At 43.4% G+C, this 144179-nt stretch overlaps 2 protein-coding genes across 2 annotated transcripts; both read right to left on the minus strand.

The window, feature by feature from the left end:
- Window positions 1–3937: 3937 nt before the first annotated feature.
- Window positions 3938–109658, minus strand: LOC133425135 (NACHT, LRR and PYD domains-containing protein 12-like). Its single transcript, XM_061715815.1, has 16 exons — window positions 109577–109658; window positions 106028–106562; window positions 101525–101698; window positions 98252–98428; window positions 93806–93875; window positions 91433–91664; window positions 89449–91207; window positions 80471–80644; window positions 71827–71935; window positions 31132–31196; window positions 29463–29639; window positions 25773–25946; window positions 22635–22811; window positions 15010–15186; window positions 12613–12757; window positions 3938–4267 (listed from the first exon to the last, which is right to left on the minus strand). Exons 1-16 carry the CDS (start codon window positions 109656–109658, stop codon window positions 3938–3940), a joined length of 4557 nt encoding a protein of 1518 aa, XP_061571799.1.
- Window positions 109659–122460: 12802 nt separating this feature from the next.
- LOC133425136 (programmed cell death 1 ligand 1-like) lies at window positions 122461–129263 on the minus strand (the record flags this gene model as incomplete). The annotated part of the gene is made up of 4 exons (XM_061715816.1): window positions 129078–129263; window positions 127064–127516; window positions 122755–123021; window positions 122461–122591 (listed from the first exon to the last, which is right to left on the minus strand). Coding segments are annotated over exons 1-4 (918 nt in total), but the record flags the coding sequence as incomplete, so codon positions are not given.
- Between the last annotated feature and the right edge of the window lie 14916 nt (window positions 129264–144179).

Genomic DNA, 144179 nt, shown 5'->3' on the forward strand with positions numbered 1-144179 from the left:
TGTTTTCGTGTTGTGTTCCATCTCCGTAATATTGCAAAAATTAGGAAAATCCTCTCGCAGAGTGATACAGAAAAACTAGTTCATGCGTTTGTATCTTCTAGACTGGATTACTGTAATGTGTTATTAGCAGGATGTCCAAGTAATTTGCTGAATAGGCTCCAGCTGATCCAGAATGCAGCAGCACGAGTGCTGACAGGAATCAGCAGGAGAAACCACGTCTCTCCAGTGTTAGCGTCGCTCCATTGGCTACCTGTAAAGTTCAGAATCCAATTAAAAATTTTATTACTTGCATATAAAGCCCAAAATGACTTAGTTCTGCAGTATTTACAAGACCTGATAGTGCCTTATGTTCCTCTCAGAGCTCTCCGCTCCCAGAGTGCAGGTTTACTCGTAGTTCCTAGAGTATCTAAATGTAGATTTGGAGGGCGGGCGTTCTGCTATCAGGCACCATTACTATGGAACCAACTTCCAATCTGGGTTAAGGAGGCTGACACCACCTCCACCTTTAAAACTAAACTCAAGGGGCACGGTGGCACAGCTGGTAGTGCAGCCGTCTCACAGCAAGAAGGTCCTGGGTTCGATTCCCGCTGGCGATGCTGTGGGCGCTGAAGTGCGTGTTAGTTCCCCCATGACTTCAGCGCCCACACCCTTGGTGGGGTTGGTAAAAGGATCTTTCTGTGTGGAGTTTGCATGTTCTCCCCGTGATCCCTTTGGTAGCAATGTGAGCTGCCCTCACAAATACATGCAACAGTCCTGGGCTACACACTGCCCCCACTAGAAACCCCACCCTGTCTGGTGAAAAGATGCGGCCTGCTCACTCCTCAGGTTAATCAGAATCAGAATCAGCTTTATTGGCCAGGTTCGAACATTGTCCAACAAGGAATTTGACTCCGGTAATTTCGCTCTTTGGAATTAAAAATAAACAATAAACATATAAACAATAAACAAATGTGGTATTCCTATGTACAGTATAAACATTTTAAAGGTGCAGCAGTTTGAGGTAGTGAGAATAAGTATAACCTGTTTACAATTTTAACAGACAAAATTATACAAAAAATACAAGAAAAAGAATTATACAAAAGAGATAAAAAGTGAGAGGTGCAGCAGAGTGAGGCAGACATGATTATTAAAGAGGGTGCTAGATGATTTATTTATTTTTGCACGTGTTTAGTTACTCTGAGACTGTTATTTGTGAGAGTTCCTCAGAGCAACCGCTTGCGGGAAGAAACCGTCCCTATGTCTGGAGGTTCTGGCGCACAGTGCTCTGTAGCGCCGTCCAGAGGGGAGGAGTTGGAACAGACTGTGACCCGGGTGTGAGGGGTCTGCAGAGATGCTACCTGCACGTTTCCTGGTCCTGGACCGGTACAGGTCATCGATAGATGGGAGGTTAGTCCCAACTATCCTCTCTGCAGACCTGATTGTCCGTTGCAGTCTGTGCCTGTCCAGTTTGGTGGCTGATCCAAACCAGACAGTGATGGAAGAGCAGAGAACAGACTGTATGATGGCAGAGTAAAAAGGTGATCAGCAGCTGCTGTGGCAGGTTAAGGAGGAGACCTGAGCTCAGTGCAGGGCCCTCCCGGGGTTGGTAGAGGATGGCAATGCCCAGGACTGTCACTTAGGTAGGAGCACCCGGTGGTAAAAATGGGAAAAAACTGGGATAAAAAAAAAAACTAAACTGAAGACCTTTCTGTTTAGTAAAGCCTATAGTTAGTGTTTAGTAAACCTCTAGCTGGTGTTGGTAAATCTCTAGGTAGTGTAAACTCTAGTGTGTTAGAGTCAGTAGTCATAGTTGCAGCTATAGAACAAGACTATAATAGTTAGTCTCAAATATAGCTTGGTGGTAGATATGCTGTTATAGGCCTATGCTGCAGGGGGGACCGACATGATCCAAAACGTACGAAAAAATGTACGAAAAAAACGTACGACAAAAAAAGTACGAAAAAACGCAAGAAAAATCGTACAAAAAAACGCACGAAAAAAAAAATCCGAAAAAACATACGAAAAAAACGTACGAAAAAACGTATGAAAAAAACGTACGAAAAAAAACGCACGAAAAAACACGCACGAAAAAACGTACGAAAAAAAACGCACGAAAAAACGTTCGAAAAAAAAACGCACGAAAAAACGTTAGAAAAAAAACGCACGAAAAAGGTACGAAAAAAAAGGTACAAAAAAAAAACGTACGAAAAAATATAGCTTGGTGGTAGATATGCTGCTATAGGCCTATGCTGCAGGGGGGACCGACATGATCCACTGGGCGGTGCCTCTCACCCTTCTTCTCCTCTCCTCTTCCCTTCCTCTCTTCTCCATTTCCATTTTTATTTATTATAAATATCTCATAGCTATCGTTTTTGTCCATCGTTCCTGTAGTTTCTTGTGCCGGCCCCCCTTTTTTCTCTTTTGTGCATGTTTGCAGGCCGGAGCCTCGGGAGCTGCGTTCTGGCCTGGCCGTTCTGTCCCCCCCTCTGATAATCCTGTTGCTGCTTCCGCCTGCCTGCGCACAACCCCCCCCTCTGGTCACCCCGTTTCTGCTTCCACCTGCCTGCGTGGGTGTCTGCTGTGTGCTGCTGACGTCCTCCCCCCTCGCCCCCTGGTCATCCCGCTGCTGCTTCCACCTGCCTGCTGTGCTGCTGACGTCCCTGACTCCCCCAGTCTGGCCTTCGGCAGGAGGGTGCCCCCTTATGATCCAGGTCCTGGTCCAGGTTTCTACCCCCTTATGATCCAGGTCCTGGTCCAGGTTTCTTCCCTCCTAAAGGGGAGTTTTTCCTTGCCACTGTTTGGCTTAAGGTTTTTCTCCCACGATGGGAGTTTTTACCTGCCATTGTTTATGTAATAATTGCTCGGGGGTTTATGTTTATGTTTATGTTCATGTTCTGGTTCTCTGGAAAGCGTCTAGAGATAACATCTGTTGTATTAGATGCTATATAAATACAATTGAATTGAAAATTGAATTGAATGTATTTATATTTAGTTTTACACACTGAAAATCATAAAAAGACATTGGCCGGGTTTCCCAGATCAGTTAAGTAGCTCTTAACAGCGAAAGACTTCTTTCAAACCTTCTTAAGGAGCCTGTGAAAGAAAATCGCATTTCCCAGAGTTGCTCTTAGCTTAAGTATCTCTTTCATTAAGAAGGAAATGTAAGATGCTGCTGACCCAGTCTTTACAACCATCTTAGTGAACAAAGACTCACTGATCCAGCCGCGTCAAATCAATCACAGCAAATCAATATCACACCAAGCAATGAGATATTAAAACAATGCACCCGCACAAATTTTGATTTATTTTATACTTTAGATTTATATTGTTTAGCATTCATTGGTGACAGCAAAGGGAAAAAAAAAAGAAAATAAGGAATAACAAGTGTGTTCCTGCCGGTCCCTGGACCTCCGAACGATGCCCGAGCAGCACTCCACCAAGCCGGTGTCCAGACAAGGCAGGAGCTCAACTACCTGTTTTTCTGATTTAACTTCCCTTTCACCAGTCACCAAGCAGTCACCTGAGCACCAACCAACTCCCCTAATCCCCAAACATTAAGAAAAAAAACAGCAATAAACCCACTATCACCACACCACCCATAATTGTCTAAAAACTAGTAAACTCCGCCACTAATTTTCAAGAATACTTTATTGCTGTAATGTTTCAGTGCTTTTTCAGTGCTTTGAAGGTGTAGCATTGAACATTAAAGCAAAGTATTCTTGAAAGTGTTCGGGAGTTTACATGTGGTTTTGGCTGGAAGAGGCGCGTGTGTCATGCGTAAAGCGTACATTACGCACACACTTATACATGGCCTGAGTACTCATCAATAAAATGGTCAATTCACAGGGACCTTCTGTGTAATTTTGAAACCCCTGTGAATCACACAACACAAGAATGAAAAGAGAACCAAGTTTAATTCAACCATGAATATAAACACATGTCAGGAAATGAATCAATATCATGATTCGTCGCCCTCTTCTATACGCCGCAGCACTCCGAGCTTCTCCCTCTCCAGGTCCACCAGCGTCTCGCTGCAGGTGCAGGTGCTGATAGCAGGCCGCTGTGTGCGGCCACCCCGCATGCGGACGCCGGTTCTTGCTGGTGCAGGTTGGAGCTCGGGGACAGGCGGGAGTGGGTGTAGGGCGACGTATTCCTCGGACTCGGTACTTGGGGTCAGGGAGGTTGGTGGTGCTGGTCTGACCCCGCTCCCAGATGGCTCATCCACCGGTTCCGACAGCCCCTCGTTCCCCAGGACATCTACCCCGCCCTCAATGCCCTCAGATGCCGTCTTGCCAATTATGGCAAGACGGCATCACCTTCTCTTCATCTGGCGTGAGCTCCGTGTTGGCAGGTGAGCCACCAGCTGCGCGTCTCCACACACCCCCCGTGTGTCTCCAAACATCCGCAAATTCAACGTTGATGAATGCAATATTCTGTTTAATAGTGAAAAAGGCAGCTAAATAAACTTCAGAATATTTTTTTGAGGTGAAGGATTCTGTTTTACTAGTCACGAGAATACAATGTGGTCCTGTATGCTGTTCGTTAAGATAATTTGTCCTAATTCGTCCATCTTTCACATTTAATAACAAAACAATACATTTCCTCATTATTTTCTTACCAAGACTACTTCCTATTTAGTTGCCGTCTTGTTTTCACCATGAAAAAGGGTAATTGAAGTATATTTATCATCTTAGTTTTTCATTATAACACACATAACGCACATGCAGCAGGGAATTAGTGCGTTAGGTAGCAGTGCTGCGTGTGAAAATGCACTGATAGTGATCGGTGATCGATTTGCCTGGCATCGATTATTTGGTTTCAGAACCGGACAGCTCCTCCAAAGAGCTCCTGAAAGAGCGAAACTAAAGGACGGTGTTAAGAAGTCATCTGGGAAACACCCGTATCTTAGGGTGATCTCTTAGTTGAAACCTTCTTTGAATCTCTCTTAAATCCTTAAGAGAGGTTGGATCTGGGAAACCCGGCCATTATTTGTTGCAACTTATGTGTTGATGTCACCTGGATGAAATGATCTTAACAGACATATTAAGGAATAAGATTAGAAACACAGAAAAATATGTTTTCCATGTTGAGAGTTTCATATTTGGTAAACTGGTATTTGTTAAAATAAAATGTAATGTTAGTCAAAGGAAGCCAACGTTGGTTTAACTGATTTCATCCACGGTAAGAAGTTATTTAGTAAATGAGCTCTATAACTCATATATTGGACGACTACACATTCAGTTTGTTCTCTCTGGTTCTTCATTTGTTACTGTCTGATACATTCAAATGTTTAGTTGTATGTAATGAATCAGAAGAGGAACTTTCAGAAGAAACAAAGTGTTAGTGGACTAAAGCAGAGAAGAAGAACTCAGAGCAGTCAGATGGTCAGTGTGGATCAGTAGAAGATCAGCCTGATGTCTGCAGGTTAGTGTCAACACAACTTTCACATCAGATTCATCTGAACACACAACTAAAACATGTCTGACCTCAGAGTCTCCAGTCTGCAGTCTGGACTCTCCAGAAATCCACACAGACGTTTCACTCCTGAATCCTGCAGGTTCTTGTTCCCACTCAGGACCAGGTGTTTCAGATGGGAGGGGTTGGACTTCAGAGCTGAGACCAGAGAAGAACAGCTGATCCCAGTCAAACTGCAGAACTCCAATCTGAATAAAGAATAAAAGATGTGAGCTGAACCACCAGGACGCAGGTTAAAACAGTCCAACAGAACCAGTGAAAAAGATCATCAATATTCATGACATCATGCTGCTGCTCCAATAAAGACGTAGTGACTTCAGCTCTTCAACTCTGCAGCTCCACCAGTGGATCCATTAATACAAACTCATGCTGTACAGCCAAATGATTCAAGTTTCAAATATTGGACCTTTTTTTATGTTTAACTATGTTGTATCCAAATGGACCGAAATAAAAAAAACTCAAATCAAAATCCAATCAAAGTTTCCACACAAACAAACATGTCAGGAGGAATTCTGGGACAAATGTCAACTCATTCATTTATATTAAGAGAAAATGAAGCATTTGTTTGAATGTTAGAGACACAAAAACATGAAGAACTGATGTCTAATATTTAATGTAGTAAAACTAGTTTCAAGTGTTAACCAAGCAGATAAACTTGTTATTGTAACATGTTGTGTTTTTGAATATCTCAGTCAGTACAAACGTAATAATCTTAGGGCCCGATTTACTAAGATCCTAAATAAAGAGTACTAAATTGTGTGTGCACTGAAAAAGTTTGCACGTGCTGTTGTTGTGTGTTTTGCGGGTGATCAACTAAGATTGCGTGAGCAATTGATAACAGGTGCAAACAGCAGTATTTAAATGAGGTGTTGCGTGTCATGGAGAGTCTGGATGGAAAGCAGGATAGTCGCAAGCGCAAAATGAAATTTGACGCAGTGGAGTTAGAAATATTAGTGGAAGAGGCAAATAAACACATTCATGAACTACAGCAAAGAAATTTAAACATTACCAAAAGAAACGCAATATCGGAGAAAACCTGCAATAGAATAAATGCAGTTGGTAAGACAAAAAGAACGGCAGATGAGGTTAAAACAGAGTCGGCGGCAGAACAGAGTTTGCCATCAACGATCACAGCAAACCAGTTTCAATTACACAACATACTGCAAAATGTCTTTTTAATACACACACACACAAGTGTATTGTGCACCCAAACTGCAAAAAAACAAAAAACAACAACGTACAGGCCACGTCTCTCCCTCCCTCCCTCGCCCTCTCCATCTCTCTCATATACAACGCATACACATAAAAATGTGAACGGTGAATCTCCAAATTTAATTTAACGAAATTAGACAGACCCAAACATTCCACATTTGCGTAATAATAAACGCCAAGGCTGGCGCCATGAAGTCAATTAAATGCATGTGTCACCTTTAGAAGAGTTGATATCTTAATTTTCCTATTTCACCATAGATCACACTTTGGGAAGCCTTCTTTATATTTTAGCGTTATTTCCGCGTAGATAAGAGTGAGTTTGATGCTCCTTAACAAGTTTGGTTCGCGGATCAACATCAACCCAGCTCCCTCAACCCCTTGCTCCCGTTGGCTGATTTATGGTTCCGTGTCACACCAACGCAGAACCGACGGCGTAGGGTACGCGGCGACGCACACCGCACCGCGACCCTACGCCGTCGGCTACGCCGTCGATTTAACGCAGAACCATAATTCAAGCGAAGCTGCAGTCTGTCTGCGCTGATCACAGGTCGGAGCGGATTTGGTCATGATGTTTAACTTGTGTTTTGTGATTAATAAGCATGGGTTTTAATTAAATGTAATTTACGAAGGATGATTTCACACTCAATAACACGTGATTTATTTATTATCACAAATAAAAAAATGAATGTGCCTCCTGTTGCAACCTTTTGCTGAATAATACTCGATTTAACATTCAAATAAAATATTTCTCCTTTTGCATGTGGATAATCCTCACCACAAATTGAGCCATCCCCACCCCAGTCCTCAAATCAGGCACCAACAAGCATCCCTGCGTAATGCTGGGCAGATTAGCACCTTCCTTTCGAACGTATTAAATACAGACGCAATCACAATCCCCGCAAAAACTTTCAGGCTTGGTAAATCTCATTGCGGGTGGTAAATGGAGATATTTGCATTTTCCCCTCCCAGTATTTAGCGATTTCTGGCGGGTACGCCCCATATTTATTATTCATCAGGGCAAAAGTACTAAATGAACAGCGTGTGCTATTTTGCTCATTTGAGAGGCGCAGTCCTCTTTGCACGCTGTTAGTAGATCAGCTTGCACATTGGTTTGCGGGTGATGTCAAGTTTGCACACGTTTTTACGCACGCAAACCTTTAGTAAATCAGGCCCTTAGTGTTTGCACAGAAGCAGGGCTGGACTCGTTACCATGGAGATTTCTGGTGTGAAGCTAACCTGGTCTGGACCAGAATAACAAGCAGGACTTCTTCATCCTGCTGCTCCGTCTGATCAGTCAGCTGTCACTCTGATCAATCATTCATTTCATCAATACTTATTCATCATTTCTGTGTGTTTGTTTCCTCATTTTGTCCATCATCATTTTACAGATGAATTGCAATTCAGCATCATTTTCATCATTTTACAGATAAATTACAATTCAGCATCATCATCATCAATGCTCCATACAGATGAGAATTAGAAAGGTGATGGACTTTATGAAGGCTGATGTTCATATTGATGTCACACATGTGATCAATAGTCTGCGTATATTTCTCTTCAGTATTATTGACTTGATGATCAGAAAAGTGTGAGTTTGTGCTGATTTCAATAAAGTCAGTGATGAGGACGACAGTCTAGACCAGGGGTTCCCAACCTTTTTTGTGCCAAGGACCAGCAGAAGTATAAACAAAAAGCTCAGGGACCGGTTGACAATTTATGTCAATTTTAATAAACATTTTAGAAAAAAACAATGCATTTTAAAATGCAGGCTATCATCAGCGACGTTAGCTGATGTTGTGGCCTTTAAAACTTGCTTCTGCAAATCTAACTCACGTTTTTTCCTTCCACTGGTTTGTCTTTGAGAGAAGGATGTTTTGTATTTAAGTGTCTTTGAAGCTTGGATGGCTTCATTGCTTCGTTGGCGAGCGTTTCTCCACATAAAATACAAAGTGTGTTTGGCGCCTCCAAATCGCCCGTTGCAACAAATCCGTATTTTATATACATAATGTCGTACTTGCGATTAAAGCTTTTGCTTTTCTTTTTGGTAGGGTTAACCCTAACCCTAACCCTAACCCTAACCCTAACCCTAACCCCAGAAACACGTGACATGAATGGACTTTACATGGTCTAGACTCTAGACCATGTAAAGTCCATTCATGTCACGTGTTTCTGTCCCAATAACACGTCTGTTTGTAAATGATGTTTTGGACGATAAAGTTTTCATTCCTAGAAGGACTTTGTGAGCAGAGAGAGTTTCAGGACAGGAGGACGTCTGTGTTTATTCAGCATTCATGAAAGACATCTCTTCTCCAGTGATGGATCTGGAACTGGTGCAGAAAACTTTTGTCTGATTAAAACATTTGATTGATCAAGAACAGATGCATGATGGTACAAAAACGTACAAATCTGAACCCTTACAGGGAAACTACAACCAAATACTCATCAAAATATGGAAACTAATTCATGCTCCATGGTTTAATGTAGTTTTTAATGGCAGAAACAGTTTTGATTGAATTTGAATTCAAATATCAGTCTTTCTATGTAAATATTAAATGAAGGTAAAATGTTATTGAAGCTGAGTTTTGATGTAAACATTTTTACTTGTTAAAAAGGTTTTTGTCCCATAAATGATGTACAAATGAACAATATCCATCATTTCCATGTTTTTAACGAGACATTTCTTCATCAATCTGTACATATTTGTCTGTTTAGGAGTTTTTTCTCTGAAAAAGTTGATTGAGTGACGACATAGTTTCAACACAAAGTTTCTGATGTTCTTGTTGGATGTTTTGTTGCTGATGAAGGAAACTCATCGTCTAGACAGCAGCTTTATTTCAGTTTACTAACTTCAACACACATGTATTTATATTTAGTTTTACACACTGAAAACCATAAAAAGACATTATTTGTTGCACCTTATGTCTTGATGTCACCTGGATGAAATGATCTTAACAGACATATTAAGGAATAATATCAAAAACACAGAAAAATGTTTTTGCAAGTTTAGAGTTTTATATTCGGTAAACTTGTATTTGTTGAAATTAAATTGAATGTTAGGCAAAGGAAACTAACATTGGTTTGACAGATTTCAGCCACAGTAAGAAGTTATTTAGTAAATGAGCTCTATAACTCATATATTGGACGACTACACATTCAGTCTGTCCACTATTGTCTGTCAGACTCTGTCAGTTTATTAACATCTGGATGACATTTCTGAACGTATTAGCTGTAAAGTTAATTCATGTTTGTTCAGATGTTTTATTCCAGGTTCAGACACATCTCTGGTTCTTCATTTGTTCCTGTCTGACACATTCACATGTTTAGTTTTATGTAATGAATCAGAAGAGGAAGTTTAAGATGAAACTAAAGCAGAGAAGAAGAACTCAGAGCAGTCAGATGGTCAGTGTGGATCAGTAGAAGATCAGCCTGATGTCTGCAGGTTAGTGTCAACACAACTTTCACATCAGATTCATCTGAACACACAACTAAAACATGTCTGACCTCACAGTCTCCAGTCTGCAGTCTGGACTCTCCAGAAATCCACACAGACGTTTCACTCCTGAATCCTGCAGGTTCTGGTTCTGACTCAGGTCCAGATGTTTCAGATGGGAGGGGTTGGACTTCAGAGCTGAGACCAGAGAAGAACAGCTGATCCCTGACAACCTGCAGTTCTTCAATCTGAATAAAGAATAAAAGATGTGAGCTGAACCACCAGGATGCAGGTTCCAACAGTCCAACAGAACCAGTGAAAAAGATCTTCATCAATATTCATGACATCATGCTGCTGCTCCAATAAAGACGTAGTGACTTCAGTTCTTCAACTCTGCAGCTCCACCAGTGGATCCATCCATACAAACTCATGTTGTGCAGCCAAATGATTCAAGTTTCCACACAAACAAACATGTCAGGAGGAATTCTGGGACAAATGTCAACGCATTAATTTATATGAAGAGGAAATGAAGCATTTGTTTGAATGTTAGAGACAAAAAAACATGAAGAACTGATGTCTAATGTTTCATGTAGTAAAACTAGTTTCAAGTGTTAACCAAGCAGATAAACTTGTTATTGTAACATGTTGTGTTTGAATATCTCAGTCAGTACAAACGTTAGAATCTTAGTGTTTACACAGAAGCAGGGCTGGACTCGTTACCATGGAGATTTCTGGTGTGCAGCTAACCTGGTCTGGACCAGAATAACAAGCAGAACTTCTTCATCCTGCTGCTCCATCTGATCAGTCAGCTGTCATTCTGATCAATCAATCATTTCATCAATACTTATTCATCATTTCTGTGTTATTTTTTCCTCATTTTCTTCATCATCATTTTACAGATTAATTACAATTCAGCATCATCATCATCAATGCTCCATACAGATGAGATTTAGAAAGGTGATGGACTTTATGAAGGCTGATGTTCATATTGATGTCACACATGTGATCAATAGTCTGCGTATATTTCTCTTCAGTATTATTGAATTGATGATTAGAAAAGTCTGAGTTTGTGCTGATTTCAATAAAGTCAGTGATGAGGACGACAGTCTAGACCATGTAAAGTCCATTCATGTCACGTGTTTCTGTCCCAATAACACGTCTGTTTGTAAATGATGTTTTGGACGATAAAGTTTTCATTCCTAGAAGGACTTTGTGAGCAGAGAAAGAGTTTCAGGACAGGAGGACGTCTGTGTTTATTCAGCATTCATGAAAGACATCTCTTCTCCAGTCATGGATCTGGAACTGGTGCAGAAAACCTTTGTCTGATTAATACGTTTTATTCATCCAGAACAGATGCATGATGGTACAAAAACGTACAAATCTGAACCCTTACAGGGAAACTACAACCAAATACTCGTCAAAATATGGAAACTAATTCATGCTCCATGGTTTAATGTAGTTTTTAATGGAAGAAACAGTTTTGATGGAATTTGAATTCAAATATCAGTATTTCTATATAAATATTAAATTAAGGTAAAATTTTATTGAAGCTGAGTTTTGATGTAAACATTTCTACTTGTTAAAATGTTTTCTTCCATAAATGATGAATAAATGAACAATATCCATCATTTCCATGTTTTTAAGGAGACATTTCTTCATCAATCTGTACATATTTGTCTCTTTAGGAGTTTTTTCAAACATTTTCTCTGAAAAAGTTGATTGAGTGACGACATAGTTTCAACACAAAGTTTCTGATGTTCTTGTTGGATGTTTTGTTGCTGATGAAGGAAACTCATCGTCTAGACAGCAGCTTTATTTCAGATTACTAACTTCAACACACATGGATTTATATTTAGTTTTACACACTGGAAACCATAAAAAGACATTATTTGTTGCACCTTATGTCTTGATGTCACCTGGATGAAATGACCTTAACAGATATATTGAGGAATAATATTAAAAACACAGAAAAATGTTTTTGCAAGTTTAGAGTTTTATATTCGGTAAACTTGTATTCGTTGAAATTAAATGTAATGTTAGTCAAAGGAAGCCAACGTTGGTTTGACTGATTTCATCCACAGTAAGAAGTTATTTAGTAAATGAGCTCTATAACTCATATATTGGACGACTACACATTCAGTCTGTCCACTATTGTCTGTCAGACTCTCTCAGTTTATTAACATCTGGATGACATTTCTGAACGTATTAGCTGTAAAGTTAATTCATGTTTGTTCAGATGTTTTATTCCAGGTTCAGACACATCTCTGGTTCTTCATTTGTTCCTGTCTGACACATTCACATGTTTAGTTTTATGTAATGAATCAGAAGAGGAAGTTTAAGATGAAACTAAAGCAGAGAAGAAGAACTCAGAGCAGTCAGATGGTCAGTGTGGATCAGTAGAAGATCAGCCTGATGTCTGCAGGTTAGTGTCAACACAACTTTCACATCAGATTCATCTGAACACACAACTAAAACATGTCTGACCTCAGAGTCTCCAGTCTGCAGTCTGTACTCTCCAGAAATCCACTCAGATGTTTCACTCCTGAATCCTGCAGGTTCTGGTTCTTGCTCAGGTCCAGATGTTTCAGATGGGAGGGGTTGGACTTCAGAGCTGAGACCAGAGAAGAACAGCTGATCTCTGACAAACTGCAGCTCCTCAATCTGAATAAAGAATAAAATATGTGAGCTGAACCACCAGGATGCAGGTTCCAACAGTCCAACAGAACCAGTGAAAAAGATCATCAATATTCATGATATCATGCTGCTGCTCCAATAAAGACGTAGTGACTTCAGCTCTTCAACTCTGCAGCTCCACCAGTGGATCCATCCATACAAACTCATGTTGTGCAGCCAAATGATTCACGTTTCCACACAAACAAACATGTCAGGAGGAATCCTGGGACAAATGTCAACTCATTCATTTGTATGAAGAGAAAAACGAAGCATTTGTTTGAATGTTAGAGACACAAAAACATGAAGAACTGATGTCTAATATTTCATGTAGTAAAACTAGTTTCAAGTATTAACCAAGCAGATACAATTGTTATTGTAACATGTTGTGTTTGAATATCTCAGTCAGTACAAACGTTAGAATCTTAGTGTTTACACAGAAGCAGGGCTGGACTCGTTACCATGGAGATTTCTGGTGTTCAGCTAACCTGGTCTGGACCAGAATAACAAGCAGAACTTCTTCATCCTGCTGCTCCGTCTGATCAGTTAGCTGTCACTCTGATCAATCAATCATTTCATCAATACTCATTCATCATTTCTGTGTGTTTGTTTCCTTATTTTCATCATCATCATTTTACAGATAAATTACAATTCAGCATCATCTTCATCCTTTTACAGATTAATTACAATTCAGCATCATCTTCATCATCATCATCATCATCAATGCTCCATACAGATGAGAATTAGAAAGGTGATGGACTTTATGAAGGCTGATGTTCATATTGATGTCACACATGTGATCAATAGTCTGCGTATATTTCTCTTCAGTATTATTGACTTGATGATCAGAAAAGTCTGAGTTTGTGCTGATTTCAATAAAGTCAGTGATGAGGACGACAGTCTAGACCATGTAAAGTCCATTCATGTCACGTGTTTCTGTCCCAATAACACGTCTGTTTGTAAATTATGTTTTGGACAATAAAGTTTTCATTCCTAGAAGGACTTTGTGAACAGAGAAAAAGTTTCAGGACAGGAGGACGTCTGTGTTTATTCAGCATTCATGAAAGACATCTCTTCTCCAGTGATGGATCTGGAACTGGTGCAGAAAACCTTTGTCTGATTAATACATTTGATTAATCAAGAACAGATGCATGATGGTACAAAAACGTACAAATCTGAACCCTTACAGGGAAACTAGAACAAATACTCGTCAAAATATGGAAACTAATTCATGCTCCAGGGTTTAATGTAGTTTTTAATGGCAGAAACTGTTTTGATTTAATTTGAATTCAAATATCAGTCTCTCTATGTAAATATTAAATGAAGGTAAAAGTTTATTGAAGCTGAGTTTTGATGTAAAAATTTGAACTTTGTCCCCTTAAAAACATTTCCATATTTTTAAGTAGACATTTCTTCATCAATCAGTACATATTTGTCTGTTTAGGAGTTTTTTCAAACATTTTCTCTGAAAAAGTTGATTGAGTGACGACATAGTTTCAACACAAAGTTTCTGATGTTCTTGTTGGATGTTTTGTTGCTGATGAAGGAAACTCATCGTCTAGACAGCAGCTTTATTTCAGTTTACTTAGTTCAACACACATGTATTTATATTTAGTTTTACACACTGAAAATCACAAAAATACATTATTTGTTGCACCTTATGTCTTGATGTCACCTGGATGAAATGATCTTAACAGACATATTAAGGAATAATATCAAAAACACTGAAAAATGTTTTTGCAAGTTTAGAGTTTTATATTCAGTAAACTTGTATTTGTTGAAATTAAATGTAATGTTAGTCAAAGGAAGCCAACGTTGGTTTGACTGATTTCATCCACAGTAAGAAGTTATTCAGTAAATGAGCTCTATAACTCATATATTGGACGACTACACATTCAGTCTGTTCACTATTGTCTGTCAGACTCTCTCAGTTTATCAACATCTGGATGACATTTCTGAATGTATTAGCTATAAAGTTAATCCATGTTTGTGAAGATGTTTTATTCCAGGTTCAGACACATCTCTGGTTCTTCATTTGTTCCTGTCTGACACATTCACATGTTTAGTTTTATGTAATGAATCAGAAGAGGAAGTTTAAGATGAAACTAAACCAGAGAAGAAGAACTCAGAGCAGTCAGATGGTCAGTGTGGATCAGTAGAAGATCAACCTGATGTCTGCAGTTTAGTGTTAACACGACTTTCACATCATATTCATCTAAACACACAACTAAAACATGTCTGACCTCAGAGTCTCCAGTCTGCAGTCTGGACTCTCCAGAAATCCCCACAGACGTTCCACTCCTGAATCCTGCAGGTTCGTGTTCCCACTCAGGTCCAGATGTTTCAGATGGGAGGGGTTGGACTTCAGAGCTGAGACCAGAGAAGAACACCTGGTCGCCGACAAACTGCAGTTCTTCAATCTGAATAAATAATAAAAGATGTGAGCTGAAGCTCCAGGATGCAGGTTAAAACAGTCCAACAGAACCAGTGAAAAAGATCATCAATATTCATGACATCATGCTGCTGCTCCAATAAAGACATAGTGACTTCAGCTCTTCAACTCTGCAGCACCACCAGTGGATCCATCCATACAAACTCATGTTGTGCAGCCAAATGATTCAAGTTTCCACACAAACAAACATGTCAGGAGGAATTCTGGGACAAATGTCAACGCATTAATTTATATGAAGAGGAAATGAAGCATTTGTTTGAATGTTAGAGACAAAAAAACATGAAGAACTGATGTCTAATGTTTCATGTAGTAAAACTAGTTTCAAGTGTTAACCAAGCAGATAACCTTGTTATTGTAACATGTTGGGTTTGAATATCTCAGTCAGTACAAACGTTAGAATCTTAGGGCCAAATCCACAAAAGGATTGCGCGGCTTTTGCGGCCGCTAAACCGGTGCAAATGAGACAAAAAGAGAGCGTCTAATTCACAAAGCACCCGCAAAGGGGGAATTGCTCCACAAACTGCGCTGCCAAGCAAATAGTGGCAGTCTGCGCCGGTACCATTTGCATGCATGCAAATTAGGTAATTCGGCGCAAAATTGCCCCCTTTCTATGCAAATAAGCCTCATTGCAAAAAGCCCCTAATTCACAAAGGCCAGGGCTATTTGCCACACGCAAAAATAGTGGAGCAAATACCGTCTTTCAGAAGCGTGTATTAAACTGCGCGCAAACTCCTCACTCCCCGTCTCTCTGTTTCTCTCTCTCAATGTCATTCAAGCCTGTGTGATACTGAATGATATTAAGGGTGAAATCTACAGTCAGACATGACTGTAGACAGTCATATCAAGTGGGGTTGTGGACTTATCTCGGATTTAAAAATAAAAGTAACAGGACGGAGCTCAGGATTTATCCATACAGTAGGCTAGGGGCTGCTTTATTACAAACAATTCCACCATATAAACATAATCTAGAATGTGTGTGTTTAACAGCTTAATAATGTCATCACATATCACAACATATATCAGACTTAAAATAATAAAATAATAAATTAAAATAGCGCTGATCGTGTCCCTCTGTGTGAAGCTCAGTCAGTCAGGCCTCTGGTGCTGCTGCTGCTGCTGCCGTGGTGACATGCGGGGAACCTCCTCACACTTTAGGACAGAACAAATGAGGGGCTGCGTTTAGGGAGCCCCACGGAGCCCCTAAAGGGACTCAGATTTTTTTTCATATGAGTTTTACTCGCGCGTGAAACCTTTACGTGCAGGTGTATGGTGCCTAAATTAGGGTCCCGCGTTAAAACGACGCAGAGACTACGGCGTAGGGTACGCGGCGACGCGCACCTACGCCGTAGGCTCTGCGTTAAAGGAACGCAGAACCATAAACCCGCCCTGAGCAGCTCTGAGGGGAGACGGGAAAGGAGGAAGGGTAACGGGGGGTGAAGCGGGGCTGCGGGGCCGTTTTCGTATCGCTTTCATACAGTGTACACATACAGCTTTCATACGTGTAGCAAAACAAAGAACATGAATTACCATTATCTATCTATCTATCTATCTATCTATCTATCTATCTATCTATCTATCTATCTATCTATCTATCTATCTATCTATCTGCATGCGAAATACTAGTACAAATACGTGAAAGTTGAGGCTGTTGTGCTCTCTGCAGTTTTCATTATGGACCAATCTGTGTGCTGAAATACGGAGAACACTGGAAACAGCTCCGCTCACTCTGACAAGTGCAAATTGCACTCAGCCGCAAAACTTTATGGGCGTGTTTGCTCCGGTATATCATTAGAGCAAAATCTTTTGTGAATAGGACCTTAAAGCGGGGCAAATTGCGGGCGCTAATGCAGCGCAATTCACAGCGCTATTTGCGGGCGCAATCTGTCCTTTGTGGATTTACCCCTTAGTGTTTGCACAGAAGCAGGGCTGGACTCGTTACCATGGAGATTTCTGGTGTGCAGCTAACCTGGTCTGGACCAGAATAACAAGCAGGACTTCTTCATCCTGCTGCTCCATCTGATCAGTCAGCTGTCACTCTGATCAATCAATCATTTCATCAATACTCATTCATCATTTCTGTGTGTTTGTCTCCTCATTTTCTTCATCATCATTTTACAGATAAATTACAATTCAGCATCATTTTCATCCTTTTACAGATTAATTACAATTCAGCATCATTTTCATCATTTTACAGATAAATTACAACTCAACATCATCTTCATAAATGCTCCATACAGATGAGAGTTAGAAAGGTGATGGACTTTATGAAGGCTGATGTTCATATTGATGTCACACATGTGATCAATAATCTGCGTATATTTCTCTTCAGTATTATTGACTTGATGATCAGAAAAGTCTGAGTTTGTGCTGATTCCAATAAAGTCAGTGATGAGGACGACAGTCTAGACCATGTAAAGTCCATTCATGTCACGTGTTTCTGTCCCAATAACACGTCTGTTTGTACATTATGTTTTGGACAATAAAGTTTTCATTCCTAGAAGGACTTTGTGAGCACAGAAAGAGTTTCAGGACCGGAGGACGTCTGTGTTTATTCAGCATTCATGAAAGACATCTCTTCTCCAGTGATGGATCTGGAACTGGTGCAGAAAACTGTTGTATGATTAAGAAATTATATTAATTGAGAACAGATGTATGATGGTACAAAAACGTACAAATCTGAACCCTTACAGGGAAACTACAACCAAATACTCATCAAAATATGGAAACTAATTCATGCTCCAGGGTTTAATGTAGATTTTAAATGGCAGAAACAGTTTTTATTGAATTTGAATTCAAATATCAGTCTTTCTATGTAAATATTAAATGAAGGTAAAATTTTATTGAAGCTGAGTTTTGATGTAAACATTTCTACTTGTTAAAATGTTTTTTCTCATAAATGATGTATAAATGAACAATATTCATCATTTGCATGTTTTTAACGAGACATTTCTTCATCAATCTGTACATATTTGTGTGTTTAGGAGTTTTTTCTCTGAAAAAGTTGATTGAGTGACGACATAGTTTCAACACAAAGTTTCTGATGTTCTTGTTGGATGTTTTGTTGCTGATGAAGGAAACTCATCGTCTAGACAGCAGCTTTATTTCAGTTTTCTTACTTCAACACACATGAATTTGTATTTATTTTTACACACTGAAAACCATAAAAATACATTATTTGTTGCACCTTATGTCTTGACGTCACCTGGATGAAATGATCTTAACAGACATATTAAGGAATAATCTCAAAAACACTGAAAAATGTTTTTGCATGTTTAGAGTTTTATATCAGGTAAACTTGTATTTGTTGAAATTTAATTTAATGTTAGTCAAAGGAAGCCAACGTTGGTTTGACTGATTTCATCCACAGTAAGAAGTTATTTAGTAAATGAGCTCTATAACTCATATATTGGACGACTACACATTCAGTCTGTCCACTATTGTCTGTCAGACTCTCTCAGTTTATTAACATCTGGATGACATTTCTGAACGTATTAGCTGTAAAGTTAATTCATGTTTGTTCAGATGTTTTATTCCAGGTTCAGACACATCTCTGGTTCTTCATTTGTTCCTGTCTGACACATTCACATGTTTAGTTTTATGTAATGAATCAGAAGAGGAAGTTTAAGATGAAACTAAAGCAGAGAAGAAGAACTCAGAGCAGTCAGATGGTCAGTGTGGATCAGTAGAAGATCAGCCTGATGTCTGCAGGTTAGTGTCAACACAACTTTCACATCAGATTCATCTGAACACACAACTAAAACATGTCTGACCTCAGAGTCTCCAGTCTGCAGTCTGGACTCTCCAGAAACCTACACAGATGTTTCACATCTGAATCCTGCAGGTGATTCCCACTCAGGTCCAGATGTTTCCGATGGGAGGGGTCAGGCTTCAGAGCTGAGACCAGAGAAGAACACCTGGTCGCCGACAAACTGCAGTTCACCAATCTGAATAAAGAATAAAAGATGTGAGCTGAACCACCAGGATGCAGGTTCCAACAGTCCAACAGAACCAGTGAAAAAGATCATCAATATTCATGACATCATGCTGCTGCTCCAATAAAGACGTAGTGACTTCAGCTCTTCAACTCTGCAGCTCCACCAGTGGATCCATCCATACAAACCCATGTTGTGCAGCCAAATGATTCACGTTTCCACACAAACAAACATGTCAGGAGGAATTCTGAGACAAATGTCAACTCATTGATTTATATGAAGAGGAAATGAAGCATTTGTTTGAATGTTAGAGACATAAAAACATGACGAACTGATGTCTAATGTTTCATGTAGTAAAACTAGTTTCAAGTGTTAACCAAGCAGATAAACTTGTTATTGTAACATGTTGTGTTTGAATATCTCAGTCAGTACAAACGTTAGAATCTTAGTGTTTGCACAGAAGCAGGGCTGGACTCGTTACCATGGAGATTTCTGGTGTGCAGCTAACCTGGTCTGGACCAGAATAACAAGCAGGACTTCTTCATCCTGCTGCTCCGTCTGATCAGTCAGCTGTCATTCTGATCAATCATTCATTTCATCAATACTCATTCATCATTTCTGTGTTTCTTTCCTCATTTTCTTCATCATCATTTTACAGATTAATTACAATTCAGCATCATCATCATCAATGCTCCATACAGATGAGAATTAGAAAGGTGATGGACTTTATGAAGGCTGATGTTCATATTGATGTCACACATGTGATCAATAGTCTGCGTATATTTCTCTTCAGTATTATTGACTTGATGATCAGAAAAGTCTGAGTTTGTGCTGATTTCAATAAAGTCAGTGATGAGGACGACAGTCTAGACCATGTAAAGTCCATTCATGTCACGTGTTTCTGTCCCAATAACACGTCTGTTTGTAAATGATGTTTTGGACAATAAAGTTTTCATTCCTAGAAGGACTTTGTGAGCAGAGAAAGAGTTTCAGGACAGGAGGACGTCTGTGTTTATTCAGCATTCATGAAAGACATCTCTTCTCCAGTGATGGATCTGGAACTGGTGCAGAAAACTTTTGTCTGATTAATACATTTGATTCATCAAGAACAGATGCATGATGGTACAAAAACGTACAAATCTGAACCCTTACAGGGAAACTACAACCAAATACTCGTCAAAATATGGAAACTAATTCATGCTCCAGGGTTTAATGTAGTTTTTAATGGCAGAAACAGTTTTGATGGAATTTGAATTCAAATATCAGTATATGTAAATATTAAATGAAGGTAAAAGTTTATTGAAGCTGAGTTTTGATGTAAAAATTTCTACTTGTTAAAATGTTTTTTTCCCATAAATGATGAATAAATGAAAAATAGTCATCATTTCCATGTTTTTAAGGAGACATTTCTCCATCAATCTGAACATATGTGTCTGTTTAGGAGTTTTTTCTCTGAAAAAGTTGATTGAGTGACGACATAGTTTCAACACAAAGTTTCTGATGTTCTTGTTGAATGTTTTGTTGCTGATGAAGGAAACTCATCGTCTAGACAGCAGCTTTATTTCAGTTTTCTTACTTCAACACACATGTATTTATATTTCTTTTTACACACTGAAAACCATAAAAAGACATTATTTGTTGCACCTTATGTCTTGACGTCACCGGCATGAAATGATCTTAAAGCAGCACAACGTAACTTTCAGCTTTTCTGAGTTTGGCGGCATCTTTTGGACACAACGGGTAGTGTTTTACCAGAAAGAACACTACGTTTCCCATGAGCACCAGCGCATACTGCCGGAAAACTCCTGTCCCGTCGCGTGCATTTGTTTTGAGATAAGACGGGACGCTTTTCTGTTCCACCAATTGAACAGACGGAACGCAAAAAAAAAGATGTTAAACTGCTGGAAAGGAACTGGAATTTACCGGGATACCTTAGACAAGGAAGCCAGGGAGCGTATGGAGAAAATAATGATTATTAACGGTCTGGATCAATATGAAATCCCTACTAAAGAGTGGAGCTCCTTGTCGGAGCGCCACTCTTTAGAAGGATTTACTGCCGCAGTTCTGCACAACCCACGTCTTACTACCTTGTTTAGGAGTGTTTGGCAGCTGCTTTGGAAAATGTTTGACTCGCCATGTGTTTCAATAAATTAGTATAATAGTACAACATACAGTACATGTTTTGTATTACTCTTACTTTTCTTTTTTTTGACTGCTTTGAAGAGGCTCCGAGGCGTGAGCAATAATTTTTTTTTTCCTCGTGAGATTATTTTTTTCCTCTGCAGCTACAAATCCAATAGTTAATATTTTTTCCTCAACAAAATTAATCGCACCGCAGAGAGCTGGCCAACAACTGCGTTTAGCTGGAGAAGTGGGGAATAAAACCCGTTTGAATGATCCGACCCCGGTCTGTGAGTGTTTGTTTGTTTACTGAGGAACGTTATGTTTGGTCGGACCCGTTACAGCCGCGATCCAACCGAGCCGACGACTCTTTTACTGTTTTAAGTTGTTATCTCAGATAATTGGCCGGCCTCCGTGGTTCTGCCTCCGAGCAGGAAAGCGGTGAAAAGTTACACCATTAGCAATCTTTTCCCCACGTCTGTTATGTGGAGCTGCTGCAGCTACAACACAGCAACGGGTTATCAGCTTCTGCAGAGCTGCGCTCCAAGCCCCGCCCATTTTCGTCTCGACTACGAATCGGGAAGGAGGGGGAAGTGATGTATGCCGTAAAGCAGTCAAAGCCGTAAAGATGTGTAGTTTTTTAGTGTGGCAGGGTTCCTACCATGCTCCTCAAAGTTACATAGTGCCAGTGAAGGAGATACAGACCCCTCAGACCATGACAGAGGTTCATTAAACCTGTTGGAAGTTGATTTACCATCACAATGACTCTGGAAATATGATATTAAGGTGGAAAAGTTACGTAGTGTCGCTTTAACAGACATATTAAGGAATAATCTCAAAAACACTAAAAAATGTTTTTCCACGTTTAGAGTGTTATATTCGGTAAACATGTATTTGTTGAAATGAAATTTAATGTTAGTCAAAGGAAGCCAACGTTGGTTTGACTGATTTCATCCACAGTAAGAAGTTATTTAGTAAATGAGCTCTATAACTCATATATTGGACGACTACACATTCAGTCTGTCCACTATTGTCTGTCAGACTCTCTCAGTTTATTAACATCTGGATGACATTTCTGAATGTATTAGCTGTAAAGTTAATTCATGTTTGTGAAGATGTTTTATTCCAGGTTCAGACACATCTCTGGTTCTTCATTTGTTCCTGTCTGACACATTCACATGTTTAGTTTTATGTAATGAATCAGAAGAGGAAGTTTAAGATGAAACTAAAGCAGAGAAGAAGAACTGAGAGCAGTCAGATGGTCAGTGTGGATCAGTAGAAGATCAGCCTGATGTCTGCAGGTTAGTGTCAACACAACTTTCACATCAGATTCATCTGAACACACAATTAAAACATGTCTGACCCCAGAGTCTCCAGTCTGCAGTCTGGACTCTCCAGAAATCCATACAGATGTTTCACTCCTGAATCCTGCAGGTTCTTGTTCCCACTCAGGTCCAGATGTTTCAGATGGGAGGGGTTGGACTTCAGAGCTGAGACCAGAGAAGAACAGCTGTTCTCTGACAAACTGCAATCCACCAATCTGAATAAAGAAACAAGGAAATAAAAATATAATCAGATGTGTTTTTTTCTTTACATCAGTTCAGCTGACATGAAAACCTGGTTTCTGACAGAGACGTTACAACATTTAGGTTCATTCACCTCTACAAGAAGGGCCAGACTAGGCTCTATACACTAACGACTGCACCTCAGGGGGACTCTTCTGTGAAGCTCCTGAAGTACTTTTAGCCTTGATCTGTGGCAAGTGGTTCTAAACAGCTAAGTTGATTAACATGGCTATGAACAAGGAAATTGAGGATATTAAGAAATCACTGGAAATGCTGCATGACAATGTTGAAAAAATCACTGAGCAACAAGCAAAAATCATGGAGATGATGGGTGATATTAAAGCCCTAAAACTACATAATGCAGAGAAGGACAAAAAGATCTGTGATCTTGAACGCAGGGTGGCTGAGCTGGAACAATATTCTAGAATCAATGATGTTGTGATCAGTGGTCTTAAGACACAGCCCCAATCATATGCCAAGGCTGTGGGAAAAGTCAGTGAAGAAAACATGACTGAAGATTACAGGGCAACAGTGGAGGAGCAGGTTGTTTCCTTTCTGGAGACTAAGAAGATTGCTGTAGACCGCAGTTTTATAGAAGCATGCCACCCTCTCCCACAAAGAAACAACAACCAACCTCCGGCCATCATTCTCAGGTTCACTAACAGGAATCACAAGATCGAGCTCCTAAAGCAATGGAGACTATTAAGAGGAACAAATGTGTATCTAAATGAGCATCTGACGAAAATAAATGCAGACATTGCTAAGAAAGCTCGATTCCTTCGTAAACAGGGGAAAATTCAGTCAACATGGACTTCCAACTGTAAGACGTTCATTAAACTTAATGGTTCCCCAGAGGAGGCGAAGGTTAAAATTATCAGAGAGTTGAAAGAGCTAGATGTGTATGAATGACTCTAAAGTCTAATCTGGATGTGTCTTTTTTTTCTTTTTTATGGATCTATGGTTTTTCATCATAATCATGTGACAAATTGCACATCATGTTATGTCATCCACTTGCCTAGCTCCTGTTGGGGTGACTATCCCCCCTGATATCAGTACATTAGCCTTTAACCCATTTGAATTAAATACTGAAAATTGCAATATATATGATGAATTTTTCAAGCAGGGCTGGACTCGTTACCATGGAGATTTCTGGTGTGCAGCTAACCTGGTCTGGACCAGAATAACAAGCAGGACTTCTTCATCCTGCTGCTCCGTCTGATCAGTCAGCTGTCACTCTGATCAATCAATCATTTCATCAATACTTATTCGTCATTTCTGTGTGTTTGTCTCCTCATTTTCTTCATCATTTTACAGATAAATTACAATTCAGCATCATTTTCATCCTTTTACAGATTAATTACAATTCAGCATCATCATCATCATCATCATCAATGCTCCATACAGATGAGAGTTAGAAAGGTGATGGACTTTATGAAGGCTGATGTTCATATTGATGTCACACATGTGATCAATAGTCTGCGTATATTTCTCTTCAGTATTATTGACTTGATGATTAGAAAAGTCTGAGTTTGTGCTGATTTCAATAAAGTCAGTGATGACGACGACAGTCTAGACCATATAAAGTCCATTCATGTCACGTGTTTCTGTCCCAATAACACGTCTGTTTGTAAATGATGTTTTGGACAATAAAGTTTTAATTCCTAGAAGGACTTTGTGAGCAGAGAAAGAGTTTCAGGACAGGAGGACGTCTGTGTTTATTCAGCATTCATGAAAGACATCTCTTCTCCAGTGATGGATCTGGAACTGGTGCAGAAAACTTTTGTCTGATTAAGAAATTGTATTAATTGAGAACAGATGTATGATGGTACAAAAACGTACAAATCTGAACCCTTACAGGGAAACTACAACCAAATACTCCTCAAAATATGGAAACTAATTCATGCTCCATGGTTCAATGTAGTTTTAAATGGCAGAAACAGTTTTTATTGAATTTGAATTCAAATATCAGTCTTTCGATGTAAATATTAAATGAAGGTAAAATTTTATTGAAGCTGAGTTTTGATGTAAACATTTCTACTTGTTAAAATGTTTTTTCCCATAAATGATGTATAAATGAACAATATTCATCATTTGCATGTTTTTAACGAGACATTTCTTCATCAATCTGTACATATTTGTGTGTTTAGGAGTTTTTTCTCTGAAAATGTTGATTGAGTGACGACATAGTTACAACACAAAGTTTCTGATGTTCTTGTTGGATGTTTTGTTGCTGATGAAGGAAACTCATCGTCTAGACAGCAGCTTTATTTCAGATTACTAACTTCAACACACATGGATTTATATTTAGTTTTACACACTGAAAACCATAAAAAGACATTATTTGTTGAACCTTATGTCTTGACGTCACCTGGATGAAATGATCTTAACAGACATATTAAGGAATAATCTCAAAAACACTGAAAAATGTTTTTGCATGTTTAGAGTTTTATATCAGGTAAACTTGTATTTGTTGAAATTAAATGTAATGTTAGTCAAAGGAAGCCAACGTTGGTTTGACTGATTTCATCCACAGTAAGAAGTTATTTAGTAAATGAGCTCTATAACTCATATATTGGACGACTACACATTCAGTCTGTCCACTATTGTCTGTCAGACTCTCTCAGTTTATTAACATCTGGATGACATTTCTGAACGTATTAGCTGTAAAGTTAATTCATGTTTGTTCAGATGTTTTATTCCAGGTTCAGACACATCTCTGGTTCTTCATTTGTTCCTGTCTGACACATTCACATGTTTAGTTTTATGTAATGAATCAGAAGAGGAAGTTAAAGATGAAACTAAAGCAGAGAAGAAGAACTCAGAGCAGTCAGATGGTCAGTGTGGATCAGTAGAAGATCAGCCTGATGTCTGCAGGTTAGTGTCAACACAACTTTCACATCAGATTCATCTGAACACACAACTAAAACATGTCTGACCTCAGAGTCTCCAGTCTGCAGTCTGGACTCTCCAGAAACCTACACAGATGTTTCACATCTGAATCCTGCAGGTGATTCCCACTCAGGTCCAGATGTTTCCGATGGGAGGGGTCAGACTTCAGAGCTGAGACCAGAGAAGAACACCTGGTCGCCGACAAACTGCAGTTCACCAATCTGAATAAATAATAAAAGATGTGAGCTGAAGCTCCAGGATGCAGGTTAAAACAGTCTAACAGAACCAGTGAAAAAGATCTTCATCAATATTCATGACATCATGCTGCTGCTCCAATAAAGGCGTAGTGACTTCAGCTCTTCAACTCTGCAGCACCACCAGTGGATCCATCCATACAAACTCATGTTGTGCAGCCAAATGATTCACGTTTCCACACAAACAAACATGTCAGGAGGAATTCTGAGACAAATGTCAACTCATTGATTTATATGAAGAGCAAATGAAGCATTTGTTTGAATGTTAGAGACATAAAAACATGACGAACTGATGTCTAATGTTTCATGTAGTAAAACTAGTTTCAAGTGTTAACCAAGCAGATAAACTTGTTATTGTAACATGTTGTGTTTGAATATCTCAGTCAGTACAAACGTTAGAATCTTAGTGTTTGCACAGAAGCAGGGCTGGACTCGTTACCATGGAGATTTCTGGTGTGCAGCTAACCTGGTCTGGACCAGAATAACAAGCAGGACTTCTTCATCCTGCTGCTCCGTCTGATCAGTCAGCTGTCATTCTGATCAATCATTCATTTCATCAATACTCATTCATCATTTCTGTGCATTTTCCTCATTTTCTTCATCATCATTTTACAGCAAAATTACAATTCAGCATCATCTTCATCCTTTTACAGATTAATTACAATTCAGCATCATCATCATCAATGCTCCATACAGATGAGAATTAGAAAGGTGATGGACTTTATGAAGGCTGATGTTCATATTGATGTCACACATGTGATCAATAGTCTGCGTATATTTCTCTTCAGTATTATTGACTTGATGATCAGAAAAGTCTGAGTTTGTGCTGATTTCAATAAAGTCAGTGATGAGGACGACAGTCTAGACCATGTAAAGTCCATTCATGTCACGTGTTTCTGTCCCAATAACACGTCTGTTTGTAAATTATGTTTTGGACAATAAAGTTTTCATTCCTAGAAGGACTTTGTGAGCAGAGAGAGTTTCAGGACAGGAGGACGTCTGTGTTTATTCAGCATTAATGAAAGACATCTCTTCTCCAGTGATGGATCTGGAACTGGTGCAGAAAACTTTTGTCTGATTAATACATTTGATTCATCAAGAACAGATGCATGATGGTACAAAAACGTACAAATCTGAACCCTTACAGGGAAACTACAACCAAATACTCGTCTAAATATGGAAACTAATTCATGCTCCAGGGTTTAATGTAGTTTTTAATGGCAGAAACAGTTTTGATGGAATTTGAATTCAAATATCAGTCTTTCTATGTAAATATTAAATGAAGGTAAAAGTTTATTGAAGCTGAGTTTTGATGTAAACATTTCTACTTCTTAAAATGTTTTTTTTTTCCATAAATGATGAATAAATGAAAAATAGTCATCATTTCCATGTTTTTAAGGAGACATTTCTCCATCAATCTGAACATATGTGTCTGTTTAGGAGTTTTTTCTCTGAAAAAGTTGATTGAGTGACGACATAGTTTCAACACAAAGTTTCTGATGTTCTTGTTGGATGTTTTGTTGCTGATGAAGGAAACTCATCGTCTAGACAGCAGCTTTATTTCAGTTTACTTACTTCAACACACATGAATTTATATTTCTTTTTACACACTGATAACCATAAAAAGACATTATTTGTTGCACCTTATGTCTTGACGTCACCGGCATGAAATGATCTTAAAGCAGCACAACGTAACTTTCAGCTTTTCTGAGTTTGGCGGCATCTTTTGGACAAAACGGGTAGTGTTTTACCAGAAAGAACACTACGTTTCCCATGAGCACCAGCACGTACTGCCGGAAAACTCCTGTCCCGTCGCGTGCATTTGTTTTGAGATAAGACGGGACGCTTTTCTGTTTCACCAAGTGAACAGACGGAACGCAAAAAAAAAGATGTTAAACTGCTGGAAAGGAACTGGAATTTACCGGGATACCTTAGACAAGGAAGCCAGGGAGCGTATGGAGAAAATAATGATTATTAACGGTCTGGATCCATATGAAATCCCTACTAAAGAATGGAGCTCCTTGTCGGAGCGCCACTCTTTAGAAGGATTTACTGCCGCAGTTCTGCACAACCCACGTCTTACTACCTTGTTTAGGAGTGTTTGGCAGCTGCTTTGGAAAATGTTTGACTCGCCATGTGTTTCAATAAATTAGTGTAATACTACAACATACAGTACATGTTTTGTATTACTCTTACTTTTCTTTTTTTTGACTGCTTTGAAGAGGCTCCGAGGCGTGAGCAATAATTTTTTTTTCCTCGTGAGATTATTTTTTTCCTCTGCAGCTACAAATCAAATAGTTAATATTTTTTCCTCAACAAAATTAATCGCAGCGCAGAGAGCTGGCCAACAACTGCGTTTAGCTGGAGAAGTGGGGAATAAAACCCGTTTGAATGATCCGACCCCGGTCTGTGAGTGTTTGTTTGTTTACTGAGGAACGTTATGTTTGGTCGGACCCGTTACAGCCGCGATCCAACCGAGCCGACGACTCTTTTACTCTTTTAATTTGTTATCTCAGATAATTGGCCGGCCTCCGTGGTTCTGCCTCCGAGCAGGGAAGCGGTGAAAAGTTAAACCATTAGCGATCTTTTCCCCACGTCTGTTATGTGGAGCTGCTGCAGCTACAACACAGCAATGGGTTATCAGCTTCTGCAGAGCTGCGCTCCAAGCCCCGCCCATTTTCGTCTCGACTACGAATGGGGAAGGAGGGGGAAGTGACGTATGCCGTAAAGCAGTCAAAGCCGTAAAAAAATGTAGTTTTTTAGTGTGGCAGGGTTCCTACCATGCTCCTCAAAGTTACATAGTGCCAGTGAAGGTGATACAGACCCCTCAGACCATGACAGAGGTTCATTAAACCTGTTGGAAGTTGATTTACCATCACAATGACTCTGGAAATATGATATTAAGGTGGAAAAGTTACGTAGTGTCGCTTTAACAGACACATTAAGGAATAATCTCAAAAACACCAAAACATTTTTTTTCCACGTTTAGAGTGTTATATTCGGTAAACATGTATTTGTTGAAATGAAATTTAATGTTAGTCAAAGGAAGCCAACGTTGGTTTGACTGATTTCATCCACAGTAAGAAGTTATTTAGTAAATGAGCTCTATAACTCATATATTGGACGACTACACATTCAGTCTGTCCACTATTGTCTGTCAGACTCTCTCAGTTTATTAACATCTGGATGACATTTCTGAATGTATTAGCTGTAAAGTTAATTCATGTTTGTTCAGATGTTTTATTCCAGGTTCAGACACATCTCTGGTTCTTCATTTGTTCCTGTCTGACACATTCACATGTTTAGTTTTATGTAATAAATCAGAAGAGGAAGTTTAAGATGAAACTAAAGCAGAGAAGAAGAACTCAGAGCAGTCAGATGGTCAGTGTGGATCAGTAGAAGATCAGCCTGATGTCTGCAGGTTAGTGTCAACACAACTTTCACATCAGATTCATCTGAACACACAACTAAAACATGTCTGACCCCAGAGTCTCCAGTCTGCAGTCTGGACTCTCCAGAAATCCATACAGATGTTCCACTCCTGAATCCTGCAGGTTCTTGTTCCCACTCAGGTCCAGATGTTTCAGATGGGAGGGGTTGGACTTCAGAGCTGAGACCAGAGAAGAACAGCTGTTCTCTGACAAACTGCAATCCACCAATCTGAATAAAGAAACAAGGAAATAAAAATCTAATCAGATGTGTTTTTTTCTTTACATCAGTTCAGCTGACATGAAAACCTGGTTTCTGACAGAGACGTTACAACATTTAGGTTCATTCACCTCTACAAGAAGGGCCAGACTAGGCTCTATACACTAACGACTGCACCTCAGGGGGACTCTTCTGTGAAGCTCCTGAAGTACGCGGACGACACCACCGTCATCGGCCTGATCCGTGAGGGTGACGAGTCCGCGTACAGACGGGAGGTGGATCAGCTGGTCCACTGGTGCAGTCAGAACCACCTGGAGCTGAACCCGCTCAAGACTGTGGAGATGACAGTGGACTTCAGGAAAAACCCACCGCCCTCACCATCCTCACCATCCTCACCATCCTCACCCCCTCACCATCCTCAACAGCACCGTCACCACCACAGACTCCTTCAGGTTCCTGGGATCCACCATCTCCCGGGACCTGAAGTGGACCACCCACATCAACTCCGTCAAAAAGAAGGCGCAGCAGAGGTTGTACTTCCTGCGGCAGCTCAGGAAGTTTAACCTGCCACAGCAGCTGCTGATCACATTCTACACTGCCATCATCCAGTCTGTTCTCTGCTCCTCCATCACTGTCTGGTTTGGATCAGCCACCAAACTGGACAGGCACAGACTGCAACGGACAATCAGGTCTGCAGAGAGGATAGTTGGGACTAACCTCCCATCTATCGACGACCTGTACCGGTCCAGGACCAGGAAACGGGCAGGTCGAATCTCTGCAGACCCCTCACACCCGGGACACCGCCTGTTCCAACTCCTCCCCTCTGGACGGCGCTACAGAGCTCTGTGCACCAGAACTTCCAGACACAGATACAGTTTCTTCCCGCAAGCGGTTGCTCTGATGAACTCCCACAAACAGTCTCAGAGTAACCAAACATGCAGTGCAATAACAATCATTTAGCACTGTAGCAGGGTGAGCGCTACGGGGCCCGACCGACAGGATAGAGAGGACACGGAGTTTAGTGCAGAACCCTTTATTTGTCAAACACCGCCACACGTGCACAAGCACCTTCTCCCAGATCAGCAGCAGCATCTCCCCACCTTGCTGCTGTCCAGCCCTCCTAATAAGCTGATCCAGCTGTTCCAGCTGTTCCAGCTGTTCCAGCTGTTCCAGCTGATCCAGATGTTGAAACTACTGATAGAAGATCTCACACAAGCCCAGAAAAGTCTGTTAGAAATTCACATTTGAGCTGAATCATCTTCTTGTCTGATCTAAACTGGTTTCTCTTCCTGTTTACAACCTGAGAAGAGTTAGAATCAAAAACTTACCAAAACATAGTAAAATAAGCTGATTCTTCTGAGGAATTCTTCAGACGTTCAGTCAGAACATTTACAAAATAAACTAAATAAGAGAGATTTTTGATGTAATTTTTTTTTTTAAATGTTCGTGGTTAGAATTATTTTGTTACATCTGAATGAATGTAGAAACTTCTCCATGAACTGACCTCAGAGTCTCCAGTCTACAGTTTGGACTCTTCAGTCCATCACACAGAACCTTCACTCCTGAATCCTCCAGGTCGCTCTGACTCAGGTTCAGTTCTGTCAGATGGGAGGGGTCGGACTTCAGAGCAGACGCAATGACTTTATAGTGAGTCTTTGAGAGTATACGACCAACAAATCTGTGATGAGAGAAAATATGATGTCAGTTCTAATAAAATCTGTTATAAACAAACTGATGACAAAACAGACACGTCTCATCTGCAGATGGAGGAACACGGCGTTACATTCAGTCATCTGATCCCCCAGTCACAATGAAAACATCTGATTTAGGAAAAAACAACTTTAACTTTCAATATTGAATGAAAATGAACAAGTGTGGAGCTGAACTTTCCTCAAGTATTCAGCTAAAGGATCTTTTAAAATATTTACTGCTTTATTGACCGTTATATTTGTTTTTTTGTTGTTAGTTTTGTATATTGTGTTCAGGTCTCTCTAAATAATGTTCCTCCACTGTAATCCGCTAAATTCTAATTATGTTAATTTGAAAAGGATTTTATAACTCTCTCCAGATTTATGTTCAACAATATGTAACCCCTGCCTCTCGCCTGAAAATAGCTGGGATAGGCCCCAGCTGACCCCCGTGACCCTGCAAAGGATAAAGCGGGTATAGAAAATGAATGAATATATATATATATATATATATATATATATATATACACATACATTACACACACACACCTAAGTGGCTTACTTGTCAAAGAGAAGCCTCAGATGACTTTGGGGCTTTTACTACACAAGTATTTGGAATATAAACCTCTGGTTGAGTTGACTTGAGATGACCCAGAATAAACAAACACATCTGACAACAAAAGTTCTCATTTTAACGACAAAAACAATATTAAAGGAACTAAACTGTTAATCTTCACAAACTGATTGTGTTATTGATCATAACGGGACTCACCGAACTTCTCTGCGATCCTTCATAGCTGAGATCAGTCTCTGTTTAACCCCTTCTGTTGAGTCGTGCTCCTCCATTTCCAACTGATCCAGAACCTCCTCTGAAAAAATAAATCATCAATAACAATAAAAACAAAAACACTTATGAAAGTGACCCGAAAAATTAATAATAATATGACTGTTGTGACGTATTAAACTAAAGTGTGACCTGTAATTAACATCAGAAGTGTCTTCAATCTTTAATCAGTCAGTCTGAATGTTTAAAGGGTTAAAAGTGTTGACTGCTGTTTGGTGTCATGGTGTTCAAAAGCTGAACATGGAGCAGACAATTCATATATATATACTGTATATTCACACGCAGAAATCCATATGAGTAAATAAGTCAATGCCAAATGTATTGATCTTGACGATGTCCCGTCTTCTCGCAGTAGATTGACGGGACGGATTCGACTCGTTTCAGAATTACAACCACAGAAACAAAAAGACCAACTGAGGAAGACAGTTCAGACACAGAGATGTTTTTAGAAATAATGGTGAGAAAATAAAAGTGTGACTGAGAAAAATGATTGAAAGGCAAGAAAGTATGAGCGCGACCAACCTAACGACATCACTAACAAACATCTGGAACTTATTGCTCTGGACAACCAGCCTTTTACAGCTGTTACAGATGTTGGGTTTTACAGATGTCTGAACTACATTGATCCTCACAACACAATTCCCTGTTGGTGTTTCCAGACGTGACGTTACCTGCGAGTTATCATCTGTAAAAACATAGATGGACTCCAGGTTTTTGAAATGATCACTTTGTTACTGCAAGACTGTGTGAATCAGAGGAAGCCCACTAACCTGGAATTAATTATTAGTAATGAAGACTATTTGTGCTCTGTAAGATTAAAAATAAATACAGCTGACATGGTGAGAGCATCTCAATTCTACTATGTTAGATTTAATGTCAGTATCAAGTATCGCAGCAGCAGTTTAGCTGCGTATATCAGTACTCGTATCAACAGTCTGAAAAAACTTCATTTAAAGTACCAGCATATCAGATATTAGAAAATATTTAACATCCTGCATTCTTTGTATTTACACACACAAATCATGAAACAATATCTTTACCTTCTTCTATTTTTTTCCTCTTTCTCCTTTTCCTGTATTTGTAACCAACGACTCCAGAAACCAAGACGACCAGCAGCAAACCCACCACCAGTCCTACAATAACTCCAGTCCAGTCTGCAACAGAAAAACACAAGAATTAAATTGACAGTTTCTGTGTTTTTGATGTCAGTGATTTGAACCCGAGTCTCAACAGATCACAGCACACATGAACCTTCACAACTCTCTGTTACTGTTTGTAGCTGCAGTTTCTTAAATCTGTTTTATTGATTTATGACCAGTTTTTGAGCTAAAGTCAGTGACACAGGAGTTCTTTGAATGTTTCCACTATTTACTAAAACAAATAATTCAGAATAATTTAGCAACATTAAAAGTCTCCATCTATAGCAGGAAATGGGTGCAGTTGTGACTCACGGTCAAAGACTGTTGCTCTGACGATCTACGTCACCGACAACTTACTGCTGCAGCAGACTGATGTCATGCAGATGTTCATACCATCAGTTCAACTTTTGACATGAACAGAACCAAACAGGCAGCACTCTTCCTTTTAAATATTCAAATTAAACATGAGACATAACCAACAGTAAACTCTTTTCATTCTGGCTCCAACACTGTGTGACCACTTTTAATCATTTTACCTTTTGTTATGTGAAGAAAGGTGTATTTCACGTATGTTTCCTCTTCATCCCTGAGTTCACATTTGTATGTTCCTGTCTGGTCTGAAGTTAAATGCTTCAGAGTGAGACTTCCTGTCCTTGATACAGTCATCACGTGCTGCTCCCACCTCTCTGAAGTTTTGTAGAGCCCTACATGTCCCGTCTGTGTCAGGATGATCTCTTTGTGGTTAAATGTCCAGGTGAGATACCTTATTGGATAATTGGTGGTTGAACAGGGGATTTTTCTTTCAGTGTTTGATCCACTTATAACAGCTGAAATGACATTAAACATGACATGGAATGATGGAAACCCAAAACGAAAGAAAACTAACATCAGTTGTAAAGGACAAAAGCTTTCGTAGATGACATGAACATCTCATTAAGGTCTTCGTGGCACTGAGAGCCACCACATAAACATTTAAATGTAAGTTCTACCTGGTTGAAGCAAAGTGGATCTCCTGCTGTTTGCTGGAGTGCTGACGGTGCAGATGTAGTCCAGGTCAGGATCTCCGTCTGAAAGTACCAGAGAGCTGCTGATGCTGTAAAGCTGCTGTTCAGTCTGCTGGACTGTTGGTGGGTTCTGCAGGTTCTGCAGGTCCCTGCTGGATGGAGGATCGGTGGTCCAGGTGAGTCCAGGTTCAGGATAGATCCCCTCTGAGCTGCAGGTGATTTTATTTTGTACCTGTTCTATGTTGACGTGCTGGACTGGAGCTGGAGGACAAATATGCAGTTGTTAATGTCACTGAAACCTTGTTTTACTTCACACGTTTCAATCTCGGCTGCAAATAGACTTTTCTGGTCATTCTTTCAAAGTTAAGGTCAAATGTATTTATAATAAAAACAACCAAGTTTTACCAAACTGCTTTTACAGCTAAAATAAAACAATATCCTGTAAATAATCCACCTCAAACTACATCAGTTAAAGCACAACTAAAGATGATATATAAAGACAAGAGGTCTAAAACTCAACGTGAATTTAATGCCAGCGAGTAGAAATGAATTTTCAGGAGAGATTTAAATGCAACAGTTTGAGTTGTTCTAATTCACAAAAAGGGATATTGTTCCAGGAAATGGGACCATCTACCAAAGAGACCTGGTCGCCTCTGAGTCTTGATCTGGGAACTGCAAGGACCATCTGATTGGATGTTGCGCCCTGAGGTATAAAGATGAAAATAGTACCAGCGCATTTAAAGCCTTAAAAACTAGCAATATAATCTTAAAATCTATTCTAAAATGGACAGGAAGTCAGTGGAGTGATGTCAGAACCGGAGTAATATGCTCACATTTTCTGGTTCCAGTTTAGAGCTGCAGCGTTCTGGATTTCCTGAAGTTGAAGGATTAACTGATCAAAACCAGCATACAGGAATTACAGCCATCCAGAAGTGTAGCTATTAAAGCATGTATGACTCTTCCAACATCATAAACATAAATATGGCTTCACTTTGGCCAACAGTTGTAACTGGAAGAAGCGAATTTCAAGGCATATGCATCCCATCACTTCACTGCTGAGGTCTGCAGTAACGTGGACTTTGTTCTGGTCTGTAGCGCTAAAGAAAGAGTGGAGTCACATGAGAGGGGTCCGCAGAACTGTTCCCGGCCCGTTTCCTATGCTGGTACGAGGTCTGGATGGAGGGAACGTCGGCACAGATTTCTGGTTCAACTAACAGGAAGCTGTGGAGAGTCAGAGGTGTGCACCAGTAAAACTGACCTTCTCTGCAGCCACCCGGGGGACCGTACTGGTCTCCAAAACTAAAATAGACTTATACGCTCTATTGTGGGCCAGAGCTGCCTCTCCTAAGGAGATCTGTACGAGACCAGAGCGTTGTGTTCAGCGGGAGACACATGGCTCCAGGACGTGCAAGGAGACGCTCTTGTTGTCACTTACCTGGAGAGCGCTGGAGAACAGTGAGACCATGTTTATTTACTTGTTTTCTTCTTTTTGGGCATGGTACTACGTGAAGATCTGTACTTTCTGTTGTGGTTCAAGTAATTTTTCTGTTGATTAAGATTTGGGGGCATTATTGGAGGACTGGTGCATGTTTGACTTATATTTTGGGCTGCTAGGACATTTGAGGGGGTTGCATTTGTCATTGGATGACTTTGTTTCGTCGTTGAGAGGGTTTCTTTTGTTGGTTCAGTGAAGATGAGTGGAAAATAATCCTCTCGTGTGAACTGCTTCAATAATAATCGGAGCGCAGTATTCCCACCTTTTCATAGTTTTATTTCTTTTTTCTTATTTCTGAGTGTTTCAGTTAAAAATACCTCTTTGGTGTTTGTAGCCATCTATGTTTAGAGGCCAAAAAAGATTCCAAAAGCTAAATCAATCCAGTTCCAGTTCCTGACAGGACTCACCTCACGGTGTTGAAATGAATGATCTGTTGGTGTCATCTGTAAACTCCCTTTTATCCGACCATTATTTAATAACGTTTGAATTTAATATTGTTGATGTTGAAGTGCAAAATAGGAGGTATTATTTTAGCAGATTGTGACGGGGTTCTTTCCGGAAAAAAACTCTCCAATCAAAAAAAAACTGGCAGTCGGATAATATTAAAGTATAATATTATATTGTTATTGTAGCCGGCCTTCAAGGATGCAAAGGTGCATCTTTTATAATAATGCAAGAGAAAAATACTGCAGTTGAAAAACTAAATTAACTGAAAAAAATAAAAAATAAAATATTCAAACAGGAAGTTTCTCACAAAGCCAAAAATGTCTACTGAGATGCTGCCTTCTGTACAGCTGATTTCAAAAAGCCCCTCATCCCAAGCCAAACCAGCTTCATTTATACCTTTAACCCCTCCCTCTACACCTGGATTCAATCACTGATCCCTCTGTTTGGCAATCAGACTGAATGGGACACAGCTGATGACCATGCGGTGTGTGTGTGTGTGTGTGTGTGTGCCTGTGAGTATACATGTATGAATGAATAAACATAGGACAACTAAGTGTGCACCCTCAGTTGAGCTACTAAACTGGGAGAAAAAGGATAATGGTGATCATTAATGGTGCTTAAGACAGAAAGGGAGCGGAGAGAAAGTACAGCATGCGTGTATGAATGTAGTTGTGTGAATGTATGTTTGTGCGCTGCCTGCAGTCAGGGGGGGACTGCACACAGTGAGGGAGCCGCTCCGTCCGTTTGTCTGATGAAGTTATTGCTAAATTTAGGGAGGCCGTTGCTTATCTTACGACAGTGGGAAATAGTGAAGCAGTAGAGGCCAGTGACCTGGGTTCTACCTCTGATGTTGATTTCCTTGCTAGTAACACTGCTGATTTGTTGCATTCAGCTTTAGATGAAGTTGCTCCTTTGAAAAGGAGGGTTTCTAGCCACAGGAGCTTAACTCCCTGGTATAATTCAGATATCTGCATGTTGAAACAAAACGTACGTAAAATGGAAAGGAATTGGTTCTCTTTTAAGTTTGTAGACTCCTATCGTGAATGGAAAGATATTCTAATATTATATAAAAAAGCCATTCGCAAAGCAAGAACAGCTTATTATTCAACGTTGATAGAGGATAATAAAAGTAACCCTCGTTTTCTGTTCAGCACTGTAGCCAGGCTGACAAAGAGTCACAACTCTGTTGAGCCGTGCATTCCTGCAGCTCTCAGTAGTGAGGACTTTATGAGCTTCTTCAACAGTAAAATCACGAGAATTAGAGAAGAAATCAACCAGCCGGTTGTAGGTGTTTCTTCAGCTTTAGCGACTTCCCTAGGCTCTGACTTATCTCTAGACTGTTTTGATCCTATAGACCTCCCTGAGCTGACTTCACTCGTTAATAGAGCTAAGTCAACCACATGTATGTTAGACCCCATCCCGACTCGACTATTCAAAAATGTTTTTTCTCTTATTGGTACGACAGTACTGGACCAAATTAACTTATCCCTAAGTTTAGGATATGTACCACAGGTTTTCAAAGTGGCAGTAATCAAACCTTTACTTAAAAAACCTTCTCTTGACCCAGACACCTTAACTAATTATAGACCAATTTCCAACCTTCCATTTGTATCTAAAATTCTGGAAAAGGCAGTTTCAAGCCAGTTATGTGACTATTTGTACAGAAATGATCTGTCTTAGGGACTTTTGATCTGTCTTAGGGACATCAAGGACTGAATGTCCAGAAATTTCTTGCTTCTAAATTCAGATAAAACAGAGATTATCATTCTTGGTCCAGAGCATCTTAGGAAGGGATTAGATGGTGTTGCGATGGCTTCCAGTGCAACTGTGAGAAACCTTGGTGTTGTTTTCGATCAGGATTTGTCGTTTAAACCATATGTCAATCAGGTTTGTAAAATAGCATTTTGCCATCTCCGTAATATTGCAAAGATTAGGGAAATCCTCTCACAGAGTGATGCAGAAAAACTAGTTCATGCGTTTGTATCTTCTAGACTGGATTACTGTAATGTGTTGTTAGCAGGATGTCAAGTAATTTGCTGAATAGGCTCCAGCTGATCCAGAATGCAGCAGCACGAGTACTGACAGGAATTAGCAGGAGAGACCACGTCTCTCCAGTGTTAGCGTCGCTCCATTGGTTACCCGTAAAATTCAGAATCCAATTTAAAATTGTATTACTAAAGCCCAAAACGGCTTAGCTCCGCATTATTTGCAAGACCTGATAGTGCCTTATGTTCCTGGCAGAGCTCTCCGTTCTCATGATGCAGGTTTACTCGTACTTCCTACAGAATCTAAATGTAGATTTGGAGGGCGGGCGTTCTGCTATCAGGCACCACTACTATGGAACCAACTTCCAATCTGGGTTAAGGAGGCTGACACCACCTCCACCTTTAAAACTAAACTTAAAACCTTTCTGTTTAGTAAAGCCTATAGTTAGTGTTTAGTAAACCTCTACCTGGTGTTGGTAAATCTCTAGGTAGTGTAAACTCTAGTGTGTTAGAGTCAGTAGTCATAGTTGCAGCTATAGAACAAGACTATAATAGTTAGTCTCAAATATAGCTTGGTGGTAGATATGCTGCTATAGGCCTATGCTGCAGGGGGGCACCAACATGATCCGCTGGGCGGTGCCTCTCACCCTTCTTCTCCTCTCCTCTTCCCTTCCTCTCTTCTCCATTTCCATTTTTATTTATTATAAATATCTAATAGCTATCATTTTTGTCCATTGCTCCTGTAGTTTCTTGTGCCGGCCCCCCTTTTTTCTCTTTTGTGCATGTTTGTGCAGTAATATTACTGTGTGTGTGTGTGTGTGAGAGAGTGTGAGAGAGAGATTGGGAGTGACTTGATGTGCAATAATATGTAGGTTTCTCTGTGTGGGTCAGTGCAATAATGTGGACATTTGTGCAATATGTTTAGTCGGGCTTTGCAATAATGTGTAGGTTTCTTTTTGTGTAGGTTAGTGCAATAATGTGGACATTTGTGCAATATGATTAGTCGGGCTTTGCAATAATGTGTAGGTTCTTTTGTGTAGGTCAGTGCAATAATGTGGACATCTGTGCAATAAGTTCAGTCGGGCTCTGTGCAATGAGATTTTTTTTCTTCTACTCGGGGGTATTGTGTAGTGGGTTTTCTGGGAGTGGGAGCTGATGTGGGTTGATTGTAGCGTGGTTTGATTCTGTGTTTGGGCAAGACTTTAGCATTGTTTCTATGTTCCTATGTATGTCGGAGTATGATTGTCGCCGTGCCTCGTGTCCAAGACAAATTTCTCCTAAGGGAGACAATAAAGATCCATCTATCTATTAGCACAACCCTGACAGCCTGGTGGGAATTCCTTAAAATAGCTAAAATGTAACTTTTTCCATGTGACCCATATGGGACAACCCAGACATCCTGAAAAATGATAAAAAGATGGTAAACTTTGCTCAATGAAGAGATCAAGAAATACGGTATCTACAGCACGTAATTGTAGGAGGACAGTTTAAACCTTTTAATACACTTACTGTGTATTAAAATGGAATTAGCAGTAAAAAAATGTTAGAATACCAACAACTTAAGGCCATAATAAATAAAACATATAAACTTAACCAATTAGACCTACAACTTCCCGCCAGGATAATAGAATTATTGAACCTAAGCACTCTAAAGTTGCTATCAAAACTTTACAGGTTAGTGTCTAAAATAGATAATTCAGTATCTCTTCCGATTTCAAAGTGGGAGGTGGATCTCTCTCTTTTTTTTTTTTTTTTACCTTGTCTGCACACATATTATTGATTGATACCATGACGGTAGAAACCAAAAGTGTATATATGTGCATTATTACTATATGTAATATATACATATATATACGCACACATATGCGTAGACATACATAAATATACACATACAAACCCAGTGTTTTTTTTTTTTTTGGGGGGGGGGTGGGGGGGGGGGGTGACGACATCCACTGCCAATCCAGGAAGCAGGAACACACGGAGACACACGTCAAGCACTGGAAATCTGCAACAAAAAAACCACAAACAAAGCACGAAACCGGCACGGAGCCATCCAAAACACGAACAGCAATCGACCTAAATCTTGAGATCTGATCGCAGTCTGAGCTAAGCTATCGCTACCGCTACCTAAACCCAAAAACTAGAGAGCCAGCATGCAGGTGAACAAGCCAGTGTGTATGTCTATGTGTGTGTGTGTGTATGTATATGATCATGCATGTGTGTGTGTGTGTGTGTGTGTGTGTGTGTGCGTGTGTGTGTATGCATGTGACTAAATGACTATATGTGTGTGTGTATGTGTGTGTGTGTGTGTGTGTGTGTGTGTGTGTGTGTGTGTGTGTGTGTGTGTGTGTGTAATAAACCAAACAAAGCTCCACCTGAAGTGTATCTATAGTGGGGGAGGGGGGGGAGCAACCCCGCCACCCGCGAGACCAGAGGCCGACAAGGAAGAGCCCGGAACCCAGGCCACCGGCAACCCCACAGAGGGGAGAAGTAGGAGGGAGGCAACCCACCGCCTGCGAGGCCCCCCCCCCACCCGGCGGCGGCCGAGGGGGCCCGCGGGCGGGGCCCCCACGGCGCGGAAAGAAGCAGCCAGGGATCCCGCGGCGGCGGACCGCGACCCAGGCAATCCCCGGCCACCCGGTCCGGGCCGGACACGCGGCCAGGAGGCCCTCACCCTTCAGGCCAACGACCCCCACCCGGCAGGGGGCCAGCCTGCCCGGAGAGACACAGCCGCCCCGGCCGCCGACGCGGGCAGGCGCACCCGTCCCCCACGAAAGTGGCCCTCCAAGACCAGAGGGGCGCCCCGCCGTAGAGGCAGCGGGGGGGACCGGAGACGGGCCCGGAGAGAGGGAACCCCCCAACAAGGCGACACCCGCGCAGGCCCGACAACGGAGGGCCCCAGACCCAGGCATCCCATTCATTCATCCATTCACCTATTCGATACCTATACTAATAATAATATAATATACTATACATAATAATAATAATAATAATACTAATAATAATACTAATAATAATAATAATAATAACCATCTTTGTATAAAATAATATTGATAAATTATTAAGTTTTTGATGTCCTGCCAATGGAGGCTCAAATCCTCCATGGCAGGACCCTTCCATACCGCATTCCCACCGACACAGACATACAATCACGCACCGTTTCCCCCTCCCCGGGGGGATCCAGCACCGCCAGAAGGCACCCCAGGCTGCACGGCGGGCCCCGCCAGGCCCGGGTAACCCGACCCACCCGTCCCAGGCCCAGGCCGGTGAGGGAACGCGGGTGATGTGGGACCCCCTCCCGCCCCTTGTGTTGAGTGCATGTGATTAATGCCATAAAAACAGGGAGGAGGGAGGGCCAAGTATCGATTGACACAGACCCCCCCCCCTCCCGAACTACGTGTCCTTGTCAAATGTATTTATTAAGTGTTGAATGTGCAGTGTCTATTTTGCTGTTAAAACCGTGAGGCGGGGAGTGCCAGGCCCCGCGGGACAGTGCCCCCCACGACCCGGACCCCCCGCCTTTCGCCTATGTGCGTATGAATCGTGTAGGGGGGGCAAGAGGGGGAGCGGAGGCCGAAGCCAGGAAGCAGGACCAGCAAAGCCGGCCCTGATAAGACACCCGCGTCCCCCCACCGGCCGTCCAGTAGACGGGGGCCGGCCCCCCGAGCCGGGCAAGGGCCCCACCGTACCTCCAAGGGCGCCCCCGGCGCCGCCGGAGCCCCCAGACGGAGGGGGAAACGGTCCAACATCCTCCCATTCATACTGACAACATAAGACATAGATACCTGGGAATGGTGCCACCCCGCCGTCGCGCCCGCCCGTGCACCCCCCGGTCAGGGGAGGCCCGCTCCCCGGACCCGGCCCCACCCCCCCCCGAGGCCACCCCGGCGGACACCCCAAGGGTCCCGGAGTCCCCACATCCGCAGGGGCACTTGGCCCCCGCCCAGCGACGGAGGACCAAGGCAGCAATGCCCCCCCAGCGCAGACAGCCACCCCCCACCCAGGCAGGGCCGGGCCCTCCGGGTGGGACCCCCACGCCCACGGCCCCGCCCCCCCCGGGAGGCCCGGAGACGCCCCAGCCACAGCCCCCCGCCCGAGCCCTCCCCAGCCACCCCCCCCCCCACCGCCATGAGGTAACCCCCCCCCACAGGCCCCCAAGGCCCCCACCGGCTATGGACAGGGCCCCGCGGCCCCCCCCACCGCCCCCCAGGGGCCACCGCGCCCGGTGGATCTCTCTCTTAATACCGACCACACACGCACGTATACACATACACATACACACAGACACACACACAAACACACACACACACACACACACACACACACACACACACACACACACACACACACACACACACACACACACACACACACACACACACACACACACACACCCCTCGGAAGAGATGGAGGAAGTGTCTGGGGTGAAGGAAGTCTGGGCATCTCTGCGGAGACTGCTGCCCCCACGACCCAGGAACGGATAAGCGGCAGACGATGGATGGATGTTTCTGCCATCAACATCAACAGCGTTTATGTTTCAGGATAAAAGTAAGTCTTTCCAGAGTCACATTGGCTGTACAGTTGACGTATCTTTGATTGCATGATTACATCAATGCCCCAGGAGCTGCTGATCACCTTGTACACCACCATCATCCAGTCTGTGCTCTTCCATCACAGTCTGGTTTGGATCGGCCAGCAAACAGGACCGGTACAGGTTGCAACCGACAATAAGGTCTGCAAAGTAAATGATCGGGGCCGACCTTCCCTCCATCCAGGACCTGTACCGGTCCAGGGTCAGGAAAAGAGCTAGGAACATCTCTGCAGATCCTCACATCCGGTACGCAAACTTTTCAAACATCCCCCGTGTGGCAGGAGCTGCAGATCACTGCTCACCAAAACCTCCGTCCCAGAGACACTTTCTTCCCTCAGACCGTCACTCTGCTGAACTTTCAGTGGTCAGAGTCTCAGATATTTGTACAATATCTTCATGTCTGTAAATATTGTTTCTGTCTTGTATATAGTGTACATATGTTTGATTGATGTGGCTTTTTATTTTTATTTATATTTTATAAGACCATCCTACTTTACAAACAAAGGAACTGAATGTCAGTCACAGACGTGTCAAGAAAGTAAAAATGGAAGTTGAGGTACTGTGTTACGAGATTAACAACCACTTTAGCAATTATTTTAACTTTGTATCAGCTATTTTATGTCTGAGACAAACTCAGTGAGTTAATGATTATCCTTTACAATATGTTAATAAGGAAGAACTGCTAAACTGTGTTTTATTGTTCCTGCAACAGTAAATATCTGTTCTATTCTGTTTATTACAAAAAACAAACATGAACAACGGATTGAAACATCTGAATCTGCTGAGGTTTTTATTCTCCACATACCGTTCACATTCAGGTTGATGAAGTTCTCCTTATTTCCAATGATGGTGCTGACGTCACACCGATATCTGCCCTGGTCCTGAACCTTCACTCCTCTCAGCAGCAGGGAAGCGTTTCCTCTGGAGATCTGGTCCTTAAACAGTGATGTTCTTCCTCTGAACCTCTGGTGCTGCTCTCCCAGTCGGTCTTGTTTGCGATAGTAGGAGTGAACCCGGTACTCTGGTGGAGTCCCTTCAATCCAGTGGATGACAACGTCATCATGAACTGTGAAACTGCAGGGTAAGATACAAGTCTTGTTGACCTGACAGGAGACCTGTGTATCTGCAGAAACATCAGAGGAAGACTCAGAAGAAGACATTAACAGGAAACTCAGCCACTTTGAGGAACATGCAGTTGTGTTGTCTTCATTAAAAATCTTCATAGAAAAAAAGCTGATAGAATAAAAATGCCTGAACACCCTTATGCCATGTTCAGGCATAAGGGTGTCCATCAGTGCACGTGGCACCAGGACACCCTAGGCCGGAGGTTAATGATCGACTTTGTTGTCGTTTCATCTGACCTTCGGCCGCATGTCTTGGACACTCGGGTGAAGAGAGGGGCTGAGCTGTCAACTGATCACCACCTGGTGGTGAGTTGGATGCGCTGGCGGAGGGAGAGGTTGGACAGACCGGGCAGACCCAAACGGATTGTGAGGGTCTGTTGGGAACGTCTGGCCGAGCCCTCTGTCAGGGACATCTTCAACTCCCACCTCCGGGAGAGCTTCTCTCGGATCCCGGGGGAGGCGGGGGACATCGAGTCCGAGTGGACCATGTTCTCTGCCTCCATTGTCAACGCGGCGGCTCAAAGCTGTGGACGCAAGGTCTCCGGTGCCTGTCGTGGCGGCAATCCTAGAACCCGGTGGTGGACACCGGAAGTACAGGATGCCGTCAGACTGAAGAAGGAGTCCTACCGGTGGGAGTCCTGACGCAGTAGATAGGTACCGGCAGGCCAAGCGAGCCGCGGCCATGGAGGAAGACTTTCGGTCGGCCTCGAGGAAATTCTGGAGGACCGTTCGGCGCCTCAGAAGGGGGAAGCAGTACTCTGCCGGCACCGTTTATGGTGCGGGTGGGGAGCTGTTGACCTCGACTGGGGACATTGTCGGACGGTGGAAGGAATACTTCGAGGATCTCCTTAACCCGACTGACATGCCTTCCACTGAGGAAGCAGAGGGTTGGGGCTCGGAGGCGTGCTCATCCATCACCCAAGCCGAGGTCACCGAGGTGGTTCGTAAGCTCCTCGGTGGCAGGGCACTGGGGGTGGATGAGATTCACCCTGAGTACCTCAAGTCTCTGGATGTCGTAGGGCTGTCTTGGCTGACACGCCTCTGCGACATTGCATGGAGGAAGGGGACAGTACCGCTGGAGTGGCAAACTGGGGTGGTGGTCCCTCTGTCTAAAAAGGGGGACCGGAGAGTGTGTTCCAACTACAGGGGGATCACACTTCTCAGCCTCCCGGGGAAAGTCTACGCCAGGGTAGTGGAGAGGAGATTACGGCCGATAGTCGAACCTCGGATTCAGGAAGAACAATGCGGTTTTCGTCCCGGTCGCGGAACACTGGACCAGCTCTACACCCTCCGCAGGGTGCTCGAGGGTTCATGGGAATTTGCCCAACCAGTCTACATGTGTTTTGTGGATCTGGAGAAGGCATTTGACCGTGTCCCTCGTGCCATTCTGTGGGGGGTGCTGAGTGAGTATGGAGTCCGGGGCCCTCTACTAAGGGCTGTCCGGTCTCTGTATGATCGAAGCAGGAGTCTGGTTCGCATTGCCGGCAGTAAGTCAGACTTGTTCCCGGTGCATGTTGGACTCCGGCAGGGCTGCCCTTTGTCACCGGTCCTGTTCATAATTTTTATGGACAGGATTTCTAGGTGCAGCCAGGGGCCGGAGGGGATCCGGTTTGGGAACCTCAGGATTTCATCTCTGAAGAGCTGGAGGAAGTGTCTGGGGTGAGGGAAGTCTGGGCATCCCTGCTGAGGCTGCTGCCCCCGCGACCCGGTAACGGATAAAGCGGGAGAAGATGAGATGAGATGAGATGAGAGAATAAAAATGACTGGTCATAATTATGAACTTTAATGAGGTTTTATTTTACCTACATAAAATATTGTAATGCAGTTATAAACATAACGACTAGTTGTCCAACTGATAAAATCAAATATTCTGTTTTTATTTCTACGTTTGTTTCCATCCATCCCTGAGAGAAATCATTTATCCATCAGCCAGGGAGAATATATTTCCAGTCTGAACAAACACGACTTCCATGTGAAACATTTTCACTGTGACTTCAGAATATCCAGATGTGTAACGTAAAAACAAGACACACAGGAACAAATGTGATCCAGAACTTAAAACAGCATCATCACCAACATAGATGAAGAAATCAAAACATTCAGACGACAAGAGAACGTCCGAGTACGTCCTCCTGACTACCAAACATGAACTCAACATAAAATATCACTGATTTCTGTTAAGATCCTTCTCTTCAGGCCGGTGAGTTCAGACGTCTCTTTTGACTGAAGACACGTTTAAAAATATAGAAAAAGAAAAACACATTTGTTATTTGAATGTTGGACCACTCCAGTTCTTATTAAATGTTTGTCCTAAAATAACTTTTAACAGCCTCCAGCTGATGTAAATTACTGCAGCCAGAGTTGTGATGATCAGCAGAAAACATCATATTTCATCAATCATCTTCCCTTTGGTGGTTTCCTTTTAAATCATAAACATTTTCTCCTCCATATAAAACCTTTAAGAGCCGAGCTCCTTCTGACTTTAAAGACTTAATCCTTCCATATAATCAATATTAACACAACACTTTGCTCTCATAGGTTTTCTGAAGAGGACTTTGACAGCAGTCTGGCAGTTAGAGTTAATTATTAATTCTGAAGGGAAATAACTACAATTTTATCTGTTAACGTAACTTTACTGTAATTGTTTATCTTGACAGTTCTAATTATTAATATTATTACTTTTCATTTTCAATCCCATCGCATTTTTTTCCAATTTGGACTTGCCAATAAATAAATAAGCGATGAGCAGGATTCGTATTTTTCCTGTAAAGGTATAATGACTCCTTTTTTCTGACCAAACGGAAACAAATCTACATTCAAACCTCCTGACAAACAAGCTCCATGTTGACGTCTTCACCGCCACCTTGTGGTGAAAACTAAACACTACATCAGTAAAACAACATGAAGGACTTCTGATCAAAACACTGATAAAAATACTTAAATACATAAAAAGTTACATTTTAGTATTATTTTTGTTAGTACTACGTTTTTTGGAATTTGTATTGTTGATTTTTATGCCCTTGTTTTTGCTAAATTGTTTAAAATAACCAACCAACATCTTCCTAAGTCGTATATGTAGGTTATTTTGGACTTTGATTCAAGTCCAGAGAAGCTTCTTCCTCCTGCTGTCGACGGTTGAAGATTCCCGTCACTAAAGTTTCAACTTACTTGCACCGTAGACACATTTATTTATTTATTTATTTATTTATTTATTTATTTATTTATTTATTTATTTATTTATTTATTTATTTATTTATTTGTTTATTTGTTTATTTATTTATTTATTTATTTATTTATTTATTTATTCATTCATTTATTTATTTTTTATTTATTTATTGGTTTATTTGACGGGGACAATGCACATTAATAAACATTGCTGTAAATGTGCCAGAGTTAGCCAAGAGGCTATTTTTCATCTGTAGTCCCTGGACAGATGTTACAGAGTCAGAACAGAAATGTAAGATTAAAATTACAATTCATTTATAGGCATGCAGAACAATAATAAAAAAGAAAAGAAGAAAAACTATACGAATTAAAGCTGCAAGCAGCGATGAACGGGCCCTCGCACTCATGGCCACCGTCCCCCATAAGCATAACAGAAATGACACCACCCACGACTCTCTTTGTCAAACCATTCAAAAGTTATAGCAGAAAAAAGGGACAACCAATCAGAAGAAAAGGCGGGGCTAATTTTCATTAATTATGGTCAAGGACACAAAACCGAGTCTGATGACACCACCCACGACTCTGTATGTCAAACTATTCAAAAGTTATAGCAGAAGATAGGGACAACCAATCAGAAGAAGGGGCGGGGCTAATTCAGGCCAACTAAGCTTAAGGACTCAATACCGAGTCCCATGACACCACCCACGACTCTTTGTCAAACCATTCAAAAGTTATGGCAGAGAAAAGTTTTCAAGGGGGCGCTGTTGAGCCATTTTGCCACGCCCATTAATGCAAACCATTAAATATCAAATTTATCGCCAGGCCTGGCTTGCATGCCAAATTTGGTGACTTTTGGGGAACTATCAAATATGGACCAATCAGATGAAGGGGGGCACGCTTTTTGGCGTCTAGCGTCGCCACGGTAACGCTTTTGAAAGAGAAAAGTAATGTGTGTAGTCGCAGGATGCAGATACACATTTTGATGTATAACACATCTGGGTTCACGATACGGTTCGGGCCGTATTAATTCTCGAAGGAATGGCTCGTATTGCTCCAAAATTACGCGATTAATTCAGAATGTTTAAAATTGCCGACTTCCTGTTCGGTTTCGGCCATGGCGCCAAGAGACTTTTCTTTAAGTAGCGACATGATACAGGTGTGTACTGATTTTCGTTCATGTATGTCCAACCGTATTATGGGGCTTGAGGCGCAAAGTTTTTTCTGTCTGAACCAATCAGATGAGGGGTGGGCGCGCTTTTTGGCATTTAGCGTCGCCACGGTAACGCTTTTGAAAGAGAAAAGTAATGCGTGGTGTCGGAGGATGGAGACGCACATTTTGATGTATAACACACTTGGGGGAACGTTACGGTTTGGGCCGTATTAATTGTCGAAGGAATGGCATAAATTTTGCCAAAATTACACGATTAATTCAAAATGTCCGACTTCCTGTTCGGTTTCGGGCATGACGCCAAGAGACTTTTCTTTAAGTTGCAACATGATACAGGTGTGTAGCGATTTTCGTGCATGTATGTCAAACCATATTGTGGGGCTTGAGGCACAAAGTTTTCTGGGGGGCGCTGTTGAGCCATTTTGCCACGCCCATTAATGCAAACCATTAAATATCAAATTTTTCGCCAGGCCGGTCTTGTGTGCAAAATTTGGTGACTTTTGGGGAACTATCAAATATGGACCAATCAGATGAAGGGGGGCACGCTTTTTGGCGTCTAGCGTCGCCACGGTAACGCTTTTGAAAGAGAAAAGTAATGTGTGTAGTCGCAGGATGCAGATACACATTTTGATGTATAACACATCTGGGTTCACGATACGGTTCGGGCCGTATTAATTCTCGAAGGAATGGCTCGTATTGCTCCAAAATTACGCGATTAATTCAGAATGTTTAAAATTGCCGACTTCCTGTTCGGTTTCGGCCATGGCGCCAAGAGACTTTTCTTTAAGTAGCGACATGATACAGGTGTGTACTGATTTTCGTTCATGTATGTCCAACCGTATTATGGGGCTTGAGGCGCAAAGTTTTTTCTGTCTGAACCAATCAGATGAGGGGTGGGCGCGCTTTTTGGCATTTAGCGTCGCCACGGTAACGCTTTTGAAAGAGAAAAGTAATGCGTGGTGTCGGAGGATGGAGACGCACATTTTGATGTATAACACACTTGGGGGAACGTTACGGTTTGGGCCGTATTAATTGCCGAAGGAATGGCATAAATTTTGCCAAAATTACACGATTAATTCAAAATGTCCGACTTCCTGTTCGGTTTCGGGCATGACGCCAAGAGACTTTTCTTTAAGTTGCAACATGATACAGGTGTGTAGCGATTTTCGTGCATGTATGTCAAACCATATTGTGGGGCTTGAGGCACAAAGTTTTCTGGGGGGCGCTGTTGAGCCATTTTGCCACGCCCATTAATGCAAACCATTAAATATCAAATTTTTCGCCAGGCCGGTCTTGTGTGCAAAATTTGGTGACTTTTTGGGCACGTTTAGGGGGGCAAAAAGGCCCTCCTTTCGTCAGAAGAAAGAAAGAAAGAAAGAAAGAAAGAAAGAAAGAAAGAAAGAAAGAAAAAAAGAAAGAAAGAAAAAGAAAGAAAAAAAAAATTCCTACAGATACAATAGGGCCTTCGCACTGAAGGTGCTCGGGCCCTAATAATGTTAGCGAAAAAATAAAATAAATATTATATTCTATTATATTCTATGCAAATAAGCCTCATTGCAAAAAGCGCCTAATTCAGAAAGGCCAGCGCTATTTGCCACACGCAAAAATAGTGGAGCAAATACCGTCTTTCAGAAGCGTGTATTAAACTGCGCGCAAACTCCTCACTCCCCGTCTGTCTCTGTTTCTCTCTTTCTCTTCAATATCATTCAAGCCTGTGTGATACTGAATGATATTAAGGGTGAAATCTACATTCAGACATGACTGTACACAGTCAGATCAAGTGGGGTTGTGGACTTATCGGATTTAAAAATAAAAGTAACAGGACGGAGTTCAGGATTCATCCATACATAAGGGGCTGCTTTATTACAAACAATTCCACCATATAAACATATAAATCTAGAATGTGTGTGTTTAACAGCTGACCTAATAAATAAATAATGTTAGCGAGAACATCATTCACGTCACCTTTGTATTACATTGTCAGGTACTGTTTAAACATGCAACACGGATGCTCATAATGCAAGACATGCAAAACAATAAAAATGAGGGGTATTAAATATACAAAGCAGAAGCTCAGGCATAGTAAGCATGCACATTATATACAATACATAAAACAGTCTGATTACAAAAACCACAAGACATGCATACAGGTACATGAGACCAGTGGTAGCAAGACAGCAAGCTGCGAGGGAAGTCCAGTAAGGTGTAAAGTACAGAAAGGTGCAATTAAGTTTTAGTGCTGACAGAGCTGAGTATTAATCAACCATTTCTTTAAATGAGCTCTAAATAAAGTGTATGGGGTAAATCCACAAAGAACAGATTGCGCCCGCAAATAGCGCTGTGAATTGCGCTGCATTTGCGCCCGCAATTTGCCCCGCTTTAAGGTCCTATTCACAAAAGATTTTGCTCTAATGATATACCGGAGCAAACACGCCCATAAAGTTTTGCGGCTGAGTGCAATTTGCACTTGTCTGAGTGAGCGGAGCTGTTTCCAGTGTTCTCCATATTTCAGCACACAGATTGGTCCATAATGAAAACTGCAGAAATAAAAAATAAAGTCGAGCCACAGTGCCACTGAATTTCACTGAGATCTGAGATCGAGATGTTGTGGATGAGGTGGAGGACAGGAAAACGACATTATTTGGTGGTCAGAGTAAAAGTAGAAAAATAAATAATATAAAATAAAGCGAGTGAGTAGCAGAACGCCGTTGCTGCGCGGAACGCCGTGAGTGCCCCGGCGCAACAGGGGGGGCATGTCCCCCCGTCTTTTCAAAATCATGTTTTTGTCCCCCCCCACTTTTTACAGTTTAAAAACTAACGGTAGGATCAGCCATTAACTGCAAATCACACCCTGTGCGAAGGGCCCGGCAGACCCGCTTCACCCCCCGCTCCCCCTCCTCCCCTCCCGTCTCCCCTCAGAGCTGCTCAGGGCGGGTTTATGGTTCTGCGTCACCAACGCAGAGCCTACGGCATAGGCGCGCGTCGCCGTGTACCCTACGCCGTAGGCTCTGCGTCGTTTTAACGCGGGACCCTAATTTATGCTTACACCCGCACGTAAAGGTTTCACGCGCGCGTAAAACTCATTATATATATAAAAAAATCTGTGTCCCTTTAGGGAAGAAATGAGGGGCTCCGTGGAGCCCCTAAACGCTATACGAAGCCCCTCATTTGTTCTGTCCTAAAGCAGTGGAGGAGGTTCCCGGCGTGTCATCGGGGCTGCAGCAGCACCAGCAGAGTCCTGACTGACGCTTCAAACACAGAGGGACACGATCAGCGCTATTTTTTATTATAAGTCTGATATATGTTGTGATATGTGATAGGCTAAATCCTAACAAAAGGATTGCGCGGCTTTTGCGGCCGCTAAACCGGTGCAAATGAGACAAAAAGAGAGCGTCGACTTCACAAAGCACCTGCAAAGGGCGAATTGCTCCACAAACTGCGCTGCCAAGCAAATAGTGGCAGTCTGCGCCAGTGCCATTTGCATGCATGCAAATTAGGTAATATTCATACATTCGGCGCAAAATTGCCCCCTTTCTATGCAAATAAGCCTCATTGCAAAAAGCGCCTAATTCAGAAAGGCCAGCGCTATTTGCCACACGCAAAAATAGTGGAGCAAATACCGTCTTTCAGAAGCGTGTATTAAACTGCGCGCAAACTCCTCACTCCCCGTCTGTCTCTGTTTCTCTCTTTCTCTTCAATATAATTCAAGCCTGTGTGATACTGAATGATATTAAGGGTGAAATCTACATTCAGACATGACTGTACACAGTCAGATCAAGTGGGGTTGTGGACTTATCGGATTTAAAAATAAAAGTAACAGGACGGAGTTCAGGATTCATCCATACATAAGGGGCTGCTTTATTACAAACAATTCCACCATATAAACATATAAATCTAGAATGTGTGTGTTTAACAGCTGACCTGTAGGTGTGTGTAGCAAAACAAAGAACATGAATTACCATTAGATCCTGATCTGATCCCGATCCGGTGTTAATGAAGTTACCAGTGCTGTGCCTTGTGCGTAAATGCGCACAGCCTCTTAACATTTCACATTTCATTAGCTTATGTCATACAACTGAGGTCTTTATGTGTGTGTGGAGATGATGGCTATGTTCTACCACACGATGGTGGCCAGTGCACTCTTTTTTTTAAACCTTATATGTTTATTTTAATATTATGAATGTGCTTTTATTGTCTGAATGGAAGTGTGGTTGATTTTTATGTTTATGTTTTGATGAGCTGCTGGACGATTGAATTTCCCTTTGGGGATGAATAAAGTTCTATCTATCTATCTAGCTACATGCAAAATACTAGAGAAGTACAAATACGTGAAAGTTGAGGCTGTTGTGCTCTCTGCAGTTTTCATTATGGACCAATCTGTGTGCTGAATTACGGAGAACACTGGAAACAGCTCCGCTCACCAGAAAAGGGCAAATTGCACTCAGGTGCAGAGATTTATGGGCGTGTTTGCGCCGGTATATCATTAGAGCAAAATCTTTTGTGAATAGGACCTTAAAGCGGGGCAAATTGCGGGCGCAAATGCAGCGCAATTCACAGCGCTATTTGCGGGCGCAATCTGATCTTTGTGGACTAACGTGCGAAGAGCCCCGCTCCCCCTCCTCCCTCCTCCCTCAGTGCTGTTCAAGGCTGATTTATGGTTCCGCGTTAAATCGACGCAGAGCAACGCGCACCGTACAGTGCACGTCGCCGCATCTTTCAGGCCCCTTTTGTGCGCAAGCAAGCTTTAGATGAGGTCCCAGATCAGGATCTGACGGTAATTCATGTTCTGTGTTTTGCTACACACACCTACAGGTCAGCAGTTGAACACACACATTCTAGATTGTTTATATGGTGGAATTGTTTGTAATAAAGCAGCCCCTACTGTATGGATGAATCCTGAGCTCCGTCCTGTTACTTTTATTTTTAAATCCGATAAGTCCACAACCCCACTTGATCTGATTGTCTACATGTCTGAATGTAGATTTCACCCTTAATATCATTATCACACAGGCTTGAATGATATTGAAACAGAGAGAGAGAAACAGAGAGATGGGGAGTGAGGAGTGAGTTTGCGCGCAGTTTAATACACGCTTCTGAAAGACGGTATTTGCTCCACTATTTTTGCGTGTGGCAAATAGCCCTGGCCTTTGTGAATTAGACGCTTTTTGCAATGAGGCTTATTTGCATAGAAAGGGGGCAATTTCGCGCCGTAATATCAATATTACCTAATTTGCATGCATGCAAATGGCACCGGCGCAGACTGCCACTATTTGCTTGGCAGCGCAGTTTGTGGAGCAATTCGCCCTTTGCGGGTGCTTTGTGAATTAGACGCTCTCTTTTTGTCTCATTTGCACCGGTTTAGCGGCCGCAAAAGCCGCGCAATCCTTTTGTGGATTTGGCCCTATGTGTCCAGTTCTCTGATAGTTGCAGGGATGGAGTTCCATTCTAGTGCAGCTTTAACAGAGAATGTAGACTGACTGAAAGCACTTTTTCTGAGTGGAATAATACAATCCCCTCTTGCTGCACCTTGCATGAACCTGAAATTTGAAAGATTGAACTTGACCCGGTTACAGACCTTTTTCACCTGAGCCTTGAAAGAAAGTTTTGAATCAATCAGCACTCTGAGGTACTTATATTCAGATACGACCTGTAACTTCTCCCCTGAAACAAAGACATTAGGCTCTACAGTAGAACTGTTTGTCTTGGTGAAAAACATACTATATGGATACTATTCTTATGGATTTATATTTATGGATTTAACTGATGTTTACCCGTATTTTATATCCAAACTGACAATTGTTGGATATTAGACATTTTTATGTTAATCCTTTAAAAGGAACCCTGGCTATTAAGACATGTAGTCCCTAATTAGCCACAATTGTTCTCTTATACTAAAATATGTTGTTAGAAACACATAAAATAATCTAATTGCTTTAGAAATCTACAATGTTTATTACATATTTTGACCTGCGGGAGGCGCCATGTTTTACCTGCGCAATGCATTCTGGGGGCGATGACGTAGAGCGGTGGCTCTGGGAACATAAGCCCCGTTAGTTTAACTGGGACAGGTATCTAAAACATAGATGAGCAGCATCTCCCGGCCGTGGAGGCTGACGAGGGAGCCCATAAGACGTCTCGGTTCAGGCAAACTGGATCAAAGTTCTGTGATGCACGGGAGATCTGCAAAAATGATCAATGTCGTGCGCATCTTACCAGTGCATTAGACTCCTGCATAGACGGCGTAGCCTACGGCGGAGACGGCGTAGCCGGGGCTTTAGAGCCCGCAGTGCACCGCCACCCACTCTCCGCTCTCCGCTCTCCGCTCTGGCCGGGATGGAGACGCCGGTGGGCCGGACGCACGTTTGGGTGGGCATAGCCCACCCTTCTCCCCCCTAAAACCGGCTTCGGTGCTGGGTGCTGGGTCCACCGTTTGATGACAGACCAGAGGCTGAGGGGGCTGGCCCGGGACTTTGACGAAACGGGAGGCGCAGACTTCGCTTCAAATAGGCAAGAACATCTTTATTTAATTTAATGACACCAGATCTGGCTGGGGTTTTTATTGTAGCATCGGCTATCTGCTAGTTGAAACGTGTGGTCGGTTAGTCTTAGTTTTATGGTGTTTTTATAGTTCATGCTTTATGGTGCTGTACTTTTTTTTTTTTTTTTTTTAACTTTTTTGTAGGTGCGCCGTCACCTTAAGGTTTAGCTGTGTTTTGATCTGTTTCTGGTGCGCCGTCACCTGTTTAGCTGTGTTTTCATCTGTTTCTGGGTGTCAAAACAGTGGACGGGGGTTAGCAGGTGCCACCGTCTGATGTCACTACCCAGAATCACTACAACAATGGCGACCTACGAGTTAAATTATATTTTCAAATTTTATAAAAACGAAGACATCAAAAAGGTTTTTTATATCACATTGTTATAATTGATACCAACATTTATCTTTTAAGACCTACATGTCTTAATAGCCAGGGTTCCTTTTAAAAAATATCAGAGTTAACTGCTTACTCACCATCATTAGAGAAAACCGAGGAGCACAAAAACAGACCATAAAGCATAAAACGGATGATTCTGTTCATGTTCTTCATCTCTCTGCTTCAGTTGGACGGTTCATTCTGGACAAAAGTATTTCTGATTATTTCCTGCTTGATCAGTAAGTTCACACTCCTGACAGACAGATTTTGTCTCTGTCGTTATCATTGTGGACTTTGAGTGGTGGGTGTGTCCGTTGCCATGGCGACTCATCAGATTGAGCCTCACCTGAGATGTGCTGTTGCCGCCGTGAGAGACTCCAGAGGTAATTATAGTGGGGGAGGGTCATGATCAGCCGGACAGTTAACTAGTGTTCTAATTGATTGGCGTCGGTCACTTCAGTTCATGCATCCGAAAAACCGAGAGATCAGTTGGGCTGTCAGTTGAGGTTTGAAGAAAGTTCACTATCTTATCAGAGTGGATCATGACAACCTGTGGGACCTTCTGGGCAGCCAAGTCGGTTAGTAATAACGTCAGTTTAGCATTTATTTATAATAAAGTTGGCCGGTTGTCATGTCTCTGTTTGTTTCAGGAGCAACCCAGAGATCCCAGAGCACCAGCACAGATGCCACGTAGAGGTGAAGAGATATCTGGCAGAGCCGACCTCTCCAGGGGCCTGATGTACAAAACGTGCGGCGCAAAAAAAACGTGCGTTCGCCACTTTCAACGCTCACGGTCGGATGTACAAAGAATGACGTGAATGTAGAAAGTTGCGGTCTTTCACTCACACAATAAGGCTGGTTCACGCACTTTTCTGAGGTTTTGTCCGTTGGCGACACTCACTGGTGATGCAGTGAAGTGCAGAATATGAGGAAACGTGACGTCAACAATGAGTTCAGGACCACGTGAAGGACACGACAGTCCCCACATCAACAGATAAGTTACACAAGAGTGGACCTGGACCTGGACCTGGAACTGGACCAGGACCAGGACCTGGACCTGGACCTGGACCAGGACCTGGACCTGGACCTGGACCTGGACCAGGACCTAGACACATGAAGGACACGACAGTCCCCACATCACCAGATAAGTTACACAAGAGTGGAGCTGCAACAATCTCACAATCAACCACATGATCTGAACAAACAACTAAAGGAGCTCAATGATGGAACCAGCAACTCCTGATGGAGCTTTGGCTCCGTTAGAGGAACCTGCTGATGCAGGATGAGCGAGTCTTCAGGGACCACACTGATCTGCTGGTCCAGGACTAAGACTGGACCATCAGCTGGTTTAGTCTGGACCTGCTGGTCCAGGACTAAGACTGGACCATCAGCTGGTTTAGTCTGGACCTGCTGGTCCAGGACTAAGACTGGACTATCAGCTGGTTTAGTCTGGACCTGCTGGTCCAGGACTAAGACTGGACCATCAGCTGGTTTAGTCTGGATCTGCTGGTCCAGGACTAAGACTGGACCATCAGCTGGTTCTGGACCTGCTGGTCCAGGACTAAGACTGGACCATCAGCTGGTTTAGTCTGGATCTGCTGGTCCAGGACTAAGACTGGACCATCAGCTGGTTTAGTCTGGATCTGCTGGTCCAGGACTAAGACTGGACCATCAGCTGGTTTAGTCTGGATCTGCTGGTCCAGGACTAAGACTGGACCATCAGCTGGTTTAGTCTGGACCTGCTGGTCCAGGACTAAGACTGGACCATCAGCTGGTTTAGTCTGGATCTGCTGGTCCAGGACTAAGACTGGACCATCAGCTGGTTTAGTCTGGATCTGCTGGTCCAGGACTAAGACTGGACCATCAGCTGGTTCTGGACCTGCTGGTCCAGGACTAAGACTGGACCATCAGCTGGTTTAGTCTGGACCTGCTGGTCCAGGACTAAGACTGGACCAGGTCCAACATCTCTGTCACCATGACGACCGTATGGGACGACTACTGGAGATTAAATCCAGATCCTAAAACATCCCATAACTGTGTCTGGACAGAAAAACATTCAAATACATTTTGCAGCGAAAAACCGGTTCTGTAAAGTTGTCTTTTTAAATAAAACTAAGATGTCACGGAAACGTTGGTTGGTACAAACTGATGTGACTCAGAAATGATGAATAAAGTTTTTATTGAATGTTTAGGCAACTTTCAGAGTCTGATATTGAGTCGGCTGCAGGACCAGGACCAGGACCTGGACCAGGATCTGGACCGGGTTCTAGACTGGTCTCTCCTCCCAGGACCTGGACCAGGACATGGACCGGGACCGGTCTCTCCTCCCAGGACAGGGACCTGGACCAGGAAAGGGACCTGGACCAGGACCTGGACCTGGAGTTTTCAGGTCCAAAGGGGAATCCGCAGAATCCCTGTGGGATGCAGAAACTGGCAGATACATTTTCCGAGCAACAATGTCTCTAGAAAACCTTTGCATAATTTCCAGGATTATCCGCTTTGACAACCGAGATGACAGACCAGCGCGACGGCAGAGAGACAAACTGGCTGCCATCAGGACAGTGTGGGACAAGTGTCTCCCCCTGCTGTACAACCCTGAACGCTACCTCAAAGACCCTGTAAGACCCTGAACACACCACCAGAGGGCAGCAGAGAGCTTTGCTGAGAGGCTGCGTTCAGGTGCCGGAGAACTCGGGGTTCGTTGGAGGCAAGTATTATTTAAAGGTACATTTGAGAAACTAAATAAAACTTGCAACAGCTTAGATGGACAAGATTATGGGATGTAATCAGAACAGAGATCGGCTCTCTGAATGTTTTGAAGGGGAACACCTCAGCACAGAAAAGCAACAAACTCGTAACCAGAGCTGGCCCAAGGCATAAGGGAACTAAGCGGCTGCTTAGGGCCCCGTGACCACTAGGGGGCCCCCAAGAGTTAAAAAAAAAAATAAAAAATAAAATGATTTTTTCACATGTGAGTGATGATCCATACATTATCAAAGGTATGTTATTGTACAAAAACAATAAATATTATTACATGTGTGACCGATGTATGTCTTTTCTGCTTTAATCTCACTCTGGAACTCATGTGGTGGTAACAGCTCAAAGGTGTTTATTCTGCAGCGTTGAACAGAAAAGGGCTGCAGGAGACTGTACATTAACTCAGATGTGTGTGGACCAAATCACAAGGTCTGTCTGCCTCATGGGAATCCTCCAGCATTTGAGTAGTAGTACTTGTATACTGTACAGTGTTCTGATTGCTATACATATACATATAGGGTTAGGGTTATATATATATATATATATATATATATATATATATATATATATATATATATATATATATATATATATATATACATACACATATATTGCTTCATATACAGTATTGATCGTATAGTGGATTTGATACAGTTACATTAAAGTGAAATACATCAAATATCTAATATATGAAATAAAGAAAATGTCAAATACATGTAGTATCTTTTTACCATTAACTGTTACCGTTTTTGTATACATTATTTTAGTTTACTTATCAAATACAATGAATTTTCACAAAATTTTAAATTGTGACTGAATAACCTGCAGCATTGAACAGAAAAGGGGTACAGGAAACAGTGCACATTAAGGCCACGTTTACACAGAGCCATTTTCTCCCTAATTTTACCAAAGCTTTTGCACATTTTTACATAGTTTTCAGAACTAATTGTTTAACCTTTGTCTGGTGTTAGCTTTCTGTTACCATCTCCGATGTTAACGGGTCGGTTTTGACCCGTGTTTTAAATCATCTCTAAAATACACCAAAGCAATTATCCATCATCCAATTTGTTTCTCATCTCTTGGTTACATTGTTAGGCTTTCTTATCCATGAAAATATTGGTTTTAATATTTTTGGTGTGGGAACTCTGGGCCTTTTTTTGTCAGTATAGCCCTTGATTTCAATTTAAAAAACTGGTCAAATGAGCCTCAAGAGAATCATATGAATAAATAAAAGGTTGTTGTGTTACCTGGCTATTACTGAGGGGTATTAGAACACATCTCCTAAATAAATTTGTTTCATTTATTTTTTCATTTTAATATTATTAACTATAGTAACATCTATGGTGTTATGGGTCAATTTCGACCCATATACATTTACCTCAAGGAAATGGAACAAAAGTATTTTTTCAGCAATAGAACTTTAAAAAATTGTCACAAGTGATATTGTGACCCTGCAGGCCAGTAGTCAAATCAAGGACCACACGTTTTCCTTGGTTCTTCTCAGGGATGCCACTCGCAGCTTTGCCTGTGTAAATCTGTAGCTGTTTTTGGCATTGCAGGCTGCCCAGATTTTTATGCCGTACTTCCCTGGCTTACTGGGTATGTATTGCCGGAAAGGGCATTTTTCTGGGAAAGGAAGAAGACGTTCATCCACTGTCACCTCTGGCCCTGGGTTGAACATCAGTGGAAGGAGCTGCACCCAATTCTCCCAGACATCCCTGATGGGGGCAAGCTCGTCAGATCTTGTTCTGGTATCCCTGTTGTCAAATCTGAGGTCTTGTGATATCAATCGAAAGGTCTGAAGTGACATTGTTGCCCAGAAAATATTTCTGCCTGTCGATGCATCCCAGAGATCAGTGGATTCATTGCAGGATCTGTAAACTCCAGCAAGAAGAAGAACACCAATATAAGCATCCAGGCATTCCTCATCCATGTCTTTCCACATGTCGCCATGGACTTTTTTCCCCTTCAAGGTTTGTCATAGCAATTATGACTCTTTTTATTGACAATGGCATAAATAAAACATGTTTTGATATCACTGACTCTTGTCAAAGCAAACCTTGTGATTCCAGGGGTCTTTTTGATGACATTTTCAGCAGCTGAACTTCCATGTACATCATGAGGTACTGAGCTCCAAACTATCTTTCCATTTTTGGACTTGAATTTTTCAGCAGGAGAAGCTTCAGCACCAGTGACCTCCTCGTCAGACTCACCAGATGTGTCAGTATCTTCTGGATGATACTCCACATCGTCTTCCTCCTCAGAATCCTGCTCCTCTGCATCACTACGCTGCTCATTGTCGTCTCTATCATTTTCACCAAAAATATAGTCCAGAACTTGGCTTACTGTAAATCTTCTGCAAGTGAAATGAGTGAATTGACCTACATAGCTGGACATGCCCGACTTTATTAGGGCCCGAGCACCTTCAGTGCGAAGGCCCTATTGTATCTGTAGGAATTTTTTTTCTTTCTTTCTTTTTTCTTCTGACGAAAGGAGGGCCTTTTTGCCCCCCTAAACGTGCCCAAAAAGGCACCAAATTTGGCATGCAAGCCAGGCCTGGCGATAAATTTGATCTTTCATGGTTTGCATTAATGGGCGTGGCAAAATGGCTCAACAGCGCCCCCCGGAAAACTTTGTGCCTCAAGCCCCACAATACGGTTTGACGTACATGCACGAAAATCGCTACACACCTGTATCATGGCACAACTTAAAGAAAAGTCTCTTGGCGCCATGGCCGAAACCGAACAGGAAGTCGGCCATTTTGAATAAATTGTGTCATTTTGGCGAAATTTATGCCATTCCTTCGGCAGTTAATTCAGCCCGAACCGTAACGTGCACCCAGGTGTGTTATACATCAAAATGTGCGTCTACATCCTGCGACACCACGCATTACTTTTCTCTTTCAAAAGTATTACCGTGGCGACGCTAGACGCCAAAAGGCGCGCCCCCCCTTCATGTGATTGGTCCATATTTGATAGTTCTCCAAAAGTCACCAAATTTTGCATGCAAGCCAGGCCTGGCGATACATTTGATATTTCATGGTTTGCATTAATGGGCGTGGCCTAACGGCTCAACAGCGCCCCCTAGAATACTTTTATCTGCCATAACTTTTGAATGGTTTGACATAAGAAGTCGTGGGTGGTGTCATGGGACTCTGTAATGAGTCCTTAAGCTTTGTTGGCCTTAATTAGCCCCGCCCCTTCTTCTGATTGGTTGTCCCGATTTCCTGCTATAACATTGGAATGGTTTGACATAGAGAGTCGTGGGTGGTGTCATCAGATTCTTTATGGAGTCCTTGACCTTCATTGGCCAGAATTAGCCCCGCCTCTTCTTCTGATTGGTTGTCCCTTTTTTCTGCTATAACTTTTTAATGGTTTGACATAGGAAGTCGTGGGTGGTGTCATGGGACTCTGTAATGAGTCGTTAAGCTTAGTTGGCTTTAATTAGCCCCGCCCCTTCTTCTGATTGGTTGTCCCGATTTTCTGCTATAACTTTGGAATGGTTTAACATAGAGAGTCGTGGGTGGTGTCATGGGACTCTGTAATGAGTCGTTAAGCTTAGTTGGCTTTAATTAGCCCCGCCCCTTCTTCTGATTGGTTGTCCCCGATTTTCTGCTATAACTTTGGAATGGTTTGACATAGAGAGTCGTGGGTGGGGTCATCAGATTCTGTATGGAGTCCTTGACCTTCATTGGCCTGAATTAGCCCCGCCCCTTCTTCTGATTGGTTGTCCCTTTTTTCTGCTATAACTTTTGAATGGTTTGACATAGGAAGTCGTGGGTGGTGTCTTTTCTGATATGCTTATGGGGGGCGGTGGCCGTGAGTGCGAGGGCCCGTTCATCGCTGCTTGCAGCTTTAATTTGTTTTGTTTATGTGCAAGTAAACTGGAAAACAAAAATCCAAAATGAGAATCTACTGAAGCTCACATGACTGGGAGAGGAGCTGGCTGTCTGACAGTGCACTTATGATTTCAGTTTTGGCTCTAATTATTGCTTTATAAGCAGAATTTTATAACCGGGTCGAAACCGACCCTAACCCCACAAAGGTAATAATTTCAACCAGAGCATTTTATAATTTAGTGACAAAATTTTTTTTGATATTATTTTGTTGAAATAGAGGTTCCTGACAAAAAGCCTTGATACAATAAACTGATTTTTGTGGTAGTTTTATGAATTTAAAACCTAAGAACGGGTCGGTGGCGACCCTAACACCAGACGAAGGTTAACTTAATATTTGATTCATAACCAATTTCCGTTACCTTGTTTCTGGTACCTCTGTTCATTTATATCATTATTTAAGTATTTGTTTGATTTTATTTGTTTATTCATTTATGTTGTTTGGAAATCGCACAATCCCAATTGATACTGTGCAAATAACGATCAATAATGTACCTGTTGAAAGGGTGTATGAAAATACATTTCTGGGAGTGATACTGGATCACAAAATCTGCTGGAAACCCCATATAAATCATATAAGAACAAAACTGGCAAAGAGTGTAGCGATATTGGGGAGAACAAGCTACATGCTGGATTATAAATCATTGCACATTCTGTATTCATCACTAGTATTACCATATCTGGATTATTGTGTGGAAGTTTGGGGCAACACATATATAAGCAATTTACAACCGCTATTCAGAATGCAAAAAAAAGCAATCAGGATACTTCACAATGTGGGTTATAAGGATCACACAAACACACTGTTTTTAAAGTCGCATGTGTTGAAATTCTGGGACATTGTCAAACTAAAAACTCTACGAATCATATTCAAAGCGAAAACTGATTCACTTCCAGGCAATTTACAGAAAATGTTTTGTGACAGGGAGGGGGGTTATAATTTAAGAGGAAAATATAATTTCAAAAAACAATGTTTTCATTCTAAAAGGAAAAGCATGTGTATCTCAGTTGTTGGAGTGGATTTATGGAATGGGTTGGTTGATGGGTTGAAGCAATGTACAAATATAAATCAATTTAAAAAACTGTACAAAAAGGAAGTTCTGGGAAGTTATTTGATTGAGGAGTTATGTTAAGGAAAGATTGTGTTTGTTAGCTGGTTAGGTGCAAAGGCTCAACCAATGGGAAAATCGCTAGCCTATTAGGTAATTACAGGTATTTATTATTAATATTTATGTTTAATTTATGATATAGGTAACAAAGGGGCAGGGTTAAATAAGTTTTACTTCTACCTGCTCCTTTTCGGACACTGTTTTTTTTTTTCCCCCTGTTTGTATTACGTTTTTGTTGTTGTTGCTTCTTTTTCTGTATGTTTTGAATTTGTGTAATTATGTCAACATTTGAATGTATTCTTATATGGAGAACATATTGACAAGGTTCTGTTTATCTAAGTTGAGTGATTTTAATTATAGTTCTAGTTTTTGTAGTACTTTGTTGTTGCACTTAATTGTTGTTCCACTTCAAATTGTTGTTGTACATTTCTGTTGCAGTTTATTTACAACCAAAAATAAAGTAGATAACGTGTTTACAGTAAATGGTTTATAAATGATCTATTTGATTATTTTTTTTCTTTTAGTCGGCCTACACTGTAGATCACACTCGGCACCGTACATCCAAGTGAGGGTCGCAGCCTTCGTGGCTCAAACCTGGTGACTGTGTTGATCCATGATTGTAGAAAGTTCGGAGGATGTGAAAAGAGTGACAAGACATAAAAGAGCAGCAGAGCAGATGGGTAGGGAGCGGGAGCAGAAAAGCGTCCGCCTTCACCGAGAGCCGGAAGAAGAACTTCCTGTGCTTGTTGTTTTGTACGTGTGGGGGGGAGTGTGAAATGTGGGGGTAGCGCACATCCTCTTACCAACCATTAGTGTGTGAACATGTTCTTTCAAGCAGGAAGGCAACGGCCAGATGTTCCCCCAAACAGAAACTCTGAGGTCTGCAGGATTGCTTCACTCAGGGGCTGCACATGATGACGTCAGACGCGTCGCCGCCTGGCTGCACCACGGGACTGATTCAGAGATACGAACCCTCAGCCTCCGTTCAGAATGTGTGTTTGGTGGAGAGTTGCAGTCAGTGAGAGTTTGGAGACAGTTTGGACATAGTTAGAGACAGTTATGCTAGTACTACTACTACAGTACAGGACAGAGCTAGTACTACTACTACAGTACAGGAGAGAGCTAGTAATACTACTGTGATGCTGCTGCTCCAAATACATTTAGGGCCCGATTTACTAAGATCCAAAATAAAAAGTACTAAATTGCGTGTGCACTGAAAAGGTTTGCGCGTGCTGTTGTTGTGTGTTTTGCAGGTGATCAACTAAGATTGCGTGCGCAATTGATAACAGGTGCAAACCGCAGTATTTAAATGAGGTGTTGCGCGTCTTACGGTTTGCGGCGCAAACTTTGCGCCATGGAGAGTCTGGATGGAAAGCAGGATATAGTCGCAAGCGCAAAATGAAATTTGACGAGCCCCCCCCCCCTCACCCCCAACCAAAAAAATAGAAATAAAAAAATCACTGGGTTGGTATGTGTATATGTATGTATGTGTATGCATATGTATGCATACTGTATATATATGATATATGTATATATATTAAATATAGTAATAATGCACATATATATGCCTTAGGTTTTTACCGGCATGGTATCAACCATTAATATGTGCAGACAAGGTAAAAAAAAAAAAAAAAGGTAACCTCCAGGTGACCTCAAGGTGACCTTCAGATGACCTCATGACCTCCAGGTGACCTCATGACCTTCAGGTGACCTCCTCCAGGTGACCTCCAGGTGACCTTCAGGTGACCTCCAGAGGTGAGATAGAAGCTAAATGTCTGTTTTTTAATCGTTTTTAATTTTTAAACCCTAACACACCATAGAATAGACCATGTAAAATATAATCTACTTTTATAAGGGTGATTTGTTAATTGGCATTTTCCCTTAAATTAAATGAACACATTACATAAGATAATTCGTTTTTATTAGGGCTGTCAAAGTTAACGCGTTAATAACGTTAAGGTCATTGATCGGTAAAGGTTGCCTAGGTTGCGATGTAACTTAGTTGTGATCGACTCGATATGATATTTAAAAGTAAATAATGGGTCGAACCAGAGGCCGAGGTGTTTGAATGTGGTCACCTGTTCAAGGGCTGAGCCATCATTGAAAATAAATATTAAGATCTGGGTTATTTCCAAGGCCTAATCTGGTACCAAACAACATTGAACAAGATTTATTTCTGTTTAACAAAAGTTTATTAGATGCACAGTAGAAAATTCACTTTGTAAGGATCTCTCAATTACTGATGTGTTATTACCGGATGTATATATTAGTGTGTCGTCCGTGTATAATTGGAATTGGAACACAATTGGAACAGGTCTTTGGGAGGTCATTAATAAAAATGGATAAAAGGAGTGGCCCAAGGGATGAGCCTTGTGGTACTCCTTTCTCAACAATTGTATATTTGGATTGGATTCCATTAAGGCTGACACACTGACGTCTGTTATGGAGATAAGAGTTGAACCAAAGAAGAGAGTTTCTAGAGATACCAATTGAGTAAAGTTTGTCCAGTAGAAGGTAGTGATCAACAATATCAAAAGCCTTAGTGAGATCCAGAAATATTGCACCAGTGAGTTTACCATTTTCAGAAGCTGTAAATGTATCATTTGTGAATTTTAGCAGAGCTGTGGTTGTTGAGAAATTTGATCTGAAACCGGACTGGCATGGAGACAAAATATTGTTTTCAGTAATATATTGTGATATTTGATTAAATATTCATTTTTCAAAGATCTTTGCAATGGAGTTGATAATGGAGATTGGTCGGTAATTATTGACTTCGTTTGGATCACATCCCTTGTATAGTGGAGTAACTAATGCACTTTTCCAAGGAGAAAGGAGGTAGCAAGTTAATAAGGAAAGGTTGTATAAGTCACTGAGGGGATACATTAAAATATGGGCTGCTAATTTAATACATTTTATCTCCATGCCGTCTGGACCAGATCCACAGTCATTCTTCAATTCATTGATTGCGTTTTGAACTTCAATAGGGTGTAAGTTTTGGAAAGAAAAACAAGAGCACAGAGAGCCAGATGAGGAGATGGAGGCTGCAGATGGATCAAACACAAGTTACCTACAGAGGAGAAATGCTGATTAAAAATGTTGGAGATAGTTAGGGGATCCTGGATGATTTAATTACTGTGGCAAATCTTAGTGGAAATATTTTTATTGGGTTTGGACATTCCTAATGGACATTCCTAATGTGTTTCCAGAACTGTTTGGGGTTGTGCATGTTTTCAGAGAGTTCATTTTTATAGTAATCTGATTTAGAGTTACGTATTTGTCAGGGTTTGACACTTCCCCCCAGTTTGTGACTTTCAGTTTCTGTCTTGCCCTGCCTGTGTCCCATCTGCCCTGATTGTGTCTGCACCTGTGTCTCGTCATGTCTCGTTATCCCCTCAGTATATCTTGTCTTGTCATTCCTTGGTTCCCTGTCGGTCCGTACTGTTCTTCCCTCCATGTGCTCCTGGTCTTTGATCCCTGTTAGTTTTGTGTTTTTGATCCTGCTCTGCAGCGCCTTGTTTTTGCCTTTTTGTGGAATAAATCCTTTTTGTTGCAACTCCTGGTTCCTGCTCTCCGGCACTTGGGTTCCTAAGCAAACCGAACCACAACAGTATTCTTGTCTTACATACGTTTCTTAAACACAAGGACCTTAACAGACAAATGTTTGAGCCTGCAGTCTTAAGCCTGTGGTACACACTCACACCACGGCAGCCATACGGTTCATTGTTTTACATTGAGCTGCTTATAAAAAACAAGGAATCTTAAGTGAGTCTTTACAAGTTGGGGACTACATTGTGTTTGTATTTATAAAGGAATGTTACATTCAGGTCAAAAGCTTTTTTTGTGGAAAGTTGAATAAACATTGGCATGAAGCAGCATATTTGCCCTTTCTCATGTTGTTAACAGTATTAAAAACATTAAAAAAAATACCTTAAGGTAATTTAGAACAGCAAAAAATGTGTGAATAAATGTGCGATTAATATGCAATTAATCGCGAGTTAACTATGTACAACATGTAAAAAATGCAAAAAATGAATGGTTTGACAGCCCTAGTTTTTATATATTACCTCATATTTACTGTGTAAGTGTAGCTCCGTCTAAGCTATATTTCCTTCACATGTAGCTGATGTGTATTTCAATGAAACGTCACAGTCTGTGTTCTTATTTCCAAGGTTTACTGAAAAACCTTTCTTTCAATTACAAAAAACAAAAACTGTGGGATTATACGACAAAATAATATTCTCATGCAAGCACGGTCAAAACTAGTGTGCTCCCTCGGTTCCATAGCTTCACAAAACAAAATGCACGTACATCACATGATTTATATGTGATTTATACGTATGAGAAAGCTGCAGTCATTATTAATATTAAGCAGCACCTTGTGGACTGATATTAAAAACTGCGTATTACTCAACATACAGTTAAATCAAATATTACAAAATATAAATTATATAATCACTTTTTACATGTTCATATATGGCTCTAAGATACTGTAAAGCTGACTTATACCCCTTATATCTCTGTATTCTATTAAAGTGATGCATTGGTTTGTGACTGTTTCTGGAGACCGGGGAGGAAATGTACTGGGATTTGGCAGTTTTTTTTTTTTTTTTTTTTTTTTTTGGGGGGGGGAGGGGGTGGGGGGGGGGTGACGACATCCACTGCCAATCCAGGAAGCAGGAACACACGGAGACACACGTCAAGCACTGGAAATCTGCAACAAAAAACCACAAACAAAGCACGAAACCGGCACGGAGCCATCCAAAACACGAACAGCAATCGACCTAAATCTTGAGATCTGATCGCAGTCTGAGCTAAGCTATCGCTACCGCTACCTAAAAACTAGAGAGCCAGCATGCAGGTGAACAAGCCAGTGTGTATGTCTATGTGTGTGTGTGTGTGTATGTATATGATCATGCATGTGTGTGTGTGTGTGTGTGTGTGTATGCATGTGACTAAATGACTATATGTGTGTATGTGTGTATGTGTATGTGTGTGTGTGTGTGTGTGTGTGTGTGTGTGTGTGTGTGTGTGTGTGTGTGTGTGTGTGTAATAAACCAAACAAAGCTCCACCTGAAGTGTATCTATAGTGGGGGAGGGGGGGGAGCAACCCCGCCACCCGCGAGACCAGAGGCCGACAAGGAAGAGCCCGGAACCCAGGCCACCGGCAACCCCACAGAGGGGAGAAGTAGGAGGGAGGCAACCCACCGCCTGCGAGGCCCCCCCCCCACCTGGCGGCGGCCGAGGGGGCCCGCGGGCGGGGCCCCCACGGCGCGGAAAGAAGCAGCCAGGGATCCCGCGGCGGCGGACCGCGACCCAGGCAATCCCCGGCCACCCGGTCCGGGCCGGACACGCGGCCAGGAGGCCCTCACCCTTCAGGCCAACGACCCCCACCCGGCAGGGGGCCAGCCTGCCCGGAGAGACAGAGCCGCCCCGGCCGCCAACGCGGGCAGGCGCACCCGTCCCCCACGAAAGTGGCCCTCCAAGACCAGAGGGGCGCCCCGCCATAGAGGCAGCGGGGGGGACCGGAGACGGGCCCGGAGAGAGGGAACCCCCCAACAAGGCGACACCCGCGCAGGCCCGAAAACGGAGGGCCCCAGACCCAGGCATCCCATTCATTCATCCATTCACCTATCCGATACCTATACTAATAATAATATAATATACTATACATAATAATAATACTAATAATACTAATAATAATACTAATAATAATAATAATAATAACCATCTTTGTATAATATAATATTGATAAATTATTAAGTTTTTGATGTCCTGCCAATGGAGGCTCAAATCCTCCATGGCAGGACCCTTCCATACCGCATTCTCACCGACACAGACATACAATCACGCACCGTTTCCCCCTCCCCGGGGGGGTCCAGCACCGCCAGAAGGCACCCCAGGCTGCACGGCGGGCCCCGCCAGGCCCGGGTAACCCGACCCACCCGTCCCAGGCCCAGGCCGGTGAGGGAACGCGGGTGATGTGGGACCCCCTCCCGCCCCTTGTGTTGAGTGCATGTGATTAATGCCATAAAAACAGGGAGGAGGGAGGGCCAAGTATCGATTGACACCGACCCCCCCCCCCCTCCCGAACTACGTGTCCTTGTCAAGTGTATTTATAAAATGTTGAATGTGCAGTGTCTATTTTGCTGTTAAAACCGTGAGGCGGGGAGTGCCAGGCCCCGCGGGACAGTGCCCCCCACGACCCGGACCCCCCGCCTTTCGCCTATGTGCGTATGAATCGTGTAGGGGGGGCAAGAGGGGGAGCGGAGGCCGAAGCCAGGAAGCAGGACCAGCAAAGCCGGCCCTGATAAGACACCCGCGTCCCCCCACCGGCCGTCCAGTAGACGGGGGCCGGCCCCCCGAGCCGGGCAAGGGCCCCACCGTACCCCCAAGGGCGCCCCCGGCGCCGCCGGAGCCCCCAGACGGAGGGGGAAACGGTCCAACATCCTCCCATTCATACTGACAACATAAGACATAGATACCTGGGAATGGTGCCATCCCGCCGTCGCGCCCGCCGTGCACCCCCCGGTCAGGGGAGGCCCGCTCCCCGGACCCGGCCCCACCCCCCCCCGAGGCCACCCCGGCGGGCACCCCAAGGGTCCCGGAGTCCCCACATCCGCAGGGGCACTTGGCCCCCGCCCAGCGACGGAGGACCAAGGCAGCAATGCCCCCCCAGCGCAGACAGCCACCCCCCACCCAGGCAGGGCCGGGCCCTCCGGGTGGGATTTGGCAGTTTTAACGGCTCGATGGTAATCCGCCAAGCAACTACGGAGAATCTGGAGGGACACGTGGAGGCGATCCTTCTGCCACTTGCGCTCAGCCCGCCTACAGGCACGTCTGAGGTTGTGCGTTGCATCGTTGAGCCATGGAAATGTCTGTGCTTTCATGCATCTGGGTTTAAGAGGAGCAATGGAGTCCAGAATTACAGTGCAGGCTGAAGAGAACATAGATAGAAGCTGATCAGTAGTAAGATCAGAGCTAAGGCCCAGTGACGGCCTACACAAGGTGGAGTCATTAAAAGCGGCTGATAATTGGCAGTCGAGGGGTTAATCAGGCAGGAGGCCCGTTTGGAGACACTACGGGTATTACCTGAGCATGGGGCTGATACAGAGAACAGAATAGGGGAGTGGTCGGAGAAAGACATGGCACAGATTTCATTCACAGATACCGAAACATCATAGGATAACACAAGATCAAGTGTGTGGCCTTTTTCATGAGTTGAACTGGAGACGGCTTGTGTAAAACTATGAAGTTCAGAGATGAAGTTCAGAAAGGCGGTCAGAGGCTGTGACTCGCAACAAACATGGACATTAAAATCACCACAGACTATGATGTGATCATATTTAACCATAAGCACAGACAAAAAGTCAGCAAAGTCATGGATAAAGTTTTGTTGAATTTAAGTGGACGGTGGACGGTACACCACTGCACATACAACGGGGGACGACATAATTAATTCAAACAGTTGCAGTTCAAAGCTAGCAAAACCAGTGTGTGGAATCTGCCGGCAGTGAAAAAGGGACTTTTAAACAGAGGCCACACCTCTACCGGTCACTCGGGGGGATTTCCAAAAGTTACAGTCCTGTGGAAGGAGTTCAGAGAACAGCAGCAGCTGCCACTGAAATACATGAATATCTGAGAAGTTTGTAAAACGCTGGAAGACAGAAAAAAAATGAGCTGAAACTTTGTACATCTTCATCTTCATCATTATCACGGTCCAGTCAGAGTCTGTCCACACAAACTGGTGCTGATTCAACCTCTAGGACCATCAGGACACGACTCATCCGTCCTGGTTACTCTCACATTCCCCACCTGTAGAAAGAAGAGAGCAGATAAAGGAGTGTTAGCAGAGATCCCTCCATCAGAGGGAAGAAGAAAGAAGACAGCAGATAAAGGAGTGTTTGCAGAGATCCCTCCTTCAGCTGTAGATGGAAGAAGAAAGAAGAGAGCAGACAAAGGAGTGTTTGCAGAGATCCCTCCATCAGAGGGAAGAAGAAAGAAGACAGCAGATAATGGAGTGTTTGCAGAGATCCCTCCATCAGCTGTAGAGGAAGAAGAAATAAGAGAGCAGATAAAGGAGTGTTTGCAGAGATCCCTCCATCAGCTGTAGAGGAAGAAGAAATAAGAGAGCAGATAAAGGAGTGTTTGCAGAGATCCCTCCATCAGCTGTAGAGGAAGAAGAAAGAAGAGAGCAGATAAAGGAGTGTTTGCAGAGATCCCTCCATCAGCAGTAGAGGGAAGAAGAAAGAAAGATCAGATAAAGGAGTGTTTGCAGAGATCCCTCCATCAGCAGTAGAGGAAGAAGAAAGAAGAGAGCAGATAAAGGAGTGTTTGCAGAGATCCCTCCATCAGCTGTAGAGGAAGAAGAAAGAAGAGAGCAGATAAAGGAGTGTTAGCAGAGATCCCTTCTTCAGCTGTAGAGGGAAGAAGAAATAAGAGAGCAGATAAAGTAGTGTTTGCAGAGATCCCTTCTATCAGCTCATTCAGGACTTCAGAGTTCAGAGCTGCAGTGGAGCAGCTGTGTGTCTGAACATCCTGGAAGGCCGTCAGCTGGAATACTCCTTTATTTCTGGATACATGAACACCAGCACAACACTGGTCTACAACAAACATCTGGACCCTCTGATTGGCCGACTGTCTCTGTTTCTGTCCAATCCTGCAGCCTGTCATCATACTCCTCTCACAGCTTCATGAGGAAAGCAGCTGCTGAGAAGCTGCAGATTCACTGGAAACACTGATCTTTGTTTTGATACCAACTGGTTTTAGTAGAAAACTGCTGGAAGCAGCAGAACCGAGTCCAACCTCCACTGACCTGAGAGTCTGCAGCTTGTAGTCTGGACTGTACACCAGATCATAAAGCTGCTCCACATCTGCAGCCTGCAGGTTGTTGAATCGGAGGTCCAGAAGTTTCAGATGGGAGGGGTTGGACTTCAGAGCTGAGACCAGAGAAGAACAGCTGGTCTCTGACAACCTGCAGCTCTCCAACCTGAATAAATAATAAAAGATGTGAGCTGACCCTCCAGGATGCAGGTTAAAACAGTCCAACAGAACCAGTGAAAAAGATCTTCATCAATATTCATGACATCATGCTGCTGCTCCAATAAAGACATAGTGACTTCAGCTCTTCAGCTCTGCAGCTACACCAGTGGATCCATTCATACAAACTCAAGTTGTGCAATTCAGCATCATATTCATCATTTTACATGATCCATACAGATGACAATTAGAAAGGTGATGGACTTTATGAAGGCTGATGTTCATATTGATGTCACACATGTAATCAATAGTCTGCGTATATTTCTCTTCAGTATTATTGACTTGATGATCAGAAAGGTCTGAGTTTGTGCTGATTTAAATAAAGTCAGTGATGAGGACGACAGTCTAGACAAGGGGTATTCAACTAAAACTTTAAGAGGTCCAGTTACAGAAAATTTACTTAAGCGGTGGTCCAGAACATCATGTTGGGCTACCATTCATGTGCTCATGTGAACTCTGAAGTTGTAAATGCTAATGAACATTTTGTGAACGTGAATTTGACTTTATAAAGCCGGCTCAACCCGAAATTGGGGGGGGGGGCCTGAAGCGGCACGCGTCCAATCACTGGGCTGGCGCTGGATACGTCACGCGGCGCGCGGAGGACAAATCTCCGCTTCTCCCACAGCTTCTGTCTATGTAACGCAGAACCATAAATCAGCCTTTAGAAAGCACCTTTACTTGTCTGCCTGTCTCGCACTCACTCGTTTCTCCGTCTTTCTTCTCGTCTCCGGCTCATTCGTCTCTCCATGTCATCTCCCTCTATGTCGCTAACTTCCTTTTCCACCCGTTACGCGCCTCTCATCTCTGTATATAGAGTCAAGCTAATTACACGGATTTGATTGGCCGAGCAGCATCATGTAGGATGGCTTAACTCGTATGCAATTGGTCTGTAAGGTCTGCTAAACAAATGCCGTAAAGAATAGTAAAGCTGCGCTGGTTAAAATAGAAGTGGACCGTCAAAATGTAGAATCCCTCAGTAATTTATTGATTAAAGGTCTGGGTCCGCGGAGGACAGCGTCTGGACCTGGACCTGGACCGCGGTCCGCCAGTTAGTGACCTCTGGTCTAGACCATGTAAAGTCCATTCATGTCACGTGTTTCTGTCCCAATAACACATCTGTTTGTAAATGATGTTTTGGACGATAAAGTTTTCATTCCTAGAAGGACTTTGTGAGCAGAGAAAGAGTTTCAGGACAGGAGGACGTCTGTGTTTATTCAGCCTTCATGAAAGACATCTCTTCTCCAGTGATGGATCTGGAACTTGTGCAGAAAACTTTTGTCTGATTAAAACATTTGATTCATCAAGAACAGATGCATGATGGTACAAAAACGTATAAATCTGAACCCTTACAGGGAAACTAAAACCAAATACTCATCAAAATATGGAAACTAATTGATGCTCCAGGGTTTAATGTAGTTTATAATGGCAGAAACAGTTTTAATGGAATTTGAATTCAAATATCAGTATTTCTATGTAAATATTAAATTAAGGTAAAACTTTATTGAACCTGAGTTTTGATGTAAAAATTTTAACTTGTTAAAATATTTTCTTCCATAAACCAATCCAATATTCATAATTTCCATGTTTTTATGGAAACATTTCTTCATCAATCAGTACATATTTGTCTGTTTAGGAGTTTTTAAAATATTTCTCTGAAAAAGTTGATTGAGTGACGACATAGTTTCAACACAAAGTTTCTGATGTTCTTGTTGAATGTTTTGTTGCTGATGAAGGAAACTCATCGTCTAGACAGCAGCTTTATTTCAGTTTAATAACTTCAACACACATGTATTTATATTTAGTTTTACACACTGAAAACCATAAAAAGACATAATTTGTTGCTCCTTAGGTCTTGATGTCACCTGGATGAAATTATCTTATGATCTTGACATATTGAGGAATAATATTAAAAAAACATAGAAAAAGATGTTTTTCCATGTTTAGAGTTTCATATTTGGTAAACTTGTATTTGTTAATGTGACATTTAATGTTAGTCAAAGGAAGCCAACGTTGGTTTGACTGATTTCATCCACAGTAAGAAGTTATTTAGTAAATGAGCTCTATAACTCATATATTGGACGACTACACATTCAGTCTGTCCACTATTGTCTGTCAGACTCTCTGAGTTTATTAACATCTGGATGACATTTTTCAACGTATTAGCTGTTAAGTTAATTCATGTTTCAGAAGATGTTTTATTCCAGGTTCAGACACATCTCTGGTACTTCATTTGTCCCTGTCTGACACATTCAACTGTTTAGATTTATGTCATAAATCAGAAGAGGAAGTTTAAGAAGAAACAAAGTGTTAGTGGACTAAAGCAGAGAAGAAGAACTGAGAGCAGTCAGATGGTCAGTGTGGATCAGTAGAAGATCAGCCTGATGTCTGCAGGTTAGTGTCAACACAACTTTCACATCAGATTCATCTGAACACACAACTAAAACATGTCTGACCTCAGACCCTCCAGTCTGCAGTCTGGACTCTCCAGAAATCCACTCAGATGTTTCACTCCTGAATCCTGCAGGTTCTTGTTCCCACTCAGGACCAGGTGTTTCAGATGGGAGGGGTTGGACTTCAGAGCTGAGACCAGATAATAACAGCTGTTCTCTGACAACCAGCAGAACTCCAATCTGAATAAAGGATAAAAGATGTGAGCTGACCCTCCAGGATGCAGGTTAAAACAGTCCAACAGAACCAGTGATAAAGATCTTCATCAATATTCATGACATCATGCTGCTGCTCCAATAAAGACGTAGTGACTTCAGCTCTTCAACTCTGCAGCTCCACCAGTGGATCCATCCATACAAACTCATGTTGTGCAGCCAAAATTATTCAAGTATCCACACAAACAATCATGTCAGGAGGAATTCTGGGACCGGGTCAACTCATTCATTTGTATGAAGAGAAAATGAAGCATTTGTTTGAATGTTAGAGACACAAAAACATGAAGAACTGATGTCTAATATTGCATGTAGTAAAACTAGTTTCAAGTGTTAAACAAGCAGATAAACTTGTTATTGTAACATGTTGTGTTTGAATATCTCAGTCCGTACAAATGCTAGAACATTAGTGTTTGCACAGAAGCAGGGCTGGACTCGTTACCATGGAGATTTCTGGTGTTCAGCTAACCTGGTCTGGACCAGAATAACAAGCAGGACTTCTTCATCCTGCTGCTCCATCTGATCAGTCAGCTGTCACTCTGATCAATCGGTCATTTCATCAATACTTATTCATCATTTCTGTGTGCTTGTTTCCTCATTTTCTTCATCATTTTACAAATAAATTACAATTTAGCATCATCTTCATTTTACAGGCTCCACACAGATGAGAATTGGAAAGGTGATGGCAGCTTAATTTCCCTTTTCTTACTTCAACACATGTGTATTTATATCCAACCCAGTCTCACATAAAAACGTACCCTGCCTACGTTGGTCCAAAGTGTAAAAATGTAGAGGGGTTACAATAATAGCCTTGGAATTGTTACTTTGTTACATTTTTTCTGCCTATTCGTTTTGCGTCCAAGTCACGTGACTTTCAAGATTCTGGCCGTGACACCAAAAAACATTGCGGACATTTCTCATTTTTTGTGAAAAAAAATCTATATTTTGAGTTAGTTTCTGCATAAAAATTCATTTTGATAACATTTCTAGCGAGAAATATATATTTTACTTTCATAATATTCACTCAGTGAATGTACATAATCACTCGCTTGCTCGCCAGAATAAAGGCTGATTTATGGTTCCGCATTACACCAACACAGAGCCTACGCCCTACCCTACTCTGTACCCTACGCCGTAGGTTCTGCGTCGATTTAACGCAGAACCATAATTCAAGCTTAATATGAAACTGCAACGTTTTCAACCTGATCTCACAAAAATCTGTGAAATGCCCACGACCTCTCACCACTATTTTCTGTAGCACCAGCACGGAAAGTGGTATATTCCGTGTGAGCACCACGGATATTGTACCTATGCAACCGTTTCCTACTTCTAACCGATCATAAGTGGTGCTTTAACCTATACAGCTTTATGCTAATCAGCGCCATATTTGTAGTCACATTAGTTTGGGTTAAACCTACAGTAAACCTAACCCTGACGTATAAAAACATTTTAAAAAACATATATCAATTGAATATATCTATTGTGTAGTGCATCTGAATTAGTAATGACATTTTATAGAGATGATGTATGTTAAGGAATTGTAAATATGTTTGTTTATTTAGGATATGTGGCAGGACGAAGCTCGACTCCAGAGGTTGGTAAACAGGACTTTATTCCAGACAACGGAATCACAGCTGACTACAGAAACTGACAGTTGACAACTGACTAGAACACGCGTTGCTAAGCAACCATAAAATGCCCCGTGACCACGCCCCCTTCCATACAGTCCTAATGGGTGCGAGGTCCAGAATTGTGTCCGCGACAATACTTTATTTAACGTCCTGTAACTGACCGATGTATTCACAGTGATTCAATATAAGTTGTAAATGTACCTGTGTACGGTTTATTTTAATATTTACCGTTCAAAAGCACAACATAACCATTTACTTCCACGTGCACTCGTCACGTGATAAGGATCCCTTATCTTTATTTACTGTTTGCTATTTTTAAATCTGGGTACAGCGAGCAAAATAACCGGAGTCAAATTCCTTGTTGGACAATGTTCAAACCTGGCCAATAAAGATGATTCTGATTCTGATTCTGATTCTGATTCTGATTCTGATCAAGACGATCAACCATCAACTAATCCAACCGTGGAAAACATTTGAAAAAGCAGCAGAGAAAAGCAGCTGGAAATGACTTTGGAGGTCTGGAATATAATATGTAATCCTGGATAAATCTGTGAACTTTATATTCAGTTGGTTTCTGAAAAGACCTTAAGATCAAGATATAATTGACATTTTTCTGAATAGAATACTAATTATAAATATCACATTTCTAGTATTACCTACAGTATTTAAATGTTGGATCAAATGTATTTTTCTTATTTCCCAGTTGATTCTTGTTTGTTCAGATGGGAGGGGTTGGACTTCAGAGCTGAGACCAGAGAAGAACAGCTGATCTCTGACAGACCGCAGTACTCCAATCTGAATAAAAAGTAAAACATGTTCCAGTCTCATCAGAGAAGTGTTTCTTCAAATATCAACTTTGTCATCAGGTCCATGTGGGTCACCACTGTATCTGGACTTTATAAAACAGGTTTTACACTTTTGTTACATCCATGATGTGGGTTCCTGGTTGTTCCTCTGACATGTTCACCTTTACTGAACATCCTGAGCTTTTCTGTTCCAAGTCTGACACTAAATTAAGATGAAAACAACAACATACACACCAATCCTTTTGATTAGTGTTGATGTTCAAATATTGTTCAAAGCAGCGGTTTAGAGATCAGAAGCTGATCTAGCAACAATTATTAACACCAGAATGGATCTGTGGAGAACTGCTGGACTTTATATCATGTGTCCAGTTTTATATCATTTATGCAGGATTCCTGAGCTTTTTATCATAATGATCCTTGTATGTTATAAAGAGTTAAAATTATGTTTTATGAGAGCAGAAGATATTAAAATACTTTACTTTTAGTAATGTGTCATATTTGACCTAACTTGCAAACACCTAATAATTCTGTTACAACTGAGTTTATCAGTTAATATCTTACTTTTAAAGATAAGAATGATTGAATTCTGTATATTTATCAGACTAATTCAACAGATTCTGAAGTCTGTGTGAAACTAAACATCAGGTTCTGTATCGCTTGCACTTGAAAAGTCTTTGCTTGAACAACTAATGATCTGCTTGATTAAAGGACATTTCTGAATTAAACCCACACGGGAGGATCTAAGACACACTTCCTGTTAGGACGATCACTTTGACGCTCCACCTGTAGCCGTCAGTCCAACCTGTCCAGGTCTAAGGCCTCGTTTACACCCAGCAACAACGCTGCTGTTTTCATCAGTTTTAGCCGTTCGTTTACAGGAAAACGAAGCTCAAAGTCTCCAAAAACCATCATTCCTGGAAACGGACATTTAGGCTTCAGAACGTCTCATTATGGACAGAAACGTCACCAGCGTCATGTGTACCAGCTGTGTTTACGGTTTGTTTGGCCGCTGTGATCATGATGGAAGCTGTTAAGTGATAACTGACTTCACTACTGTCTTAATGTGGCTGTTCAGGTCTGAGTCAGAACCTCTCCCTGATTTCTGGGTTCTGAGTTGGCCTTTTTTTTTTAGCTTCACTACTTGAAGCTGAATGCCAACGTTTAATCGTATTTACTTTGTTCCAAACACAATTATTTCTGTTTTTATTTTCAATTAACTGAATTAAATCATGGCACATGCACTTTTTAATGTGATCAATGCATTTGATAAAATGTTTTAATTGGATTATAGTCTGTAGGTGAGATGCTTATATAGATTGGGGTGTCATCTGCATAGTCATGGGAGCATGTTTTGTTCTTTTTCATAATTTGAGCAAGTGAGAGCATGTAAATATTTAACAAAAGAGACCCCAGAATTGAACCTTGAGGAACTCCACATGTTATTTGTGTTAACTCTGATATGTAGTTACCTAAAGACACAAAATATTCTTTGTCTTTTAGAAAGGACTGAATCAGGTTAGAGCTGTGCTAGAAAGTCCCACCCAGTTCTTCAACCAGTCTATCAAGATGTTCTTGTTGATTGTGTTGAAAGCAGCACTGAGATCCAGGAAGACTAAGACTGAAATGTTCCCAGTATTGGAGTGGATATCATTAAGGACCTTTACTAGAGCTGTCTCAGTGCTGTGATGTGGACGGAAACCTGACTGGAACACATCAAAACCGTCATTTAGTGTCAGGACGTTGTGCAGGTTTTTGAAAAATGGGTTAAATTCAGGATATCAACATTCATACAAGAAAGGCCACTCCACAGCTACGAAACTTGATCTAATGACGGATGATTGGGTTATTGAATAAGTTACGCTGCTATGGTTTTGAATCAACTGCTATTGCATGTGGTAAAAGTTATTTATCTGATAGGAAAAGCACTGAATACTTTAATGGTAGTGATTCCAAGCTGAGAGCGTGAGCTGTGGGGTTCCCCAAGGGAGGTCTTTGGTTCTTTGGGTCCGCCTTTGTTTTCAATATTCATCAATGATTTACTGTTTATTCTTAATCATGCCACCATTGCAATGTATGCTGACGATTCAACAGTTTATACAACGGCAAATGTGCCTACTGATTTAACTGAGATTTAAAAAGTGGAATTAAAATTAACATAAAAATGGATGATAAGAAACAAACAAGTTCTGAATAAGGGGAAGAGAAAGTGTACTGTTTTAGGTCTAAAACATTTATTAAGGAATGACCCTGTGCTATGCTTAACTACGGGTGATGTAGTGATAGAGAAAGTAACAGAAGTGAAGGTATTAGGGGATGTTGTAGAGTCAAATGTCCTGGAATAGACAAGTTGACCCAATAGTGCAGAGATGGGTAGAGGTATAGCTGTGATTAAACACTACAGGAAGTTTCTGCCTAATGATTTGATTAACCAGGTGTCTTGTCAAATGTAGATTATTGCTCCGTGATTTGGTCCAGTACAACCAAACGTAACCTGGCCAGGCTGCAGGTAAATCAGAACAAAGCAGCTGGCTGAGTCATTCAGCAACGTTATCAGACCAGTGTGAGTAATGAATCCCCATTCATCCTGGTGAAGTGGAGAATGTAGGAGGCAATATTCATTGATGAGTTTAATCAATTAAGTAGTTATGACTAAAACACCAGAAACACCAGAAACACGCAAACATCAGCAGGTCATTTTCTGTTGCCTCCATGTAGAAGTAACTTAAAACAGAAGAATAACAGAGCGATGGTGGTGTGGAGTGAATTATCAGACCTTTGGACTTTAGATAATATGATAATCTTTAAGAAGAAGCTCAAGTTATTTTTGTTTACTCAGGAGAATAAATGGACTGTTATGAATTGAGCTATCAATCTGTTTATTGTGTTGACACTGTTTCCTTTTCCTCTATTTATTTTTTGTTTGTGTGTGTAGTTTTGCTGAAGGTGGTGTTAAAATGTGAACAACACATTACTATTTATTCTATCTCACACTGTCCAGAAAGTTGTTGTGTTGTTGAAAAATGGAAAATATTTTTTTATTCTTTTTAAATTGAGCTATTAATTTGATTTTTCTTAATATTTTGATTGAGAGTGTGATGAGAAAATGTAAATCATGACTTTCAAAAGAGGAAATGTAGAGTCATAATCCCATTGTGCTGCTTATAATGTTGTTTTTTACTTTGAGCAGGTGTCCTAGTGTCTGTTGTCTCTGAGTTGTGAGCATGTATGTTGATGTATTTTAATTAATGATAATGTTGTAATTAAGCTGACGATTCTGATGAGACCCCAGAGAAACTGCTGTGAAAGGTCAGCAGCTAACGGGGATCTAATAAAACAACCAATCAAACAGTTGTAATGGTCACCAGTTGAACACTTGGTGGATTCTGACCTGAGAGACTCCAGGTGACAGTGTGGATTCTCCAGTCCAGGACACAGCTGCTCCAGTCCAGAATCCTGCAGGTGGTTGTTGCTCAGGTCCAGTTCTGTCAGACTGGAGGACTGAGAGCTGAGAACTGAGGACAGAAGTGGACAGATGTCCTCTGAGAGGTTACAGCCACTCAGTCTGCAGATGAGATCAAAGAGAGATCATGAATTTCAATTAAATTCAATTCAATTCAATTTTATTTATATAGCGTCTAATACAACAGATGTTGTCTCTAGACGCTTTCCAGAGATCCAGAACATGAACATAAACATAAACATAAACCCCCGAGCAATTATTATATAAACAATGGCAGGTAAAAACTCCCCTAGTGGGAGAAAAACCTTAAGCCAAACAGTGGCAAGGAAAAACTCCCCTTTAGGAGGGAAGAAACCTTGAGCAGGACCAGGCTCATAAGGGGGGACCCTCCTGCCGAGGGCCAGACTGGTGGGTCAGGGACGGCAACAGCACAGCAGGCAGGTGGAAGCAGCAGCGGGATGACCAGAGGGGGGGGGGGGGGGGGGGGGGGGGGGGGTGTGTAGGCAGGCAGAAGCAGCAACAGCAGACATCCACGTAGGCAGGTGGAAGCAGCAATGGGATGACCGGGGATGGGGGGGGGGGGGGCGGGAACACAGGCCAGAACGCAGCTCCCAAGGCTCCAGCCTGCAAACATGCACAAAAGAGAGAAAAAAAAGGGGGGCCGGCACAAGAAACTACAGGAACGATGGACAAAAATGATAGCTATGAGATATTTATAATAGATAAAAATGGTAATGGAGAAGAGAGGAAGGGAAGAGGAGAGGAGAAGAAGAGTGAGAGGCACCGCCCAGCGGATCATGTCGGTCCCCCCTGCAGCATAGGCCTATAGCAGCATATCTACCACCAAGCTATATTTGAGACTAACTATTATAGTCTTGTTCTATAGCTGCAACTATGACTACTGACTCTAACACACTAGAGTTTACACTACCTAGAGATTTACCAACACCAGCTAGAGGTTTACTAAACACTAACTATAGGCTTTACTAAACAGAAAGGTTTTAAGTTTAGTTTTAAAGGTGGAGGTGGTGTCAGCCTCCTTAACCCAGATTGGAAGTTGGTTCCATAGTAATGGTGCCTGATAGCAGAACGCCCGCCCTCCAAATCTACATTTAGATACTCTAGGAACTACGAGTAAACCTGCACCCTGGGAGCAGAGAGCTCTGCCAGGAACATAATGCACTGTCAAATCTTGTAAATACTGCGGAGCTAAGTCGTTTTGGGCTTTATATGCAAGTAATAAAATTTTAAATTGAATTCTGAATTTTACAGGTAGCCAATGGAGCGACGCTAACACTGGAGAGACGTGGTCTCTCCTGCTGATTCCTGTCAGCACTCGTGCTGCTGCATTCTGGATCAGCTGGAGCCTATTCAGCAAATTACTTGGACATCCTGCTAACAACACATTACAGTAATCTAGTCTAGAAGATACAAACGCATGAACTAGTTTTTCTGCATCACTCTGTGAGAGGATTTTCCTAATCTTTGCAATATTACGGAGATGGAAAAATGCTATTTTACAAACCTGATTGACATATGGTTTAAACGACAAATCCTGATCGAAAACAACACCAAGGTTTCTCACAGTTGCACTGGAAGCCATCGCAACACCATCTAATCCCTTCCTAAGATGCTCTGGACCAAGAATGATAACCTCTGTTTTATCTGAATTTAGAAGCAAGACATTTCTGGACATCCAGTCTTTGATGTCCCTAAGACATGCCTGAAGTTTAACCAACGGTTCTGTCTCATCCGGCTTCATAGACAAGTAGAGCTGCGTATCATCAGCATAACAATGAAAGTGTATGCCGTGATTCTGGATTATACTTCCCAATGGCTGCATGTATAAACTAAACAAGATTGGCCCTAGCACTGAACCCTGCGGAACACCATAACAGACCCTTGACTGTTCTGAAGAAACCTCATGTACATGAACAAACTGGAACCTGTCAGATAGATATGATTTAAACCAACGTAGAGCTGTCCCTTTAATCCCAACAACATGCTCTAACCTGTGCAGAAAAAGGCCATGATCTACAGTGTCAAAAGCAGCACTGAGGTCCAGTAGAACCAGTATGGACACTAATCCCTTATCTGAGGTCCAGTAGAACCAGTATGGACACTAATCCCTTATCTGAGGTCCAGTAGAACCAGTATGGACACTAATCCCTTATCTGAGGTCCAGTAGAACCAGTATGGACACTAATCCCTTATCTGACGCCATAAGAAGGTCATTCGTGACTCGAACCAGTGCTGTCTCTGTGCTATGATGCATTCTGAACCCTGACTGAAAGACTTCAAACAGATCATTTCTATACAAATAGTCACATAACTGGCTTGAAACTGCCTTTTCCAGAATTTTAGATACAAATGGAAGGTTGGAAATTGGTCTATAATTAGCTAAGGTGTCTGGGTCAAGAGAAGGTTTTTTAAGTAAAGGTTTAATTACTGCCACTTTGAAAACCTGTGGTACATATCCTAAGTTTAGGGATAGGTTAATTTGGTCCAGTATTGTCGTACCAATAAGAGAAAAAACATTTTTGAATAGTCGAGTCGGGATGGGGTCTAACATACATGTGGTAGACTTAGCTCTATTGACGAGTGAGGTCAGCTCAGGGAGGTCTATAGCAGTGATTCTTAACCATAGGGCCGCGGCCCACACTTGGGCCGCGAGCGCCATCTAGTGGGCCGCGAAAAAAAATCAGTTTTGTACGTGTGGGCCGCGGGGGCCGCGGGACTGCATAGCAACTCCCGACCAAATGAGGAGAAGAAGACTCAGTTAGCTGTACGTGTAATAGTAAGAGAAATGGTGTGTATTTATAGAGAAAATCATTCATTTTGCACAGAGTAGGTTTAGATTCGCCAGGATTAGGGATCGATTACTTGGGTCTGCGCCCAGAGCGAGCGGCGTGATCATTTATCCTGACGCGTCCCCGCCGTCCCCGCGGCCGGGGAGGTCGGTGCCGCTCCGTTGTTACTGCTGAAGGATTGTAGAGTAGATGTGTGGGCTGGACTGTTGTTCGGGCTCGCAAAAGCATCGGAAAGTGACACGGCTGCAGCGGCCAGAGAGCTGCGGTGCTGGCTCTGCCCGTCGTAGCTGATCAGGCTCGGATGAAATCCGACACGCGCAGTCCTGACAATTTATTAATGTAAATAAAACTTAGTAAGTTACTTAGTAAGTAATTAGCTTGACTTTTACAGAGATGAGAAGCCTAACAGGTGGAAAGGGAGGTTCAACCCGGAATGGACAGATTCATCCTGGTTCAGTCTTCCCACTGGGACAAAACCAGTGTCTCATACGTTCAGAGACCGTGGCGTTCAAAGTGCGAAAGTGAAACGCCACTGAAACAAAACACAAAGTTTTTCATCAAACATATCCACTCAAGTCTGAACTGAAGTCACAGAAAATAAGCTGACCATCTTACTGTAAAACATGTTTGGGTCCAGATACAGCTGTGAAGCAGCCTTCTCCACAATGAACATAATTAAAACTAAATATCGTTCCAGGCTCATCAATGAGCACCTTCTCATGTGCATGAGAACCTGACACCATCCAGCCCAGATTTAAAGTCCTGACAGGAGAAGTTAGAGCTCAGTTCTCTCACTGAACGACAGAAAGTGGGGGCATAAGATTAAGGGGAAAAAAGAAAAACTGCAAAACTGTTCAATTATTAAGATGTGTTTATATTCATTTATTATAAAAATGTGTTGAGACAATTAACAAAGAAAAGGGGAAATTCAAACTGCTGGTAGAGAAATAAAATAAGATAGCATTTGAAAAATAAAATAAAATCTATTTTATTTTTAAGAGAAAAAAATATGTGTAATTCAAGTTACACATGTTAAGTGGCAAATATGTACTTTTTTAATATAACAGTCAGATGCAGATGTTGATACAACTATGAGGCTACTTGAATATATATATATATATATATATATATATATATATATATATATATATATATATATATATATATATATATATATATATATATATGTATGTATATTTATTATGATGTTCTGGACCTTCGCTTGAGAAGAATTTCTCTAAATGGACCTCTTAAAGTTGAATACCCCTGCTATAAAGTGTTAATATTTAATGGGCCCCGGGCCACTCTGTACTGAAAAAATTGGGCCCCAAGATCAGAAAGGTTAAGAACCCCTGGTCTATAGGATCAAAACAGTCTAGAGTCAAGTCAGAGCCTAGGGAAGTCGCTAAAGCTGAAGAAACACCTACAACCGGCTGGTTGATTTCTTCTCTAATTCTCGCGATTTTACTGTTGAAGAAGCTCATAAAGTCTTCACTACTGAGAGCTGCAGGAATACACGGCTCCACAGAGTTGTGACTCTTTGTCAGCCTGGCTACAGTGCTGAACAGAAAACGTGGGTTACTTTTGTTATCCTCTATCAACGTTGAATAATAAGCTGTTCTTGCTTTGCGAATGGCTTTTTTATATACTATTAGAATATCTTTCCATTCACGATAGAAGTCTACAGACTTACAAGAGTGCCACTTCCTTTCCATTTTACGCACGCTTTGTTTCAACATGCGAATATCTGAATTGTACCAGGGAGTTAAGCTCCTGTGGCTAGAAACCCTCCTTTTCAAAGGAGCAACTTCATCTAAAGCTGAATGCAACAAATCAGCAGTGTTACTAGCAAGAAAATCAACATCAACATCAGAGGTAGAACCCAGGTCACTGGCCTCTATTGCTTCAGTAGAGGCTTCACTATTTTCCACTGTCGCAAGATGAGCAATGGTCTCCTTAAATTTAGCAATAGCTTCATCAGACAAACATCTGCTAAAATAATACCTCCTATTTTGCACTTCAACATCAACAACATTCAATTCAAACGTTATTAAGTAATGGTCGGATAAAAGGGAGTTTACAGGTGACACCAACAGATCATCAGTTTCAACACCGTAGGTGAGAACGAGATCAAGAGTATGATCAAAACAGTGCGTCGGTTAGTCCACTTTTTGTGAGATACCCATTGATTCCAGAAGAGAATTGAAAGCTAATTTAAGATTATCGCTTTCAACATCCATATGAATGTTAAAATCACCCACTATGATGAATTTATCTGTACTGATCAATAATCCAGAAAGGAAATCTGAAAATTCAGACAAAAACTCTAGATAAGCACCAGCAGGGGGCCGATACACTACCACTAACACAACTGGCTTCTCTGATTTCCAGCTCGGAAATTTCAGACTAAGCGTGAGGCTTTCAAATGTATTATAATTGCACTTAGGTTAAATTTTTGTTTGGAGACTGGAGTTGCTGCGACTCCTCCGCCTCGGCCCGTGTTTCTAGGAATGTGATGATTAAAGTAGCCGGGCGGAGTTGATTCATTCAAACTAACATACTCTTCCTCCTGTAACCATGTTTCTGTTAAGCAGAAAACATCACTCCTGCTCTCTGTAATTATATCATTTACTAACAGAGACTTGGAGCTTAACGATCGTATATTTAGTAGTCCGCATCTAATTTTTTGGTCTCTTACTGGTACCAAATGTGCATTGGTTTTAATTTTTACAAGATTATTTTGGTTAACGCCTCTATAACGCCGCACCTGGTGAATTTGTGGAGGGCGGGGAACTGCAACCACTCCTATTTTGCTAGGCACCTGGTTAGAGTTACCAGTTACATCATGCAATCCTACAGTTTTGTTGGCAGCAGAGAAGTGTGTTAGACTACAGCTCTGCATCCTGGCCTGGACCCTGCGATGTCAGGGAGAGGGTCTAATGAAACAGGCCAAATTACTAGAGACAAGAGCAGCACCAAGAGCAGGTGGGATGAATGCCGTCCCTTCTGATCAGACCGGGCTTTCCCCAGAACGTTTCCCAGTTGTCAATAAAGTCCACGTCGTTTTCTGAACACCACCGAGACAACCAGCTACGGAGCGAGAGCATGCGGCTAAACATGTCATCGCTGGTCAGATTGGGGAGGGGGCCAGAGAAACCTACGGAGTCCGACATACGTTTAGCGTAGTTACACACCGAGACAATATTCATTCTGGTTACTTCTGACTGGCGAAGACGGGAGTCGTTAGCTCCGACATGGATGATAACTTTACCATATTTACGATTACCCTTTGCCAGCAGCTTCAAATTTGCTTCTATGTCGCCCGCTCTGGCCCCCGGGATACACCTAACTATGGTATCTGGAGTCGGCTTCACATGTCTGACTATGGAGTCTCCAATCACCAGGGTCGGCTTCTCAACGGGTGTGTCGCTGAGTGGGGAAAATCTGTTTGTCATGGTTGGTTTGCTTAGAACCCAAGTGCAGGAGACAGAGGGAGGCTGGAGGCAGGAGTTCTCAAAAACAAAAGGGATTTATTCCATAAAAAGGCAAAAACAAGGCGCTGCAGAGCAGGATCAAAAACCACAAAGAACAAAACTGGGAGCACATGGAGGAGGGAACAGTACGGACCGACAGGGAACCAAGGAATGACAAGACAAGATATACTGAAGGTATAACGAGACAAGACGATACACAGGTGCGGACACAATCAGGGCAGATGGGACACAGGCGGGGCAAGACAGAACTGAAAGTCAAAAACACTGGGGGGAAGTGTCAAACCCTGACAGTACCCCCCCCTCAAGGGACAGATCCCAGATGTCCCCAGAGTCCTAACCCAGGGTGGGCGGAGGGGGCCTGGAGGAGGGCCCAAGCCACGCACGGCCAAAGTTCCGGGGGCCGACCTCGGGACCGGGCAGACCAGCGAGACAGCTCGGGGGGGCATCCCCGAGGCCTAGGCCTGGGTCTTGGCGGGGGGCATGACGGGGATTCTTGGCGTGGCTCGGGGACTTGACAGGGCTCGGGAACCTGACGGGGCTTGGGAACCTGACGGGGCTCTGGGACCGCCTCAGGAACAGAGGACTGCGGGACCGCCTCAGGAACAGAGGGCTGCGGGACCGCCTCAGGAACAGAGGGCTGCGGGACCGCCTCAGGAACAGAGGGCTGCGGGACCGCCTCAGGAACAGAGGGCTGCGGGACCGCCTCAGGAACAGAGGGCTGCGGGCCCGCCTCAGGAACAGAGGGCTGCGGGACCGCCTCAGGAACAGAGGGCTGCGGGACCGCCTCAGGAACAGAGGGCTGCGGGGCCGCCTCAGGAACAGAGGGCAGCGGGGCCGCCTCAGGATCCGGAGTCGGGGCTGACAGGAGGCGGGGAGCCGGAACAGGAGCAGACAGGAGGCGGGGAGCCGGAACAGGAGCAGACAGGATGCGGGGAACAGGAACAGGAGCAGACAGGATGCGGGGAACCGGAACAGGAGCAGACAGGATGCAGGGAACAGGAACAGGAGCAGACAGGATGCGGGGAACCGGAACAGGAGCAGACAGGATGCGGGGAGCCGGCGTCGGGGGGCAGAGGATCCCCGGAGCTGCCCGAGTGGGGACCCGGGTCCGTGGCGCTGGCTGCGGAGGTACCCGGGTCCGAGGTGCCGGCTGCGGGGGTACCCGGGTCCGAGGTGCTGGCCCCCCCTCGAGGGGCGCCGGCCCCCCTCAAGGGACAGATCCCAGATGTCCCCAGAGTCCACATCCAGGGCGGGCTGGGGGGGAACACGGGTCCTCGGAGCTGGCTGGGGGGGGACACGAGTCCTCGGAGCCGGCTGGGGGGGGGGCACGGGTCCTCGGAGCCGGCTGGGGGGGGGCACGGGTCCTCGGAGCCGGCTGGGGGGGGGCACGGGTCCTCGGAGCCGGCTGGGGGGGGGCACGGGTCCTCGGAGCCGGCTGGGGGGGACACGAGTCCTCGGAGCCGGCTGGGGGGGGACACGGGTCCTCGGAGCCGGCTGAGGGGGGTCCAGAACCATCACCGGAGGAGGGGCTGATGCGTCCGGGACCACCACAGGAACGTGGGGAGGTGCATCCGAGACCACCACAGGAACGTGGAGAGGTGCGTCCGGGACCACCACAGGAACAGGGACAGGTGCAGGAGCTGGAGCCGGAACAGGCTGGGGCTGGCGCTGACGCCGTCGCCGTTGCCTTTGCAGGATCCTGGGCCCACCCAGAGCCAGGCGTGTTCCCCAAAAGGGGTCCCAACACTCACGCATGTTTTTAGCCGCTTCACGGCAGAGGAAGTCCAACATGGTGAGGTACTCTCCCGCTGGGTCCACCTGGTCGGTCCGTTCTGTCATGGTTAGGTTGTTTTAGGACCCAAGTGCAGGAGACAGAGGGAGGCTGGAGGCAGTAGTTCTCAAAAACAAGGGGTTTATTCCAAAAAGGCAAAACAAGGCGCTGCAAAGCAGGATGAACAAAAAACCAGGATCAAGGAAAAGGTACGAGGAGACATGGAGGAAGACACAGTACGGACCGACAGGGAACCAAGGAATGACAAGACAAGATATACTAAAGGGATAACGAGACAAGACGAGACACAGGTGCGGACACAATCAGGGCTGATGGGACACAGGCGGGGCAAGACAGAACTGAAAGTTACAAACACTGGGGGGGAAGTGTCAAACCCTGACACTGTTAGACACATGAAGCGGGTGGTGGTGTTCCGTGAGCCCTTTACTACGCTTCCTCCGAACCGTCACCCACCGGCCCTGACTGTCCTGACTAGCCGGCTGCTCGGGAGCTGCAGGGGAGCGGCTAGCCTCAGCTGCTACGGGCCGGTCCGCCGCTAGCATGAGGTTATTTAAAAGTTTATTATGTCATTTAACAAAGAAATGTAGGATATAATATCAATGAGTGCTGATTATTTCAACGCATAATCATTAAGTATTGATCAAAGTGATCGCTGCATTTATTTTCTCTACATGTAAAGTTCCTTGAGATGAATCATTGAGGAGAACTGGTCCCACATAAACCTGAACTTAGTTGAACAGTGAATTTAACTGGTTTCCTCCAAGAACATGTGATTGTAACTAAAACAGATGTGTCCGTGTTTGTCCTTACACAACTTTCTTGGAGGCTTTGACCACCGGCAGCAGCCTCCGTAGAGCCTCCTCTGAACCTGAGAACTTCTTCAGGTCAAACACCTCCAGATCTTCTTCTGATGACAGTAAGACGAAGGCCAGAGCCGACCACTGAGCAGGAAACAGTTCATCTGTGGATAGACGTCCAGACCCCAGGTACCGTTGGACCTCCTCCACCAGAGAACCATCGTTCAGTTCATTCAGACAGTGGAACAGGTTGATGCTTCTCTCTGCAGACAGATCCCCACTGATCTTCATCTTGATGTATTCAACTGTTTCCTGTTTGTTCTGTGAACTTCTTTGTTTTGGTTCCAGCAGACCTCGTAGGAGAGTCTGATTGGTCTCCAGTGAAAGACCCAGGAGGAAGCGCAGGAACAAGTCCAGGTGTCCGTTTTGACTCCGTAAGGCCTTGTCCACAGCACTCTGATAGAGGTCAGTCTCTGTGTTTCTCTGTTCCTCCAGCAGGTTGACTCCAGACTTGATGAAGGTCAGACGGACATGAAGAGCAGCCAGAAACTCCTGAACACTCGGATGGATGAAGCAGAAGACCTGGTCCTGGTACAGGTTGCTCTCATCTCTAAAGATCTGGGTGAACACTCCTGAGTACACTGAAGCCTCTCTGACATCGATGCCACACTCTCTCAGGTCTGGTTCATAGAAGATCAGGTTTCCTTTCTGCAGCTGCTCAAAAGCCAGTTTTCCCAGAGACTCCACCATCTTCCTGCTGTCTGGACTCCAGTGTGGATCCGTCCCAGCTCCTCTGTCATACTTGACCTTCTTCAGTTTGGCCTGGACCACCAGGAAGCGGATGTACATCTCAGTCAGGGTCTTGGGCAGCTCCCCTCCCTCTCTGGTTTTCAGGACTTCCTTCACGACCGTAGCAGTGATCCAGCAGAAGACTGGGATGTGGCACATGATGTGGAGGGTCTGTGATGTCTTGATGTGGGAGATGATCCTGCTGGTCTGTTTCTTATCTCTGAACCTCTTCCTGAAGTATTCGTCCTTCTGTGGGTCAGTGAACCCTCTGACCTCCGTCACCATGGAGACATAATCATGAGGGATCTGATTGGCTGCTGCGGGTCGTGTGGTGATCCAGAGCCGAGCAGAAGGAAGCAGGTTCCCCCTGATGAGGTTTGTCAGCAGCACGTCCACTGAGGTGGACTCTGTAACATCAGTCAGGTCCTCATTGTTGTGGAAGTCCAGAGGAAGTCGACTCTCATCCAGACCGTCAAAGATGAACACAACCTGGAAATCTTCAAAGTTGCAGATTTCTCTGGTTTCAGAGAAGAAGCGATGAACAAGTTCCACCAAGCTGAACTTTCTCTCTTTCAGCCTATTCAGCTGTCTGAAGGTGAATGGAAGCAGGAACTGGATGTCCTGGTTGGTTCTGCCTTCAGCCCAGTCCAGACTGAACTTCTGTGTTAGGACTGTTTTCCCGATGCCGGCCACTCCCTTCGTCATCACTGTTCTGATTCGTTCATCTCTTCCAGGTGGGGGTTTAAAGATGTCTTCCTGTCTGACGGTTGTTTCTGCTCCGTCTGGTTTCCTGGAAGCTGCTTCAATCTGTCTGACTTCATGTTCTTTGTTGACCTCTCCGGTCCCTCCCTCTGTGATGTAGAGCTCCGTGTAGATCTGCTCCAGAAGGGTTTTCTTTCCTGCTTTAACCATCCCCTCAGACACATGCTGGTGCTTCTTCTTCAGCTTAGACTTCAACTTTTTACAAACTTCAACTAACGTACCTTAATGAAAGAACGTAAAGACAGAGATTTAGTGTTTTATGAAGTTCACTCAACAACTTAATTAAAAAAAACAATAATTCAATCAAGATCTGAACATCCGCTGATTAGCTGTAACTCTATGACGAGCTGTCTGTTGGAGTCAATGAAACAGTCAGTTATTGTCTAAACAGGATAATATCTTCATAGTAAGATGGTTTTTGTGTTTTTTCCTTCTCTAAAACAGACCTTTATCTCTTTTCATCTCCTTTAAAATCGTCTTGGCCACCGCTCTGGCCTTTGAGGAGAACCTCTCCATCATCAGATTTACTGTGTCCAATATGTCCGCATGCTCCAGATGACTCACTGGGATCGGGTTGAAACCATGCTTTGATTGATCTGCATTCACCAGGTACCAGTGGAATTCCTTCAGCTCACTGGAGTCCAAATCCTCCAAAGTGTCCTTCAACCACATTTTTACCTTAAAGAAAGAAATCATCATAAATTAAGTCTTAAAATCTGAATTCTTGACAGAGAATCAACTGGACTTGAACAAACTCAGGAACATCCAGAAATTTGAAAACGGGTTACAGACGAGTGTTTCCCAACTCTGGCCCTCAAGGGTTGCTGCCCTGCATGTTTTAGATGTTTCCTGCTCCAACAGGCCCACGTTTGGATCTGCAGGTCTTCTTGGCAGGAGCGGACTCCAGCCGACCCAGTAAAACCAAAGAGGAGTCTGGCAGTCAGCTGGACCATTGACGCTGTTGCGTCCAGTCTGGTAGTAATGGGCTTCCGATCATCTACATCGATGTCATATCACAACACAACAACTCTTGTACCAACTGACACGCATGATGAAGACGCTCCTGAAAACTACCATCAAAGACTGTGCCACCCTCTTAAATAGCCCAAACCAAATTGGTCCAATTGGGCAGCTACCATCTGCAGGGGGTTTACTCTCCTCCATAAACATAACAAGTTCAAATAACAAGGTAACAAAAAGACAAGACCACAATACCTTAATCATTTAACAATAATCATAACACTTAAACATAATCCCACATAAATCCCAAACTGAAAAATGACAATAAATTGGTACATTTACAAATCCAATCACCCCTCACCTGTCTGACACATTCACACCTGTCAGCACTCAGCATGAATAAAGGCGTGGTCCCACTGCGGTGCGCGCCTCCGCAATGGGACCCAGCTGCCTGACAGCTGCGTAGCATGCAGGTGAGCAAATGCTGACCAGTTTTATTCAACAAAAACAAAATGAATTGTGACTAGTTGATACCACACTACATTGACTGCAACTAAAAAACATTACAATAAACCTTGGTCCCTGAGCTCATGAGGGGGAGAGAAATGTGCATGTTCACTTTCTCACAGTGATCTGTGTTGATTTAACCGTGTAATCATTGTTGGTGATTTTAACATGCATGTGGACAATCCTCAGGACATGTGGACAACCCTCAGGACATGTGGACAATCCTCAGGACATGTGGACAACCCTCAGGACAAAGGAACTAAAGACCTACACACTTTGGGCGGACGCTGCATGTAACAGAGAGCGAACACAATAGGGGGCGGAGCTAGACCTGCTGGCTCTGCCGGTCTGAGCATCTCAAAGGTTAGTATGTCTGATGTGAGCATGTCTGAAACAAACAGATCCCACAACACCAGGTCGTAGATCTTTTATTTCTTATTAGAACAATGCTTGCTGCAATCAGGTGTCTTTGCTTACGGCAATGAAAACACTCACGGTCATCACCAATGGCGGAACAAACATTTTTAAGCACCAATTTCGACGTGCGTCTCCGTTCAGCAGTTGGGGATTGTGTAACTTTTAGAGGAAACACATTTTTATACGTTAGAATCAAGTTTCTAAAACCTTGTCCATTTGCTTCAGGGACAAATTCATAGGCGTGCAACACTGTTCTTTTCAAGTTAGCACTGCAACGGCAGAGACCAACACTAATTTAGTGCAGTAGCCATGCACTCAAAGGCACCAAAATAAGAGTCAACGTCTGACCGAAACGAAGGAACAAACATGGTGTGCTTTCTGACATCAACATGTGTGCTTTGAGGTGACGTAGCTATGGACACGGGTCAACTCTTTTCAAGAGCTCTGATCCGGAGATGCATCGCTTGCACTGACAGCTCTTTGTTGCGCGTCTCCACCTCCTGAATATGAAAGGGTTAAGCGGAGATCTTCGGGGGGACAGACCTGGTTGAGGTTCAGAAACTGGATCAAGGTCCACACTGGATCACTGAACACTTGAGCAACCTCTGCTACCTTCACATCCGCCCCGTCTACGGCGGTAGACGTTTCTAACAGCCTCTCAGACGTTAGCTGCTCTACTTCAGCTTTGTCAGTGCGTTTGTCCGGTTCTTCCTCTACAGACTACGGGACTGCCTCACTTCTGGAGCCTCTGGTGGTCAAATTAGGAATTGCAAAAGTTGGCCCTTGACTGACGAGTCTGTTGGAATGATGATGTATTCATTGTCTGTAACATGATTTGCTCTGAAAGAGAGAGATCTCTGCTTCCATCAGCTGAAGAAGGGAACATTCAGGAACAAAGGAGGTTGTGATTTAAGACTGGATGCAGTTTGACTTACAAGATAGCTGTCAATACTGGAGTCATCCTGGTCCTCAGACGTCACATCGTCACGTGTTTGAAGCTGAATTCTGCAGAAATGGAGAGAAAAGAGGATTGGTCTGCAGATGCTTGACTGTGATTGGTTGACAGGTCCAAGTAACAGCTTCTGAAGTCTTGTTGTGAAGTGATAACACTCTATGTACAGACGGCTGCTTCAGTCAGCCACTCAAACGGGTCAGTCAAGGTTAGCGTTATTCACCTTGAACTCTGCATCACAGACGATCTCTGCTGCACCTTAACTGCTTTATTCACGTTCTGTCTCTTCCTCTATTGTTTGTGTTCTGAACAAATTATTACAAACTTCTGAAATTGATTATTTTTGAATAATTAGCTCTGTTCTGAGCCTCATTTTTCACGCATCATTTGCATCACTGCCGACGCTGCACCGATCCGCCCGTTCCATTCATCCCTCACTCGTTACCAAGACCCTGAGACACTTGGACTCCCCCACTGATGCCAGGATCTGATCCCCGACCCAGGGAGGGTGCATGAGGTCCATGGTCTCTGATCTGGAGCTACTGATTCTCATCCCAGCTGCAAACCGCTCAATTGAGGGTAGGGCTGGGCGATATGGTCTTTTATTAATATCTCCATATTTTTAAGCCATGTCATGATACACGATATATATCTTGATATTTTGCCTTAGCCTTGAATTAACACTTTAATGCATACAATCACACCAGTATGATGATCTACATTAAAACACTCTTGTTCATACTGCATTAATATATGCTCATTTTAAACTTTCATGCAAAAAGGGGGAATGAGTCAAATTTACCAAAACTGTATTTATTAAACAGTTACTAAGCAGTGAATGGCACAGACATAAAAAGTGTAATTTCAAAACAGAAAGAGCACGTTGCATCTTTCTGACTCGCCGTCTGAAGAAAATCTGCTAAGAACATGTTCTGGTCCTGGTCTCACCTGGTTTTACCTGGGATGGTTTTACCTGGGATAGTTTTACCTGGGATAGTTTTACCTGGCATAGTTTTACCTGGGATGGTTTTACCTGGGATAGTTTTACCTGGGATAGTTTTACCAGGGATGGTTTTACCTGGGATAGTTTTACCTGGGATGGTTTTACCTGGGATGGTTTTACCTGGGATGGTTTTACCTGGGATGGTTTTACCTGGGATAGTTTTACCTGGGATGGTTTTACCTGGTTTTACCTGGGATGAGCTGCTCTGAGCAGGAGGGGCCCCTTTATATTTATAGAGCACCTTTATATTCAGACTAATTGTAGGTGTAGGGACTGCAATGTTTCATCGTCTCCTCCTTTACTTTGCATAACGTTCCCTTACTTTTAGAAATATGACGTCATATAGTCTTGTTTGACTTTGTTTCGATGATAGTGATTGATTTCATGCGGCCACATTTAAGCAACACTAGGTGATGTTTCTCAGCTCTGGAAGAGAAAGGCTCGGCGGCACCGACGCGTGTCGCACTGAGCGGATAGTTGGATCTGCATCAGCGCGGCGTGCAAGGAGAAAACATCCCTCAAGTCTTTACTAAACCGTCCCAGTGAGGGGAAAACATCCCTCCCTTTACTAAACCGTCCCAGTGAGGAGAAAACATCCCTCCCTTTACTAAACCGTCCCAGTGAGGAGAAAACATCCCTCCCTTTACTAAACCGTCCCAGTGAGGAGAAAACATCCCTCCCTTTACTAAACCGTCCCAGTGAGGGGAAAACATCCCTTCCTTTACTAAACCATCCCAGTGAGGAGAAAACATCCCTCCCTTTACTAAACCGTCCCAGTGAAGAGAAAACATCCCTGTCTTTACTAAACCATCCCAGTGAGGAGAAAACATCCCTCCCTTTACTAAACCGTCCCAGTGAGGAGAAAACATCCCTCCCTTTACTAAACCGTCCCAGTGAGGAGAAAACATCCCTCCCTTTACTAAACCGTCCCAGTGAGGAGAAAACATCCCTCCCTTTACTAAACCGTCCCAGTGAGGAGAAAACATCCCTCCCTTTACTAAACCGTCCCAGTGAGGAGAAAACATCCCTCCCTTTACTAAACCGTCCCAGTGAGGAGAAAACATCCCCCCCTTTACTAAACCGTCCCAGTGAGGAGAAAACATCCCTCCCTTTACTAAACCATCCCAATGAGGAGAAAACATCCCCTCCTATCTTTATTAAACCATCCCAGTGAGGAGAAAACATCCCTCCCGTCTTTATTAAACCATCCCAGTGAGGAGAAAACATCCCTCCCTTTACTAAACCGTCCCAGTGAGGAGAAAACATCCCTCCCTTTACTAAACTGTCCCAGTGAGGAGAAAACATCCCTCCCTTTACTAAACCGTCCCAGTGAGGAGAAAACATCCCTCCCTTTACTAAACCGTCCCAGTGAGGAGAAAACATCCCTCCCTTTACTAAACCGTCCCAGTGAGGAGAAAACATCCCTCCCTTTACTAAACCGTCCCAGTGAGGAGAAAACATCCCTCCCTTTACTAAACTGTCCCAGTGAGGAGAAAACATCCCTCCCTTAACTAAACCGTCCCAGTGAGGAGAAAACATCCCTCCCTTTACTAAACCGTCCCAGTGAGGGGAAAAGATCCCTCCCTTTACTAAACCGTCCCAGTGAGGAGAAAACATCCCTCCCTTTACTAAACCGTCCCAGTGAGGAGAAAACATCCCTCCCTTTACTAAACCGTCCCAGTGAGGAGAAAACATCCCTCCCTTTACTAAACCGTCCCAGTGAGGAGAAAACATCCCTCCCTTTACTAAACCGTCCCGGTGAGGAGAAAACATCCCTCAAGTCTTTACTAAATTATCCCAGTGAGGAGAAAACATCCCTCAAGTCTTTACTAAACCGTCCCGGTGAGGAGAAAACATCCCTCAAGTCTTTACTAAACCGTCCCAGTGAGGAGAAAACATCCCTCCCTTTACTAAACCGTCCCGGTGAGGAGAAAACATCCCTCCCTTTACTAAACCGTCCCAGTGAGGAGAAAACATCCCTCCCTTTACTAAACCGTCCCAGTGAGGAGAAAACATCCCTCCCTTTACTAAACTGTCCCAGTGAGGAGAAAACATCCCTCCCTTTACTAAACTGTCCCAGTGAGGAGAAAACATCCCTCCCTTTACTAAACCGTCCCAGTGAGGAGAAAACATCCCTCCCTTTACTAAACTGTCCCAGTGAAGAGAAAACATCCCTCCCTTTACTAAACTGTCCCAGTGAGGAGAAAACATCCCTCCCTTTACTAAACCGTCCCAGTGAGGAGAAAACATCCCTCCCTTTACTAAACCGTCCCAGTGAGGAGAAAACATCCCTCCCTTTACTAAACCATCCCAGTGAGGAGAAAACATCCCTCCCTTTACTAAACTGTCCCAGTGAGGAGAAAACATCCCTCCCTTTACTAAACCATCCCAGTGAGGAGAAAACATCCCTCCCTTTACTAAACTGTCCCAGTGAGGAGAAAACATCATGCATGTCTTATGGACATCAAAGACTGGATGTCCAGAAATTTCTTGCTTCTAAATTCAGATAAAACAGAGGTTATCATTCTTGGTCCAGAGCATCTTAGGAAGGGATTAGATGGTGTTTTGATGGCTTCCAGTGCAACTGTGAGAAACCTTGGTGTTGTTTTCCATCAGGATTTGTCATTTAAACCATATGTCAATCAGGTTTGTAAAATAGCGTTTTTCCATCTCCGTAATATTGCAAAGATTAGGAAAATCCTCTCGCAGCGTAATGCAGAAAAACTAGTTCATGCGTTTGTATCTTCTAGACCGGATTACTGTAATGTCTTATTAGTAGGATGTCCAAGTAATTTGCTGAATAGGCTCCAGCTGATCCAGAATGCAGCAGCACGAGTACTGACAGGAATCAGCAGGAGAGACCACGTCTCTTCAGTGTTAGCGTCGCTCCTTTGGCTACCTGTAAAATTCAGAATCCAATTTATATATAGATATATGGGCCGCTCGGTGGCGCAGTGGGTTAAGCAAGCGGCTCATATACTGAGGCTACAGTCCTCCTGCAGCCGTCGCAGGTTTAAATCCCAGCCTACGCACCTTTGCTGCATTTCATCCCCATTCTCTCTCTCTCTACCCCCTTCCTGTCTGCATCTTGAATAAAGGACCAAAATCTTTAAAATAAAAGATGAATATGTAACTCAGTTTTGAAACGTTAAGAGTCAGAAAAACACAATGTGGCACATTTAAAAAGATTTACCTCAGAAGTGACATCTTCCTGAGTGATGTCTTTGGTTCTGTCTGGACCTTAAGCTGTTTCATGACAGCAGGAATACACATGTTGTATGGTGGTGATGTGTGTGTAGTTCCAACAAGGGTTAGAACAAGGAGCTTTGGGCAATTAACACCTGAAATACCTTCATCTGAATTGATGGTTTCTTCTCTGTTGAGGTGAACAAACTCTCCAACAAAAGCCCCAGTAAGTAAACTGACCTGAGAGTCTGCAGGTTGTAGTCTGGATTCTCCACCAGATCAAACAGCTGCTTCACATCTGAATCCTGTAGCTCGTAGTTGAATCTCAGGTCCAGATGTTCCAGATGGGAGGGGTTGGACTTCAGAGCTGAGACCAGAGAAGAACAGCTGATCCCTGACAAACTGCAGCTCTGCAAACTGAACAAGGAAACTAGTGAAGAAGAACTCAGAGCAGTCAGATGGTCAGTGTGGATCAGTAGAAGATCAGCCTGATGTCTGCAGGTTAGTGTCAACACAACTTTCACATCAGATTCATCTGAACACACAACTAAAACATGTCTGACCTCAGATCCTCCAGTCTGCAGTCTGGACTCTCCAGAAATCCACTCAGATGTTTCACTCCTGAATCCTGCAGGTTCTTGTTGTAACTCAGGTCCAGAAGTTTCAGATGGGAGGGGTTGGACTTCAGCGCTGAGACCAGAGAAGAACAGCTGATCTCTGACAACCTGCAGCTCCTCAACCTGAATAAAGAAACAAGTAAATACAAATCAAATCAGATATGTTTCTTTCTTTACATCATTTCAGCTGACATGAAGACGTGGTTTCTGACGGAGATGTTACAACATTTAGGTTCATTTACCAGCCGCTGACTGGATGTTACCTAATTTATTCATCATCTCATACTCCGTCTGCTTTGTCATCAATTAACTTATGTCGATCAATTTTAATGCTTTGTCAGCAGTTCATGAAAATGTTCCCTTCCTTCCTGAAAATCCAGTGATCTTTATAAACCTCTTGAAAAGAGATGAAAGTTCACGAAGGCATGTTGTCCTTGAACCCCGTCCTCTTCTTTGTCCTCGTCTGAACGTCTCCGTCCTCGTCTGAACATCTCCGTCCTCGTCTGAACGTCTCCGTCCTCGTCTGAACGTCTCCGTCCTCGTCTGAACGTCTCCGTCCTCGTCTGAACGTCTCCGTCCTCGTCTGAACGTCTCCGTCCTCGTCTGAACGTCCTCGTCTGAACGTCTCCGTCCTCGTCTGAACGTCTCCGTCCTCGTCTGAACGTCCTCGTCTGAACGTCTCCGTCCTCGTCTGAACGTCTCCGTCTGAACGTCTCCGTCCTCGTCTGAACGTCTCTGTCCCCATCCTCAGCAGCTTCTTTCGGACCTGGTTCTGGTCCTGGTTCTGGTCCTGGTTCTGGTCCTGGTTCTGGTTCTGGTCCTGGTTCTGGTCCTGGTTCTGGTCCTGGTTCTGGACCTGTCTGGTTCTGTCCGACCGTCAGGACCGTGTGAATGTTCTAACAGAAGGGACTGATATTTGGATCACAGCAGGTTTGTGTCCAAATGAAAAGTGATTGAATGATGATGAAGCAGCAGGAAGTTGAGACAATGAACACACCTGAACCATCGATCAGATGAGTGGACTAAGGAGCAAGTTCAACATGGCCATCACCTCCTCCATCACCTCCTCCATCACCTCCTCCATCCTCACGATAAACACACCTGAACCATCAATCAGAGGAGTGGACTAAAGAGCAAGTTCAACACGGCCAGACTTTCAGGAGCTGGACTGACAAACTGAACTAGAATCAGAACTCCTGGAGTTGACGGAGCTTGTAAACTTCCTGTGTTAAGCAGCTTTCCCTCTTAACTCTTGAACAGTTGAACATGAACCCTCAGCTGAGACCGGCTCAGAGCCGTTGATCCAACAGTCAGTTCGATTACATGCACATCTGAATCCAGCTGTTGGCAACAATCTAGCTAAAGATTAAACTGGAGTTTCAGTGAAATCTGAGTATAAATGCACAAGAAGACAATCAATTATTGAGTGAGGTGCGTTCGACTCCGGGACACTAGGTGGCGCCACATACACTTTCATGTTGGCGTTCTTCCAGTACAATTAGTAAACAAGCGTGAAGGAGGACAACATGCAAAAAAATATACTGTACTGCTCTGTAAATGTCGTACATACTAAGCCTGATCATGTTGCAGGTAAGATCTAGCAAACCTCCCTCTACGTCTACTTCTACTTCTTACCGTGTTGTTGTGATGCCTGACTGTTATTATTCCTGCAGCTTGTCACTTCCTGAAGGGAGAGCCCGGGTCAGTCAGTAGCTCGGCTAAGCGTGGGTTGTGTATACATGCTGAAATAACTCGGATTAGGACGCTTTATCTGGAAACAAAAGCTCGATCTCAAGAGCTGCAGTTCAGTTTGTCTACAGCTCCGCTAAGGTGTATACATTTAAAAATTCGATATAGGTCGGATTAAGACAACAATTCAACTTTCTGTTCTTTTGCATGTAAACGTTCTGACTGGGTTCTGGTCAAAAGTTCCGGTAAAAAGCTTCAGATTATAATAATAATAATAATAATAATAATAATAATACATTTTATTTATATAGCGCTTTTCAGGGAACTCAAAGACGCTTTACATTAATAACAAAACACATAGTACAAATTACAATACAATAATCAATTAATTAATTATTAATTGATTAATTAATCAATGACGGATCAATGTGTTCATTAGTTAAATATCATCAGACCAACAGGATATTTTGGTTCAGTTTTACAATTTAAACACCAACATTTCATTGATATCGTCTCAACATGCAGTTCACTGCCGTTTTCCATCCAGAGTCAGTGATTTACTAAAGCAGGTTTTCATCTGGTCAAACATGTTGGTGATTAATGACTGAAGACACTGAGCTCCAAGTGTTGGTTTTCATCACCTCCCTGTCTGAAATCAGGGGAAGAAAACACAGCAGCTTCCACCTCTGGATGAAGTTCTCTGGAGTTTCAGGAAGGGAGGGGAGCTGATCCAACTGCTCCTGATCCAGCTGATCCAGTTCATCCAGCTGTTCCAGCTGATACTGATCCAGCTGTTCCAGCTGATCCAGCTGATCCAGCTGTTCCTGATCCAGCTGTTCCAGCTGATCCAGCTGTTCCAGCTGTTCCAGCTGTTCCAGCTGTTGAAACTACTGATGGAAGATCTCACAGAAGCTCAGAACGTCAGTTAGAAAATCACATTTGAGCTGATTCATCTTCATGTCTGATCTAAACTGGTTTCTCTTCCTGTTTACAACCCGAGAAGAGTTAGAATAAAAAACTTACCAAAACATAGTAAAATAAGCTGATTCTTCTGAGGGTTTTAAATGAATTCTCCAGATGTTCAGCCAGAATATTTACAAAATAAACTAAATAAGAGAGATTTTTGATGTCATTTTTTTTTTTTTTTAATGTTTGTGATAAAAAATGTTACATCTGGATGAGTGTAGAAACTTCTCCATGAACTGACCTCAGAGTCTCCAGTCTACAGTTTGGACTTTTCAGTCCATCACACAGAATCTTCACTCCTGAATACTTCAGGCGGCTCTGACTCAGGTTCAGTTCTGTCAGATGGGAGGGGTCGGACTTCAGAGCGGACGCAATGGCTTCATAGTGAGTCTTTGAGAGTTCACGACCAACAAATCTGTGATGAGAGAAAATATGATGTCAGTTCTAATAAAATCTGTTATAAACAAACTGAAGACAAAACAGACGTCTCATCTGCAGATGAAGGAACATGGCGTTACATTCAGGCTCCAATAATGTCAGTCATCTGATCCCCCAGTCACAAACATCTGATTTAGGAAAAAACAACTTTAACTTTCAATATTGAATGAAAATGAACAAGTGGTGGAGCTGAACTTTCCCCAAGTATTCAGCTAAATGATCTTTAAAAAAATATTTACTTCTTTCTTGACCCTTATATTTGTTTTTTTTTTGTTGTTGTTTTTGTATATTGTGTTCAGGTCTCTCTAAATAATTTTCCTCACTGTAGTCCGCTAAATTCTAATTATGTTAATTTGAAAAGGATTTTATAACTCTCTCCAGATTTATGTTCAACGACAATGGCTTCTCTATTACTATTGCTGATGTCTTATCTTCTTGGTGTAACCTGTGTCTTGTAGTTCCCTTTAGTAGGGATTCTATACTCTTGACCTTGGCGTTTATTATTTAATCTACAATATTCAAAAATATAAAACACCAACAGCTAATCACAGGTTCACTCAGCTCTAAATTCTCACAGGTTCAGGAAGGGATTGGAAGTAGCAATTCAAGAACTCCAGCCCACATAAAACACACTCAACCACTTCTTTAAAAGAAAATGTGATAAGACACAAATTTATTGATACACACTATTCTAATTGTCTCTTTTTCTTATTCATTTCCAACAGAAAGTTTGCTTATGACGTCACTTTTTTTTAAGTCTCTGGTTACCTTGGGCCCAAGAACAAAAAATACCTGAGATCTCAGTGGAAAAAGTATCAAAATAAAATATTAAACTCTTTAGATGGGTTCTTCTGATTTTGTCCTTACTGTCCCTGGGAACAGTGCAGCATCCACAACTCCGCGTCCTGATAGGATGAAGGCACCCTCAAGCAGCGGGATGATTTTTGGATCACAGAAGGGACAGCTCCACTATGCCGGTGAAATCTTCCCTCGAAAAAAACAGCCAGGATATCTTGATGGAAACACCCATTAGGGTTCGCATGAAGTTCACTTGCACAGCTAATTCAACTGCTTAACACTTCCTCTCTGTCCGTGCTGCTTGTGCAGCTTGCAGCTTGCAGAGAGACGAGTTTCTGTGGCTGTGTTTGGCCGCATGTGGCAGGCAGCTAACGTCTGTGCACGAGGTGCGTTCACGGACAGTGGGAATTTTTAGCATCACATCATACACAACACTTGGACTTGCGTGTGTGGTGTTTAAGGACCCTAGGAAATGAATTAAAATAAATAAAAAAATAAAATAACAAAATAACCCCGGTTACACTCTCCCCCTCTAAACCGCATGAGTCTCTGCATGCACGTCTGGCTTATCTGTATTTATGTGCAAGGGTGCAGTGTGGGAAAATACAGTCCCTAATGTCTGGAAAAACGAACTAATGGCCAAAATCAAAGGTTCTCCTAACTCATCATAAGTGAGTTTGTGAGGTTGGTGCCTGTCTCTAGAGGAACGCCCCAACTCTAGGGGCTCAGAATCTGGACTCTCAGATGATGGCCCTGCCCCTCCTCGACCTTTCCCCGACCCTGCACCCCAACCTGGGACTTGCTGATTGGGCTGGAGCTTCGGGAGCTGCGTGCTGGCCTGCGGTCCCCACCCCTGGTCATCCCGCTGCTTCTTCCACCTGCCTGCTGTGCTGTTGCCGTCCCTGACCCACCAGTCTGGCCTTCAGCAGGAGGGTCCCCCCTTATGATCCTGGTCCTGCTCAAGGTTTCTTCCCTCCTAAAGGGGAGTTTTTCTTGCCACTGTTTGGCTTAAGGTTTTTCTCCCACTAGGGGAGTTTTTACCTGCCATTGTTTATGTAATAACTGCTCGGGGGTCATGTTCTGGGTGTGGGTCTCTGGAAAGCGTCTAGAGACAACTTTTGTTGTATTAGACGCTATATAAATAAAATTGAATTGAATTGAATTGAATTGATACATTCCCATGGTCTGCAACTGTGGGCTCTGTTGTGACGTGACCTGTGCTATCTCTGACAGGTGATTCGCCTGTCACATAAGCTTCTGGGATATCAATAAACAACATGATCAGGGGCTTATCAGTGTGGAGTAGAACGTGTCACAGCACCATTTCTCTCTGAGCTAGCAAGAACATCTGACGGGGGTGTGTGGCTAGGTTCAGCAGGAGTGTGAGAATTCTGTGGCATAAAGGCAGGGATATCGGGGTTTAACACCCTTGAGAGTGGCCGACGTTCAGTGGAATCTCCTTCAATGTGTATGAAAGGCTCTCTAGTGTTAATTTCTGGCAATTGCGTGCTAGGATACAGTTCATCGTCATCACTGCTCATGTCATCCTCTTGATCATCAGCATCCCTTTGTGTGTCCTTTGTTGTTTTGTCCCTCAGTCTCATTTTCCTTGGTACATCAGTGTGAAAACCATACTCCTGGGTCACTTTTGCAGGGAGAAACCCACACGGCAAAAGGAGGTCTCGGTGCAATGTACGACGAGGTCCTTGTCCTGTTTCAGGTTTCACTACGTAGACGGGACTATCTCCGATCCGTTTTACAACAACATAGATTCTCTGCTCCCATCGATCTGCAAGTTTATGTTTTCCCCTGACGTTAACATTCCTTACTAAGACTCTATCTCCCTCAGAGAGATCTGCTGCCTTGACTCTCTGGTCAAATCTAGCCTTGTTCTTTTCCCCCATTTTCTGAGAACTCTTAGTAGCTAGTGCATAGCTCTCTTGGCAGGCGTTGACAAAGGCTTTTGACATACTCTGAGTGGGTCTTATGGTTTCCCATATCAGGTTGGATTCCTAGGATTAGGTTGAATGGCAGTCTGGGCTGCCTCCCAAACATTAGTTCATAAGGTGAGTAGCCTGTTGTGTCATTCCTTGTGCAATTATATGCATGGACCAGGGGTTTGACAAAGTGTTTGTCCCTCTCTTCCAGGGTCCCTAGCATATCCAGGAGTGTCCGGTTAAATCGTTCCACCGGGTTCCCACGGGGGTGGTATGGGGTGGTGCGTACTTTGTTAGCTCCTATCAGTGTGCAGAGCTCTCTGATAGTCTGAGATTCAAAGTCTCTGCCCTGGTCACTGAGCAGACGACTAGGGAATCCATAGTGGACAATAAAATGTTCCCACAAGGCTTTTGCAATAGTCTTTGCTTTTTGGTCCTTAGTTGGCACCGCAACAGCAAATTTTGTAAAGTGGTCAGTGATAACTAATACGTTTCTAGTGTCTCTATTATCTGGCTCAATGGACAGATAATCTATGCACAGAAGTTCAAGTGTGTACGTAGCAGAGATGTTTTCTAAGGGTGCAGCTCTTTGAGGCACTGCCTTCCTTCTGAAACAGCGCTCACATTTTTTGCATTTTTCTTCAATAGTTCTGGCATATTCTTGGCCAGTAGAATCTGGCACGAGCAAGGTGTAAAGCACGCTCAGAACCAAGATGGCCGACATCATCATGCACTCCCTGTAATGCCTGTTCTCTGAACTGCTCAGGCAAGACTAACTGGTAGACATGACTGCCCCGCTCTACTCATCTCCTGTACAGTACAGCGTCCCTGAGTTCAAGTCTTTTCCATTCCCTGAGAAGGAGTTTGACATCGAAGTTTTCAAGATTTGTTTCTCTAAAGCTGGGTTTTACCCCTCTCTCCAAAAAGGTGATAACCCGAGAGATAGATGGATCATGCTTTTGAGCATTACACCAATCAGAAGTTGTCATGGATGGCAATTTGTCTTCACCAAAGACACCAAGTACCAAGGAAGGGTCGATAACCAGAGATTCTGCTGCAATAGGTTGTTCTGGATTATGATGGTGTTCACCCCCAACTGCTATGAGATGGCGTTGACATAAGGCGGAGAACACTTCATGACTCATGTCATCTCTTGAATCCAAGAGTCGTCTTTTCATATCCTCAATTCTTTCCCTCTCTTCAAGGAAAGCTTCGTCCTCTCTGGGTGGGTCTTGAGGCCGGCGGGATAACCCATCTGCATCCCCGTTGGCATGCCCTGCTCTATATTTGATGGTGAACTGGTAGGTGGAAAGGGCAGCCAACCAACGATGTCCAGCAGCATCTAGCTTTGCAGATTTTAGCACATATGTGAGGGGGTTGTTGTCTGTAAGTACAGTGAAGCTTGTACCATAAAGGTAATCGTGGAACTTCTCACTAACAGCCCATTAACAGCTCCCAAGCCTTCACGACAAGCATCAGTATGTAAGATATACGGTAGTTGTGGGTTCGCAAAGGCAAGGACAGGTGAGGATGTCAATTTTTCGATGACATTTTGGAATGCATTCTCGCACTCAGGTGTCCATTCCTCCCTGAAGAGTGCATCAGAGCTGAAAAGAGATTTGGGGTGGTCTCTCTTATATGCTTTGCCCCTTTTCTTTGCTTGATAGTAGCCTGCTGTCAGGTTGTTCAGAGGTTTGGCTATCTGGGAATACCCTTTGAGGAAGCGTCGATAGTACCCAGCAAAGCCTAAAAAACACTTCAACTTCTTCCTGGTTGAAGGGCGAGGCCAGTCTCTCAAGGCAGACACCTTGTCAGGGTCAGTGTGGACTCCTTGAGCATCGACCACATGACCAAGGTATTTAACTGAGGACTTGAAGAAATTGCACTTTTCTGGAGACAGTTTTAAGCCATAGTCCTTTAGACGGTTCAGCACTTTCATGAGCCGTGCTTCGTGCTCTTCCAATGTATCGGAGAACACAATTAAATCATCCAGAAACACAAGTACCTCATTTAAGTGCAGGTCACCAACACACTTCTCCATGAGGCGTTGGAAGGTGCTGGGAGCATTTGTGACACCCTGTGGCATGCGATTGAATTCAAAGAAGCCTAGGGGACACACAAAAGCGGTTTGGGGCTTATCTTCTTCAGCCATCTCAACTTGATAATAACCAGATTTGAGATCCATTACAGAAAACCATTTGGCACCGCTGAGGGCCGCAAATGTCTCTTCAATGTTCGGGATTGACTTAAGCTTGTTGACGATGCACTCTTTAAATTGTTCAGGGATTGGTGAATCGTCAAGGTTAAACTGGAGATCGCCACTCTCAGGCTTGTCTTGAGAAGACATCCTTTGTTCATCTCCAAGTGGTGTGATGTGCTGAGCTGCACAGATTTGAGCAATGATACATTTTGGTTGCAGAGAAACACTGTGTTCAACCAGGTTGCGCAGAACAACAGGGACCCTGCTGCTTGATTTAAAGGGGATATCAATCAGAGCAGCTTCAAGGAAAAGGCCGCCTGGCAACCCGTGGTGTTCGTGTGGTTCAAGCACGAATGTACTCTGGCTGTTCTTTTTCGGCCTGGCATCACCCATGACACAGAACCTTCGTTTTGGAGCAATAGTGATGGAGTCATTTCCATGTAACCTGACGGGACATGAGTGGTTGTCAGTCTCCTGTGTCTGGGCAATGTGCTGGAAGATCTTTACAAATTCCTTGGAATTGAATTTGTGAATGAACTTTGGGCCATCTTGTTCAAGAACGTGCTCGTAGAGTGGTAATAGCACATTTGTACCAATCAGCAGGGGGATTATACGGTTGAAATCACAATCAGGGACTACAAGTGCTAACACATCTAGGTCCTCATCTCTGCCAGTAACGCGCTGGGGAAAGATAACATGAGCTTCTATGTAGCCAAGATAGGGAACAAGCTGTCCACCAGCTCCCTCAATTTCCAAGAGAGCACGAATTGGATGGATCGGTAGGTGAGATAGATGGTCTCTATGAAAGCGCTCAGAAACTGTTGTGACTTGTGACCCGGTGTCCATAATGGACTCACATTGGGTACCTTCCAGGAAAACTGAGGCTGCACAACGAAGACCTATAAGTCCTGGAGGTATGAGTTGCTTTGCCTCATCATTAGTTGTGTGTCATAATTGTTCCTTGTGTCTCAGTGCCATTGATCAGTTCATTGGGAAGGAGGTAATCTGGGGTTACAGCTCCCGAGTGTCCCCCAGCAGGAGCTGCTACCAGTATAAAGCAAAGGGTGAGGCTGCTTGTTGAACTTGTCTCGCCTCTCTCTGAGTTCTGCATTCTTGCTATGAACTAGTGTGGGGTTTGGTTCATTTGAACACTGTGCGGCAATGTGATTGTCCTGCCCACACTTAAAGCAGAACCATGCCCGTGGCATTCCAGGGACTCTAAAAGGTTTCTTCACATCATTGCTGCTAATTGCAAGACAGGCTTTCTTCTGAACACCCTCACTTTGTTTTTGACTTTCGGATAGCTTTTCGACTTGCTTCGTTAGTTCAACTATCCTATTCTCAAGCTTGGAGGTTTCATCTTGTTTTTGTTTTGGCACTGAGTGGGGGGAAATGTCATGATGTCACACCAAAAGCTAATCACAGGTTCACAGAAAGTTTGCTTTTTACCTTGGTTACCTTGGGCCCAAGAACAAACAATACCTGAGATCTCAGTGGAAAAAGTATCAAAATAAAATATTAAACTCTTTAGATGGGTTCTTCTGATTTTGTCCTTACTGTCCCTGGGAACAGTGCAGCATCCACAACTCCGCGTCCTGATAGGATGAAGGCACCCTCAAGCAGCGGGATGATTTTTGGATCACAGAAGGGACAGCTCCACTATGCCGGTGAAATCTTCCCTCGAAAAAACAGCCAGGATATCTTGATGGAAACACCCATTAGGGTTCCGCATGAAGTTCACTTCCACAGCTAATTCGACTGCTTAACACTTCCTCTCTGTCCGTGCTGCTTGCGCAGCTTGCAGCTTGCAGCTTGCAGAGAGACGAGTTTCTGTGTCTGTGTTTGGCCGCATGTGGCAGGCAACTAATGTCTGTGCACGAGGTGCGTTCACGGACAGTGGGAATTTTTAGCATCACATCGTACACAACACTTGGGCTTGCGTGTGTGGTGTTTAAGGACCCTAGGAAATGAATTAAAATAAATAAAAAAAATAAAATAAAAAAATAACCCCGGTTACATTGGAATTAGTTGAACACACACCTGAATGATCCAGACCAGCAAATGACCAAAACATCTGCATTTATAGAGGTCTGTTCACCTGCTGGTGAAAATGTCATTAATGACTGATGATTATTGATCTTCAATCAATAAATACCCAGATGAAATAAATTATATATTATTGTTCATTTGAGGTTTTATTTATCCAATAATATAAGATTATTTTACTACATTTTGTGTAAATACAAGATTAAAGAGGGGAACCCACTTTTTCACATGACGGTATCCAGGAATATTCAGATGAAGAATGAAATATTTGTAAAGTGCAGTGCAGATGTTAGAGGGCTGCACGTGTACAATATTCTTAATGCATGATTAACGCGCAGGATAAAAAAAAACAAAAAAAAAACGCGCATTATATAATTTCTGGAGGTCAACGGCACCCGTAGCTTGAGGAAAAGTATGGTAGACGACTGCGTGAACTTTTTTGAAAAGCGAGCAAAGATGGATAATAATGTGGCAGTATGATGTCCTGCTGTGCGCAATTCTACCACAGGTAGAATTGCACTCAATTTCAGGCCTCAGCCTATTAGCACGGAGGGTGAGGGAATAAAAGGCGGTTGTGTTCCCTCCCCTCGCCCTCTCACTTCCTGGTTCCAAGCTCTTCCGGTTTCCCGGCGTTTCCTTCGCAGCGTTCAGTGCAGGTAGGTAAAACGGCTGTACTGCCTGCAGGTTGCTTCAGCATCTTTTAGCTTTTGGGTGTAATAGCCCGCTTTGTGTTTTTAGTGGTCCATTGTGGTCTAGTGGATGGTGGCGATCCTCTCTATGCATGTTACAAGCTTTGAAAAGACAAGGTACGGACACTTAAATTTATTGTGCCACTCCTAGGGTGGTTTACCTGCTCCAGTGTTAAACAACTCACCTGTCCGTTTTTCATAGTGCTTCCTGAACGCATCGCCAGCGCACCACAACACGGAGCTGTGTAAAGCCTCCTCGGTTCTCATAACCGGAGGACAACTGCTAAAAAAGACCCGTGGCCACTGACTGAACTCAAGATAAGGACAGGGGACACTGCTGCTTCGCATGCCCTTTTTATTTGTGTGATTTGTTTGCTGTGGACTTCATTTGCTGTGCTCCGTTTCCTTTTTTGCTTTGCCTGTCTCCCGGCTCAACTCCGACGCCGCTGTGAGCATATTGCTTGCGGGAGCTGGGTGTTCTAGTCCTGGTCCCGGGCTTCTTTCCCCGAGCCGCAGACCCGGGCTGTAGTCTCCCTGTCTGGGCTGCGTGTGTGGGTGTTTGTGACAGAAGTTTGTAGCAGTTGCTGCAACAGTGTGGATGAGAGTGAGTGAGTGAGTTTAGTATAGGGCTGTTTTGTTTGTTTTGAGATTAAGCTGGATATTTGTTTCAGGTTTATTTTGTTGAGTTGGTAACTCTGGCCAGAGACCCCTCTTTCTTTATTTCATTTACACCATTTGGATAAATTGCTCATTACTTTTGCTTTAGTTCTTTGGTACCTATAACGGCTTTTGTTCATTGTGTTAACAGTATTTCATATTTTCTTTTGAATGAGTTGTGTATTAGTTATTGTGTCTAACTGTTTTTCTTTTGTTGTGCAGCTGCTGAGAGCCGGTGGTGGTGGTGGCATCCCCGGTGGTGGTTTCCCTTCGTGTGCTGTGGTCCTGAGTTTGGTTTTTTGTGCACTTCACCTTTTGCTGTTCGTGTGTGTGAGTGGGGTGTTCCTTTTTAATTTTGGATTCCTCACCCCTGTTCCCCCCTCACCATCGGTAAGCCTCAGCTATTAATACAACCTGGTGTTATTTCTGTTGGCCCTTTTGTTACAATTTTAACCTGTTTTTATATACAAATAAATGGTCTATGGCCTGTTGAATGGTGAACCACGTCTCTAGTATTTCCTTTGTATAATTTACCTGTGTGTCCTTATTAAATTTAGTTATTTAGAATTCCCTGGGTGAAACTCCCAGGGTGGCATTGTTGGTCCTCCAATTTTGTAGATTCTGCCCTTCATAAAAATAATAGTAGCCCCTCACAACGCCACAATAAAAAGGGACTTTTGAACGGCAAGTTCAGTTTCAAAAAGATGCAGATGGTTCGCTGGACAAGACTAAAGTTATTTGCATGTACTGTCGATTTGAAATGAATTACCATCGAAGTACGTCGAGTCTCAAATACCAATTGCAGCCAAATACACGATCGGTGCAGAGAGCACCCCCCTCGTCAAAAGCAGACAACGTTGGATAGCAGCTTGCAAAAAAGGTGCCTCGTCAATTTATTTTTTGTCTCACCCTGTTTTTATCCCACTTAGGAGAAGGGGATATTTCTTGAGCCTTTTATTTCCTCCATATGAGGTTAGACATAATTACATGGAAAATCTAACTGACCAATGCACTTCTTGTACAATGTTTATGATACATATGGTTCATTGTTTACATTGAGCTGCTTAAAAAAACAAGGAATCTTAAGTGAGTGTTTACAAGTGTAAAGTTGGGGACTACATTGTGTTTACGTTTATGAAGGAATGTTACATTCAGGTCAAAAGCTTTTTTTGTGGAAAACTGAATAAACATTGGCATAAAGCAGCATATTTGCCCTTTCTCATGTTGTTAACAGTATGAAAAACATAAAAAAATACCTTAAGGTAATTTAGAACAACAAAGAATGTGTGAAAAAAGTGCGATTAATATGCGACCAATTGCGATTAAAAAAAAATTGTTTAACAGCTCTAATATATATATATTTCTACACACACACACACACACACACACACACACACACACACACACACACACACACACACACACATATATATATATATATATATATATATATATATATATATATATATATATATATAGCAGATATATATATATCGCTGCCATATATATCTGCTCTATGGCAGCGAGGCTTGGACTACATACACCCACCAAGAACGGAGACTGGCTACATTCTACATGCGAAGTCTGCAACGAAAACTCGGCATTACCTGGCAGCAACGCGTAACAAATGCGGAGGTACTCTCACGTGCTGGCTTACCAAGCATGAATGCGTTACTGAAGCAACGGCGACTACGGTGGTTAGGACATGTCTCACGTATGGCGGATGGCCGTATCCCAAAGGATGTACTCTTTGGTGAGCTGAAAAACGGAAAGCGGAGGCTGGGTAGGCCAAATCTCCGGTATAAAGATGTCTGCAAGAAGGATCTGACTGTAGTACCGAACCACAGTGAATGGCAGAGGCTGGCAGCAAATCGTGAGGCATGGAGAGACACAGTGAAAGAGGCTATGGTAGCGGATGACACCAGACTTGCACAGAAACAAGCGTCAAAACGCCAACGCTGTCACGTTCCAAGTCTATTGCAAAGTAAAGAATACAAGTGTGATCTGTGTGGACGGATCTGTGCTTCACGAATAGGCCTACACAGCCACAAACGGTCAAGGAAGTGCACTGGCAAGCATTCATAGTCGATAAACGACTGACGGAGGCCGACGGATGGATATATATATATATATATATATATATATATATATATATATATATATATATATATATATATATATATACACACATACATACATTGTCACCAATCACCAATACATTCTCTGTCTTTTAGCCTCTGTTAGCCTCTTAGCATGGCCTCCCCTTCTCCCACAGTTTCACCTCTTTGCTGCTCAGTGTGTGAAATGTTTAGCCATTCCTCTGCCTCATTTAGTGAAGACGGTAAGTGCTTAAAGTGTAGTTTATTTGCAGGGCTGGAGGCGAGGTTCAGTCAGTTAGAGCCGTGATTCCCAACCCCCGGTCCCCGGACCGGTACCGGTCCGCAGAGCCGTTACTACCGGGCCGTGGAATGGCTTGTGTTCCGATCATGATTAGGGCTGCAACGATTCGTCGACGTTGTCGACAAAAAAACGATAATCAAAATTGTCGGCGAATTCTCACCAGACGTTTTTTTTCCCAATGGAGTGAGGCATCTCACTTCACTTCACCTCATACAATCTTTGCCGACAGCCGCGCTGCAGGACGTCTCAGCGCAGCCTTTTTTTTTTTTTTTTTGCTTCCCAGCGCAGCTGCGGGTAACAAAACTTCAAATGTTCGGGAGCATTTTAGCCTGGATACGGCGAATAAAAGAAGACTTGCAAGTAGGGTTGCCACCCGTCCCGTAAAATACGGAATTGTCCTTTATTTGAGAAAAAAATGTTGCGTCCCGTATTGAACTAATACGGGATGCGATTTGTCCCGTATTTTCATTAACGCCCCATACACACGTCTGTCACACACACATCAACACTAAATTGATCAATAATAACAAAATTAAACACAGGAAACATTAAGGCCAGCAAAATCTTTTTTGGCTGGACAACAGGACCTGCTGCGTCTGTGCCCAGATCTTTCTATGTGCCAGACAGCGCTGCGGGGAGGACTCGGGCTTCACCTCCAGGTAGGGCTTGGGAATTGGGAATTAAAAGTTCCGTATTGAACCAATACAGACATATATTGTGCCAGGCCCGGTTCTACGAGGGTGCATAAGCAAGCATTGCACCCTCAGTTTGTGTTTGCGTGCTCAGTTGAAAAGACGAAAAGAAAACTGACAATGCACCCACGTTAAGCCTGATTTATGGTTCTGCGTTAAATCGACGGCATGGCTACGGCGATGGGTACGCGTGCGACGCGCACCGTACGTTCGCGTCCCCACGTATCCTACCCCGTAAACTCTGCGTTGGTGCAACGCGGAACCATAAATCAGCCAGTGTCCGTCACTGCGTGCAGCAGCAGCGTGCCTGCGCCAGCAAGACGCTGCTCTATGATTATGGCTCACAGTTTGAAAACTCCAAATAAAAAATAAATAAGAGAATATTTTATGAAATCAATAAACAATTCTATCATCAAAATTATAACAAAGGTTCAAAATATCATGCTTTGCATGTAATAAGACTAGGTAATATATTAGTTTCACCTTTTAAGTATAATTATTGAAATAGATTAACTTTTACACCAAATTCTTGTTGAATTATTGAAATAGATTAACTTGTACACCATATTCTTCACCTGAAGCATTTTTTTGTCATATAATTTCATCCAAAACTTGTATAAATCGAAATGTGTTTCTTTGTGTGGCAGGGTGGAGGAGCTGCAGCCACTCAGGCTGATTAGGGCACAGGTGGGCCCAATCAGCCTCTCCACTCTGCCAGCCTTCATAAGGCAGAACTGGACAGCAGCAAGGGGGCTGATGGAGCTGCTGCTGAGGAGCTGTGTGTGCTTCGGCACTGTGTGTGGTGTTGGTGAACTGGGTAAATAAATTGGGTCTGCACGAAACTCTGTGTCTCTCCATCCTTCGGTCGGGCCCCCGTAGCATCCACCCTGCTACATCTGGCGCCCAACGTGGGGCCGAAGAATGGACGAGAGAGGCACGGAGCGGGCCCTGGACGCGCTCGCCCAGGCCATGGCGGGCATGGCGGCCGCCTTCCGGGACCAGGGCGAGCGGCAGCTGGCCGCCATAGAAGCCCTGGTGGCCGCGGGGCGACCCACCCCTGCACCCCGTCTGAGGGCCGCCGCAGCAACGCGGGAGGAGCTGGCGGCGCCGCAGCTGAGAGGCCGGGAGGCAGAAGCTGCGGGCCGCCAAGCGACGGCTCCCGAGGCGGCGGGACCCGCGGAGACGGCAGCAGCTGTGTGTGCTTCGGCACTGTGTGTGGTGTTGGTGAACTGGGTAAATAAATTGGGTCTGCACGAAACTCCGTGTCTCTCCATCCTTCGGTCGGGCCCCCGTAGCATCCACCCTGCTACACTTTGAGTGGCAGCCCTGTCATGGCTTGGCGGACAATAAGTTCTGGTACCCGACCGGACTGAACAGCGCCATGCACAGGTGCTGCAGGTTAGGTTCAGTCAGCTGCAGAGATGAGCGGACCTCAGCAAACCTCCATGAGCCGTTTCTTTACTAGTTGTTCGAGTAAAAGAAATGGTGATGAACAAGTGGAAAATCCTACCAAAAAGAAAAGCAAAAGCTTTAATCGCAAGTACGACATTATGTATATAAAATACGGATTTGTTGCAATTGGCGATTTGGAGGCGCCAAACTCACTATGTATTTTATGTGGAGAAACGCTCGCCAACGAAGCAATGAAGCCATCCAAGCTTCAAAGACACTTAAATACAAAACATCCTTCTCTCAAAGACAAACCAGTGGATTTTTTCGAAAGGAAAAAACGTGAGTTAGATTTGCAGAAGCAAGTTTTAAAGGCCACAACATCAGCTAATGTCGCTGCAACGAGGGCTTCATATCTCGTTGCTCACCGGATTGCAAAAGCTAAAAAGCCCTTTACAATTGGAGAGGAGCTAATACTGCCCGCTGCAAAAGACATCTGCCTCGAACTTTTGGGGGAAAAAGCAGCTGGCAAAGTGTCGCAGCGGTCTGGCAATTGAAATAGGCTGTTATTTTCGTAAAATGAGTCGCCACCTGTTGGTGGATAAATATATGCACCTGAAACCATTGTAAAGTTAGTAAAACAATGAAAGCCTGCATTTTAAAATGCATTGTTTTTTTCTAAAATGTTTATTAAAATTGACATAAATTGTCAACCGGTCCCTGAGCTTTTTGTTTATACTTCTGCTGGTCCTCGGCACAAAAAAGGTTGGGAACCCCTGAGTTAGAGGTCCGGTTCCGCCAATTTGACCATAGTCCGATAGCCTCCTCAGCTAACCAGGCTAAGTTAGCAGCGGGCCGGCCGGTAGCAGCTGCTAGCCGCTCCCCTGCAGCTCCCAAGCAGCCGGCCAGGCAGGGCGGCTGGGTGACGGTTCGGAGGAAGCGTAGTCCAAAAGGGCGCACGTAACACCACCACCCGCTTCATGTGTCTAACAGATTTTCCCCACTCAGCGACACACCCGTTAAGAAGCCGACCCTGGTGATTGACGACTCCATAGTCAGGCATGTGAGGCCGACTCCAGCGACCATGGTTAGGTGTATCCCGGGGGCCAGAGCGGGCGACATTGAAGCAAATTTGAAGCTACTGGCAAAGAGTAATTGTAAATTTGGTTAAGTTATCTTCAATGTCGGAGCTAATGACTCCCGTCTTCGCCAGTCGGAAGTCACTAAAATGAATATTGTCTCGGTGTGTAACTACGCCAAAATCATGTTGGACTCCGTAGGTTTCTCTGGTCCCCTCCCCAATCTGACCAGCGATGACATGTTTAGCCGCATGCTCTCGCACCGTTGCTGGCTGTCGTGGTGGTGTTCAGAAAACGACGTGGCCTTTATTGACAATTGGGAGACGTTCTGGGGAAAGCCCGGTCTGATTAGAAGAGACGGCATTCATCCCACCCGGGATGGTGCAGCTCTTATTTCTAGAAATCTGGCCAGTTTTATTAGACACTCCCCCTGACAATGCAGGGTCCAGGCCAGGATGCAGAGCTGCAGTTTAACACACTTCTCTGCTGCTTCTCGCGGACCAACGCCTGCCAATAAAACTGTAGGATTGCATTATGTAATTGGCGACTCTATCCAGGTGCCTAGCAAAATAGAAGTGGTTGCAGTTCCCCGCCCTCCAAAAGTTCAACAGGTACGGCGTTTTGGAGGCATTAACCAAAATAACCTTGTAAAAATTAAAACCAAAGTAATATTCATATGGATGTTGAAAGCGATAATCTTAAATTAGCTTTCGATTCTCTTCTAGAATCAATGGGTATCTCACAAAAAGTGAACAAACCGACGCACTGTTTTAATCATACTCTCGATCTTGTTCTCACCTACGGTGTTGAAACTGATGATCTGTTGGTGTCACCTGTAAACTCCCTTTTATCCAACCATTATTTAACGTTTGAATTTAATATTGTCGATGTTGAAGTGCAAAATAGGAGGTATTATTTTAGCAGATGTTTGTCTGATGAAGCTATTGCTAAATTTAGGGAGGCCGTTCAAGGCAGTTGCGGCATGCGGCAGTTTCAAGCCAGTTATGTGACTATTGCTATAGAAATGATCTGTTTGAAGTCTTTCAGTCAGGGTTCAGAATGCATCATAGCACAGAGACAGCACTGGTTCGAGTCACGAGTGACCTCCTTATGGCCTCAGATAAGGGTTTAGTGTCCATACTGGTTCTACTGGACCTCAGATAAGGGATTAGTGTCCATACTGGTTCTACTGGACCTCAGATAAGGGATTAGTGTCCATACTGGTTCTACTGGACCTCAGATAAGGGATTAGAGTCCATACTGGTTCTACTGGACCTCAAATAAGGGACTAGTGTCCATACTGGTTCTACTGGACCTCATACTGGTTCTACTGGACCTCAGATAAGGGATTAGTGTCCATACTGGTTCTACTGGACGTCAGATAAGGGATTAGTGTCCATACTGGTTCTACTGGACCTCAGATAAGGGATTAGTATCCATACTGGTTCTACTGGACCTCAGATAAGGGATTACTGTCCATACTGGTTCTACTGGACCTCAGTGCTGCTTTTGACACTGAAGATCATGGCATTTTACTGCACAGGTTAGAGCATGTTGTTGGGATTAAAGGGACAGCTCTACGTTGGTTTAAATCATACCTATCTGACAGGTTCCAGTTTGTTCATGTACATGACGTTTCTTCAGAACAGTCAAGGGTCTGTTATGGTGTTCCGCAGGGTTCAGTGCTAGGGCCAATCTTGTTCAGTTTATACATGCAGCCATTGGGAAGTATAATCCAGAATCACGGCATACACTTTCATTGTTATGCTGATGATACGCAACTCTATTTGTCTATGAAGCTGGATGAAACAGAACCGTTAGTTAAACTTCAGGCATGTCTTAGGGACATCAAGGACTGGATGTCCAGAAATGTCTTGCTTCTAAATTCAGATAAAACAGAGGTTATCATTCTTGGTCCAGAGCATCCTAGGAAGGGATTAGATGGTGTTGCGATGGCTTTCAGTGCAACTGTGAGAAACCTTGGTGTTGTTTTCGATCAGGATTTGTTGTTTAAAATTCAGAATCCAATTTAAAATTGTATTACTCGCATATAAAGCCCAAAACTGCTTAGCTCTGCATTATTTTCAAGACCTGATAGTGCCTTATGTTCCTGGCAGAGCTCTCCGTTCTCAGAGTGCAGGTTTACTCGTAGTTCCTAGAGCATCCAAATTTAGATTTGGAGGTCGGGCATTCTGCTATCAGGAACCGTTACTATGGAACCAACTTCCAATCTGGGTTAAGGAGGCTGACACCACCTCCACCTTTAAAACTAAACTTAAAACCTTTCTGTTTAGTAAAGCCTATAGTTAGTGTTTAGTAAACCTCTAGCTGGTGTTGGTAAATCTCTAGGTAGTGTTAACTCTAGTGTGTTAGAGTCAGTAGTCATAGTTGCTATAGAACAAGACTATAATAGTTAGTCTCAAATATAGCTTAGTGGTAGATATGCTGCTATAGGCCTATGCTGCAGGGGGGCACCGACATGATCTGCTGGGCGGTGCCTCTCACCCTTCTTCTCCTCTCCTCTTCCCTTTCTCTCTTCTCCATTACCATTTTTATTTATTATAGATATCTCATAGCTATCGTTTTTGTCCATCGCTCCTGTAGTTTCTTGTGCCGGCCCCCCTTTTCTCTCTTTTGTGCATGTTTGCAGGCCGGAGCTTCGGGAGCTGCGTGCTGGCCTTCTGCTTCTTCCACCTGCCTGCACCCCCCACCCCGGTCATCCCATTGCAGCTTCCACCTGCCTGCGCCCCTATGGGAGTTTTTACCTGCCATTGTTTATGTAATAATTGCTCGGGGGTTGATGTTCATGCTCTGGGTCTCTGGAAAGTGTCTAGAGACAACATCTGTTGTATTAGACGCTATATAAATAAAATTGAATTGAATTGAAATTGAATTAACTTGTCAAAGAGAAGCCTCACATGACTTTGGGGCTTTTACTACACACGTATTTGAAATAAGAACCTCTGGTTGAGTTGAGGGGACCCAGAATAAACAAACACATCTGACTACAAAAGTTCTCATTTTAATGACAAAAAACAATATTACAGGAACTCAACTGTTAATCTACACAGACTGATTATGTTATTGATCACATCGGGACTCACCGAACTTCTCCGCGATCCTTCATAGCTGAGATCAGTCTCTCTTCTGTTGAGTCGTACTCCTCCATGCCCAACTGAACCAGAACCTCCTCTGAAAAAATAAATCATCAACGACAATAAAAACAAAAACACTAATGAAACTGACCTGAAAAATTAATAATAATATCACTGTTGTAACGTATTAAACTAAAATGTGTCCTGTAATTACATCAGAAGTGTCTTCAATCTTTAATCAGTCAGAATGTTTATTGGGTTAAAAGTGCTGACTGCTGTTTGGTGTCATGGTGTTCAAACGCTGAACATGGAGCAGACATTTCATATATATATATACTGTATATTCACACACGAGTAAATCCATATGTTTGATTAAGTCAATGCCAAATGTATTGATCTTGACGATGTCCCGTCTTCTCGCAGTAGATTGATGGCACGGATTCGACTCGTTTCAGAATTGCAACCACAGAAACAAAAAGACCAACTGAGGAAGACGGTTCAGAAACAGAGATGGTTTTAGAAATAATGGCGAAAAAAATAAAAGTTTAACTAAGAAAAATGATTGTATCCTTGTCAGAGATTTTAATTTCTTATTTACAGATTCTGTGCTTTTATTTTCAGATTTTGAATTTGATTCATGTATCTGGCTTTGAGTTGACAACAGAAGTGATGAGGAGGGACCGTGCGTTCCCTCATTTCTTTCGTGAGAGTAGATCAACTCACCTGGTGCAGCTGTACTGCCCCGTTTTATTGGAGTATGAATTTAATTCTGGCTTCATATTACACATCGCTCCTTTAACAAACGCAAGAAAGTACGAGCGCGACCAACCTAACGACATCACTAACAAATATCTGGAACTTATTGCTCTGGACAACCAGCCTTTTACAGCTGTTACAGATGTTGGGTTTTACAGATCTCTGAAATACATTGAGCCTCACAAAACAATTCCCAGTTGGTGTCTCCAGACGTGATGTTACCTGCAAGTTATCATCTGTAATAACATAGATACACTCCAGGTTTTTGAAATGATCACTTTCAATAAGTTACTGCAAGACTGTGTGAATCAGAGGAAGCCCACTAACTTGGAATTAATTAGTAGTAATGAAGACTATTTGTGCTCTGTAAGATTAAAAATAATACAGCTGACATGGTGAGAGCATCTCAATTCTACTATGTCAGATTTAACGTCAGTATCAAGTATCGCAGCAGAAGTTTAGCTGCATATATCAGTACTAGTATCAACGGCCTGAAAAAACTTAAAGTACCAGCATATCAGATATCAGCAAATATTCAACATCCTGCATCCCTCGTATTTACACAATCAAATTATGAAACAATATCTTTACCTTCTTCTCTTTTATTCTTCCTCCTCCTTTTCCTGTATTTGTAACAAACGACTCCAGAAACCAACACCGCCAGCAGCAGCATAACCACCACTCCTACAATAACTCCGGTCCTGTCTGCAACAGAAAAACACAAGAATTCAAATGACAGTTTAAGTGTTTTTGATGTCAGTGATTTGAACAGGAGTCTCAATAGATCACACATGAACCTTCACAACTCTGTTACTGTTTGTAGCTGCAGTTTCTTAAATCTGTTTTATTGATTTATGACCAGTTCTTGAGCTAAAGTCAGTGGCACAGGAGTTCTTTGAATGTTTCCACTATTTACTAAAACAAATAATTCAGAATAATTTAGCAACATTAAAAGTCTCCATCTATAGCAGGAAATGGATGCAGTTGTGTGACTCACGGTCAAAGACTGTTGCTCTGACGATCTACGTCACCGACAACTTACTGATGTCATGCAGATGTTCATACCATCAGTTCAACTTTTGACATGAACAGAACCAAACAGGCCGCACTCTTTCCTTTTAAATATTCAAATTAAACATTAGACAACAATATATACAACTTAACAATGTCAACTCTGACTTGCTGAGGGTAACCTGCGGGGTGCCACAGGGATTTATCCTGGGCCCCAAACTCTTCATATTGTATATAAATAATATTTGTAATGTGTCAAAGCTTTTAATTATGTACTGTTTGCAGACGATACCACATTGCTGTGTTCTGGAAATGATATGGAGGAGCTTCTGAATACAGTTGAACAGGAACTGAAAACCCTAAATCGATGGTTTGATACCAATAAATTATCATTAAATTTAAATAAAACTAAATTTATATTATTTGGAAATCGGAAACCTAATAACCACATAAACATTATGATAAATGATTTTGAAATAGAAAGAGTTTATGATCATACATTTTTGGGTGTTGTTATTGACCATAAATTGTGCTGGAAGCCACATGTTGATCATTTAAAGGCAAAGGTTTCTAAATCCATAGGAATATTGCACAGAACCAAGGACATCCTCACTCATGACTCCCTGAATATGTTACAGTTGCTTCACCGTCCCATTCATCACTTATTGTGTGGAAATCTGGGGAAATACATACAAAACAATCACAGACCCGATTTTCAACTTACAAAAAAGCGCCATTAGGGTTATAAACAAAGCAGGTTTTCGAGAACCAACAAATAGATTATTCATAAATTCAAATGTGCTTAAATTCAGAGATCTAGTGGACCTTAAAACAGCACAATTTATGTTCAAAGACAGTTCGGGGGGTCATCCTCGGGGCGCCGCAGGCTGGATACGGGGAGCCGGCAGGATACGGGGAGCAGACAAGAAACGGGGAGCCGGCCTAGGGGCAGACAGGATGCGGGGGGCCGGCTTCGGGGTGGGCAGGATCCTCGGCGCTGGCTGCGGGGGAACCCGGGTCCTCGGCGCTGGCTGAGGGGGGTCTGGGACCATCACCGGAGCAGGAACGGGAGCAGGAGCTGGAGCTGAGGCGTCCAGGACCACGGCTGGAGCCGGAACAGGGGGCGATGCGTCCAGGACCACCGCCGGAGCAGGAACAGACTGGAGTGGGTGCCGACGTTGCCTCCCCTGGGGTCGAAGACACCTGGGCCCCCCTCAAGCCAGGCGTGTTCCCCAGAAGGGGGGGAAGAGGCTGGGGTGCATCCGGGACCACCTCGGGAACGAAGTGAGGTGCGTCCAGGATCCCCATGAGAGCAGGCCGGGGCTGGCAACAGGCCCCTGTCCTCTTCACCAAGTGGTGGAAGAACTCCACTCTGTTGGGGTAGAAAAATTCCCACAGATCCAGAGTCTCTACTGCTGGGTCCATAATGGCTGGTCCGTTCTGTCTCAAGGTGTGGTTGTTGAGGACCCAAACGCAGGAGAGCGGGAGGCAGGAGTTGGCAAAAAGGCAGGATTTATTTGAGCAAAAACCAAACTAAAAGCGCTGCAGAGCAGGATCAACAAAAACACGAGCGCAAAATCCAAAAACCTGACAGGACACATGGAGGAAGGAAACATATATATATATATATATATATATATATATATATTTGTGTGTATACATCAAAAATTATATATGTTTTTTTGTATGGAACCGGCGAATTGCACCTGTACTGGGAATTGAAAAGGACCAATAAACTAAACTAAAAAAAAAAACTAAACTAAACTTAGACATGACCAAAACTAAACTCTTAATAACTTATTCTGGCTCTTACACTTTTAACAGTCTTACCTTGTGGTATGTGAAGAAATGTGTATTTCACGTATGTTTCCTCTTCATCACTGAGTTCACATTTGTATGTTCCTGTCTGGTCTGAAGATAAATGCTTCAGAGTGAGACCTCCTGTCTCTGATACAGTCAACACGTACTGCTTCCACCTCTCTGAAGGTATGTCGCGGCATTCATCTGCCCCCTGTGTCAGGATGATCTCTTTGTGGTTAAATGTCCAGGTGAGATACTTTATTGGATAATTGGAGACTGAGCAGGAGATGAATGTTTCAGTGTTTGATCCACTTATAACAGCTGAAATGACAGTAAACATGACATGGAATGATGGAAACCCAAAACGAAAGAAAACTAAACATCAGTTGTAAAGGACAAAAGCTTTCGTAGACGACATGAACATCTCATTAAGGTCTTCGTGGCACTGAGAGCCACCACATAAACATTTAAATGTAATTTCTACCTGGTTGAAGCAAAGTGGATCTCCTGCTGTTTGCTGGAGTGCTGACGGTGCAGATGTAGTCCAGGTCAGTATCTCCGTCTGAAAGTATCAGAGAGCTGCTGATGCTGTAAAGCTGCTGTTCAGTCTGCTGGACTGTTGGTGGGTTCTGCAGGTTCATGCTGGATGGAGGATTGGTGGTCCAGATGAGTCCAGGTTCAGGATAGATCCCCTCTGAGCTGCAGGTGATTTTATTTTGTACCTGTTCTATGTTGATGTGCTGGACTGGAGCTGGAGGACAAATATGCAGTTGTTAATGTTGTTCATGTCACTGAAACCCTGTTTACTTCACGCGCTTCAATCTAGGTTGCAAACAGACTTTTCTGGTCATTCTTTCAACGTTAAGGTCAAATGTATTTATATTAAAAACAACCAAGGTTTACCAAACTGCTTTTACAGCTAAAATAAAACAATATCCTGTAAATAATCCACCTCAAACTACATCAGTTAAAGCACAACTAAAGATGATATATAAAGAGAAGAAGTCTAAAACTCAACGTGAATTTAATGCCAGTGAGTAGAAATGAGTTTTCAGCAGAGATTTAAATGCAACAGTTTGAGTTGTTCTAATTCACAAAAAGGGAAATTGTTCCAGGAAATGGGACCATCTACCAAAGAGACTTGCTGGTTTCCAAAACTAACATAGACTTAGGACGCTCTATTGTGGGCTAGAGCTGTCTCTACTAAGGAAATCAATACGAGAGCAGACCGTTATGTCCAGCGGGAGACGCGTTGCTCCAGGACCAAGGAGACGCTCTTGTTGTCACTTACCTGGAGAGCGCTGGAGAACAGTGAGACCATGTTCATGTATTTATTTTCTTCTTTTTGGACATGGTACTACGTGAAGATCTGTACTTTCTGTTGTGGTTTGAGTAATTTTTCTGTTGATTTAGGTTTGGGAGCGTGATTGGAGGACTGGTGCATGTTTGACTTATATTTTGGACTGCTGGGACATTTGGGGGGGTTGCATTTGTCATTTGATGACTTTGTTTCATCGTTGAGAGGGTTTCTTTTGTTGGTTCAGTGAAAATGAGTGGAAAATTATCCTATTATGTGAACTGCGTGAGTTGAAAAAAATGTTCCTCTGCAGGCTGTTGTCAAATCTTTGCAGGCGTTTTTTTCCTCCCAAAACTCTGTTTCCGTGTAAACGAGAGGCCTGGATGCAAAATAATGTTTGGGTTTTACCGTCTCAGCGTCGTCCCGTAAATAGGCCTTAAAAATCAAAAAGTAAAACCTGTACTGGAAACACTTGTAATTAAATAAAACCTTTTTATGCTGTCTCAAGGTATTTATTCAGACGTATAGATAATCCAGTTTACCGTAAAAGTCTGGTGGAAACACTTTTTTTTTATTTGCACGTGTCCTGCATTACTGGATGTCAGAATCAGAATCAGAATCAGAAAGGGGTTTATTGCCAAGTTTGTTAACACACACAATGAATTTGTTGTGGTGATTGGTGCAATACAGTAAAAGTAAAAATATAAAAACAAACAAATATATAGAGATAAAATAAGAGATAGAATAAAATAAAATGTATAAACAGAAATAAACAGAAATGTACAATATGAGGTTTTAAAGTGCCGGATATGACTCTTTACAAAAAGTGACGTAGGATGACAGATGACAGATAAAATGTATAAACAGAAATGAACAGTATAGGCAGAAATGTACAATATGGGGTTTTTAAAGTGCCAGATGTGAGTCTGTACAAATGTTACGGGGTTGGAATATTTATGTTAATGTACGTAGAGTGGGATGGGGGGGCAGTCCTTGGTAGACGGGAGGGAGGGGGGACCGGGGGGGACCGGGGCCTTGTTGACGAGGACGGCTGCAGACGGGAAAAAACTGTTTTTATGGCATGAGGTTTTGGTCCTGATGGACCGCAGCCTCCTGCCAGAGGGAAGAGTCTGAAACAGTTTGTGTGCGGGGTGGGAGGGGTCTGCTGCAATCTTTCCTGCACGCTTCAGGGTCTTGGAGGCTTCAGGTCCTGGAGGCTGCAGGTCCTGGAGGCTGCAGGTCCTGGAGGCTGCAGGTCCTGGAGGCTGCAGGTCCTGGAGGTTGCAGGTCCTGGAGGCTTCATGTCCTGGAGGCGTGCAGGTCCTGGAGAGATGGAAGATTGCAGCCAATCACCTTCTCTGCAGAGCGGATGATATGCTGCAGCCTGCTCCTGTCCTTTACAGTGGCAGCAGCGTACCAGATGGTGATGGAGGAGGTGAGGATGGACTCAATGATGGCCGTGTAAAACTGCACCATCATTGTCTTTGGCAGGTTGAATTTCTTCAGCTGCCGCAGGAAGTACATCCTCTGCTGAGCTTTTTTGGTGAGGGAGGTGATGTTCAGCTCCCACTTGAGGTCCTGGGTGATGATGGTCCCCAGGAAGCGGTAGGACTCCACAGTGTCTGCTGGAGAGTCACACAGGGTGAGGGGGGCAGGTGGGGCTGCGTTCCTCCGGTAGTCCACTATCATCTCCACTGTCTTTAGAGCGTTAAGCTCTAGATTGTTCTGGCCGCACCAGGTCACCAGCTGGTCCACCTCCCACCTGTAGGCGGACTCATCACCATCAGAGATGAGTCCAATGAGGGTGGTGTCGTCCGCAAACTTCAGGAGCTTGACGGACTGATGACTGGAGGTGCAGCTGTTTGTGTACAGGGAGAAGAGCAGAGGAGAGAGAACGCAGCCTTGAGGGGATCCGGTGCTGATGGTCCGAGGGTCAGAGACATGTTTCCCCAGCTTCACCCACTGCTTCCTGTCAGACAGGAAGTCAGTGATCCACCTGCAGGTGGAGTCAGGCACGTTCAGCTGGGAGAGCTGGTCCTGGAGCAGAAATGGGATGATGGTGTTAAAAGCAGAGCTGAAGTCCACGAACAGGATCCTGGCGTAGGTTCCTGTGGAGTCCAGGTGCTGGAGGATGAAGTGCAGGGCCATGTTTACAGCATCGTCTACAGACCTGTTGGCTCTGTAGGCGAACTGCAGGGGATCCAGTAGTGGGTCGGTGATCTTCTTGAGGTGTGGCAGCACAAGGCGCTCAAAAGACTTCATGACCACAGAGGTCAGGGCGACGGGTCTGTAGTCGTTAAGTCCTGTGGTCCTTGGTTTTTTGGGGACAGGTATGATGGTGGAGGTTTTGAAGCAGGCTGGCACATGGCATGTCTCCAGGGAGGTGTTAAAGATGTACGTGAACACCGGAGACAGCTGATCGGCACAGTGCTTCAGGGTGGATGGGGAGACAGAGTCCGGTCCTGCTGCTTTGCGGGGGTTCAGTTTTTTGAATATTTTATTGACGTCCCTCTCCAGGATAGAGAGGGGCGTTGCAGTGGTGTGGGGGGTGGAGAGTGGGGCCTCTGGGGTGTGAAGTGGTGGAGAGGCTCCAGCCCTTGCTGGGGAGGGGGGGGTGCCGTTGGAGGGATGGAACTGGGGAATGTGAATGCAGTCCCGTGGGATGGTATCAGGATTGTCCCTTTGTTTGTCAAAGCGACAGTAGAACTCGTTCAGGTTGTTGGCTAGGCGTCGGTCGTTGATGGAGGGGGGGGGGCTCTGGGTTTGTAATTTGTGATCTGTCTCAGTCCCTTCCAAACTGAGCTGGTATCGTTGTCTGAGAACTGTTGGCGTAGTGGTTGGCGTAGTTGGTCAAATTAAAGTCATCAAAATCTAGTTTCCAGCCATTTTTGGTCTCATTTATATGATGTAGTTGTGCTGTAACACTACTTAATCACTATGCATTACTGCATTACATCAGGGCTTTATCTCTGAATAATCATTTGAATGATCCGTTGCCTTCTTGTTCTTCTGTTGACTGTTTTCACAACAACGATGGTGGCAGTTACAATTATTTGTACAAAACTAAAGAGATTTTTGTCCATATTCTTCAATGTTGGAAAAGAAGTCTTTCAGGATGAAATACAGAGAGTTACGGATGTGGAGAGAGAACTAGGAGAGTTACGCTCATAAAAAGAAACACCAATGGAAACATCGACCCCTGCAGCAGTTTGAAAAAAGTGTAAATTCCCTCAGAAACTGTCGTGTGGGCGTTACGAGTTTAACAACCACTTTAGCAGTTATTTTAACTTTGTATCAGCTATTTTATGTCTGAGTCAAACTCAGTGAGTTAATGAAGTTCCTTTACAATATGCTAATAAGGACTGCTAAACTGCTAAATTGTGTTTTATTGTTCCTGCAACAGTAAATATCTGTTCTATTCTGTTTATTACAAAAAACCAACCTGAGCAAAAGACTGAAACATCTGAATCTGCTGAGGTTTTTATTCTCCACATACCGTTCACATTCAGGTGGATGAAGTTCTCCTTATCTCCAGTGATGGTGCTGACGTTACACAGATATCTGCCCTGGTCCTGAACCTTCACTCCTCTCAGCAGCAGGGAAGCGTTTCCTCTGGAAATCTGGTCCTCAAACAGAAATGTTCTTCCTCTGAACCTCTGGTGCTGCTCTCTCAGTCGGTCTTGTTTGCGATAGTAGGAGTGAACCCGGGACTCTGGTGGAGTCTCTTGAACCCGGGACTCTGGTGGAGTCTCTAGAACCCGGGACTCTGGTGGAGTCTCTAGAACCCGGGACTCTGGTGGAGTCTCTAGAACCCGGGACTCTGGTGGAGTCTCTAGAACCCGGGACTCTGGTGGAGTCTCTTGAATCCAGTGGATAACAACGTCATCATGAGCTGTGAAACTGCAGGGTAAGATACAAGTCTTGCTGACCTGACAGGAGACCTGTGTATCTGCAGAAACATCAGAGGAAGACTCAGAAGAAGACATTAACAGGAAACTCAGCCACTTTGAGGAACATGCAGTTGTGTTATGTCTTCATTAAATATCTGCATATAAAAAAGCTGATAGAATAAAAATGACCGGTTATAATTATGAACTTTAATGAGGTTTTATTTTACCTACATAAAATATTGTCATGCAGTTATAAACATAACGACTAGTTGTCCAACTGATAAAATCAAATATTCTGTTTTTCTTTCTAAGTTTGTTTCCATCCATCCCTGAGAGAAATCATTTATCCATCAGCCAGTGAGAATATAATTCCAGTCTGAAAAAACACGACTTCCATGTGAAACGTTTTCCCTGTGACTTCAGAATATCCAGATGTGTAACGTAAAAACAAGCCACACAGGAACAAATGTGATCCAGAACTTAAAACAGCATCATCACCGACATAGATGAAGAGATCAAACCATTCAAACGACAAGAGAACGTCCGAGTAAATCCTCCTGACTACCAAACATGAACTCAACATAAAATATCACTGATTTCTGTTAAGATCCTTCTCTTCAGGCCGGTGAGTTCAGACGTCTCTTTTGACTGAAGACACGTTTAAAAATATAGAAACAGAAAAACACATTTGTTATTTGAAGGTTGGACCACTCCAGTTCTTATTAAATGTTTGTCCTAAAATATCTTTTAACAGCCTCCAGCTGATGTAAATTACTGCAGCCAGAGTTGTGATGATCAGCAGAAGACTTCATATTTCATCGACCATCTTCCCTTTGGTGGTTTCCTTTAAATAATCATAAATATTTTCTCCTTCCATATAAAACCTTTAAGAGCTGAGCTGACTTTAAAGACTTAATCCTTCCATATAATCATTATTAACACAACACTTTGCTCTCATAGGTTTTCTGAAGGAGTTTGACAGCAGTCTGGCAGTTAGAGTTAATTATTAATTCTGAAAGGAAATAACTACAATTGTATCTGTTGACGTAACTTTACTGTAATTGTTTATTTTGACAGTTATAATAATTATTATTACTTTGCATTTTCCATCCCATCCCATCTTTTTCCAATTTGGACTTGTCAATAAATAGATAATCGATGAGCAGGATTCGTATTTTTCCAGTAAAGGTATAATGACTATCTACAATCTACATTCAAACCTCCTGACAAACAAGCTCCATGTTGACGTCTTCACCACCACCTTGTGGTGAAAACCAAACACTACATCAGTAAAACAACATGAAGGATCTCTGATAAAAACGCTTAAATAAATACATTAAAAGGTACATTTTAGTATTCTTTTTGTTAGTACGATATTCTTTTTGATATTTGCATTGTTAAATACCTCTGTTTTTGCTAAATTGCTTAAAATAACCAACCAACATCTTCTTCCTACGTCGTATTAGTATATATGTAGGTTATTTTGGACTTTTATTCAGATCCAGAGACGAGTCACTAAAGTTTCAACTTTCCCCACATATTTATGGATTTAATAAACGAAAACTGATGTTTACCCGTCTTTTAAATATCCAAAATGGCAATAGTTAACTGCTTACTCACCATCATTAGAGAAAACCGAGGAGCAAAAAAACAGACCATAAAGCATAAAACTGATGATTCTGTTCATGTTCTTTATGTCCCTGCTTCAGTTGGACCGTTAGTTCTGGATATAAGTATTTCTGATCATTTCCTGCTTCATCAGTAAGTTCTCTCTCTTGACGGACAGATCTAGTTCCTCTTTCGTTATTGTCGTGGACTCAGTTTGGTGGGCGTGTTCTGTAATGAAATAGGCGTTTGAGCCGTAGTTAAGGAAGTAAGTCATTATGCAAGTCCAGAGAGACGCTCAGAATCAGAATCAGAATCAGAAAGGGGGTTTATTGCCAAGTTTGTTAACACACACAAGGAATTTGTTGTGGTGATTGGTGCAATACAGTAAAAATAAAAATATAAAAACAAGAGACGCTCCTGTGACATAGTGGACCTCAAGTATGTTTTAATAAGCTTCAGCTTTTTCTGCTTCCGCTGCTGTCACTGGAAGGGTCAGACCAATTCTACACACACAGATTGGGGTAGATTTCTGCAGCTCTTTCTCATGGATGAAAGTAAGCAGCTCAAGTCATGGACTTTGATGGGAGGTCTTTTTTTTTTTATTTGTGTACATTTTTCACATTACCCAATTCAAATCATCCCCCGCCCCCTCCCTTTGCATTTCCTCTCCGAGCTGCTGTCCCCCGCTGCCCCCCCCGCCTCTCTCTCGCCTGGAGGTGAGTTTACACCGGAAGAGATGTCTAACTGTCACATACTTCCTTGACAGGGGGGAGGGGGAGGCTGCTCTTATGACACACACACACACACACACACACACACACACACACACACACACACACAAACACACACAAACACACATACACACACACGCACGCACGCACGCACGCACGCACGCACGCACGCACGCACGCACGCACGCACGCACGCACGCACGCACACACACACACACACACACACACACACACACACACTGTGTAAAGTTGCTGGTAAAACAGCCGGTAAAGACGGTTAAACACAGAGGGTATAAAAGGCGGAGCCACCAGGAGGCTCATTCTGCTTCTGGCATTGGGAGAGAAACATCTCTCTCCCCACAAACCTGTTCACACTTTTACTGTTTCCAGCCTGAGGAAGACCCAGAGATACAAACATCTTCATTAGAACACCTTCCTCAGTTGTTTTAGATTTAAAAACTCCTTTTTGTTCATTTTATTTCATTAAAAAAATCTATAATTCTCTTTCATTAAAATACATTAACTCATTTTATTTTTTGATTGAACTTATTAAATTTGTGTACATACAGTATTTGGGATATTTCAGTGATTCAAATTGCAACACTTTGCTTGATCATTTTCTATCTACAAAGATTTCCTGAAAATGACTAGGTGATAAAACGCTTTGCATTATCTGGACCCTAGTGGTCTGTAGAGGACCTGCAGGTCTGGATCTGGACCCTAGTGGTCTGTAGAGGACCTGCAGGTCTGGATCTGGACCCTAGTGGTCTGTAGAGGACCTGCAGGTCTGGATCTGGACCCTAGTGGTCTGTAGAGGACCTGCAGGTCTGGATCTGGACCCTAGTGGTCTGTAGAGGACCTGCAGGTCTGGATCTGGACCCTAGTGGTCTGTAGAGGACCTGCAGGTCTGGATCTGGACCCTAGTGGTCTCTAGAGGACCTGCAGGTCTGGATCTGGACCCTAGTGGTCTGTAGAGGACCTGCAGGTCTGGATCTGGACCCTGGTGGTCTGTAGAGGACCTGCAGGTCTGGATCTGGACCCTAGTGGTATGTAGAGGACCTGCAGGTCTGGATCTGGACCCTAGTGGTCTGTAGAGGACCTGCAGGTCTGGATCTGGACCCTAGTTCTGGCCATTAAAGAACTTTAACTTGTTCCTGAATCTGCATCATATGAGGCAGGAAGGACGTCGGGATCTGGTCGTCTAAGAACTTTAACTTGTTCCTGAATCTGCATCATGTGAGGCAGGAAGGACGTCAGGATCTGGCCGTCTAAGAACTTTAACTTGTTCCTGAATCTACATCATGTGAGGCAGGAAGGACATCGGGATCTGGCCGTCTAAGAACTTTAACTTGTTCCTGAATCTGCATCATGTGAGGCAGGAAGGACGTCGGGATCTGGCTGTCTAAGAACTTTAACTTGTTCCTGAATCTGCATCATGTGAGGCAGGAAGGACGTCGGGATCTGGCCGTCTAAGAACTTTAACTTGTTCCTGAATCTGCATCATGTGAGGCAGAAAGGACGTCGGGATCTGGCTGTCTAAGAACTTTAACTTGTTCCTGAATCTGCATCATGTGAGGCAGGAAGGACGTCGGGATCTGGCCGTCTAAGAACTTTAACTTGTTCCTGAATCTGCATAATGTGAGGCAGGAAGGACGTCGGGATCTGGCCATTAAAGAACTTTGACTTGTTCCTGAATCTGGCGTAATGTGAGGCAGGAAGGACGTCGGGATCTGGCCGTCTAAGAACTTTAACTTGTTCCTGAATCTGCATCATGTGAGGCAGGAAGGACGTCGGGATCTGGCCGTCTAAGAACTTTAACTTGTTCCTGAATCTGCATCATGTGAGGCAGGAAGGACGTCGGGATCTGGTCGTCTAAGAACTTTAACTTGTTCCTGAATCTGCATCATGTGAGGCAGGAAGGACGTCGGGATCTGGTCGTCTAAGAACTTTAACTTGTTCCTGAATCTGCATCATGTGAGGCAGGAAGGACGGCGGGATCTGGCCGTCTAAGAACTTTAACTTGTTCCTGTAGTTTCAATTTTTGAATCTCTGACTTCCAGGTTCTAAATGCCATGTTGACCCACTTAGTATTTGTCAAAAGTTGCCTCATACTGGTGTACCTTTCACTTTTTTTTAATTGTATATATGTTAATAAGAGCCACATTTGTTTATTTACTGTTTGCTACTATTTAAATCTGGGTACAGTGAGCAAAATAAATGGAGTCAAATTCCATGTCTGGCAGGTTCAAACATGGCCATTAAGGCACATACACATTTATATATATATATGTTTATAGATATATATATATATATATATATATATATATATATATATATATATATATATATATATATATATATATATATATATATATATATATATATATATATATATATATATATATATATATATATATAAATTAAGATATTGAGTGTTAAAGTATAAAATTCTTTGTTTTATTGTTTTGTTTTCTTATCTTCTCTTGAATTGTTGTTTTTTACATGTACAAAATAAATCAGATCCAATCAAATCAATCAAATATATATCAGAAGAAATGCCTGGATTTGTCCTCAAAAATAAAGTTTTAACTTTATATTCACTCCTCTTGCCTCCTAAATTACTTTCCCTTGTTGCCATCTGAAGTTTGCATATGACTCATCTTGATGCATCCTCTATAAAATGGGAACCATCAGTCATGGTTTTGGTGTTTAGTTCCTGTTTTATTTTGAAAGTCTGTGTCCTTGTGTTTCAGTTCTGTCTTGACTTCCTTTGTTCCATCTGCCCTGATTGTTGTCACCTGTGTCTCGTCAGGCCTTCTGTGTATATCTGTCTGGTCTTTCCCTTGTCTTTCCCTTGATCCCTGCTGGTCTGTACTGTTCCTGCCTCCATGCTTCAGGTCTGGGTTTTGGATTTTGTCATGTTCTGGCTTTTGCAATCCTGCTCAGCAGTGCCTTTTGTTGAAGTTAGAGATAAACATGTATTTTTTGAAGTCCTAGGTCTCATCTGCATTTGGTCCCAGGAGCGTTCAGGGTCAGTACAGGTGAGACGGTGGCGGCGGTAAGCATTACAGTCATTCCTGTTAGTTTACCCGTCTTTCTAAAGATTCGCAGAGTTTGTTTTTGCCCCAGCAAGGTCTTGTGTACAAATTTTTTATTAAAATGATAAACGCAAATGTGCCTGGACTGTTTCAGGGGTTTCCATGAGAATCGACTTCGATCAGGTTGAGGGAGCCCGTCCTAAAGACAAGATTACTGCAGATGTTTTTGCTGCACTTGAAGATGTTGTTCTGGGGACTGATGGAGGAGAATATACAGGTAGTGCATCAAAGTTCCACGTTCCCTTGAATGAGTTTAAATGTCTGTATTTATTAGGCTGTCCATCTGCATTTTTCTGGCAAAAAAGGTTACGTTTAACAATAAAGGACTCCCTCAATGTTAACGTGAACAAATTAGTACATTTATTTTTATGTTTTGCACGCCAAGATATGGTTGTTTCTTTTTCAACATGTGAATAAGCAGTAGTTTTGCTGACTGTAGGTGATGGTGTGTGATGTGATGCTGACTTTGAGTTTTGCGATAACTTAACTTGCCATGAGAAGCCTAAAAAATAAAATGTTTTAAATACTGTAGCTTTATTGTAGGTGCAGCCTGAATGGGGAAAATTATCTGATTAAAAATTGCATTGGGTTTATCATTTCAAATGCTTTTATTTTACTCATTTCATTTAAATTTTAACTGGTGCGTAGACCTGTATTTAAGCATTTCAAACACGCTGGTATAATTAATATTAAAACAGACTGGTTCTTAAACATTTGAAACAAATTGGTTGTAATGACAAATGACATTTTGTACTTAAAACGTTGCGTTTATTGGTATTACATAAAGCTCATGTTTCACTTACGTTCAAATGTTAAATATGTACCACATTGAGTTTATTAGCCTGTTTATGATTTTATGTAATCCAAATGGAGGGACATTTTATATGCACTTGAAATGCATAAATCCAATAATTTTGTCCTAAATATTTCTGATTGTAGATTATTCTGTTTGCACAACCCCTTTGCTCCTTTAATCAATGTTCAATCCTCTCCTCCAGAGCTGGTGATGGAGGACTTTAAGAAGTTCCAACTTGGATCCAGGAAGGGAACAATAGTCAGTCACCGCGGACAGCAGCAGTTTCTGATCAATATTTAGCTTCACATGATGGCGGCAGTCGCTCCAGTCAGCCGGAGAACAAGCTTCTCTTCCTGGCCAGTGTGGACAGGCTGTGGGCGTAAGAGTCCTGGAGAGATCAGAATATTGCAGCTTACATGTTCACAGCTACTTGCATCTCCAGTTTATAAGTATCAGAATATTGCTGCTTACATGTTCACAGCTACTAACCATCTCCTGTTTATCCGGAATATCTAGTCTGATGGCTTTGCAGCTACCAGCATAAAAACCTGCTGATCAATGTTACTCTTTTTTTGAGATGTGGTGGTGAGGCAGCTGTCAATCTGCTCATCACCTCTCTGCTCCGCTCTACCTGTTAGCCACGCCCCCTCGGACAGGCCACGCCCCCTCATCAGACCAACCTCCCACACCTGTGACGGCAGCAGAGTGTCCGGCGTGGAAAGACGGTTAGTCTCGGAGGGGTTTGGAGACAATTTTCAGGAAACATCAGAAATTCAACAAGGAATGATTTACTTCCATTTTTATTACATTTTATTTAGAATGGATAAATAGACGGAGCCCCCATGGAGCGCATGCGTCCGGAGTGTGTGAGCAGACGGTGGAGATGCTGCTGGATGTCGGAGGCTCTGTGTTGCTGGATGAGAGTCTGCCGACAGCCAAGCAGCTTTCCAGGCGGCCGGAGTGTGAAATAAAGCCAGAGAAGATCCACATTACCTGTTGGTAGGTGTACAGGTGTGAAATAAAGCTAGAGCAGATCCACAATACCTGTTGGTAGATGTACAGGTCACTCAGACACCCAGTATGTCCTGCTGCATATACATCCTGCAGGTCCAGCCAGGACCCACTCGGTTCCACTGCGGACTTGGACTCCTGGTCCGGCCTGCTGGATCCAGCCTCAACCAGAGATCCAGGACGAGCCTCCTCTCACCGGACCAGGTACCAGCAGAGACCCAGGACCAGGTACCAGCAGAGACCCAGGACCAGCCTCCTCTCACCAGACCAGGTACCAGCCCAGACCCAGGACAAGGTACCAGCAGAGACCCAGGACGAGCCTCCTCTCACCGTACCAGGACCAGGTACTAGCAGAGACCCAGGACCAGCCTCCTCTCACCGTACCAGAGACCCAGGGCGAGCCTCCTCTCACCAGACCAGGTACCAGCAGAGACACAGGACCAGCCTCCTCTCACCGGACCAGGTACTAGCAGAGACCCAGGACCAGCCTCCTCTCACCGGACCAGGTACTAGCAGAGACCCAGGACCAGCCTCCTCTCACCGGACCAGGTACTAGCAGAGACCCAGGACCAGCCTCCTCTCACCGTACCAGAGACCCAGGACGAGCCTCCTCTCACCGGACCAGGTACCAGCAGAGACACAGGACCAGGTACCAGCAGAGACCCAGGACGAGCCTCCTCTCTCCGGTACCAGCAGAGACCCAGGACGAGCCTCCTCTCACCGGACCAGGTACAAGCACGTCCTGCTGCACTAGACCCTCCAGCCCGGAGGGACTTGGGATTTCCCATCATCACCTCCAGACACGCTCAAAGAGTAATGTACCCTTTGCTTGAGATGGTTGTCGACAATTTCCAAAAAAAAGTTGTTCAGTAAGTTCAAATCAAAATACCTTAATTCTCTGAAAAATGCACTTTATTTCCAATAGAAAACCACTTGTGTTGAAAAGTTTTTTGGAGGACACAGCTGTTTTGGTGAGTGCAAAACTTTTTTTTTCCACATTTAATGTTTATTTTGTTCATATCAAATCCATAATTCCGAACTAGTGCTTAAGTGTGTTTCTAACTTGTCTCCAGTCCTGGTGTGATAAATGCTGCATAATGAAAGGTAATTATTGACTAAGTTGGACATCACTGAAGGACTAAGTGTGAAATACACCGCCCGCCACTGGGTGTTTTACTTTGAAAGTTACAGTTAAGAATACCAAGAACCTTCATTTATTTCCATTCACTTATGTTTTGTGTGGACCCCAGGAGGAATCGGTGAGGTATGTTAGTACCAGATAATGGTGATCCTGATAACAATTATTAAATCTGTGGCCGCACTCAAAGGAAGCGGCTGCATGACTGAGAAGAGGGCTCACTCCCCTCATTTTATTTTAAATGCATCCTGCACCGGTGGTGCATCAGCCCCCCCCCCCCCATCCTAGCATCACTCTGATCTCCCGGTCGAGGTGAGCAGACCTACTTTATTCTTTTCTTTCTGTTTCATCCAACTGTCATCTGAAAATGGTTCGGTATAAACGTACCGTTGGTTTCTGAGATTTCATCGACTTTCGGTGATTTTAATCGGCAAAATTAAACCAAGCAGTCAATGTTTTAATCCACCACTTGAAACAGCCTAACTTAAGTTTTTTGTTTAGTTCATGATTTTCCCTCTTCATCCCTGCTGCTCCTGTCATCAGTACTGTTGTGCTGCTCCTGTCATCAGTACTGTTGTACTGCTGATATCATCAGTACTGTTGTCGTCAGTACTGCTGTACTGCTGGCGTCATCACCTGGGCCTCATGTACAAAGAGTGCGTGGATTTCAACGTGAATCCGTGCGTGGAATTCTTGTGTACGCAAAAAGAAATTCAGATGTTCAAAACTGTGCGTTTGCCCAAATCCATGTACATTTCATTAAAAGTCAGTCAACGTGGAATCGAGCGACATGCAGGAGCACAACACTCCACCCGTCTCCGCCCTCAAGTAAATGTGTTTGAATATGATAATGAGGATAAACATCTAGTAAACACCGCTCAGCCTATTTGGCGCCTTTTCTTCTGATTTAAGCTGTAATGGAAAATGGTAACGTGCTGAAGTTGTGTTGGCTGCATTGCATTATGAGTATCGTTATGGGAGTTCTTTGCTTTGTGTTGCGTTCCATGAAGAGTTGTGGGTTATGTTTGTACTGTGCATAATTACACACCAGTCCAGGTCACTGCCTCCGTCACCGGGAGGAGAGACCCGTTTGTCTCGGCCTCCGTCACCGGGAGGAGAGACCGGCCCAGGTCTCGGCCTCCGTCACTGGGAGGAAAACCCTGTTTAGGTCTCTGCCTCCGTCACCGGGAGGAGAGACCCGTTTAGGTCTCGGCCTCCGTCACCGGGAGGAGAGACCGGCCCAGGTCTCGGCCTCCGTCACTGGGAGGAAAACCCTGTTTAGGTCTCGGCCTCTGTCACCGGGAGGAGAGACCGGTCCGGGTCTAGGCCTCTGTCACCGGGAGGAAAGACCGGTCCGGGTCTCGGCCTCTGTCACCGGGAGGAAAGACCCGTTTAGGTCTCGAGCTCCGTCAGCGGGAGGAGAGACCGGTCCGGGTCTCGGCCTCCGTCACCGGGAGGAGAGACCCGTCCGGGTCTCGGCCTCCGTCACCGGGAGGAGAGACCCGTACGGGTCTCGGCCTCCGTCACCGGGAGGAGAGACCCGTACGGGTCTCGGCCTCCGTCACCGGGAGGAGAGACCCGTACGGGTCTCGGCCTCCGTCACCGGGAGGAGAGACCGGTACGGGTCTCGGCCTCTGTCACCGGGAGGAAAGACCCGTTTAGGTTTCGAGCTCCGTCAGCGGGAGGAGAGACCGGTCCGGGTCTCGGCCTCCGTCACCGGGAGGAGAGACCGGTCCGGGTCTCGGCCTCCGTCACCGGGAGGAGAGACCGGTCCGGGTCTCGGCCTCCGTCACCGGGAGGAGAGACCGGTCCGGGTCTCGGCCTCCGTCACCGGGAGGAGAGACCGGTCCGGGTCTCGGCCTCCGTCGCCGGGAGGAGAGACCGGTCCGGGTCTCGGCCTCCGTCGCCGGGACGAGAGACCGGTCCGGGTCTCGGCCTCCGTCGCCGGGACGAGAGACCGGTCCGGGTCTCGGCCTCCGTCGCCGGGACGAGAGACCGGTCCGGGTCTCGGCCTCCGTCGCCGGGACGAGAGACCGGTCCGGGTCTCGGCCTCCGTCGCCGGGACGAGAGACCGGTCCGGGTCTCGGCCTCCGTCGCCGGGACGAGAGACCGGTCCGGGTCTCGGCCTCCGTCGCCGGGACGAGAGACCGGTCCGGGTCTCGGCCTCCGTCGCCGGGACGAGAGACCGGTCCGGGTCTCGGCCTCCGTCGCCGGGACGAGAGACCGGTCCGGGTCTCGGCCTCCGTCGCCGGGACGAGAGGCCGGTCCGGGTCTCGGCCTCCGTCGCCGGGACGAGAGGCCGGTCCGGGTCTCGGCCTCCGTCGCCGGGAGGAGAGGCCGGTCCGGGTCTCGGCCTCCGTCGCCGGGAGGAGAGGCCGGTCCGGGTCTCGGCCTCCGTCGCCGGGAGGAGAGGCCGGTCCGGGTCTCGGCCTCCGTCGCCGGGAGGAGAGGCCGGTCCGGGTCTCGGCCTCCGTCGCCGGGAGGAGAGGCCGGTCCGGGTCTCGGCCTCCGTCGCCGGGAGGAGAGGCCGGTCCGGGTCTCGGCCTCCGTCGCCGGGAGGAGAGGCCGGTCCGGGTCTCGGCCTCCGTCGCCGGGAGGAGAGGCCGGTCCGGGTCTCGGCCTCCGTCGCCGGGAGGAGAGGCCGGTCCGGGTCTCGGCCTCCGTCGCCGGGAGGAGAGGCCGGTCCGGGTCTCGGCCTCCGTCGCCGGGAGGAGAGGCCGGTCCGGGTCTCGGCCTCCGTCGCCGGGAGGAGAGGCCGGTCCGGGTCTCGGCCTCCGTCGCCGGGAGGAGAGGCCGGTCCGGGTCTCGGCCTCCGTCGCCGGGAGGAGAGGCCGGTCCGGGTCTCGGCCTCCGTCGCCGGGAGGAGAGGCCGGTCCGGGTCTCGGCCTCCGTCGCCGGGAGGAGAGACCGTTTAGGTCTCGGCCTCCGTCGCCGGGAGGAGAGACCGTTTAGGTCTCGGCCTCCGTCGCCGGGAGGAGAGACCGGTCCGGGTCTCGGCCTCCGTCGCCGGGAGGAGAGACCGGTCCTGGTCGTTTTTTTTTTTTTTTTTTTTTTGTATAATTTAACAAAAATAAATGCTTCATACAATGATGAGAAAACTTGCTCATAGGCTTCTGGCCTGTTATTGCAGGTATATCTGAGTGTTAAAAGAGGGCGGAAAAAAAGACAGGTTCCCCGTTGGTGATTGACAGGTTCCTACCTTCATATGTTGCTGTGGTTGATTGATTGTGAGATTGCTGCAGTTCCACTCGTGTGGAACTAATCTGTTGCTGTGGGCACTGTCGTGTTGTGAACTTATTTATGACGTCATGTTTCCTCATATTCTGGACTTCACTGCATCACCAGTGGGCGTCGCCAACGGACCAAACATGCGAACGCCAGCCTTGATGTCTGAACGACCGCAATTTTTCACGTTCAAGTTATTTTTTTAAACATCCGACCGTGAACGTAGAAAGTGGCGTCCGCATGTTTAATGTGCCGCACTCTTTGTACATGATGCCCCTGGTGTAGAAAAATCCCTCTAGAAAAGTGCAGAGGATTGTACATAACTTAAACTTTCTGTACATGTGGTTACATTCACAAATGCATGGCTATATGTAAACAACAAAAACCTGAAACTACACAAAATGATTGAATGAATCATTATTACTGCTGGGGTGAAAATTAGTCGTTGTGTACGGATGTCACAGATTCACAACAAACTTAAATGGTCATGTAAGCTATAAAAGCACAACTTTTTATATTGGAGGAGTTTGTCAAATTGGAATCTCTACTTAGCAAAATGTTCCAAGTAATTGGCTTTTCAAAATTAACTATTTATATTGTGCATCGCTTGACACTGATATTTGGTTTCCAGAGTTTTTGCTGCAAACTTTGATCCAGAAAGACACACCCAACCCTGATGATTTATATTCATCTTTTCACCACATTGACAGGTAACAAAACCTCACTGCCTTCATTCATTCTTTAACACTAACACACCACTGACAACTTTGATTCAGCAGAAAGGTAGGTCACATTTCTGGCTGTTTCTGCCTTTTCTTGGTCTTTTTTTCCAGCAAGCTGGGACCTGCCAGGTTGCCTCCTAAGGGACGGTGTGCAGAGGCTGCCAAGAGGAAGAAGGTGGACCTGTCCGTGGATGTTGACACTCAGCTGGTACATACACGGTGAAATTCAGTGGAATGTATCAAGGTAGAAAAAATATCTGTAGATATTACATTCAGTTTTAGATGGTTTGTCATAGTATTATTGTGTAACCTGTGTGTCTTTTCAGTCAGCTGTGACAGACTCCTCCGCCCAGACGCCCACCACCCCACCTGTGCTGGAGGTAAAATCATGCTGAACAATGTTCATAAAGTTTCACATTTGCAGTGATTGTTTAATGTTTGACGTTTATGTAACCGACCTGGCAGGTAAGTGCACACTGGACCAGAACTTTCTTGATTCACAAGTAGGAGTAATGAGAGGGGATTGGACACCACAATGAGTAAAAAGAACACACAGGTAAGTTTTTTTTTTTTTTTTTTTTTTTCTTTTTTTTTCTTCTTCTTCTTCTTCTTCTTCTTCTTAGAAAATCCACTGTATTAAACACAGAAAATAGCTTGCCGGCATTCAGTTTTGTTCTCTTAACATGTCTTTTAAACTGGGTGCACCCTAAATAAAATGTCTTCCCCAAAAATAAAGAAACTTCAATGGCCCTTGGCCAAAGCCCTACCACACTGTAAGGATGGTAGATGAAGAATGGAAAGGCCCCTCCTCAATCCAGACCCTCACATGGGTGGCTCACCATCCCCCTCGTCAGGGAAAGAATCGACTCCAAATCCAGAATCTAAAAAACCCAGCCTGTATAACATAATATTCCAATATAGTGCCAAGTTTCTCTGTTCGTGCTTGTGAAGTTCTTTGAATATTTTGTTTTATGATCCAATGTGAACCCAGTTTGGTCTTCATCTATTAAATCTCCTACAAAGGTATTTATTATTTTGGAGATGATGTATACAATTTTTGTAATATATATTTATTGAGATAGGCCGAGACCTTTAACATATTTCCATATGTTTGCCTGGTTTTGGTATGATTAAAATAATTGCTTCTGCCCACGTTGGTGGAATCAGATTTTCTGCAAGAGTCCAAATAAGAGGCCTGAAATACCAATAACAACTCTTTAACACCTTGTACTATTCCGCAGGATAGCCATTGCTCCCTGGAGATTTATTATTTTTCAATGAATTTATTGCTTTGATAATCTCCTTCCTTGTAATTTCTGCCAACAGTCTTTCATTTTGCGAAACACCAATTGATGATAAATCTTTGATTTACAAAAAAAAAAAAAAAAAAAAAAAAAATTCTCACTACTTCCTCATTTGCAGCAAGTGGTTGTGTATGACTTTTCATAGAACTTCTGAAATATTTTCTCTATACAATCTGGTTCATGTATTATCTCATGGCTATGTGGATCCCTAATTTTCTGTATGGTACTTATTACTTGCTGTTTTTGTATACGTGTTGTTGCTCTGGAGCCAATGTCATGGTAATTTTGTTTCAAATGTTTCTGGTCTGCGGATCTGAAGGCAAGTGGAATGTGCTGGTTCTTTCTCCTCTTGGTCAGAGAAAATCTTGACTTTGATGGCAGTCTGGAGTTTGTAAGAGGCCTGAATGGCAAAGCTCGGGGCAGCAGCTTGGATACCACTTTGTGTATGGGGTGGCTGAATTTCCACAGGATCTTCACTGATCTCAAGTGGGGTCTCTGTACGGTGTCTTTTTATTCATCCAATATCTCATTCATTTGTGTGTGCTTAATTCTGTTCATATACTATTTGTTGTCCTCTGGTATTGTTGCTCTAATTCTCTCAGTATTGCAGAGTGGCTCAGATATGCTGAGTTTTTTAAATAGTTCTATCTTGGCTATTACCTTTCCTCGAACAACAGCTTTCAAGGCGTCCCATGCAATATGCAGATCAGCTTCTCCATTGTTCTCTTTTGTATTGCCCGATCTATTTAATTCTTCTACAAAACCTTTATTTAGTCTCCGTATTTAGTCTGTCTTTTTACCTGGCATTCAGATGTATTTTAAAAAACGAGGTATGGTCTGATATATCCGCCCCTCCAATCTCTCACTGGAACACTCTGTATCTATCCCCGGTATTTAAAGTCTATTCTAGAGTCACTTTGTGTTGCCGTATACTGTGTAGTCCTTCTCACGAGGGTGGAGACGCCTCCATATGTCTATCATTCCCATTTCTTCTAAGGATACCTTACAAATTGTGATGCATTTTCCTTGGTATGATTGAAATAACAGCTTTTGCCCACGTTGGTGGTATCTGATTTTTCTTTAAGAGGCCTGAAGTACCGGTAACAACTCTTAAACACCTTGTACCATTCTGCAGGATAGCCATCGCTCCCTGGAGATGTATTATTTTTTTAAATGAATTTATTGCTTTGATCTCCTCCCTTGTAATTTCTGCTGTCAGTCTTTCATTTTGCGATACACCAATTGATGGTAAATCTAGTTGATTTAAAGAAGTTCTCACTACTTCCTCATTTGCAGCAAGTAGTTGTGTGCACGTGTATACATTTTCATAAAACTTCTGAAATATTTTCTCTACCATCCGGTTCATGTATTATCTCATTGCTATGTGGATCCCTAATATTTCTGTATGGTACTTATTACTTGCTGTTTTCGTATACAGTTTAAGAGTTTTGTTGCTCTGGGGCCAATCTTATAGTAATTTTGTTTCAAATATTTCTGGTGTGCTGAGTTGATCTGAAGGCAAGTGGAATGTGGTGGTTCTTTCTCCTCTTGGCCAGAGAAAATCTCAACTTTGATGGCAGTCTGGGGTTTGTAAGAGGCCTGACTGGCAAAGCTCGGGGCAGCAGCTTGGATACCACTTTGTGTATGGGGGGGCTGAATTTCCACAGGATCTTCACTGATCTCAAGTGGGGTCTCTGTACGTTGTCTTTTATTCATCCAATAATATCTCATTTATCTTAATTTTTGTGTCCTTAATTTGTTCATATACTATTTGTTTGTCCTCTGGTATTGCTCTAATTCTCGCAGTATTACAGAGTTCAGATATGCTTATGTTTTAAATAGTGTGATCTTAGCTATTACCTTTCCTAGAACAGCTTTTAAGGCATCCCATACAATATGCAGATAACTTCTCCTTGTTGTTCTCTTATGTATTGCCCGATCTCTTTTAATTCTTCCACAAAACCTTTATTAGTGAGTATCCCCACATTTAGTCTCCAGATTATGTCTTTTTTTTCCTGGCATTCAGATGTATTTTTAAAAACTAGGTATTATGATCTGATATATCCGCCCCTCCAATCTTACACTCGATCACTCTGTATCTATCCCCCATATATAAAGTATATTCTAGAGTCACTTTGCCGTATACTGTGTAGTCCTTAAGATGGTGGAGACTCCTCCATATGTCTATCATTCCCATTTCTTCTAAGGATATCTTTACAAATTTCGATGTTTTATTTTTCTTGGTATGATTGAAATAATGGCTTCTGCCCATGTTGGTGGTATCTGATTTTTCTTTAAGAAGCCTGAAGTACCGGTAACAACTCTTCCTTAAACACCTTGTACCATTCCGCAGGATAGCCATTGCTCCCTGGAGATTTATTATTTTTCAATGAATGTATTGTTTTGATCTCCTCCCTTGTAATTTCTGCTGTCTTTCATTTTGCGATACACCAATTGATGGTAAATCTAGTTGATTTAAAGTGTGTGTAAATTGTCATAGAACTTCTGAAATATTTTCTCAATACCATCCGGTTCATGTATTATCTCATTGCTATGTGGATCCTTAATTTTCTGTATGGTACTTATTACTTGCTGTTTTCGTATGTTTTGTTGCTCTGGGACCAATCTCATAGTAATTTTGTTTTAAATGTTTCTGGCGTGCTGAGTTGATCTGAAGGCAAGTGGAACATTCTGGTTCTTTCTCCTCTTGGTCAGAGAAAATCTTGACTTGGATGTCAGTCTGGGGTTTGTAAGAGGCCTAACTGGCAAAGCTCGGGGCAATTCAATTTTATTTATATAGCGTCTAATACAACAGAGTTGTCTCTAGACGCTTTCCAGAGACCCATACCCAGAACATGACCCCCGAGCAGTTTGGACTCCTCCATATGTCTATCATTCCCATTTCTTCTACGGAGATCTTTACAAATTTTGATGCTTTATTTTCCTTGGTATGATTGAAATAAAGGCTTCTTCCCATGTTGGTTTCTGACTTTACTTTAAGAGGCCTGAAGTACCGGTAACAACTCTTTCTTAAACACCTTGTACCATTCTGCAGGATAGCCATTGATCCCTGGAGATTTATTATTTGT

This window comes from Cololabis saira, chromosome 24 (assembly GCF_033807715.1).
Source record: "Cololabis saira isolate AMF1-May2022 chromosome 24, fColSai1.1, whole genome shotgun sequence".
NCBI classification, from domain to species: Eukaryota; Metazoa; Chordata; class Actinopteri; order Beloniformes; family Belonidae; genus Cololabis; species Cololabis saira.

Coding starts and splice junctions, on each gene's coding strand:
- LOC133425135 (XM_061715815.1), bottom strand. CDS start 109,658: ATGAGAACCGAGGAGGCTTTACACAGCTCCGTGTTGTGGTGCGCTGGC. Junction 71,936..80,470: donor TGTCACCTGGAGTCTCTCAG/GTCAGAATCCAC, acceptor TTATTTATTCAG/GTTGGAGAGCTGCAGGTTGT. Junction 25,947..29,462: donor TGCAGACTGGAGACTCTGGG/GTCAGACATGTT, acceptor TTATTTATTCAG/ATTGGTGAACTGCAGTTTGT.